General features: G+C 43.8%; 2 protein-coding genes across 2 annotated transcripts; one reads left to right on the plus strand and one right to left on the minus strand.

The window, feature by feature from the left end:
- Positions 1-785: 785 nt before the first annotated feature.
- Positions 786-62,203, minus strand: Cd86 (CD86 molecule). The gene is made up of 6 exons (XM_036203810.1): positions 62,088-62,203; positions 24,455-24,501; positions 15,473-15,808; positions 12,588-12,884; positions 9,833-9,991; positions 786-814 (listed from the first exon to the last, which is right to left on the minus strand). Exons 1-5 carry the CDS (start codon positions 62,099-62,101, stop codon positions 9,837-9,839), a joined length of 849 nt encoding a protein of 282 aa, XP_036059703.1. The 5' UTR covers positions 62,102-62,203; the 3' UTR covers positions 786-814; positions 9,833-9,836.
- A 61,133-nt stretch (positions 62,204-123,336) lies between these two features.
- On the plus strand, positions 123,337-143,187 carry Ildr1 (immunoglobulin like domain containing receptor 1). The gene is given in 9 exon segments (XM_036204097.1): positions 123,337-123,480; positions 126,309-126,504; positions 127,573-127,722; positions 132,419-132,544; positions 133,058-133,204; positions 138,399-138,530; positions 138,745-139,505; positions 139,507-139,533; positions 143,146-143,187. Coding segments are annotated over 9 exon segments (1,725 nt in total).
- The last annotated feature ends 992 nt before the right edge of the window (positions 143,188-144,179 follow it).

The following is a 144,179-nucleotide window of genomic DNA, read 5'->3' on the forward strand; positions in this document are numbered from 1 at the left end:
CAGTGTTTTCTAGGGTGATTTCAGAATAGAAAGCAAAGAGCCACATGATACCGCAGCAGGTGGACATGATTAAGTTTAGGGAAAGGTTTTTTAGTAAGTGCTGATGGAGACAAGAGCTGAAGAGTGAGGGGGAAGAAATGGCAGAAGATGCTTCCAAGTGGTGGGCACAGTAGGTGCAAAGGCACTGAGACTGAAGGGAGCATGCTACTCTGTTTTTGTTTGTTTGATTTGCTTTTTTTTTTTTTTTTTTTTTCCAAGACAGGGTTTCTCTGTCTAGCTTTGGCACCTTTCCTGGAACTCACTCTGTAGCCCAGTCTGGCCTTGAACTCACAGAGATCTGCCAGCCTCTGCCTCCCACGCATGCTGGGATTAAAGGCGTGCACCCCCAATGCCTGGCTGAGAGCATGCTAGTTTTGCCTGCCTCTTTATTTATTCATTCTGTATATCAAAGAGGCTCACTAGTGCAGCCACTGTTAGGTGCTGAAGTTGCTATGGTGAATGAGATGTGGGCTATGTCTGCCCCATCACACCCTGTGTTTTGCTTATTCCTTGACCTTGACTGACTCCACATGTCCTCAGGACACTGCATTGGATACTGCCATCTGTTTATGGCCACTTTCCTCCATGCACTCCTTTGCTTCCTTGTCTTGCTGTCTTTCCTGTCACCATTAGCTTTTTTGTAAGTCCCAGCATGCTTCAGGTTAAAGCCTGTGCAAGTTACAGGCAGGCACTGGGGGATCAAACCCCCCTCCTTCTGCTGCGGGACTCACCTTTCTCCAATCTCTCTCTCTCTCTTCACTCTCCATTTTGATTTCTGAAAGAGATCAAAAACAGTTTCAGAAGCTGAATCCCTCATAAACATGGAAGAGGGGACGTGAAGAGGCTTCTAAATCCTGGGTCTTAGAAAGGAATCATGACTAGGGGCTGGGAGGACTTCTTTGCATTCCCAAGGCCCTTTTTTTTTGATGTTGGACATAATCCCACCCCCATATAGTGGTATCCTCATTGAAATGAAGGGCTGTGGGGGTAATAATCCAGTTTTGCCAGTATTTTAATGACCAGAGGAGAGTTTCCAAAATTTGAAATCTAAGTACGTTTAGAGGGTGGATGAAAGGTATTCAGTCCCAACAATGCTGATGTCTAGATGGTTAGCTGGATGGTGCTGCCAAGTAATACCACATGTGTATTGTTGTATGGACAGGCTAAAGTAGGAACTCTCCAGTCAGCTAGGTCTGCAAAGGCCCAACTGCTCCCTGAATGGACTTATTGCTGATGCAATTTGGGGTTCAAATGCCTCCAAGTTGATGGATGGGTTGTTAGTAATGCCCTCCCACGAAGAGACTCATGGCTTGTTCTCCTGGGCATCTACGGAAAACATAGGGATCATTTAACAATACCCTGATGGTTTTGTGACTCAGCCTGTACTAGAGTCTTCCTGAACACTTCCTGTAACTTCTTTGTGTGTGTGTGTGTGTGTGTGTGTGTGTGTGTGTGTGTGTGTGTGCATATTTAAAAATGGCCATCTTCATGGAGGTATATCCATGAACAAGATTTATACTTTGTGAGTAGAAAGATTGGTAAGTTTCTTCATTGAGATAGGGTCTTACTACATAGCCCAGAATAAACTCGAACTCAAGCCTCCTGCTTCCACCTCCTGAGTGCAAAGAATATAGTACTTGATCATCAGACCTGCTTCCACTTCTGTTCTTCATTTTCAAAATCATTCTGCCAGCTGTGGATTATTTTCATTCCTACATATTTTTAAGAGTCGATCTTTTAATTTTTACTGATGAGTCCTCTAGCCATTTGATTGAGATTGCTTTGATCCACTGATCAATCTGGAGAAGGTAGTATCAACAATATTTTGTCTTCGAATCCTTGAACACAGTATTTGCTTCCATTTATCTAGGTCTACTTCAATTTCTGCCCATAGCAATGTTGTATAGTTCTAGGTGTTGCATTTGTTTTGTTAATGTCTTGCCGACACCTTATTATTATGTAATGATCCTAGAAACTGTATTGAAACATTTTCTCAGTCTTTGTTTATTGTTGTCTATAAAATATAATGGACCTTGATTTTTTTTTTTGACCTTGCATTTTGAACCGTTGTTATTCTCACTTATTAGTTCTAGCAGCCTTTTAATAGTTTTAAAGGCTTTCTGCAAACACGATCATGTTATCTGCCTCGAAGATGAATGTTTTGTCCTTTCTTTCTGGTCTGTAATCTCTTCTCTTTTGAGCCTTTTGGCACTGGCTAGGACTTCCAGCACAATGCTGAAGAAAAGCAGTAGCCATGGGCATTCTTGCCTCCTTCCCATCTTAGGGGAAGAACAGTTTGCCCTTTATCACTATGATGCTATCTGAATGGTTTTGGTAGACATCCTTTGTGGACTTGAGCTATTCCCCTTGAATTCCTAGTTCGTGAACATTTTTCTTTCTCTTTTAAAATTATGAATGGGTGGTAATTTCATCAAAAGCCTTTTCTGTATCCATTGACATGACCACATGGGGTTTCTTTCAGTCTGTTTGTTAATGACTGTCACTCCTTGGGTTTTGAATGTACAACTCTCCTAGAATATGCTCTACTTTACCATGGTGTAGCATACTTGTAACTTACAACTAGATTTTAATTTCTTATTTTGTTAAGATTTTTGGCCTCTGTGTTCATATGGGATTCTTTTTAGGATTCTTTTCTTGGTTTGTTCTTCTAGTTTGGGATACCAGGAATCTCCTTCCTTCAGAGTAAACTGACCATTGATTACAGGCAGCAAGCTGTGAGCAACCACGATGCCACCTTTTCTCAGCTCTTAGTTACAGTTGCATTTTTCTGGTGCTGATGCCCAACATCTCGAAATAATAGTTTCACTCTCATCTTGTCTGGTTTCCAGTTGTCTGTGGCAGGAAGCAATTCATGAAGCAGAAGTCATTTTTTTCCATACAATTTCAAGAGAGCTTTAGCTTTAGACAGGCTGCCCGTATTTCCTCATATTTTATAATCTTCCCTTGTTGAGAGGCATTTTGGACTCAATCTTGAGTCTGACCTTTGCAGTTGGAGACAGCTATTCCTTGGCTATTTGAGAGCAGATCTCTGTCCTCCTTAGGCCTATTCTCAGGTTAAGCTCTCTCTCTCTCTCTCTCTCTCTCTCTCTCTCTCTCCTTTCTTTCATCTATCTATCTATCTATCTATCTATCTATCTATCTATCTATCTATCTATCATCTATCATCTGTTTATGTATTTATTTGGTTTTTTGAGACAGGGTTTCTCTGTGTAGTTTTGCACCTTTCTTGGAATTCACTTTTTAAACCAGGCTGGCCTTGAACTCACAGAGATCTGTCTGCCTCTGCTTCCTGAGTGTTGGGATTAAAGGCATGCACCACCACCACCCGGCCATTCTTGGTTTATTTGATGGCCTGGTTTCAATGTGGTATAGCCCTAAGGTCCATGTGTTTTGAAGCACAATGTGGCAGCAAGGACAAAATAGAGTAAACTTGCTGGAGGGAATTTGGTCATGGGAGCCACACTTGGGAGAATTAGTATGCACCCCTTGGGATTGAGTTGGGTCTCAAGAACTGGCTCTGTATAAGCAGGTTGTTATGAAGCCCAGCTCCTTCCTTTGGTCTTTCTCCTGCACACATGTGCATCCACACACACTTCTCTTACATGTGTTCCCACCACACTATGCAATCTGCACGTCCTGATGCAGTGTGATGTGACTGCCTGACCTTGAGCTTTTCAGCTCCAAACCATAAACCATGATAAAAGTTTCCTTTAAGGCAGCAAGCCTTTGGTATCTTGTTACAGCAATGTAAAGGGACTGAGGCATCTGAGCCCTTTCTTATTCGAGTTTCCAGATACTTTCTAAATTGGATTGGATTTTATTATTGCCCGAAGTCCTCTCAAAAATCATGGTGCTTTATAGCTGGATCTATTATCTCAGACAAATATAGAACACAAAATAATCAAATGATCTTTTCATACCCAGGGCAAAGTCAGCACAATTACAAGAAAGCCCCTGCTTACAAATGAAAGCTGACAATGAGGAGACACCACGTGTGACCCACACTTTTGGAATGGATGGTAACTTCAGTATTTTGAAGTGGAAACGGGATGAGATCACCAACTTTCAGTTTTTAAACTCTGTGGAGGTTCCTGTTTAAATGCTGATGAAAAACGAGTCACTTTGGAAAAGACACTTGTCCTTTAAGGAATTGGAACTAGCTAGGTATGGTAGCATACACCTTTATTCTTGGCACTCAAGAGGCAGAGGTAAGCAGATCTCTGTGAGTTTAAGTCCAGCCTGATCTACATAGCGAGGCCTATGCTAGCTAGAGCAACATAATGAGAACTTGTCTCAAAAAAAAATTGTGACTCTGAGAACCAAGACTCTTCTACCTTTGCTGTCGGGGACAAACTGTAAAACCTGTTGGCTTTCTGAGCACTATTATATACATTTTTTTAGTCAAACAAATCCTCAAATAGACAAACTGATGGGGTTACTTCAGATTGGATGAAAACAATAATTCAGAATTATAGATTATCCTCCTTTTCTTTCTTACTAATTCTGGGGAGGGGCAGGGTAGAAATCACCTATATAGACTTGATATTTCCTTCTCATTCATTTAAATGGCCTAAATAGGATAAATGTACATAATTAAGACACAATTAACAGACTTGGGCCAGAACTTTTAATGCCAGGTTAGTTACTTAGAAGACTGTCTCCTCTGAGAAGTGGATTAATGTCATATTGGAGGAAGTCTCACTTGGGGATATACTCCTACTAGCTGTCAATGAGGATGGGCCGTGACAGCTCGAGTATCTGTCTGTTGGCAGAATTCAGTTCCTTGAGGTTGTAGAACTGAACTCCTCATTTCTTAGCTGGCTGGCCGTCAAGTGAAGACCCTTTCTAGCCTCTAGAAGTGATCCAAATTCCTTGGTTTGTGGCTTTCTTTTCCCAAGTTCAAAGCCAACAGTGATGGACTAAGCTTTCCCCAAATCTCGTATAACTCCTCCATCTTCTAACGGAGCTCTCTAACCTAGCTGAGTAAATTTCTGTGGCTCATGTAAATTTTTACTATATAAGATAACACATGGAGGGTCTGGAGTGGTGACTCAGTGGTTAAGAGCATTTAATGCTTTTGCAGAGGACCCGATTTAGTTCCCAGCACCTTCTTACCTGTAACACTAGTTCCAGGGGATCTGGCACTCTCATCTGGCCTTTAAGGGAATGAGGCAGCTATGCAATACACATAACACACATGTGTGCAAAATGCTCATACATAGAAAATAAAAATAAATAAATCTTTCTTTCAAGATAATATAAAATTTTAAGTATAGGAAGTAGAAGTGTTGAAAGGGTCAGTATTTTACTTATTGCAGCCAAGACCAGAAGAATGCACAAAGCAAGGATCGTTACTACAGAACTCAAGTTCATGAGCATCTTGTAACCACAAGGTTTGATTTTCCATGGTATGCCTCCCTCCTAGAGATGTCAAGGATCCTATCTTTGACCAAACTCATTGTCATGTATAACTGACCACACAACTTTTGCTATCAATACTTTTTATCACATTCTTTTGGTGCTGTCCTCTTCTGTCTTTTGCCTTTTGATGACATAGTTTAATTGTGACCCCTTACACACACATTTAGTTTCTCTAAATCCCCTTCCAGACTCCTTTCTTACATGTACACGTATCATCCTTGACTTCCTTATCTAGTCTCAAATATTTCTGGTTGCCTTATGGGGAAAGAAACTTTCTTTTCTTTTTTACTCCATCTCTCCTTTGTTTCAGTTGCAAATTGATCATCCCATTGTAAAAACAAACTCAGGAAACAGCTCATTCCCTTCTAGAAATTGTTTCTACTTCTATGGCTAATTCTCTTTCTAAGTGCTATTGGAGATTAAGCCCCCAAGGAAAGGCCCCTCACTAATCAAACACCTAAATAAAGTCAGAAATGGTGCATATCTCAACAGATATTAGTTATACCACAACACAGAAGCACAAGAAATTTGGAAAAACAAGGTAACATGACTCCTCCAAACGACTACGACTCCTTAACTTGTGAGCACAAAGATATTGAAATGGCTAGGCAAATAACCAAAAAGTCTACTCATAAAAATGATTAATGACCTCAAAGAAGGCATAAGCAAATAAACAGATGATGTAAGGAAATCAACTCAGGATGTGACTGAGAAAGTCAACACAAACAGATTTTGAAGAAAAAAAATGAACAGAAATGCTGGAAATGAAAATCCAATAAATCAAATAAGCAATCCTGTGGAAAGGCAGATAAGGCATAAGGAGGAACATCAGGGGCTTGGAGATGGTTAAGTGTGTAAAAGTGTGGCCTGTGCAAACACCAGGACCAGAATTCAAATCCCTAGAAGCCATGTAAACCACAGATGTGCAGCAGGAACATCTGTAGTTCTGTGATGTGATGCTTCTGTGGGGTGATGGGAGCTGGAGATGGGAGACTCCCCGGCCAGCTAGCCTAGAGTACATGGTGGAAAAGCAATAAAGAGGCACTGTCTTTCCAGGCGGTGGTGGCACACGCCTTTAATCCCAGCACTTGGGAGGCAGAGGCAGGGGGATCTCTGTGAGTTGGAGGTCATCCTGGTCTGTGTATTGAGTTCAATTGGCAATAGCAGCAAACAAACAAAAACAAACCAAACATCAGCAAGTCTAGGAAAAAGTCTAATTCAGAGGATGAAGGACCTCTAAAATGAGAACTTTAAAGCACTGAAGAAAAAAAGAAAAGAAAGGAGACATTAGAAGAAGGATTTTCCATGCTTACATGTGGGCAGAAAAAAAAAAAACCCATGAAAAATTGATATATTACCAAAAACACTGTGCAGATTCAATTCAGTCTTACTAAAATTCCAATGACATTCTGCACATAAATAGAGAAAACAATCATAAAATTAGTATAGAAGCAAAAACAGACCCCAAAATAGTTGAACCATATTACAATATCTGATCTCAAGTTATACAGTCTAGCCACAGTTACAGAAACAGCATGATACAGGCACAAAGCTAGGCATGTAGACCAATGGGATAGATGCAGATGTAGGTGTCTATTTTTTTTTTTACAAAGGTGCCAAAAATATCTATTAGAGAAAAAGAGAAAAAAATGGTGCCTTGAGAACTAGATATCCACATACAGATGACCACAACTAGATCTCTTTCTCACCTTGTAAAGAAAAATCTATTTAAAATGGGTGATTAAGACAAACTGCCTTCTTTGATGCATTGGAGGAAAACATAGGGGAACACCTGAGATAAGGACCAGGCAAGGACTTTTTGAAAAGGACTCCTCTAACTCGGGAAATAATAGCATGATTTGACAAATGGAGCTGCTTGGAACCCAAAGACTGCTGAACAGCAAAGCTCACAACAGAAGGAGGAGATAGCCTATGCCATGGAGAAAATCTTCACCACTGTGCATGTAACAGAAAATTCACGTCTAAAACACAAAGAACCTCCTTTTTTTTTTTTTCCTTCAGGAGCACAGGCTTCATAGCCACCTGAACCAAGTAGGGAACCTTGGCATCACCTGAACATTGTAAACACCTCCACTGAAAGAGAAAGGTGGCCAGAATAAAAGGGAGAAGAAGAGGAAGGAGAGGGAGGAGAAGAAGGAAGAGGAGGAGGAGGAGAAGGAGGAGGAAGGAAGGAAGGAAGGAAGGACAGAAGGAAGGAAAGAAGGAAGGAGAGAGAGAGAGAGAGAGAGAGAGAGAGAGAGAGAGAGAAAGGGAAGGAGGTGTAAACCAACAAATCACTTCAGATATGTAAGTCCCAATGCAGAATAAAAGCAAGACACACACACACACACACACACACACACACACACACACACACCCCAAAAACAAAAAACAAAACCAAGATAGCATATGTTATCTACAACTTGCTAATCTCTCTATCTGGTATGCCTCTAATGAAAACAGCCTGAAAGAACTTCCAGACAAAGGATCCAATGATTATAGTTATGTTAGACAATGCATAGCAGATGTGAATAAACTCCAGAAGAAACTAACCCCCAAAGTTGAATGAAATAAGGAAATTCATCAGAGAGGCCCAGAAGCATCCACAACAATACAGGCTATGGCTGTTGCTCATAGTTGCTCATCAGAACTGGATGGTTAAGACTCTGTTGCTGATGACACCACATACTTGAGTTGCAAGACACAGAGAAATCAACTTTGAACTTCCCAGGAGACTATCTCTCTGCCAAATGGCTTTCATAGAGCTGGAAGGTGCTATGAAGGCTGCTGGAGAGAAAAGTCATCAATGGTGCATGCTATAACACTCTCTTTCCAGACCAAATATGCCCATTAGTGCAAACTGTGGCAAGACTCTTTATGGAGATTACCAACTCATCTCTTGATTGGATTTGAGGTCTGCTCTACAGGGGGAAATTCATGCCTAGTACTGTAAACAGGATGAAGGAAATCACAGGCCTTAGGGGAGAATCTATTGATGCCATTCTTTTAAATGGCTATGTTATCAAACCGCCTTCTAAATATTTATATTGATATCCACAAATTGATGTTTGGCCAGAGACTTTTTTTTTATTGCAGTGGCTAGTGGTTAATGCAGAGACACATTATTGTTCAAAGTGCTGAGAATAAGTGACTTTGAATGTTCAGCCATCAATGAGACAGCTATATCTAACCCCAACCCCCAAGGCTCAAGGAACTTCACAGAAGATGGAGGAGAAAGAATGTAAGAGCCAGAGGAGGGAAAGCAGGGCTGTGAGACGCTGTCTTCTGAGCATGACATGACTGTTGCACACATTAACCCAGCTGGGGTGACGTACACAAGATTTGTGCAAGATCAAGCCAGTCAAAGTTTCCATCATCGATGAGGGAGGGGCTTGTGAAGCTACTGGCACTCTCCCTCAAGTGTTGGAGGGAGAGTCACTTATTGTTAGGAATATGACAGTGGAAGGCTGTCTGTGAACCAGTGGATGACCCCATGCCTGTGCGCAGGCAGCTCTAATTGAACTCAATGGGTTAACTAGGTAAATAAATTATAAAGGGACAGACTTTGGGGGAGCTGATGGGAGGAGTTCTAGGAAAATTGAAGTTAGGGAGTGAGAGGTGAAAATTATCAGGAAACATCGCCTTTTATACATCTAGGAGATTTTCCAAAAAATAAATACAAATTTAAAAATACAACACAAAAGAAACCCCCAAAGCACCCAATTAATAAGTGAATTGAATAGTCACTTCTCAAAGTATGAATGGCCAATACACACACACACACACACACACACACACACACACACACACACACACTTATGTAATATCCTTAGCCATTAAGGAGATACAAGTCAAAACCACAATAAGATTCGATGGCACCTCAGCCAGAGAGGCTGTCATCAGGAAAACAAAGGACAGAAAGAGTGCAAGGAAAAAGAAGGTCTGCACACTGCTTGTGGAAATGCAAATTAGGGTCGTCACTACTATGGAGGTTCCTCAAAAGACTGAAAATAGAACAAATACGTGACACACCTACATTATTCCTGTGTCTATAACCTAAGAATTCTAAGTCTGCACATCACAAAGGTGTTGACACAAAAACCATGTTTATTATGTCACTATTCACAGTAGCCAAATACAGAACCATCAACAGATAAAAGGGTAAACATGAGCTATACACATACATATACATAGACGTGTACTATAAAACACTTGCTCTTTTCAGTATCGGAGACCGAACTTGGCTTGTATATGCTATATACCATTGCACCGTCGAGCTTCCTCCTTATCTGGTGTGCTCATTAAAAACAACTTTTACTGATTATCTTCAGACAGGACAGACACTTGTCACCTTTCTAAGAGATGCCAGGTTGTTCCTGCTTCCTCAGGCATTTTTTTACCAGGAGCAGCAGCAGCAGAATTCCAAGGAAGACCGCAATAAAGACAATTGCAACGGCACCTGCAATCCAGGACGAATTTTCCTTTTGACCAGTTTGGGGCTCTGGAAGAACTAGAAATGGCAAATTTTCTGTCAGTAGGAAACTCATTTATGAAAGGCTTAAATTTGCAGCCTGCCTACCTGCTCACCTTTTTCCTTCCTTCCCTCCTTCCCTCCCTTTTCTCCCCCCTCCCTCTTCTCCCCTCTCTTTCTTTCCATCATCTCCTTGGGTTCTAGGGCCATAGGAAACTGAAATCAACAACAGGAGGCTTGGAAAGTCCCTAGGTAATGGTTCCTCCATCCACCATCATCTAGAAGTCAGTCTCTAGATCACCTCTCATCTGGGCAAATAGAACAACTTCCTCATGGGCAGCTACTTCGACGTGTTTGGTTATTATTTCCACTGAGGTAGCCCAGGATTCCTCAGCCTGCTTTTTGGCATGCCTCCTCTGTTAGAAAACCTTTGATATTTCCCCCTTCTCTTAAGAATCCAATCCCCGAAGGCCAGAATTACTTCCTAGAAGAGGAGTGCCTAACTGCATTCTGGGAAGTTGATAGGAAGTTGAGTGGCTCACTTTACAGACATTTAAAGGAACAGTTCTTTTATTTACTCCTAAATTATGGGAAAATTAGGGTAAAAATCTCCCATAGTTTAGCTACAATTTGTAAGCATGTATTCTGTCCCTAGAATAATAAGGTAAAGAATTGTTAGCATCGTGGACCATATTGAACATCTTTTGAGTGTATCCCTGTTTGTCTCACTTGAACCTATTTGAAATTTCTAATAGAGGAGGATTGTACTTTCTATTGGAAGACTTCCACCTTTTGATACTCCAAGAGATTCAGTAGCTTACCTATGTCTGATCAAGGCATAGATTAGGGACACAGAGACACAAGCCCTTTTGCTGATGTAGCTAGAGCTGAAGCATTTCTGAACGTGGTACCTGGGGAAGTTCTAATCTAGTTGACAAGCAGAGGTGATGAGTATATGGTGTTGATCAGTCCCTGCTCATTTGTAGACAAGGGTGGTGCAGGGGTGGGGCTCATGATGTTGGTGGCTACATAAAGGTGCTGAGCTTCAGGAACTACTTAGGGTGTCTTCTGCGTGGTTAGGTCTAGGACAGCTGGGTGACTCCATCTTTCACTAAATTCTCAGTGGCTGAGACATCTGAGTAAAAGGAAATCAGTACCAGGAGAGGTTGTGTGGGTTTAGTTGTAAAACTGGCTGTGGGCACTAGCCGCAGGGATGTTTCTAAGAGTATGTCCATAGGCCAAGTTACTGAGGGAGGCACCAGGAGCTAGGAGGAGGCAAAGCCAGGGGGAAGAAGAAAGAGATGGATGGAGGGATGCCATCAGAAGTGGCAAATGATAGGGAGAGGTCTGGAGAAGGGGCTGGAGAAACAGAAGGCAGATGGCTGGGGGATGGGATCAGGTTCAGAATAAATGGTAATGGGGTCAAGTGGGTACAGGGTGCCTTCATTCTAGGGGGAATGGTTGCCTCTCAAAAGTTGAGTACAGGTGTAGATTAGCTCTCAATGGGACAGAACTGGCACTGAGTTTCAACTTTTTCTTTCATCTACATGGAAGCCAGAAATGCATTAGAATATGCTACAAGCACTCCTTTGTTTTTGTTTTTGTTTTTGTTTTGTTTTGTTTTCGAGACAGGGTTTCTCTGTGTAGCTTTGCACCTTTCCTGGAACTCATGTGGTAGCCCAGGCTGGCCTTGAACTCCCAGAGATCCGCCTGGGTCTGCCTCCCGAGTGCTGGGATTAAAGGCGTGCGCTGCCACCGCCTGGCAAGCACTCCTTCTCTAGGTCTGCCTTGACCATGCTTCCTGCTTCTTACTAGGTCCATCTGGTCCTAGTACATTGTGGTCCTCTCGTCATCAGCTGAGCATACTTGCTGTATCACAGTTCTTCTGTGCAGAAAGTCACTGCACATTTGAGAGTCTTTCATTTAGAACTCTGTCCCTTTTTTCACCATATTTACCAAGCCCAATAATCCATTTTACAGTATGATAAAACCCTCATACCTTTAGGAAAGCTGACTTTCAAAGCCCTTGCCTGCCTCTAAATGCTTACACAGCTGATGACCAGCTTGTTTTAAATTTAGGCAATTGTTTCACTGAACTATAATTTAGACTTGAATTTCATCTTAAAAATTTCATTTTATCATCCGTGTATGTCATAGAGTTCTTATTTTCCTGGAAGAAACTCAAGAATTAGAAGACATTTTCTACTTTTGAGTTTCCAGCCTTATATTTAGCAATGCCTAGAATGATCCCATATGCACAATAAGTACTGTTGGGAGGCAGGTATGAACATAGTACATATGTATGTATGTGCGTGTTATGCATTTTATTCAACTGACGGCTTCTTGCTAGGAGATATCTTCTATTTTCTGACTACAACACCTCATCATCCTCCATCCAAGAATAGCTCCAAAGTCTGGGTCAGATTCAGGGCTAAGACCATGCTTCTTCAAGTGTAGCCCAGATTCATAGACTCTTGGGCCTTGAATCATGCAGATATAGCAGGAGCCTTCTATTTGAGTCCTTCCTAGAAGCCTTCTGGAAGGTTTCCCCACAAGCAGTGAACACTGGATGGTTGGGCTAAAAGGTTTGCATATAACTCATGGTGAAATAAGTAGTCTTGGGAAGCAGGCTTACCTATATGGTGAGGTCTGGAGACAATCTTCATAGACTCAGTTTCCAGAACACATAAGGCTGTCACATTGAACACATCATCGGGGAATGGCACAGATAGGCTAATGGAAATGCTGAACAGTTCTGTGACATTGTCTTGCCATATCTGCATGTCCTCATCATGCTCACTAGTTGAATTAGTTATCCAAAAATACATCTTTATAGGTTTTGGATAACCTTGCTTAGACGAGCAGGTCAAATTTATGCCAGAATTTCTTGTTATATTTGGAACTGACTCTATTTCAGGTTCACTGAAGTTAGCTGGAAGCAGAGTAGAGAGGGAAATGGTCAGTCTAAATGTAGATGCATCTACAAAGGAATGGTAAGTAATGTACGGCAAATTCCCTGATTGGGGGACACCTGGCATTCTCAAGGTGTAAAAAGTGTGGGCCTCAGCCCATAGGGAGGGCTACATGATAAGCCCACATTTATCTATCAAGAAATCCACTTAACCTCCTTATCTGAGTCAAGAGAGTGCTCTCTGACAGACAGGCTAGCTGAAATGGTCTCACCAAGGTCTGTAGTGACGTGACTATTCCAGGAAGTGGAGTCTGAGTGGAAACCTGCTCTGACTATTGGGCCCACATCCGCACAGCGAAGCATTTCAACTCTCCACCCAGGGGTGTAGCTAAAATTCCACCAGGAACTCACAGGGTTTACGGGCCTTACATGCTCTGAGTCTCATCTTTAAGAACACAAGAATAAGAAGTGGGAGTCTTTGTGTTTACAAACTCAGAATTTTGGCTTTTGACATGATTATCACAGTCTCATCATCACGCATTATAACAGTGGTTCTCAACCCGTGGGTCGAGACCCCTTTGGGGATTGCATGTCAGACATCCTGTGTATCAGATACTTACATTATGATTCAGAGCAGTGGGAAAATCACAGTTATCAAGTAGTAATGAAATAATTTTTCATTATTGAAAAATTATGTGGGGTCACCACAACGTAAGGGGCTGTATTAAAGGGTCACATTAGGAAGGCTGAGAGCCCTGTGCTCTAAGAATTCATCCATCTGGGGGCAAATTCTCTCACCTTTGTTTCCCACTCATGTTTTCAGGGCTCAAGTGCACCGGCCCATAGGTCTTGGACCTGACACATGTGACTTTAGCCAGCCAAATCCCTTGCTGTTCTTCTATAGTTACTAGGGTGTTTGCAGACTCTGTATACTAATTGATAATTCAGTATGGGGCTGGAGAGATGGCTCAGCCATTAAAGGCTAGACTCATCACCAAAAAGTTAATGCAATGTATTGTTTCTAAAACGGAAGTCACTAACACATCACCTTCTTTGAGTTTGGCAATATCAACATGCTCCTTGAACATCCTGCTGATGCTGGCTGAGGGCTACCAGATTCTATTTAGCTTTATCAACAATACCTTTGCAGTCACGGGTTAAGTTGTAGCAGTAATGCCAAGTATAACAAATAGACAACCGGTTTTAAAAGCTTGTCTGTGCCCCGCCTGAAACACCCTGTTTCTCCAAAGGTGCCTGCCATGCACAGAGAACTCTGACTTAGCGCTTGGTTAAATGAAAGCCTGGTAGTCTTGTTTGAATCACATTGCACTCAAGAGGAGTAGCACTCCATTCTATGGCTGGTTTTGCCTGTTTGATTGTGTGGTTTTAGGAAAGGTTCCTTTTAGGAGGAAAGGCTGCTTCTCCAAAGCTGTTGGTCTGCCTTTTCCAAGTTCATTAAGAACTCATCTGAACCCAGCAGCAGCATGTCTAGGTATCTACCCCGGAGAAATACAACTTAGGTCCACCCAGAAGCTGACACTTGAATGTTTACAGCAGCTCGATTTGTAACAGCTTCCAACTGGCAACCACCCAGTGCCTTTCAGTGGTTGAATGGATAAAGAATATAATGTAATTCATCAATTAAGAAAAAAAAAAAACCGGGGTTGGGGATTTAGCTCAGTGGTAGAGCGCTTGCCTAGCAAGCACAAGGCCCTGGGTTCGGTCCTCAGCTCTGGAAAAAATAAAATAAAAAATAAAATAAAATAATAAAATAAATAAAAAATAAATAAATAAAAAGAAAAAAACCAACCTTCCAAATTGCTGATACACTCAACTTAGGTGAAACACACGAGGCATTTTGCTGAATAAAAAGAAGTCAGCCTTAAAGATTAAATACACATGATTGGCTCCGTGTCTATGATATTCTCAAAAAAAAAAAAGACAAAATTCTAAGATCCCAAAGCAAGAGCTATGGATAAAAAGAGAATGACCCCAAAGGGAACTAACTATCCCCAAGGGAATTTACCAGTGTAATGGAAGCACCCTGAATCTTATCTATACAGAGTCTACAAAATTAATAAAAAGTTTGCACTTAAATGATAGATTGGTTTCCCTGTATGCTAGTTTCAACAGTCTGTAGTGACATGCAGGTTTTCCTCAGCCCGGTGAAACAGAGAAGCTGCCTTATTGGTTTGTGGGTTCTGTTCAGTGGGTTGTTTCCCTTCTGTCTGCTGGGCTCATGGTTGGGGCAGCGAAAACTCAAACGATCTATGGAGAGTTGAAGGGAAAGTCTGAATCCGTTAGCTGCCACCCTTGGTAGGAGCTCTAGACCACAGTCTGTGTGTGTGCATGTGTGTGCCTTCATGTGGTGTTTGAGTGTGTGTGTGTGTGTGTGTGTGTGTGTGTGTGTGTGTGTACATGCATGCATGCATGCTTGTGTGTGTGTTTTGTACACGTGTGGAGGTAAATGTCAGATGCATTTCCCCAACCATTCTCCATCTTCTGTCTTCCTGTCCAGTTCTTTCAAATTCCCAGCCTTAATATTTCCCTGATCATTTATAGTCTCATGTGAGCAGGCCAACTATCTGAACACAACATTGACCACATACCAGTCACTGACAGCTCCGTATCTGTCTGCTGGAGGATAACTGAACCTTTGGGTGTTTTCTCTTGTATAAAACAATCATATGAGCCCGTGTCCTTGATCTGAACATTATGAAGTCGAAGAGTCCAGTTGTCTCCATCAAAGCTTGTGCGGCCCAGATACTTGTCATCCACATTATCGAATTTCTCTTTGCCCAAATAGTGTTCATACAGAACTGACTTTTTCTGGTCCTGCCAAAATATGACCAGTTCACTCAGGCTTCTATTTTGAGCCTTTGTAAATGGGCATGGCAGGTATGCAGTCCTATTGAAATAAGCTTGTCTCTTCAGGAGAGCAGCATCTAAAATAGAAAAACAGAATTAGGGAAGAGGAAACAGGAAGGAAGAAATTCCATTTCCCCCAAAACAACACCCAGCCTCCGGCTTTCCAGTGAGCGATGGTCCTGGAGAGCCGAATGTTAAGATCTAGAACTGGACGTCAATGCTGGACATCTGGGTCAAACCCTTGTTCTCGCTCCACTGTTCACTTGTGCAAACTGCAACCTTTGTGAGTCTCGGTTTTCTCATCTCATGAAGGAGGTGGTCTGTAATAATGTTCCAGGATTCTTTCTGGCACTACGGTTCTGTGGATTTCTAAACCAGAGTATTGACTATCATTATGTGGTTATTATAGACTTCCATAACTGCTATGCCACCACCTTAACCCCTCCCTGTCCTGTGCCATCCTCTTATTCTTTGGTTTGCTATTGTAAAAAAAAATGCAGTGACTCTTGGGAGATTGTGTGGTCAGAGTATTTAAGGAACACGAGTAGAATGTTGGGAGTGAACTGTAGGTGGGAAGTTGAGGAGGTGCTTAAACATATTGGAGAAACCCCAGAGAAACTGACTTGCTACTCCCAGGCTCCATTGCCTCTGCAAACTTTTATAGACCAAAAGGAGCATGCTGGCAAAGTTCAGAGATAAGACATGCTGGCATAAGCCAACTTGTAAGACCTTTTTCTGGGCCACAGAGCTCCTTGAGACCCAGTAAGGAAAGTAAATAGAGGGAACTGAGAGATGAAAGGTGAGGTGAGTGGGTTGTTACTGGTTCACGTGAAGTTGGATGCTGCCATGGGGAGAAGATTGGAGAAGGTTCTGCATAAAGAGCCATCATCCTTCAGGATTTCAGGGAGGGAGGAAAGTAAGGGATGAGAAGGAGAGGGAGATGAGATGAGTCCCGTTCAAAGTGTTGGTTGTACAGGAAAAAATAAATTGACCTCATCAATGGGCCTCCCTTCAAACAGGACCTAAGTAGTAGACAGGGAGTAAGGGTGTGTACTTGGCAGAGCTGAACTACTGCAGACCACCCCACAAGAACCTATGGTCAAGAGGTTGCCAATGGTCTCAGGGGGTACTCCACGCACCAGTGAAGTACAGCATGTGTGTCTGGGCTGGAGGGAAGAGGGAAAACACTGGGTTCCCACAATAGTGAAAATGGGATCTAAGGACAATTTACTCTGCCTGGCTTTCTGTTACACCTTTGTTAGTCTCTTAAGCAAGAGGCAAGAGTGCCATCTACTGTAAATATTCACAGTGCTGTGATGGTTGGTGTAGGCAGGACTCTGGGGAGGGCAGGACACATTCTGGTTTAGGTCTAATTTGTTGTGTGATCCTGGGCAGATGATCTAATAGAGAAGGCAAATAGGCAGCTGAAGCGTTGACCAGCTATTGATTGGTGTGACATAACTGCTCAGCTATCAGTCTCATTTTCTCAAACTGAAAGTGAATTCACCCTGAGTTTCTTACATCTTCTTGACACCCAGGTTTTCTTTTCCTCTGTGGAGACTCATAGTACCTACTTTCCTTTCTATCCACTCTCTCTACTAACAGACAAGTGCAACGTCTCCTACCCAGGCCCCTTCTCCAAAAGATAACGGAGACTTCCTCTTCACCTCAGCTCCCTCTTTACCTACAAATACAAAGTTGACCAAAGCCATTGGCCTCATCTGGGCGCTGGTCAGAAACTTAGACTCTCTGGTTCCAACCAAGATCTCAATCAGACTGCATTTTTACCAAGAACTTCTATTTAGAAAACTGAGGAGATCAGAGATGACGGCTTGGACACATTTCTACCTTTTCCAAACCTCTTCTCCCTCCCATGGGGTGGAAATCACTCTGTAGCCATTCTGAGTGGAACTGAAAGTATTTCACAGTCTACATATTTTGGCTCATCCCCAGACCCTGGTTTTCTTGATGTCACTCTGAATCAGGAAGGTACATATTCTTAACTGTGACCATATAGGGAAGATGTGACACAAGGTCTGTTCTTTCCCTGTGGCTTCAGGCCTCCACTGTTATGGTCCGCAGAACTTGGGGCCTCTAAGCAAGTGAATTCCCTGGGATTCCATTGGAGGAAAGCATGGAGGATCCCTCCCTCTTCTAACACTTGGGCAAGAGAAATGGTTTGGTGATGTCAGGAGGCAGGCACATAGAAATTCAGCCCTACATCTCCCCAACTGGGAATAGAGAGCAAGAATACTAAAGGACTTCTGTAGGAAAAGAACAACAACATCTGAGTGCCACCCAGAGCCCAAGCTTGGACGATGCTTTAATCATCTCTTCCTTGTTTTACTATACCAACATGCTCCAAGTTTCTTCTTCTTTTTGTGAACTTCCTCCAAAGCTTTTCTAGGCTTGCTGGAAGTCCCGTTCCATTGTACTAGACTCCATGATAGCTGAACTCTTCAATAAATATACATATAAATATTCTTTTCATGATATCTGGTTCTACTCAAAGGACTCTGTGTGCCCCCCAGACACTGCTGGCTTCATCAACAAGGACCTTCAGCAGCCACTCTTCATTTAGAGGGATCTATACTATTCTATGTAACCTATCTCACTTTTGTGAACCATTGATTATTAGTCACTACCTCTTCATTCAAGGAGGATTTTGGCATTATATTCAAGGCTGTTCTTTCCAACCAACTTTCAACATAACTGCCAAGATCATCTAACAGTTTATCCACCACTGAGTCTACCAACAACCTTATATCAAGCTGCTTGAGCCACAAAGACTAGTGCAGAAGCCTTCCATCTTCCATGACGTGATCCCGAGCAGAGTCACCTGAGGCTCAGGACCTCAGATCTTGGCCTCAACACACTCATCTCTACCCATAACCCGTGATTCCTCCAGGTTTCACTCTTACTTTCTCTATATCTAGTCTTCAATTTCATTGAGACCTCAGTCTTGTCCCTACACTGCATTATTCCCCCCAAAGAAAGCTTTGAGACGAGAGAATTCTTATGTGGTTTTGAACAATGTGGTAAACACCACCCACTGTGGTTCTTGAATCCTTGACAAACAGTAAATGTGACTGAGAAACCGGATTATTTTACAGTGCTGGAGAGAAAAATTGAATTTTTCATCTCATTTAATTTCAATTCATTCAAGCTTAGTAAGTCACATATGGCTGGTAGCTATTACACTGAACAGCACAGAAATAACACAGCTTTTTTTAACCATTTCTCACAGGCAAGCCCAGTAAATATGCCTCTTTGCCTTAGTAGAAGTCATACTGAAGAAACAACTTCGAATTTACAGGTCTGATCTTATAACCGGACGGATGAGCCCGCTTAGAGGAAAATTCCATTGAACAGACAGGTAACATTTGAAATTTGTGATGTTCTAGTTCTCAGAATGTGGCCTCCAGTCTTACCACCTTGTCTCAAACTGGTCCCTCTGCCCTTGCTTTTCATTTTAGTTAGAGTCCCCTAGTGAGCAGAAACAGCTCCCCACTCTCCACTGCTCACCCCCATCTCTCCTGAGACTTTCCTAATAGGAGATGTTAGCTGCTCCCACCAGTACAGCCCAGTGCTCTTTCTGACCTCACCCCATCCGACCATTCCATCAAAAGTCGCTCAGTCTTCTTGGAATGAACTTCCTCGGTTTGACTCCCTGGCTCACGTGCTGTTCTTGCTGGGATTTATTCTGAATGCCCATTGGTTCAACTGCTAACAGATTGATCCAATCTGTTATCGATTCAATAACCTAACAGATGCTTATCTGCAGTCTACAGCCTTCACTGGAGTCCCAGATACCATACCCAATGGCCCTCTGGGTACTTTCACGTAGACATCGAGGGATATACTCTTCTTCCTCTTAAATCTTCCTCCTCTATCTCTAAGAGTGGTTCTCCTACTTACTACCATCCCATCCATCACCTTTTGATTATCTGCAGGAAATGCCCAAGAGAGCACACACAGACGTTGCCTAGGAGACCCAGAGGTACTATAGCCAAGGGCAGTGAGTGACTATGGAGCGAAAATAAGGACTATCAGAAAAAGAATCTGGATTTGCCCGGAGACTTTGGGAACATTCTTTTATGTTCCCCCTTACAAGGCAAGAATGGTTCATACAGGATGGGTTATAAGTGCTTTCATTTCCATGGCAAGAAAAATCAAAACGGGTCACCTATGCTAGCCCTCCACACCGCCAAATCCAAACCAGCTTGTTATCTGACCTTGCAAGAGATTAGGAGAATGAGACACCCAAACTTCCCAAACTAGCTGATCAGCACAACAGCAAGACTTCCTTAATGTATGCGCCACACATCCTTACACGAAACAACATGGTATTACGCAGTCTGTTTTTCTACTGTTCTGTCCCTACCTTACGGGAAAGTATCATTGAGATGACCAACCCCTTCTTTTGGTTTCTGCTTTTTTTCAGCCTTTCTCTCTTCTTGAAACCAACTTCTTCTGCTCAGCCCTGGGGGGGGGGGTGCTTTTTCTATTTCACAGGATGGAGTGATGTGAAATGCTAGAATTATCAAATAAAGCCTATTAAGCTCTTCAAATTAGTGTGAAGTTGGCCTTTGATGCCACTAACATATTTGATACCGAGGGGGCCAAATCCCAGGTTATATTTAAAAGACAAAATTAAGATTCCTTTGCTCTGAAAGAAAAAAAAAAAAAAACCAGTCTCAGGTCTCTCAGGTCTTGTGTGTTCACAAAGGAGCCGATCCACCAGGGAGGCCTTGCTCTTTCTTACCAATTTCTATCTTACTCTTCAGCAACCACCCTCCTCATTCATTCTCTCTGGGATCCACTAAAAATATTTTGCCAAAAATGGGTGACTAATTGGGGGTAAGACACGCACCACTGAGAAAGATGCGTGCATTTGAAAAGGCTGAGCAAAGCGACTCTTTGGGCACAGTAGGTTTGAATTGTCAGTTTACCTCAGGTACTCATTTCAGTGGCCAGTCAACAGTGACAAGAAATAGGAGCCCAAGGTAAACTCACAAATGCTATTTCGTTCAGCCATCCAGGCCTACAAAAATCCAGGGGAGGATGGTGGGCTTTTCCACAGAGCATGGAGTCAGTCTAAGCTGTGTTGTGCACATCAAGTAGGAAAGACTCCACCACTGCAGGGTTGTTGAGTCAGATGCTGCTGAGGGGAAAAGAGAACTCCAGAACCTGGAGAACCCCCAGACAAAGGGAACAACAGCCAAGTGTCCAACTGGACCAGGCACAGTGCATGCACCTGCCGCCGTAGCTACCTGAAGGCCAGGCTGGAGGGTCCCTAGAGGGAAGGGACAGTGAGAAGGCTCAGAAGGTGGCTTCACATGTCTGGTAACCTGAGCTTGACCCCCAGAACCCCACATAAAGGTGGAAAAAGAGAACCTATGCCACAAGGTTGTCCTGTGCCGCCACACCAATTAATTAGGGGCAGCAACAAAGGTATCTAATATCTAGGCAGAGAGAAGATGTGGAAGGTGTGGGTAGAGGGACAGAATTATTTTGCTCTGTGTCTTACCTATCTTCATAAATTACCCAACTTCGCATCCCCCACCCCTGCCATCTCCCCGCCCCCTGCCATGGATTATTAGTGCCAATTTCATCTCCTTTCTCTCTTTGGATGTCTGACCTGTGATAGGTCTGTACTCCCTAGCTCAGGAAGCAGAGGTATACCCTGAGAGGAGAGACAGACGAATTTTAAATAGACTTTTTTTCTACATTAAAAAAATGGCTGGCTTTTAATTTAATAACACATTCTAAATCCATTTAGTGCTGCGCATATGCACGTGTATGTGGGTCATCCACTGGGGCATGGATGTCAATGTCGCCACCGTAGGAATAGTGACTCTCTCAGTAGCCATCAACTCCCATTAGCTCTTCAGCTAGGGGTGGGGCTGAGCTCCTCCTTGCTCCTTGCTGGAACTTTGAACTTTCTTGATCTTGTGGGTTTCTTGTGCAGATGACCACGGGTTCTGTGAATTCACATGTGTAGCATGTCCAGAGACCAGTGGTTCACAACACTCCTCCCATGCTCTGGCTCTTTCATTCTTTCCAGCCCTCCTCTCTCTGGCTGTACTCAATGAGCCTTGGGGATTTGGGTTGAAGATGCAGCTGTCTCACGTATGCACAGCCCAAGTTGAGAGGGAGACAGGAGGTATTTTAGGGGGGCTGAGGGAAGGAGTGGGGTGGATATGACCAAGACACATTGTATACATGTTGGCAATTCTCAAAAAAAAATTCAAAGAAGAAGTATACTTATAAATGATTAACACAGTGGAAAACATGAAAGGTTGAAAGATGGATTGCAACTCTTTTATCATTACTTTTAGTGATGAGTGAAATACTAGCGAGTTCATTTTCTAATGGTTGATGCTGTTTTCCTACCTTCTTTAAATCTGTTCTTCCCCGATATATATCTTCTTCGCATATATCCCCTCACTAACACAAAACCCAATCAGTTAACATTCAAGAGGTTTTTTTCTTTCTTTTTTTCTTATGGTTTCAACATCATCACCTTCCTTTTCAGGAGCTAGGAGTTTCCACAGTTTCAAAGCAGGTCAAAAGTAAAGTAACACCTGCCCCTGGTTTTGGTGGGTTTCTCAACTTTACTTGCTCACTTTCAAAGGGTAGAGCGAGGAAGTCTGGGGACAGAGAAGGCATCTCCATTAAGCTGTTACTGATTATTTGTTTCCAGGACATTTCTCTTCCAGATCTTAAAAGCTAGGCTTGCCACCGTGACAGGCAGGGCTAAGACCTAAGCCATAAGGCCATCTGAGGAGGATGGGAAGGAGGTGACTTGTGAGCAAGAAAGGACTAAGCTGAAGCACTATCCTCCACCAAAGCTATTTGAGTCATCAAGAAACAGAGCCGGCTGCTTATAGTTGCCTCAGAGCAGGAGTTGGGAGAAACAGCCTGATGTCACACATCAGTGACGTTCAACCTGCACCACTGGCTGTGAATCTGGGCTCTCCCATTAGGAGCTGTGTTGCTCTTCAGTCAATTACTTAAGCTTCTCTGCACTGCAGGGAGGGACCTTGTCTTAAAATGGTGAATAATGACAAGATCTAATACAGCAAGTTATTGGGATTTTTAAATGAAAATTTTTAAATGAGGTGCTCAGAGAAGTACTTGAACACACACACACACACACACACACACACACACACACACACACAGAGTGGTACAAACGTGTATGCACACACATATATACACCACACACACAGACACATATAGAGACATATATGCACGTGCGCGCGTGCGTGTGCACACACACACACACACAGATAGGAGCACCTGTGCGCACACACACATATGTATACACATGCACAATCTGTCTTTCTCTCCCCCACCCCTGATATTTGTGAATGTACACATTGCCTTTCTACCTCACCAGGAACTGATACTCCAGGTTATGGGCCCTGGCAGGTGAAAGCTGCTGTTCTCGCCTACACTGCTGATGGATAGGTGAGCATCTGTAGATTTCACCCTGGTAGCCTCAGCAAGCTTTGGTGCTAAGCAGAAACCGCAAATCACAAAAGGCCTGTCTCCACCTGCTGAGATCCGAGAGAATATCTTTCCACAGTGCCCAGCTCCTCCTTACCCAGCCAGGGCTGGGAACAGTGGCCAAGGGCCTGTTGTGTGACCATTATAGAGGAGGTGGTTTTGTGGCTGAACTGATTAGTCAGAGGCTAGGTGGTCAGCGGTGGCCTGCAGATGCTTCAGGCACACCGCAAGCTCAGCTACCCTGGCTGCTTGTCACCAAGGCTGAGGTGGCTTCTCTGACAGCTGAGGTGGAGAAATGAGTAACAGGAAAGGGTGGGCCAGCAGAAATAAAGTAGTATTCAGTTGCAGGATGCATGGTAGGGCCTCCAGCCAGCTGCTTAGAGAGGCATCCCAGAGAAGAGCAATGGACTGGGAAGCCTTACAAATCTAAACTTTGGGGCACTATTAAGAAAAAGATCACACAATTCAAATGCAAAATGTCACCCAGCAGGAGGAGACTGTGATGAGGGAGCATTATTTTGTGTGTGTGTGTGTGTGTGTGTGTGTGTGTGTGTGTGTGTGTGTCTGTGAATCTTAATTGTCCTATCTTACCAAGTCACAAGACATGCAATGTAGTGTTAGGGGCCTCCTGGGGTCTTTATAGGTTCAGAAAGGGGGAATCTGTGCAAGGGGAACCTGCAGCATCAGCTTCCTTAGCTTCATGATACATTGGCATGATTAATTGGAGGTCCAGAGTCACAGAGCATGACGAGTTTGAACTAGGGCACAGGCTAAGGAAGAAGGGTGTGGGAAGGAATCAGTGCTGCAGGAGACTTTGGAAAGCCCACCAGCTGTTTCCCAAGGGTTTGAGAATATTGGAAATGAGGGCAGGAAAGACCAGAGCGTGTATGTGTGGAGCCAAGTCAGAGGTTTCTCTGCAGTGGCCTTCTGTAGCCCTCCAGAAGCCTTGAATGGGACACTCCACCTTGTGCTGTGTGTCCGGATCCTGGGAGTTTGATGGAAGAGCAGGGAGATGCCCAGACTACACCTGGTTTTGGTCCTGACCCTTCCTTGGTCTCTGGGAAAGTTATTTGCTACAGAGTCTCAGGCAACTCGAATCAATCCTGAGCAAACCCCACCAACTCTCAAGCCTGGGCTTGCAGTGGTTCAACTCCCTGAGGGATAGCAGAAGGACTCCAAGACTTTATACGCAGGAAAAAGGTTCTTACCCGAGAACACGAAGACCATTACAAAGAGGGTTCCCAATTCCATGGTGCTAGAGTGTAAAAAGACAAGATAAAACTAAGTTAGAAAGTGAAATTGAAAACATTTGTTCCCCCAAATATGACCTGGAAATGATATTTGGAATTCATGTGGGTTCCAGGGGTGGCAGTCAATGTATACATTCACTGAAGCCATTTTTCCCTCCTTCGCTCCACACACAGGCTATATTACCCAGCCTTCTCTGCAGTGAGGCAGATCAAGCAACTGGGCTCTGACCAGTGGAACTGTGGACAGAAAAGATGGCTGCTACTTCCAAATATGGTAACAGAGGCCTCCTCTCTCCTCCTTTCTCCCTCCTTCCTCCTCCCTCCTCCCTCCTCTTCCTTCCTAGACTCAGGAAAAGTACACGGGTAGATAAGATGGCCAGGTCTCACAAAGGCAGAGGCCTAGTTTCCAGAAGGAAGTAGTAAAACATGTTCTCTACCCCTCCACACCCTCCCCACAACTGATCTGGACTGTGGCATTAGCAGGAGGCATTTCACGTCAGTCGAGGAGGCTCGGGGACACCCTGCAGTAGAGCATAGTGTTCTTTTTTCTCCAGTAGTGCCGGGGATGTGAGGGAACACCGACATCTGAGTGAAATCAAACTTCCTTTGATTTTCCTGTGGTTTTCAAACTTTAGTGTGCACACAAGTTACCCGGACAGCATGGGAAACACTTCCCTGGGCTGTGCACAGAGAATTTCACAAGAAGTTGAGATGAAGTTTTTTGTCTAATGGTCCCCAGGGCCACACTTTGAGAATAACTGCCCAACATACCCACTTCATCTGTAACATGATCCAAAGAGAGCGTCACACGGGGCTTTGCAATCTCTAGCCTTCCCTTCCTCTCTTTCCTGTGTTTCTCCACTCCGCCGCTCACCGTAAACCCAAATGACTGTGGGGCTTATGGGAAACGCAGGGTAAGGACCAACATTAGAAAATGGTGGAAAACCAAACCAATTACAGCAGTTTGGAGCAGATCCCAAGACAAGGCCAATACCCAATACGTAACATGGAAATATGCCGCCTTGTGTTGGGTAGCACACAAGTTTGGCTTGTAGCTTTATAATGGCCCATGTAAGAAGGAAAACCTAGCAGGTGGATTAATACCCAGCTTTGCACATAAAAGGAAGTGCTTAGGGAAGATACACTATATTTACTGGATAGCAAAAATTTCTTCCTTGGAAGGTGGATTGTCTAAAGCCATTCTCCACCCTTCAGGTGGTGTATGTGGACACTTCCTCTGCTCTTACAGTGCTTAGCACAGAGCAATGGGCTAAAGTGTGTTTGTGTGCGTGTTTCAATCCTTCTAGACTGCAATGTTTTAATTAAGAATTTTATGAAATTATACCTGCACATAACACAAAAATTTAAAAGTAAAGATGATTCTTGGACATGGTAATACATGCATTTAATCCCAACACTTGGGAGGCAGAAATAAATATCCACCTATCTCATTAAGTCCTAGGCCAGGCTGGTCTCTATGGTGAGTTTTAGGCCAACAGGGATCCATAGTAAGACCTTGTCTTTTTTTTTTTTTTTTTTTAAAGTAGAGGTGATGTATTTAGTTAATTCTCTTATTGCAACAACATATCTGACGAGAAGCTCACAGTTTTGGGGAACAGTCCATCATAGCAGGGAAGGCATGGGGGTTAGAGCTTGAGGCACCTGGTCACATTGGACCCTCAGTCAGGAAGCAGAGAGAGGCTGGTATTCATGCTGCCTTTTCCTCTCTATTCGGTCCGAGACCCCAGCCCATGGAATGGTACAGCCTGCATTTAAGATGGGGTGCCCTGCTTTAATTAACCCAGTCAGGAAACTCACTTACAGACATACTCAGACATATCTCCTAGGAGACCCCAGATCCTGTCAAGTCAGCAGCCATTATTAGCTATCACGGCAACAAACAGTAGAAAACAAATCTCTTTCTCTCAGATGTCCCTGGCCATCTAACTTTCTCCAAAGATATGCCTGGAATGACCAATATTACCTGTTACCAGTTTCTTTCCTTCACTTAGATTTATTTTAGACACACAATAAATAAAATAATAATAACAACACAGATCCGTATTGCTGTGGGATGTTCTCTCTGCTGTGACTGTGTTGCTCTGATTGGTTAATAAATAAAGTGCCGATTGGCCAGTAGCCAGTCAAGAAGTATAGGCAGGACAAAGAGAGAGGGGAATGCTGGGAACAGGAAGGCTAAGAGAGGAGACACTGCCAGCCGCAGCCATGAGAAACATGATATAAGATACTGGTAAGCCACGAGCCACGTGGCAAGGTATAGATGTATAGAAATGGGTTAATTTAAGATATAAGAACTAGATAACAAGAAGCCTGAGCCATTAGGCCAAACAGTTTAAATAATATAAGCGTCTGCGTGTTTGAGTCTGAGTGACTGCTGGCCCAGGCGGGATTGGAGATAACTCCAGCTACACCATATATTCTTATTTCATTTTAAAACACAAATAATAGTATTCAGTACACAGTGTTCACATGTGCCACCAAATTGGGATAATTTTGTAGCCTTATTAATTAGCACCCTCATATTAATAGTTGCATATTATTCTACTGCAGTCTATTTGATACAAATAGTCATTTGACTGATATTTAAGTTGTTCCCAATCTTTTATTGTAATGAAAAACCCAAACTATCTCATACCTGCAGGAGCTGGCTGTTTCCCAGAAACAGAATTACCAAGGGTTAAAGGGTGATGCAATTTTGGCTTTCACAGACACAGAATGATTGTCTTCCCCTATTGTACATTACAACTTCCATCAACAGGTGACTGCTTATTTTTGCACACTTTTTTTGTATGTTTTCGAATTTGTGATCTGTACCATTTAAAGGTTAAAATGACATTTCATTATACATTTTTGACAGTGTTTGGAATTGAACCCAGGGCCTTGTGTAAGTGTTCCACTAATTGAGCCTCTCATTGTAATTTTTAAAAATTATATTTAGTTATGGTAAAAATACACACAAAATTGACTAGACTGATCATTTCCAAATGTGTAGTCACATGTAATAGACTCACAATGTACAATCACCAACACCATTATCTCCTGAAGTCTTTTCATTTCGCAAGATGGAAACTCTGGAGTCAGTAAACAAAGATTGTCCCATCTGTCACCCTCTCAAATAGTACCTTCTGCCTCCATGGATCTGACTTCTTTAGACTGACTGGAATCTTACAATATTTAGCTTCTGTGGAGGGTCTGCTTCACTTAGCACAGTGCCGTAGGGACCCCTCCATCAGGACCCATCTGTACTGTAGCACCCGCCAGAGTCTCCATCTTTTAAAGATGCTCACCCTGCATCTAGCTTATCAGCTCATCTGCAGGTGGCTGCTTGAATCACGTTCACCTTCTGAGTACTGTGAAGGACGACGGTGCTGTGAACGTGGCCATATGAATTTCTCCCCAGTTTTCTGCTCTCACTTCTTCAGACACAAACCGAGAAGTGGAAGAGGAGGTCTTATGGGACTCCCTGAGGAACCACTGGACACCATCAGTTCTTTACATTCCCATCAAAGGCTCAGTGGCTGATTTCTCCACATCCTTGCCAACACTTTTCTGATTTGGTTTTCAAGGTCGAAGCCTTCCTTATGGCTGTGAGGTGATTTCCACTGTCATTTCAAAACAAAATTTTCTCATGAATCTCAGTGTCTTGTCAAATGACTAAGACTTTCATATTTCTTATTCCATGTACTTGTCATACATTATTATTATTATTATTATTATTATTATTATTATTATCATCCATGTTTTGAATCTAGCTTTCTCTTGTTTAACTGTAACAGTGTCTTACACACACACACACACACACACACACACACACATTACATATATAGAAAACTAGCAGTTTGCAATAATGTTACAAGTTCAGCTGCTAAAATATTAGATGTTCGATGAAAGAACCAATGTCTGGTGTCCAGTAGCTTTCTTCTCTCCTTCTCTCTCACTCCAACCTGCCCCTCCCCCATCCACTCCTCCTCTGTTTCTGTTCAGAAAGGGGCAGGCCTCCCTTGGGTGTCAACAAAGCATGGCACATTAAGTTGAGGACTAAGCTCCTCCCTTTGTTATCAAGGCTGGGCGAGGCCCCCCAGCATGGGGAATATGTTTAGCATTGTCTGTTGAACTCAAGCTGTCATGGCCTGAGGGCGGAGCCTGGGAACCCTTTCCCATATTTTCACACTAAGTCACTCATAGCATCCTACTTAGCGTGGATCTGAAGGTTGGGGCCTCTTTAGGTCTGAATTCTTACCTAAATATAGGAGTCTCTTTTAGGACCTGAAAAATCAGTACATTTAACCTACTCAAAGACGTTTTCCCCACCCTACATGTCGAACAAACAGGGACACAAAATCAAGTTATGCTTTGTTATAAAGGAAACAGATTAGTTTAACTCAAATTATTGCATAAAACCATTACGGCAGTGGTTCTCAATTTGTGGGTCGCAAACCCTTTGGGGGTCAAATGACTCTTTCACGGGGTCACCTAAGATCATTGAAAATATCAGATATTTGTATTACGATTCTTAACAGTAGCAAAATTACAGTTATGAAGTAGCAACGGAAATAATTTTATGGTTGGGGGTCACTACAACATGAGGAACTGTATCAAACAGTCACAGCAGGAAGATTGAGAACCACTGCATCATGGCTTTGGGAAATCTTGAACTCCCTGTAACTCACTGGGTGGGGTGAAGCTCTGGCCCTACCCAGGAAGCCCACGCTGATGCAAATTTCTCCATTTGGAAGAATTTCTTTCCCTGAGCAGAATCAGCAGCTTCCCATACTTCCTTGCATTGATAATCAGTTTTGTGAGTGGTTTTTGTTTTTGTTTTTGTTTTTTTGCAGGGTAAGGATTTGAGACAGGGTCTTGTTCTATAGCTTAGGGTGGCCTCAAACTCATGACCCTCCTACCTCAGCCTCACAAAGTACTGGGATTATAGACTTGCACAACCACACCCAGCTAAGTACTGGCCTTATCCTCTGACACTACCTATGATAAGCCCCCCCCCCCCCCACACATGCCAGCAAAAGCCCTTTAGGGGCTCCAGGACAGCAACCTTCTCACTCCTCACACCCTGTCCTAACAGGCAGCCATGGTTCATCAGGGATGCATCCCTAATGCTCACATGGAAACTTCACACCAGCTTGGCAAATACTACAGACATATTTACCATCCATTTCTAAAACACTGACATAACCTTCCTCTTAGAAAGTGTGTGTGTGTGTGTGTGTGTGTGTGTGTGTGTGTGTGTGTGTCTAGGTTAGGAAGCCAGTTCCTCCACTCTCATTGGCTCAGAAGAGCAGAAATGTCACTTCCCCAGAACTGAACCACCCTCCCGACTTCAAACAGTTAAGACTTTTACCAGGTGGTGCAAGAAATGGAAAGTCTTACTTTCTGAGGGAGGGTTCGACAGTGACAGTGGGAAAGGAAAGAACCTAAGAATTTATGGGGGATTCTGACAGGTTATTGTCACTAGAAGCAGAATAAGGTCTGAGAGGTGGGTGAGCTAGTGATGAACCTAAAAAGCAATAGTGTTCACATAAGAAGAGTGATGTTCTAGAAACCAGAGCACCATTGTCATTGGCTTTGCGTACCTGTGCCCTCACAAAACGGAAGTAACAGTGGCCGGGTGAATGACTGATTACCCTGCTGTATTTCATGGCAAGGTGACATTGTTCACCCTCATAATACAGATAGAGAACAGTTTCAGGGCATGAAGATACATGGTTCAAGGCCATGTACCCAGTAACAGCAGAATTGAGATTTAAACTGATCCAACTTTGCTGACTTTTCTTGAACACAGCTTGGCTCCTTTAAAAAGTGCCAGCCAGTCAGATTCAGTAGCGTATGGGTAGCAAGCAAGCAAAAAAGATTCTGAATCTAGTGTGGTAAGAGGAGGTGTCACACTCCCAGAACATATATCCTAAAATCACATGTGACTCTTGGGGAAACCCTGGGATGGGGTAGGATAGGGTCAAAACATCCATTTGCATCATGGGGGTTTTGTGTGAATCATGCATAGACACTGCTTGACCATCCCCTCTGCCAGGCAGTGAGCACTACTGTGATCTGCCCCTCACAGGCAGTGGGCCCGGCACAGGCACACCACAGGGATTCTGGGGAAAAGGGAGAGGGAGGCATAAAAGAGAGAGGTAAAAACACGGACCTCCTCAGGTCTGAAGGGGTGTATGACTCTAGTTGAGGTAGAAGAGAGATGAGGTTGACACTCGTGGGAAAGAGGAAGCAGGAGACGGGTTCCCTGGGAGAAATGGAAAAGACATTGTCTTGAACATAGTGGTAACTGGAGTACTAGGGAAATGCAGTCACGTGGGCTACTGTCTCCACAAGGTTGTTCATTCCCATAGTCCTTCGGGCAAATATTTACAGAATATCTTTATCATTCGAATGCTTGTAAAGGTTTGGGGAGATGTAAAGATGTGTAGGTGTGGGTCCCTCATATAACACTGAAAAGGAAGGCAGAGTGTCCACAAATAAGTCAAGCTGAAGACCATTGCAGAGAGTGGCTTCATTTAGCTTCTCCAGAGTGGACAGCATTCTTGCTCCAAACAAAAGCAGATGCTGCAACCACTGGAGGAAGGGCCAGGTCTGATAGATCAAGTGCCCCAGGGCCTAGCCACTGTTCTATGACCATGTATGTTGATGGCTAAACAAGCCGCCTGCTGGGCGGGTCTACCTGCTGCCTGAAGGACACAGATCCTGAGGACGCCCATTGCTGGAGCCTCTGTCTGCCTCTAGTGGGATATGGTGTACTGAGGTGCTTCAGAGAGCCCCAAAAGCTGAAGTCATATGCTTACAGCAGCTAGCATTATCTTTGATATGAAGTTTCTGAACTATGAAGAATGGACATTGCTGGGGGTCATGTGCTTTCATTCTTAACAAGGTTCTGGCACAGTGACATGTTTTGAGAGTAGTATGGAATCACCGCCATCAAGATTCGGGTGCTTGTTAAAGCATTCATGTGTTTCAACAAGTATTCATTGAGCCACACACTGTGCTCAGTGCTGGGGGCTGAGTGGTGAGCAGTCAGAAATGGCTCTCCTTCCTGCAGTTTGGTGAAGGAGCAAGATAATTATCAATTGAACATAAATAAATTTTTACAAATTTTTACTGTGAGAGGTGCTACAGAAGAGAGGTTCCTGGTGCTTGAAAGGCTTTCCATAAAACTCATTTAAACTGAGATGTAAAGGATGGTGTGCTGACTCAATATGGTCATCTGTCCTCAGATATCCTCTCACAGAATGTGGTATCTAATCACTCCTCCTGCCTCTAAGGCTGGCTTCCAATTGACTTGTTTTGACTATTAGAACGCGATATAGAAAAATATGCTAGGGTTTCTGAAACTAGGTCAGGAAAAGTCTTGAAACTCCTACGTGTCCTTTTCAGAATGTATTTTCTAAGGATCTGAGCCCACCATGTAAGATGTTCCACTATCCTGACACCACAGTGGCAGAGAGCCCATGTCCAAGTTTGAGTCAACAGTCCTGGCAGAGTGCAGCCTTCCAGTCGGATCTGCCAAGCTACCAGATATATGACTAAAATGCTGTCTGTCTACTTCTGTCACATGAGTGCACTGATACCGTGGAGAATAGGAGAACCCCCCTGAGGCCGAATTCCTGACCCATATAACTATTGGAGTAAAATAGTCACTGTTCTCAGCTGTGCCTCTGGGGAAAGTTTGTAACATACATATAAAGAAAATAGATACGGATTCACTAATTAGGCAGAGAGTTGGGAGGGGATGGGAAGAGAGAAAGGATTCTGAACAAAAGCAATATCATGCGCAAAGGCACCGAGGCAGCGAGACCCTTGAGAAAAGAGTCTAGAATGTCAGTGTGGTTGAAGTGCAGGCAGGTGGGAGACAAGGCTGAAGAGTTCAGCATGGGCCAGAACACACTCGCTTTACAGGCCAGTTAAAGATTTTGTCCTTCATCATGACAGAAATGTCCACCCCTAAAGAGATTATAGAAGAGTGCCATAACCAAAATTTTACACTAAAAAAGATTTTTTTTTTAAGTATAACAAATGGATGTTAGAGGAGCCTGGGGGGCGGGGGCAAGAAGCCTACGACATTGGTCAATACAATTGTTTAAGTTAAAATGGTAGCTATTTGGTGTAGCTGGAGTTATCTCCAGTCTCGCCTGGGCTTATAGCCACTCAGACCTAAATAAACACACAGATGCTTATATTATTTAAACTGTTTGGCCTAATGGCTCAGGCTTCTTGCTATGTAGTTCTTATATCTTAAATTAACCCATTTCTATTAATCTATAAGTTGCCACGTGACTCATGGCTTACAGGTATTTTACACCTTGCTTTTCATGGCCGAGGCTGGCAGTGTCTCCTCACTCAGCCTTCCACTTCCCAGAATTCTCTTCTCTGTTTATCCCGCCTATATACTTTCTGCCTGGCTACTGGCCAATCAGCATTTTATTTATCAATCAATCATAGCAACACATTTTCACAGCATACAGAAAGACATCTACAGCAATTTGGGTCTGGGATGGTTTAAAAAAAATAGAGAAGTCAGTTGATCAAGAAATAGTTAGTACTACAATAAATTGGGTATGTTGATAGCTTGAGGTGGAGGATGAGAAAAGATTATTCATTGATGAGAATTATTATTCATTCATTCATTCATTCATTCAATGGTTGACTCATTCTTAACTAGCTCAGATCTCTCTGGGTGTCTTAGTGTGCTTTCTATTGCTGTGAGAAAGACCACGAGCAAAAGCAGCTGGGGAGGAAAGGGTTTATTTGGCTTACATGTCACAATCACAGCCCACCACAGAGGGAAGTAAGGGCAGAAACAGGAACCCAGAGGCAAAACCTGAAGTAGAGGGCTTGGGAGGACACGGCTTCCTGGCTTGCTCCTCAAGCTCATATTTCCTACTTCTCAGCATCATCTCCCACATTTGGCTGGACCCTTCCACATCAACAATTAGTCAAGAAACTTGCCTACAGGCCAATTTAATGGACCCATTTTCTCAATTGAGGGAACCTCTTCCCAGATGCCCTAGTTTGCATCAAGTTGACAAAAAACTAACAGCACTCTGGGTACTGTAGGACTCTCTTTTTTAGTTTTATTTTCATATATTTGTTAAAACTGTGAATGAAAGCAATAGAAATCATGACTCTTTTGAAATATGCAAATGACACAAAAATTAACTCAAAGTCAGCCAACTGAGTATTCGTGAAACCTAAAAAGAGAGACATGAACACAGTGAACCCTGTAAGGGTTAGCATAAAGATCTAAACTTGGGTTTTAGGTTCACAACTGTGTAAGCAGAATAGTGGGCACTAGAGAAATACCTTATGCAAACAAACTATACAATATCAGTGTGATATAATACATACATCGACATTAAGTAGGTCCTTTTCATTGGAGGGAGAGGGGGATGGAGATGGTACTCAGGACCCAAGGCATGCTAGTCAGGTGTCCCACCACTGAGCCACACCCTGAACCCAATTAATCCTGTCTTAACTAGCGTCCGATTGATGTCATCTGTGATAATCAGACCACATCACTGTGGTATCTTGTGCAGCGAAGCCAGGGTTGCACTTGAGTGACCCTGACAGAAGTAGAGTTTATCTAGTGAAAAGGCAGGCCGGGTGGTGGTAGCGCACACCTATAATCCCAGCACTCGGGAGGCAGAGGCAGGTGGATCTCTGTGAGTACAAAGCGAGTTCCAGGACAGCCTCCAAAGCTACAGAGAAACCCTGTCTCGAAAAACAAAAACAAACAAAATAATAATAATAATAATAATAATAATAATAATAAAATTTTAAAAAAAGAAAGAAAGAAAAGGCAGCACAATTCACTGGGGGTTATTGTGATTATATCAAATGAGGACCAATTAAAAGGCCTGGATTAGTGGACCAGAAGAGGAGAAAGCTGCAGATCCGTGACGGCCAAGGGCAAAGAGTGAAGGACCTCCAGTGGGAAGGTGGGCACACTGCTGTTGATGACTAGCAGTGCCAACAGCCAGGAGTCACAGGGAGCCAAGTTTCAGCTCCAGGGGGTGAAGAACTTTTAACAGCCACAACTAAAGTCTAGACTTCCTTTGAGGTATGTGCATTCTATCTCCAGAACAGCTCCAGCAGAAATAGACTAATAATACAGAAGAGACTCTTCAAGGGGATTCTTCAACCACTATGGACTTGAATTCTGTGACTTTACAACCCACAACCAAGGTTCTCATTACATTCCCAGGAAAAAGAAAATACAAGATGACCCTGGCATCCCATCTCCCTGTATCCCACCCGAGTTCTTTCCTTTCATTTTAACATAGTGGGCAGTACAGTGCCCTCTGAGAATGTCCCTGACTAGAAAGAGGCCACAGCTGACTACCAGTGATTCCCTCAGGAGACCTGGGCAAGAGCAAGCACTCCTCCTATAGCCCAGAAAAGACAGGAGAAAGAGGTGGTGTCAGAACTGGGCCTGCAGTGGTTCTGCCTTGGTCTCAGAGCCAGGCAAGTGAGTGGCTGCTAGAGCCCATTTCTGTTCCGGCAGATGAAACCCTACCTAGCATATGATCCGGCCACCAATGCTGACACTTCTGCAGGCTTCAGGCTGAGCCATAGCACTGCTCAGTCCTCCTCCGAGAGTAGGTCTCCTCCTGTCCCATCAACAACTGTTCACTTTCAAGAACTTGATGTCGTTGCCACCTGCTTTGTCCTTGAAAGGCTTTGCAAGCTTCCACTAACTCTTTCCAGGACATTCTATGAAACAGTCCTCACACTAGGCATCCTACACATCTGCGTAATGTAAATTAAAGAAGCATGGTCAGCTGTCAGCAAGCTACTCTTAAGTACTGATGACTTCACCTGGCTAAATCACACACACACACACACACACACACCCCACACACACATACACACACTACACACACACACACACCCCACACATACACACACTACACACACACACATACCCCACACATACACACACTACACACACACACACACCACACCATACTCACACTCCTGTGTTCAATGTTTTTTTTTCTTAGCATAATATTCTTTGAGAATTTTTTTCTTAAATTGATGTTTCTGCAGTGCTGGGCATGGCTCCCAGGCCTTGTACAGCACACTATCATTGAGCTACATCCCCAGCCCAGTCTTACACTTTTAATAATGGTTGTACATATCTTCAGGGCACAATGTGATATTTTAAAACATTTAAACAACAAACTGTGATCAGATCAGGGTAAGTAGTGTAACTATCCCCGCTAATCTTCATCATTTCTTTGTCTTGGAAACATTCATATCTAATGCTCTATTGCTTTGATAAGGTTCTGTGACACAAATGAATAGAATTACTTGGTTTTTTTTTTTTTAAATTATTGTTTTCTATTTTATGTATTTGGGTTTTGCCTGCATGTGTGTCTGTGTGGCACATGTATGCAGCACCTTCAAAGGCCAGAAGAGGTCATCAGATTGCCTCTTTTGGCAGTTGTGAGCCACTATGTTGGTGCTGGGAATAGAACCAGGGTCCTCTAGAAGAGCAAACAGTACTCTTAACCCCCAGGTGCCCCAAAAAAGCTTTTCAGCCCCTAGAATAACTTTTTTTTTGGTTTTTTGAGACAGGTTTTCTCTGTGTAGTTTTGTGCCTTTTTCCTGGAACTCACTTGGTAGCCCAGGCTGGCCTAGAACTCACAGAGATCTGCCTGGCTCTGCCTCCTGCGTGCTGGGATTAAAGGCATGTGCCACCACTGCCGGGCTCCTAGAATAACTTTTAAGGACATTTGGACATGGAAGAATGATCATATTCTTTATAGCAAGTTTGTTTGTTTTAAAGCTGACTAGACTTAGGGAGAAACTGGAAAAATAATGGGAAATTCATTTCTGTGAATAGTGCAGGAGAGCTTAACAAAGCTGGGAAGTCAGATAAGGAATTTATATCTGATTCAATAGGAAATTGGAAGTTTGGGATTAATAGCTCAGGAAGGAAGAAAAGAAGGAAGGAAGGAAAAAGGGAAGAAGAATAAAAAAGACAACAATAACAAAACAACTCATGAAAGCTTATAGAAAACAGCCTATCAGTGGCCTGGGAAAAGAGGGATGCTATCAACGTGATGGAGAAGGCCAAGATGAAAAGGCTCACGGACTGAATGAAGTGTAGCTGTGTAGGAGTTGTGGGTATAACACGGAGGGGCTGAGTGTACAGGATGCTCACTGAGAACTCAAATGCCTCCTGGTGTCTGGAGGGCGCTGGAGACTGGAGGCCGAGACAGTGGGCTATGAACATGTGTCAGTCAGCCTAGCCTCCGCTTCCTCCCAGCTCCCTCCCCAGCGGTGTCTTCCTCTAGCTCAGGCTGCACCATCTGTCCAACTAGGTATCTCGTATCCCGTTGGAGCAAATCCCCTCTGCCCTCTCATTTGTAGAGAACTGCCTCAAGTAGCTTTTTTCTTTTTCTTTTTCTTTTTTTGTCACTCATTCAGGAGCAGAGTATGTCCACACATTGAGAACATTATCAGATTCACAAATAATAAGAGGATACTTTGACTCACCTCTCATAAAACTAAACTACTAAAATGTAGGTTCCTTCCTCCTCCCTTGCCCAGAAGGAGCGTGGCAATATCATTTAGTGTTTCCTGTCCCCTAACAGTAAGTTTTGGTATAAGACAAATGCCTGGTTCTCTTAGCTCTACCTACAGTCAGCCTTCTCTGAGTCAGGGATTATCCCCTTTCCAAAGCATTAATGGATTTTCAAAACCAGTTTTCCCTTTTTACCAAAAAGTACCCAAAGGTGAACTCATGCCAGCTACCTCCCTAGGTCTCTGCCCAGCCAACTCAAGAACTTCACCTGCCAGGAACCAGAGCCACAAGACTCACCCATAGGCAACTGCCCATCCTGGTGCCCAGGGGAGCCCCTTTCTCCTTGCCTCAGAATGAAAACCACGGTCAAATAGAAAAACCAATGTTGTCAAGGCACAATCTATGGGACAGCCCCCTCTCCCTGTGCTATGCACCATGATATTATCCAGTCCTTGGGATTTCCTCTTACTCATCCCTTAGCGCAAGGCCATTTTTTGAAAGCCCCCATAAAATGCAAGTGCCATGCGGAAGAGAAAAAAACCAATCTGCTTTCAGCTATCAGGAATTAAGTTCAAGTTAATTTCTCTAGATGGGACATGGAACTCAGACAAGGGATGAATGGGACACTTGGCATTGTTCAGGTCTCTAAACCTTGACAGGGAGATATAATGTACCAAATGCATACTTTGTCTTCCTCTACTTGTGTTCAAAATGGCGTCTATTTCCCAGCCGGATTCTAAGAGTACCCAACATAGCATTCAGAAATAACTTTCCACAAGAGAGTAGAGAGGAGGGCAAGGGTCTAATTAAAGGTGGTGTGTCTGAGCTGTGGTCCTGCTGTTCCTCCCTCTTCCTCTAACACTCAAGGATCTGCCTGGCTCTGAAAGGTGCAGGGCCAACCCTTGCCGCATTCTGGAAGACTTCCCAGGAGTTTCCCCTGTCCTACTGGCCCATGCCAAATCCATTTCCAAGGTGCTTACTTGAGTTCTCAGAAGCAATCCCCCGGCCCAGAGACTCCCTGCCCCCAACTCCCACTCATTTTGAAACAGAACCGCTGAACTTTTGATTTCTCTACTGAAGAAGCTGTGTGTTTTGGTGGTTTACCTTTCAGGATTTCTCCCTCTCCCCATCCATGCCAAATTCATAAAATCAAATTCTCCTCTCCACCCTGGGATGCTAAAACAACCCAAAGCACTAAACATGGTTTCAGTTAGCAGCCACACAGAACCCTCTCCTTGTCACCTAATGGCTGTGTCCTTGTGATTAATGTTGCCTTCCTGTTAGGCATTTCAGGACTATAACTTCCCTAGATTACTTTGATACTCCCCAGACCTAGGACATTTGGTGAAGTCAGCAGACATAGGCTAAACGCATAAATAAACTGATATTCAAAAACAGATTTCTTTGAAGCTTCTACGAATCACACCCACAGTGTGTACAGCCAGCAAAACAGCAGACTCAACAGAGACCCACTTCCTGAGCATGCACAGACTTGTTTTAGTCCTGAGAGGAGAGTTTGCTCTAAGAAGAATGGCCGACTCCTTAATGATTATAGTTTGAGGAGTGGGAAGTTCCCTTAACTAAACCTTGTTTCACCTGTCTCTCCAGAAGCTCACGTTGCTATTAATGGAAGCAATATTTTAAGCCTATTTGCAAATGCAAATGTGTACACAGCATGAGGAACACATCAAACTGCCGCCTGGGCTCCTTTTCGACCGAGGAGTATTTTTTCCCCCCAAATGAGCTAATGGCCTGTAATATTGAGATGAATTAGTTACATAGGAATGAAGAATGGAAAGGATTTCTGGGCCTGACAAAGAAAAACCCGAACAAGCAATCAGAGACCACTGCAGAGAACTGTGGGAATTTCCTCCCTCTTCATTGTCCCATCTAGGAGCTCTGGCAGGCAGTACCAGCGTCCACCGAAAACTTTCTCTATAGCAGAGCCTCTGGGAACCCCCAGCACCCCCAAACCAAGAGCAGCTGCCAACTATTTGGTAAGTAACACCCTCTATTTTCTGCCTGTCCTGTCTCTTGGCTCACTACAGCAGATATCTGGACCAAGGAGACTCATTTTGGTAATGCCCCATATCTGTTGGGGACAGTCAGAAAAGCACATGTGACAGGCAAAAGGTTTAAGCATACACCCTCTCCCCTCTCAAACCCGTCCCCTCTCCAGCTGACTGCCCACCTCTGCACATCTGCCCCAGATGTAGCTTCTGCCTCCCATGCTCACCAGGCTGCACATGTCTTGCGGACATACATGTCACCAGCGCCTCTCCACCACGGCTCTCAAGGACCACACACACAAGCACGGTAGCATTCCCAAGGGCTACAGGCGCTTGAAAAAAAGTGGAAGCTTAAAAAAACAAAAACAAAACAAAACAACCAAAAAAGTAGAAGTAAAAAATTTTCAACAAGAGAAAAAAGTAAAAGGCGCCTTCTCAGCTCACGAGGCCTCCGGGCCTCTGTGCACGGAGAGAAATAATCTGAGGACTGAGGAAGAGCTCAGGTACAGAAAGGGGAACTGACTAGAGAGATTGACAGCGCCGTCAGGGGATGTGTCCGTGCTTGGTTCCAGATAACTTCTGCTGGCAAGTGGGCATTTCCACTGACGAGAATGACTACGAGTGTGCCTTCGGACCGCCAGCAAGTGTAAAGCCCTGAGGAAAACCCCAAAGACAGCCCCTTTTACAAACACAACAGACACCTCCCCGATGCACCCAGAGTCCCAGGAGTAAAATCCGTGAAGTCCATGGCTAGCCATTAGCTCTCACTCCCTTCCAGAAAGCAGAGGAGTACTTCAGGAAGAAAGTCTCCATAGATCCTTCTAGAAGCCGGTTTCCACACACTACTCTCATTGCTAGATTAGTCTAATCTAGTCCTAACTGTCTGACTCTAGAATGTTTCTATTACTTTTATCCACCATGCCTGGGCAGGGGAGGGGGCTCTTCTGAGTGAGTGAGTGTGTGTGTTGGGGGGGGAGGGAGATCGCAAGCAGAAATGAGAGGTGTGTGAATGCCCAGTGAGCTCTCTGAATCTGGTTCTTTGATAGATTTTACACACCTGGATGTATAACCAACCCCCCACACCTCAGGTACTCTGATCTTCTTTCTGATGTGCACTGGTTCTCTGGTCAGTTGGGTTGAATGGGGCACTTACGTGCCTCTGAGGTGAACTCAGGACAGAGGCAGCCCTACAGAACGTGACTTTCTTAGGGGTTGGCTGTGGACCCCTGCAGGACTGAAGAAACAGTTGTTTCTTGTCTACTGGTTGAGGGTCATAAATCAGGGAAGGAGTGTGGGGTTTGGGGTTGGTGGTTCCCCATCGAATCCTGGCTTGACGACTGGACTCTGGACAAGTCATTGGATATCCTGGAGTCAGACTTCTGGCCTATGAAATGCAGCCCATAATAGATTTCCCCGTTGCATGGTCATGAAAAACAAAGGAGATCTGGTGGTAAAACTTGTAGGTAATTCACCTGGTACAGGGTTTACCACAAAGTTAATGAGTCTTCATTATCACTTTCTTCTTTCCTTCTGAGTCTTTCCAATCCTTATTTGACCTTTGCACAAAGATCTTCCTTCTATTCATAGAGTTCATGATGGTTCTTCCCAGACAGATCTGAAAACCCAGTTGCCTGCAGTCCAGGACTGCTCAAACCAAGGGTTCCTTCTGGGTCCAGGATCCTGACTCACCAGGTCCTTATTTCCCCCAGTAACTCTATATACTTACCATAGAAACATTCTTTATTGAGTGGGCTCTACTGGGATTGGGGGTGCCCTCTGGATTTTACAATAGCAATTTTCTTTGGTTTGAAAAGATCCATGTGGTTTCTTTATTGGAGCACATAAAAATCACCCGCTTATTCCAGTTTAAGGGAATTCTTTAATATTTCACTTAATTTTCAAATGTTCTTCTTTTCCATGAACTCACCAGTTAAAATACAAGATGGAGACTGGAGAGATGGCTCAGCGGGCAAGGGCACTTACTTCTCTGTTGGAGGACTGGATTTTGTACTCCACCACTTATATTAGGCAGCTCACAAATGCCTGCAACTCCAAGGGATCTGACATTTCCTTCTGGCCTCCATGGGCAGCCACACACACTCACACACACACACACACACACACACACACACACACACACACACACACAAAATCTTTAGAGATACATATCAAAAGGCAAGGTAGGTTACATTGAATATGCTGCTCTCAAAAATTATTTTTCTGGGGATCAAATCCAGGGCCTTGCCCATTCTAAGCAAACACGTGTCCACTGAGTTACATCACCAGCTCCATCAAAATATTTTGAATATCAGACTTCTGCCATTGTGGCTGTTCATACTACTTGCCATTATGTGTGTTTTCCTTTTAACTTATTTTAAGACATTTAAGTCTTTTTGTTAAGGCTAATTTTTTTTTTTTTAGAAAGCAATATCATTTGTTAGAAATAAAAGATGGATAAAAATAGCACATTACACTAGGTTTGGGAACTCCAGAGACCCAGGTTTGTATTCTGGCTGAGCTGCTAATATGTGTTCTCACTAGAGTTTTAATGTCTCTGGATCTTGCCTTTCTCACGGAGGTAGTATTGTGTTAAATATGCTTGCCTTGAGGGTTAAACTGGGTGGCATACACTGGCACTCAACACAGATGCTGGCATGGAGTGGGTGCTTGTTCTCTTTTGAGAGGTTGCTTCACTGTTTCCCTCTTTCCACATCTCTCCAGTTCCTGGAGGACCAGCTTCCTCCCATGGGTATGTTTCAGGGAGTAAAAGGCATGCTTGAGTGATGAGGCGGGCAGCTGCCTGAGGGCCACGGTAGCATCACAGGATTCTCTGACTTTAAGATTTAGAGTTGTGGGGCTAGGAAGGACCCTAGGGACAGCTCCAGTCTCTCAAGTCATGATCTTTCTATGTAGTCTCTATAGACATGTGTCTAGCCTTTGCTTTCACACCAGTCATACTGGGAAAGACAACACCTGTTAATAGAGGAAAATGTCATTTTGAGAACAATCTCAGGTCTACCACTCACTCCTCAGCCCTGGCTCTGTAAAGTACCATTTAGATGCCTGTTCTTATCCTACATCCTAGAATATATTACTGGACTCTTTGAGATGATCTGAAAACAGATGCAAAATCTCCCAGTAGTCCCTCCTCTCATCCAATGACCAGAACTCTGGCTTCACCGCTCTCCATGGGTTATGTGGTCTTTAGGACCACAGTCAACAGCATCCTTCCTGCCAGCCCCTCTCCCAGAGAGAGTAACATGCACTCTAGCAGAGTAAAGTCAGCAGTGTAGAACTAGCATTACTAGTTAGAACTAGATTAATCAAAGCTCACTCATCTGGACACAGTGGTGGGGCTGGCTGACTGTGATTTTCTTTGAACACACTAGGTCAAAGTCTCTGCCCCCTCTTGTCTGTGTGTCAGCGTTTAGGGCCAGCTCTCAGCCAATCAAAAGTCTTCCCTCACTCCCATCCCTGTCATCAGGGGTGAGGGTGAACAGGGTGGCACAGGGGTGGTGGCTAATCATGCAGAACACTGGCAGGGGCTGATCTGAATGGTCAGTTCCTTGCGTTTGGCGGGGAAGAAGTTACTGGAACCTTGGGAAGCTGCTTCTGCCTGATTTCTCCACTTGCTTCTTCATTCACAGATGTTTGCAGCTCAAGCCAAGGCTGCAAGGAGAAGCCGTGGAGGGAGAGGAGCCAGAGATGACATTCGACAGATTCAGGGAGCATGCCTTCCACAGGTCCTCACCCAATCACTGCCCAAGAGATGGCCTCGGGGGAGTGCCTGCTTGAGACCTGTTCTGTGTGGCAGAGCCAGAAACCTGAAAACACTTAGAACTTTCAAATATTTAGGTCCGATTTCCCATTTTAGCCGTATGTTTGCTAAATGGTCCACCATAGCCTGTGGTGGACAATAGTGTAAAAGGATTCTTGATGGAGCTAGAAATGGTTTTGATACAGAACAAAGTAGTTCCCATAAATATTTATGACAGCATTATTAATTGTGATGTTTATTAGTGTTTGTTTTCTAAGCATCCTTGATACAGAGATGTGCGCTGGGGCAAGGGGGCATGAGTGATGACCCACGGGATAGGGGATTCTTGTAGGCGGCCCTGCATCTCTGCCTTTCCTCCTTTTAAACTGCAAGGGAAAAGAAGACAAGGGAGAGGTGTGTACCCCTGCCTTTGTGCTCCCATGGTGATGACTTCCTGAGTAGTGGATGACTCACACCTAGAGAGGCAATATTTCCTGCTCAGGGTTGCAGTCTCAGCAAATATTCTTTTGTTGTTGTTTTGTTTTGTTTTTTGAGACACAGTTTCTCTGTGTAGTTTTGGTGTCTGTCCTGGATCTCGCTCTGTAGACCAGGTTGATCTCGATCTCACAGAGATCCACCTAGCTCTGCCTCCCGAGTGCTGGGATTTCAGGTGTGTGCCACCACCGCCTGACCCTCAGCAGATATTCTTAAGATCAGTGGGTGAGAGATTAGGGAGATGCCAGACTCATCAGAGCACTGTGGGCTCTGTAAGTGCAGGTCCTCACATCCCCATAGCAACCAGCACAAACTAGGATGCAAGGCCCTTCATCAGACACCAAGTAAAATTCTCGGATTCTGCCTGGGCTGAAAAAAAAAAAGGAAAGGAAAGGAACCCCTGGGGTGACCAGTAGAGTGGAAGGAACTGGACTTCTATACTTTGGAAGATACTCACTTCAAGGCCTCTCTGGGCTACAGAGTGAGGTCAAGACCAGTATGGGCAACTTACAGAGACTATCTCAAAACAAAAAGTGAAAGTAAAGTTTGAGGAGTTAGTGTAGTGACAAAGTGCTTGTCTAGAAAGTGAAAAACACTGGTTCAATCCTAGTAACACACACACACACACACACACACCACACACACACACACTACACACTTGCCCAGAATGTGCAAAACCCTGGGTTCAATCCCATGAACACACAGGCTTACTGAATAAGGAAAGTGACTGCTTCACGTGTATTCATAGTCCTGAACAGAGTTCAAACCCTGGTATAAAATACCACCCATGCAAGGACAATAAAATGTGTCTGTGGACAGAATTCCTAAACTGTTCTTTTTTTCAAAAGCAAAAATATTTATGCATTTTTAGTTTATGTATGTGAATATTTTGCCAGAATATACGTCTGTGCACCATGTGTTCAGTGCTTGCAGAAGCCAGAAGACAGTGTAGAGTCGATCCCCTGGGACTGGAGTTAAAGATGGTTGTGAGCACCATACGGGACCTGGGTCCTCTGGAAGAGCAGCCAGTGTTCTTCACTGCTGAGCCATCTCTCCAGCTCCTCCTGAACTCTTCTTAATTGGGACTCAGTGCAGCTCAGTGGGGAGTTGTCCTCTAACTCTTATCCCTGCTATACAAGCTCTAATAAAGCAGAACAGCTGTCACCATGCCTGAGACCTAACCACCCTTTTAATGAAACTTAGAGGAGTCAAAACGCCCCTCCTATCCTCTAGGACAACACACAAACATTCACAGTGAATTTTCCTTTTACTGCTACTGTAACTGTACATGCAGAAGCCTTCCTCGTTAAAACATAGGCACTCACTATTAAGAGTGGGGATAAAAACAAGCCACAGACTGTGAGGAAAATGTTAGCAAAACACCTATATGATGAAGAGGCTCTGATCCAAAATATACAAAGAGTGCTTAAAATACAATGACAAGGAAACAAACAGCCCAATGTAAAAATGGGAAAAAGATCTGATAATGTACCTGGCCAAAGAGGGTATACAGGTGGTCAATAATAGGTGCAAAGAAGGCCAGCACCACACCATTACAGAACTGCAAGTCAAAATGACGACGGATTAAAAACCAGAGACTACTAAATGCTGGCGACTGTGTAGACAAACAGGAATGCTCACTTGTTTCCAGCAGGGACCAGTGATAGAAATGGCTGGGAGACTGCTCAGCAAGTTCTTAAAAAACTGCACACATGTTTGTTGTATGAGCTAGCAATCTCACTGACAGGACCCACACAAATACCCACATGCAAAGGCTTGTGCCAGCATTGTTTATAACTGCTGAAGAACTGTAAACAAGGGGGCCCAAGTTTGGTTCCTTGTACTGGTGTCAGGCAGTTCACAACTGCCAAGAACTCCACCTTCAAGGAACATCTGATGTTTCTGGTAGCACCTGTGCTCATATGCACATGCTCACACACACAGTCACATGCATGGAATTAAAGTTAAAATAAATCTTAAAATAAAAAAAAAAGTACTTAAATAGCTTACTTCAAAGAAGATGTTCAAGCGATTGACACGGAAAAAAAAAAAAAAGATGCCCTTTAATAGGTGAACAGACAACTTCTACGCCCATGTAATGGAATGTGATTTAATGATGAGAGTTAACAAGCCCCCGGGATGTGAGATACAGGAAGAAAAGTTAGATGATTTCAACTTGAGTGAAGAAGCCAGTCTGAACAGAAATACGTACTGTACAATTCCAATAACATGACACTAACACATGGAGACTGTAAAATGAGATGGGTGGTTGCCAGAGCAACCGTCAAGATAGGGCAAAGGTAGGACGAAAAACAGATGGCACACACTGTCTCTATGATAGCAGAATGGTGGGCGTGGTAGTACACATTTGTCCAAACCATGAAAAACACAGAGAGATAAACTTAGTCTTCTAAAGCGTGTACTTGGTTATTGCTAACGTGTTAGCATCTATGTATGGGTCCTAACAAATGTGTTACCCCACTGAAGATGGTAACAATAGGGAAAGCTGGGTGCCTGGTAGATACAGGGAGGGTGGGAATTCTCTGTACTATCTGCTTGATTTAAAAAAATTAAAGTGTTCTAAAAATAAAGTCCATTAATGTAAAGATATACACACACTAACCACACACACCAATTCCTGGCAAAGCTACTAAATTAATGATGTGACATTTTCAAGGCTCCTACACTGGTGGGAAAGTCGATTAGCATTCATTTCACAGTCCAAAGGTTCACTTCCCCATGTTCCACACTGGTCACCAAATGCCATGCATGCAGCAGTGCTGAGAAAAATCTCCAATGTTGTATTTATAGCTTCTCTCTTGATAATTTATGCATACCTCTGGTGCAGAAACAGAATTTTTTTTATGTCAATTCCTTAAGTAAGTGAAAGAAAAAAAAAATCCACTGTTTTCCATAGGCCAGATAAATTTAAGAAAAATAAAGGTTTCCAGTTTCTTTTTTCTTTTTTTTTTTTTCTCTTCTGGTCTGGAGGAACATTCTTAGAAACACAATGGGTTTCTTTTCTCTTTAAGGGGGGATGGGATGCAGTCTTGTTCTATAGCATGAGCATGTTTTATATAATTAAAAGCGTTTAGGTTTCCTTTTCTTTTTCTTTTCCAGTATTTCTCATCCGTGGTATTTTTGTCATACAAGTGAATCCTTGAAGCAGGAAGGGGTCCTCTGTCTCACAAGCTCCAATAGAGGCCACTTTCCTCCCAAGTTCTTCTGTTTCCTTAACTGCCCTGGGGTGTCCTTTATTCACTTTCTCATGATGCAAATTTATACCCATTGTTCACACATGCTAGGAAAGAGCCAAGGTCTATTATCTCCTCAGGGGTAGTCTATTAGTTTCTGAACCTAAAACCTAGGACCCAGGGACATACTTCACCTGGACGTTCTCAAGGGAGAAGTCAGAAAGAAAGAGACATGGGGTATTTACAGGGTGCTTGCAAATGAGTTCAAAGACTCTATTTTCTTCTCAGCACCACATGATACTTCCAAAAAAAAAAAAAAATGCCTGAACTTTAACAGCAACCTATATTGATGTGAACCGAAGACATCATTCCCTTATATTAAAAGGGGATTATATGAAAACTTTGTTAAGTGGATAAATTTGCCATGGGGGTGCTAGGAGTTGGCATATCTGCAGAGATCTAGTTACAGACAACAGAGAACATGAAGAAGCTCAGCCTGGGTGGACCTCGGGCTAGGGACAACAGCTGCCGCAGATGAGGAGCCCATGATCCCATCACCCAGGGCCTGACTGAGGGCTACAGTCCAGCAAAGACACGGCGGAATGGAATCAGGGGTTTCTGAGAAGTGTGTGGAAACTAGGTAGACAATGGGTCAGGGAAGTAGACTATGGTGGAGAAGAACCATAATGGGAGAGATGAGGGGATCGTCACTCACTCCAGGGACACTGGAGACCAGGGTATTGGAAGAAGACATTCAGAGGACCCTTCCTATCTTGCCTGCCTACTGGGCACCTGGACACACTGTAGAAGGAGCTGGCCAGTTATCAGTATTATGTAGGAACTGGGGTTAACTGCCGACTTGAGACACACAGAGATGCACACATGTATGATTTCTCTTTACTACTTTGTATTTCAGCAATATTTCCCATTTCCCAACAATACTTGAAATTATAGACGTCATTGCACCATTGGAAATTATAGATGCCATTGCACCATTGGAAATTATAGATGCCATTGCACCATTGGAAATTTCTGGCCTTGGACTCAAGGGGAGCTGGAGAAGGAAGATCTCTACCCTCCTGGGGCCCCTTGAATGTAGGAGACCTGTGCCCATCCACCATGAGATTGTCAACATGCCCAGCTTTAGTCAGGTCCACCTTGGAGACTAAACACCATATTGAGAGCCTAAAGTGGATTCTAACCAGGCTGTTCGAGTCACAACCCAAAGTTTCCCCTCCTTCAAGACCTAGCTTCTGCAGGAGCTACTGGCTTCCCTTTACAGCACATCTGAAATAGCTACGGGCCATGCATAGCGAAGCAGAGAGATTCTGCGGGACCAAGGTGGATGGAAGGATCCTTAACTTGCCCTCCGTTTTAACAACGCTATATCCTAACCCTGATGTACCGTGGCATCCACTATCTTTCCATCCCAGGACTTCCCAAGTTAGGAGCTCCTGTAGTTGGCAAATAGCATAAAGCCTTTCTGTGACAAATGAAACACATACAGCCAGTTTAAAAATCAATACCAAGGCACACCAACATCTGTGAGGTCTCACTTTCTAGAACTCAAACCAAGTACCTGATCCCACACTCATGTTCCTTTCAACCTTAGCTGAGAACATTAAATGGGAACTCAGGCTCTGAATGCCAAGTGCTCTGTTGGCTTATACGTTCTGAGAAATTGCCATTTCCCTTGGACCCTCTTTTAGAAAGCTCTGAATGAGGTAATATTCTAAATGTTAAAGTTGCTGGAAGACATGGGTCCATGTTTTTTCTGCCTTTTCAGAGGAGGCCAGAGCATACATAACAGAAGTAACACATTTTAATAAATGATCGTGTATTTCAAATTTGAGGAAGCCAAGGATTTATGAAAGTACCTTATGCAAAATGTTTGTGCAAAGTCTAAATAAGATGTGCACGACAAAGTAAAATACAACAGATTTGGCACATAGAACACAGTCTATATGACTAAACTTGTTTTTTGTTTTGTTTTGTTTTTTGGTTTTTTAAGGTAGATTTTTTTAAAAGTTTCCACTTCACTTCAGGGCTGGGAGAAGGACCTCTGCATGCTCAAAAGCTCACTTCACTGTGATATCTTTGTAACCAGAAGTAATGTACAAGACATTGGCGAACCCTTGAGACATGCACTCATACACCCACACACCTGGGTTTGGTTTTCAAGTAAGTGGTGTAGGACCACTGGGGGCAGGGTGGTGTTTCATTTATTTATTTGTTTGTTTGTTTGCCTATTTATTGATTGATTGTAGCTCCTTTCTATTCCCTCACCACCCCTTTGTCTAAAATATACTAACAGATGATGCTACTTGGAAGAGATTTGCTCAGTAAAACCAAATGTCACCCTACCTGATGCTCACTTCTGAAAAGGGCCTCACTTGGAGCTTTCTTTAGACTGAGCACAATCTGAAGCGAGCCTTGCACAGAATGGTGTGGTTGGAATGTGAAGAGCTGAGATGCCGAAGGACCATTTATAAACCAACATGACCATTGTGTGTCCCGGACTGGAGACAAACACAGCATTTAAATCGCACTTTCACTGTGCCTGGCCTATTTGCATACAAACAAAAGAGGTTATTTTTAAAAGAGGTGCCCTCTTGTTTTTGTTTTGGTCCCTTGGGATGGCTGTGGTCAGAAAGAAGCGTGGGGGCCATTTTCATACATCAGCTCGCATGCATTGTGTTCCTTCGCTCTTCCCTCTCTTTCTTCCTCATCAGCTACTTCTAATTCACTAGTGGCCAGTTTTGGATTCCTCATCACTTCTTGCTGGACTGTGACATCAGTCTTCTGACTATGCAACCAACTTCCTTGCTTAAATGACTTGTTCCTTGTTCCTCACGAATGAGGTCACACTTTTGAGCAAGATGTTCAATGCTGGTCACTGTCTAAATCCAATTTTACTTTTCTGTTTTCATTAATCATCCTGTACAAGTTACCTGCTGGTTATACTTCACATGCACTGTTTTCTGACCTCCAGGCCCCATGAAGACCTTTTGCCTTTGTTAATGCCACCTAAGTTGTTCCTCATGCCTGGAACCCCTTCCTCACCTCAATGGCAAATCTCTACTTGCCCTCATAATGAAAGATATTTTACCACTGAAGCCTTTCTGTCAACCTTATCCACTCTATTCAGGATGCCTGTGTCTTCCTCACACTCAGACAACGCTATTATTCACTTGCTACAACAGTTTCTCATTGTGTTCAATTTCCTTGTCCTGGAAGCCACAGGGGTGGGGACCATATTTCTCTCCCCTTTGCATTCACAGTACTTGATACTTAGTAACAGGTTGGGAGTGTGGCTCAGCGTATCTACTTGAGTGTGGCTCCATGTATCTACTTGGAGTGTGGCTCAGTGTAGCTACTCAGAGTGTGGCTCAGTGTATATACTCAGTGTGGCTCAGTGTATCTTCTCGGAGTGAGGTTTAGTGTACCTACTGTTAAACCAGGATCTGACAACCAATGAGGTAGGCCCTCGGCTGTTTCTCTATGCCTACAGTTCTTTAACAAATCTTCACAATGAGTGTGAAATGTTTGACATGGGAGAAAACCGAGTTTCAAGGATGTTAGGCCCCTTGACAGCACGACACGGCCCATGACTTCAAATATTCAGTAGGATATGGAATCTTCTAGCAGATCATGCTATATGATGGGTGTCAGTTGGATGTCAGCTTACTTGAAAATACAATGTGAATGCTGAATGGTTTGACACTTGGCAGGTGAGCGCCTTTACTCTGTTTCCTATTTGTGTTACCTGAGCTGGCAGCTGAATCACAGTTTTCTTGTTCTTTTCCACTGGTGGAAAAGATCTAACCCATTAGGTAGCTGCCAGGATTTGGGGGTGACAAGCACAGAAAGTTCTTAGCATGAACCCTGGGCATCACAGGAACAGGGGTTCCATCTCACTCCTCCCCACACCTGACACTCGGCCTTTTGCTCACTTTCTCCCTATCCCTGAACATTTGGAACCATTCAACATTCTAACACACAAAGAAACTGTAGCTCAGAGAAGTTAACAACCTGTACAAAGTTCCTTTGATCTGAGGAAATATTTTCCCTGAGGCCCCCTAGAACTGCCTCCAAAAAGACATACTTAATAAATAAATAAATGAATGAATGAATGAATGAAGGAAGGAAGGAAGGAAGAAAGAAAGAAAGAAAGAAAGAAAGAAAGAAAGAAAGAAAGAAAGAAATATTGCTGGGTTTTGGATTTCCCACTCCCCTCCTCTTTCTGATTTTTATTTTCCCAGACAGTCATGAACGTTTAAGCCAGAGAACCCTGGAAACAGAACCAGGGATCAGCCAGGGGACGAGCATGTTCCCTTTTCTGCTCTCTGTTCTCTGAACTTTTCTCTCAAGTTCTCATCTCCTCCATTGATTTCTCAATCTAGACTCTTCCACCCCCAAGTCACTTCCTTCTACCCTTCCCTCTTTCCAGGGCAGAGATCTCAGATGAGAAGAACCTGGCTGGCTTCCTGGAGGAGGTGGGCTGACAAGATCCTGACATGTGTGCGGTGGCTGCCTCTGACAGACTTCCTGCTTGCTTTGCTCTGGTTAGTGGCTATTTCTGCTCTCTACATGAAAGCTTTTAGATGCAGGTATGGAAAGTCTGGGTCATACAGTCATGTGGGAGGAGGAGGAGGAGTCCTGGTCTCCACCTAAAGCAGGCTGCCTCTGCTGATTGGCTGCATCCTCCATGGGAAATGTGGCCTGCAGCTACAGGTACTCTAGTTCTTCAGGAAAAAACAGGATTCAGGCTTATGCAAGCTCTCCAGATTACAAAGAAAATTGGCCATTAGTTTTGATGAAGACTTTTGTTTTGTTTTGCTATTTTGATGATTGTTTGGGGATCACTCTTAGGCTGTGGCCTTTATTTTCCAACCTTTTTCTAATTTTCTTCCTGTCCAAGACTACTGGCTCTCTCTGGGCTCCTGCCTTTAATACTTGGTCATCAGAGCATGCTGTACACCACTTACTCCATAGTGTAGGTATGTATACCTGTGTACACGAGCATTCGTGTTTGTGTGTGCATGTATGTGTGTGCATGTGGAAGGCTGAGGCCAACCTCAGCATCTTCCTAGACTGTTCTCCACATTAATTTTTGGGACAGGGTCTCTTACTGAACCTGGAGGTCATTGACCCCACTAGACTGACGGCCATGGGACCTCTAGGATCCACTTGCCTTTGCTTCTCAGGCACTAGGATTACAGGCGTGCAGCATGACTGGCTTTACATGGTCACTGGAGTCACATCCAGGTCCTCATTCTTGCATAGCAGGAATTTTAATCATTAAGATGTTTCCTGAGCTCTGAGTTCAAATCTCTACACATAATCATAATCTTTTGTGCTGTTAGAAGTAACCTACCTCCCCAACATACATAGACACACAGACATAGACACAGACAGACACACAGGCACACAGTACACAGGCACACAGACATAGATACCGATACACAGGCACATACACACACAGAGGCATACACACACACACACACACACACACACACACACACACACACACACCAATCTTCTACAACATGTGGGTAGATAGTTGTTCAGAGCCAAGGTCTAGAGTCAGACTGGCTCTGTTAGTTTTGTGGTGATTAAGACTAAATTTTTACCCGTGAAGTATTTAGAACAACACCATCTGCAGTTATGAAGGTTAAACAAAACAGCATGATATAATATTCCTGGCAGAGACTAAGAGTAGTCAGCTACAGTGTTTCGCCGCCTTGCCGTACCCACCCCCCAACCCTCTAGTGGCAGTAGCTTCTCTGATTCTTCTTCATGTCTCCAACAGTCCTGAGTAAGTGAATAAGCAAAGAGTCCCAGCCTCCTCCTTTCCGACTCTGGCTCACCATAGCCCGGCCCCATTGTAATATCTTTCTAAACCATGCCCCTCACACTTGCCTGGTTCTCCCTCGATTCCCTGGTGCCCCAACAGAGGTCAGGAGGTCAAAGTGAAACTGGTAGCAGAGGCCAAACCAAACCCTTCCAGACACCAAGTGAGCCATTATGTAAAAGTCAGGGCATTTTGTCAAATGTTTACGAAGTTTACCTTTCTGACTCCTGAAAAGCAAGGCCAGGCTGTCCTTCCTTGTCCTTGCACACAGGACGACAGTGTAGAGTCTTGTTTGGAGAGGGGCAGGCTGGGCTGGCAGATATAAAGCAGATTCCACCCTTCACACCTCATGGGCTAGACAGACACCATAGATCCACACACTCACTTACAGCACCTCAGGGTCTCTGACAGCCAGTCCTGTGTAGAACCTCAGTCCTGCCACAGGAGCACTTTACATTTAAATTTTTACTTTCTTTTATACATGTTGTCTGCATGGATGTCTGTATACCACTTGTGCCTGGTAGCTGGGGTCAGAGGGGGGTGTTTGGTCTGCTAGAACTGCAGTCACAGATGGCTATGAGCCACTTTGTGGGCGCTGCAAATCGGATCCAGGTCCTTTGGAAGAGCAACAAGTGCTCTTAATTGATGAGCCAACTCTCCCATCTGACCACAAGGCTGCTTGAAACTTCATTGTACTGGGTTTAGCTGGATGATGTCAGCTTACTGTGGATTTGGCAATTGCTATCCAAGAATCCTTTTCTCATAACCGCACAGTCTAGAAGTAGCCACTGAGTTGTGACATACTTGCTGCTTCTGTATGTACATCACAAAGTCTCATGTCATCTCCTGTTACCAAAATGTCACTTTCAGCTTCATGACTAATTTACCCATCATCAAACACAACTAACCACTTAGGTTGATTCTTAGTTTTTATTATATTTAAGTAATGACGTGATATCCACTTCTGTGCATAAATCTGTTTCTTTGTTTCTGGTTACTTAATGAGCTTCCATGGAGGTGAAGTTATAACAAGATACATCAGCTTTCTATAGTAAATAAAGTGGTCGTTCATGTATCTTAGAAGTAGAAATGTGAGTATAGTCAACCGTAGAAACTAATGCTCAAAGCCAGTCACTACAAGGTAGAAACAGAGAGCTAAACACCTGTAAGCCTGTGATCTCAGATACCTGAAGCCCTAAGGCAGGAAGGTTACAAGGTCAAGACTCGCCTGGGTTAAAGGCCAGTCTTAGCAAGACCTTGTCTTAAAATTTATAAAAGGGGTTAGAAGTGTTAGCTTAACAGCAGAGTGATTACCTAGCATGCAGAGAACTGTAGGTTCAACCCTAATATAACATTCAAAGAAACTGAGAGGCGGATGTAAATATTTGAAGTCTCAAAGGCATAAAAGCAGATTTTCATAAGCAATTCTGGAAAAGATACTTACAGAGTCACCAATGATGGGGCAGGGTTTTATTTCAATGTTTTGGGTGTTCTGCCTTACATAAGATGAAGTTTAGGTGGCTTTGGGGTTTGGCTCAGCACATTCACCTGCATTTAGCCTTCCCTCATGTCTACAACAAGGAGGTCAACTGCCGTAAATTCGAGGTTCCAGGTAGAAATCCATTTCCTAGAACTCAACAGCAAAGACAGAGCTGGGTTCTGGGGAGATGGCTCAGTTCGTAAAATCTCTTGTTGCCCTTCTAGAAGAATACCTTCTGGCCTCCTCAGGGGCATACACACACACACACACACACACACACACACACACACACACACACAAACACACAAATAAACACAAAATAAAAAATAAAAGAAAGGCTAGATAAATGGCTTCACGGTTGAGAGCATCTTGCTGAGGGCCTGGGTTCAATTTGTAGATCCAGAAGGGCTTTGCACAACTATCTGTAACTCTAATATCAGGGGATCTGAGACCTTCTGATTTCTGCAGGGACAAGACATGCATGCCAGAAAAACATACATGTAAAACAAAATAAAGATAGAAATAATTATTAATTAAGGAGAATGGAGCTAAAGAAAATTTAATTTTCCTAAACTAAATTAATGGCTTAAATGTAAAATGTAAGACAAAACAGATGTCAAAGACTATGTTTCTTAAGATCTTCCTAAAAGACATAAATTATTAACAGCCCTCGTGATGCTAAGTACTATGAGCCTCATTTTACAGAGGAGGACCCCAAGGGAGTTGGGTGCTTCTTCAAGGTGATACCACCAGGATTTTAGCATTGGACTGCCTGTGGCTATTCTACATCAGCCCAGTTGAGTTCATGTCAGACATGATACTGTCAACAGAAAAATGCAAAACAGCTACCTTCACATTCCTGTGGAAACCTGCTGGATTCCCTCTTCTAAAAAGAGCACGGAGTTTGATCTATTTACCACCCAAGAGACTGGGGAGGAAAGAACCAGAATTGCTCATCTTTAGTGTCTTGTCAGTGTGCACCAAAGTGCCTGGACCTCTTATAAAAGAAAGCATTGAATTGGGAGCTCGCTTATAGTTTCAGAGGCTTACTTCATTATCATCATGGCAGGGAGCATGGCGGCAGGCAGGCTTAGTGCTGGAAAAGTAGCTGAGAGTGACAAGGAGCTGAAGAGATGGCTCAGTGGTTAAGGTGTGTATAAGTATCCTGTGCTGACCTTTGATAACTGGGTATCCCAGTAGCCCTGCACTTTAACTTTAAACATCTCCATAACCATTGCATCTACCAATCTGGTCTCTGTCTCTGTTGCAATGGCAGGGAAGTGGAACAAGAAGCTTGTAACTCTTGGGGACTGTCATTTTCACTTAGGGCAATTCCTTAGAGATTCATCGGAGTTTTTGTGTGTAAAAATAGTTCATCCCTTTTTAAAGCTCAGTGTTATTCCATGGTGTACATGTACCAGAGCTTGTTTAACTACTCATGCTGAGAGTTGTTTCTTTGCCTTCCTTCCTTCTTTTCTTCCTTCTTCCTTCCTTCCTTTCTCTCGTTTTCTTTCTTTCTTCCTTTCTTTCTTTCTTTCTTTCTTTCTTTCTTTCTTTCTTTCTTTCTTTCTTTCTTTCTTTTTCTTTCTGTATTTGACCACTATAAATAAAGCTGGTGTGAATATTTATGTACCAGTTTTGTGTGAACACAGGTTTTCATTTCTTTGGGATAAACAGCAATTACTGCAATCACACAGTTATATGGTAGGAGTATGTTTATTTTTGTGAGAAACCGCCAAAGGTATTTCCAGAGGGCCTGTATCATTTTAACACTCCCTAAAACAGAATTACTCTGTTTCTCTGTATGCTGCCAGCAGTGGTAGGGCCATTGGCTTTATTATTATTATTATTATTATTATTATTATTATTATTTTAATTTTTGGACATACTCATAGGAATGTGGTAATAGCTGTGATTCCAACTTTCATTTCAACAACAGTTAATAATACTGATCATCCTGTTATGTGGTAAATTGTCATTTATACTCTTCTTTGGAGAAATCTCCTTTTACATGTTTTGGATTGTTTGTTTTACTGTTCTGACTGACAAATGAAAATGTGTTCATAGTGTTTGATTGCTAATTATTTAATTTTTGGTAAGATGAACTTTCTGTCATTTTTTTTTTTTTTTTTTTGGAAAAATGAGTGAGTAGAGTCAGCCATAGTAACACAGGCCTGGAATTCTAGCCCTTGAGAGGTAGAGGGAGGAGGATCTAAGCCTAGTCTCCCCTTCCTAAAACACACACACACACACACACACGAGAGAGAGAGAGAGAGAGAGAGAGAGAGAGAGAGAGAGAGAGAGAGCTTGCCTACTGAATAATTAACTACATTGGGTTTCTTTAGCCATTTTATAATTGTTGCTTCTATTTCCAATTAGACTATAAAATAAAACTCCATCCATTTAGTCTGTATTTCCTCTGGTGCTTTCAGACTCTCAGATTCTTGATAAACATTTGTTTACTTGGTTGAAAATCACTGTAAGATGGGGATGACAAACTAGGTTTACCTTCTGGTTAGTTGAGTGTTATAGGTTTCCCCAGTTTCAGGCTTATCATTTACTAACTAGTTCACGTAACTAAATGTTCAATCATTTTTATTTTTGTTAGATCTTTACTCTCATTAAATCTGATTACTTTGAATCTGAATTATATGGATCTATGATAATCAGGTTGCTTATACAATAGTTTCCTATTGTACAGGCTCTTCCCTTTTACAAAGGTTTATTTTAGCTTACTTATGTGTATGTGTGTGTATATTGCCTGTATGTTCCAGTTATATTCCCTGGAATTGTAGTTACAGGGAGTTATGAGCTGCCTGATGTGGGTGCTGGGAACTGAACTCAGTTCTCTTGGAAGAGCAGCAAGTCGTCTTAACCCCAGAGCCACATCTCCATCCCAAATTTTGGACTTTGGTTGAAATGGTCTCACTCGTTACATAGACCTGTTTGGCCTAGAACTCAATGTAGAGCTGAGTGTCCAGCAACTCATAGAGATCCTCCTGCTCTGCCTTCCAAGTGTTGGGGCTAAGGCACGGGCCACCACATCCGGCCATGGATTCTTTTTGATTCGAAGCTTTCCAAGCACACAGTTTCATACTTCTGTCTCCAGTTCTATTGTGGTTTTTCTGTCTGCCTATTGATATAAACTATGAACAATTAGGCTTGAGCACCGAAATCTTTCTCCAAGAAGCCTCGGATAAGCAGGTTTCTTTCAACTCCATAATGCAAACCAGAGTCAGTGTTGGTACCAAATCTACCATGTGAAATGGTAGCTGCATACATTCTTTTGTTTCTGAAATCCTTTTCAGATCAGTTTTGGGTTAAAAAAGAAGTATCAGTTTCACTCTTTGTCTAGCTTATAAATGTGGGAAGAGGGTCCTTCAGGCCCAGCTGATGACTTTATGTCATTTCTATGAAGACCTATTTGAAATCATGTTTATCTGTGTGTGGCTATGGGTACATGAGTGCTCAGAGGACAGAGGTAGATCCCCTTGGAGGTGGAGTTCCAGGTGGTTGTGAGCTGTCTGGCATGGGTGCTGAGAAGGTCCTCTGCAAGCATGTGCTCTGGACTGCTGGTCATCTCTCGAGCTCCCAACCATGTGTCAACTCTGTGGAGAAGGCAGTTTGCTCGGGGGTCGGGCATTATTTTTGTATCAAAATTTCTTTGGAAGGTGTCTCTCTGGGTTGCCTCCCTGTCCTAGGCTCCCTGAAGCCAGTTCCCTCTGTTCAACTGAGAGTGTTGAAAAGGCCACCGAGAGTCTCTGGAGTGTCCTGCTCATCTTACTTCACCTTTCTGTGGAATGTGACACCGAGACTACCTTCTCCTTTGTGAAATGTTTTTGTGCTCTTAGATGACCTGACCCTTCTAAGTTTCTCTCCCATCTCTCTGAAGTGGGTTCTCAGGTTCTCGGGCTGCATTCTCCACTCTAACCACATACATTCCTTTTCTAGAGTTGTGGTAACAGAGTGCTAAAGACCAAATGAAGACACAATACCCACCTCTCTCTTTCTCCTCCTCCTCCTCCTCCTCTTCCCCTACCTCCCGGTCTTCTCCTCCTCCTCCTCTTCCCCTACCTCCCGGTCTTCTCCTCCTCCTCCTCCTCCTCCTCCTCTTCCCCTACCTCCTTGACTTCTTCTTCTTCTTCTTCTTCTTCTTCTTCTTCTTCTTCTTCTTCTTCTTCTTCTTCTTCTTCTTCTTCCTTCTTCTGGAAGCCAAATGTATCAGATGAAGGTATCAACTGTGTTGGCTTCTTCTGAGGACTGTCAGGGAGGTCTCTGATGCTGGCCTCTCTTCTTGACTAGCTGGACTTTTTTTCTTCCTCTATGTATTTTTCTCTACCCAAATTTCCTGGCCCTATTTACAAGCTTAGGCAAAGACACACTCTAATGACCCCATTTTACCTTATCCCTGTAAAAAGCCTCAACTACAAATATGGTCACATTCTGAGATAGTGAAGGATTAGACTTCAACATATGATTTGAGAGGTGGGAGAATGACCCTTAACATAATCATCGGAATCACCTTTTCCATGATAGCGCATGTACATACTTCTCAATGCAGAATTTTGGTCAAGATGTTTTGTCCCTCTGTGAACACATCCTTGTCCTTCTTGCATTTTTGGTTTTCACAGTGCCTACCACTTTGCCCTGGTGTGCTCTAACTCCCCAGCCCCTCTTCTGTGTTCATTCTAGACTGCTCTTTCTCATCCTCTTTCCTGAAAAGGTTTTCCAGGTTCCACCCTGGACTTCTAAACCCACTAACTTGTTCCCTGAGAACTCACCCCCATGAGCCTTTCAACTACCATCTGTACGTATGCTGAGCACTCTCAATGTCCACCCTGGTCCAAACCTTTCTTGGGCTGGGCACTGTCGTGTGTACTGTGTAGGCATCTCCATCTAGCTGCTCAAATTCCCCGTGAGCAAATGAATTCACCATATGTGACCCCTCTCTTCATTTGCCCCAAACTCACTCCATTCCTATGTCCTCCATTAAGAAGGATTCTACCACACACTTATATCTTCTCCCTTCTGCAGCCTGCACACACGTAAAAAAAAAATCCAAACAATCAAACAAATGAAAAAACCAAAACCAAAGCCTGGCATGGTGGCACACACCTTTAATCCCAGCACTCAGGAGGCAGAGGCAGGTCAATCTCTGTGAGTTTGAGGCCAGCCTGGTTTCCATAGTCAGTTCCAGGACAGCTAGGGCTATGTAAAGAGACCCTGTCTCAAAAAACAAAACAAAACAAAAATAACAACAGCAAAACAAACAAAAAACAAGCAACTCCTGTGGATTTCAGTGCTCCTTCATCCTTTCCTCCCTGATGCCACCATGACTAGTTTCTGAGTCCTTTCCTGTCTTCCATTAATCCTTTGCTCATGCTTTCTCCCTGCATCTGACTTAGCCCTCTGCTTCCTTTCCCAGTGTTTAGCTTCCCACTGGAACCAGCCACTCAACAGGGCTGCTGCTGTCTTTGGGCACAGCTTGCCTCAGCTCAGCCCTCTAGAAATTTAGCTGGGGTTGTCCTACCAAGCTGCAAGGACACTGAACACTTTTGGGGAGGGAAGACAGAACTCAGGACATCAAGCTTCCTGAATTCTATTCCTAAGAATGTCATTATATGGTTACTTAATCTTTGAGAAGTAATTTCCCCCTCTGTTTCTTAACCATAACAGTAACAATAAAAATGACTAATAATAGTAATTACTGAGTTCTTACAAAAGCAAATTCTAAATACTTTATATAGACCATCACTTTTAAACCTCACAAGCACATGTGACTTCACTGTCAATCAGCCACATTTGACAGGCAAGCAACTGAAGAATAGAATGATTAAGCAATGTGTCCAAGGCCCACAGCCAGAAGATGTGTCTATGTGGGGGCTGAATATTCAAATACACAGCAACCACCAAAACCAAGAAAACATAATTCAAAACAAAAGGCTGGAGCCCTAGTAGTCACTCCCACAAATTTTGAGTGATCACAAATAGAGACACAGGAAAGTCAGTGTAGTTATTGGTTTCTTTTTTTAAAATCGACTTTTCATTTTCTTCCCACAGACATGCTTCAGGGTTAAAAGAGTACAGTAATAAGTAAAGCCATGCATGCATCTGATGAATATTGTGTATATGCAAGTATCATTTGTAAAAGGGCTTGACAGCACCGTACATTCTGCTTTTCCCCATAAGCTAAGCACATTAGAGAATGCTCTTTAATAGAGTTTTTTAAATAAATGATTTCATGATATTCCATTATGGGGGTTTCATAAATAACCAGTCATTTCTTTTTAAATAATTGTTTCTAAGGTTTTCCTCATATAAACAGTGGCATGAACAATATTCATGTCAACAAACCTTTACTAACATATATTATCACATCCTAAAAGGTGGGCCATTTTTGTTAGACAGCATGTAACTTAAAGGACAGCTAGTGTGTTTCATCAGATTATTACCCAGCAGTACATAGCCATCAGGGGGCAATATGGGTATGGATCCCTCTCTCCTTAGTAGCACGGGGAATTCTTGATTTTGAAATTTCACATTTAACACCCTGACAGAGGAAAACTGATAATTTACCCTTATAAGCTGCATCACTTTTATTTCTGCTAAGATTAAACACTATTTATTGCCCATAACTGTCGAAGAACAACTTCAGCAAGAACATATAGATTACAGCCTGGGGTCCTACAGACATCTGTAGACAGGGCCAGCCCAATCCAGGAGGGTCACCGCTGCAGCTCACAAAAACTCTCAATTCTGAAAGTTTTTCACATATATATGAAACTTAAAAATTATTCTAGAGAGGAAAGTAACTCTTCCTTGGAAATTCATCTCTACTTTTCTGAAACCAAAGCAACAAAGGCCCTTCTAAAACCAGTAAATGCTGGGTCCATGAGCGAATCTCAGAGCATAGTAACAAATTACAAAGGGTAACAAATAATGATGCTTCTGGCTGGCCCAGCAAGAGAAGGGTAGGCATGACTTCCTCCAGGATGTCTGTGTCCTGGGAACCTGCCACAGCAAATTAGGCAAGAAGGATTCTCCTTCCATCCTCAGGAGCTCTGCAGCCTTGGGTGAGTTGTCTACCTTCTCTCAGCTCAGCTATTAATTAATATACTGATACTGTCTGTCTGGACATCACCGTGAAGTGTAATATTAATAAAATGATACACCAGGGATGTGCACAGCGTGCCAGGCTTCCCGCACACACTGGGTAACTGAAATACTCCCATCGCCTGTTTGTGTCTTAGGGATTTTTTTTGTTTTGTTTTGTTTTTCTTTTTTTCTGGTATCCATTCACCCCCAACATTCTTCATAAATACCAAAGTCTTAGATACTCAAGTCCCCAATAAAAAGAGAGGTAGTAAGTAATTTGCATATTCCCACATACTTTAAATTAGCCCTAGATTACACACAATGCCTATACAATGTAAGCGACCGACCACAGAAGCCCTGCACCTGTTCAGTATAAGCACAACTGTAGGATAGCTGCATCTCTACCTTAAAGGGAAAGATGCTCACAGTTGGCCCCCTGAGTCCATGGGCGTGGGACCCACACATTCATAGAACTGCTTTTTTGTTGTTGTTGTTGTTTGTTTTTTTTGTGTCTCTTCTTTTGTTTTATTTTTCAAGACAGGGTTTCTCTGTGTAGCTTTATGCCTTTCCTGGATCTCGCTCGGTAGACCAGGCTGGCCTCGAAGTCACAAAGATCCTTCTGCCTCTGCCTCCCCAGTGCTAGGATTAAAGGCGTGTGCCACTACCGCCCGGCTGTGTCTCTTCTTTTGCCTGGCCTGTATTTGGCCAAACTAACTCTGATGTACAAAACACACACATACACACACACACACACCACCACCACCACCACCACCACCACTAACAACAACAACAACAACAACAACAACAACAACAACAACAAAAACTGCCCCCCTCTCATTTCTCACACTTATATAGACATTAAAAAACCCATTCCAACCTTAAGAAAAAGAACCTTTGTAGGAAAAAGAGAAAAGGAAAGCTTTCCTGATGTGGGAACCAGTTACCCTTTTCACACCAATAGCTCTATCCCTTCTCGGGGCTCCCACTCTGGGCCATTACACAGATGTGTTGCTCACGAGAGCGTTCTAGGGCAGCTGGCAGGAAGGACGGAGATGAACGCATGGTCTGCAGACTCAGCCTCCCGCTGAGGTCATAATCCAGAAGCCTTACTGCAAAGGGTAGAAGCAATCGCTTACCATCTGGGATCCATCTCGGGTGCGTCTGAAAGTTCTAGAACAAGCCCACCGGGAGTCCGGTTGTTCAAGTCTGAGCTGACCCCAAAGAGCCGCACTTACACGTCCTGCTCCCTCCTCTGCCTTCCTCAGCAATGACTGTGTACCCGCTGACTTTTTCTTAAGAGTTCTTCCTCTTTTCTTAGACTTGAGGAAGATCTTTTAACCCTTTCCTTGCTTTGTAGATTATCTGATTTGGGTCTAAATCTTGAGTTTTTAAAAACAACTCAGTCATCTTGAGTTCCAGACATGATGTTCAAATGAAACTAAGAAGCCCAAGACACTGTGAAATCAATAGGTGCACAGGAAAAAGAAAAAAAAAAAAAAGCAGAAATCACATAAGATAAAATTGCCTTCTCTGAACAAAGAGAGGTGCTGTCTAGAAACTCAGAATTCAATGTGCTGAAGCAAAATTTATGAGGTGAATTCTTCTTCCCCTTCCTCCTCCTCTTCCTCTTCCTCCTCTTTCTCCTCCTCCTCCTTCTTCTTCGAACATAGAATTTTATTGGAATTATTTAAAGGAGCATGGATGAGGGTTTTTGTATAGGAACATGGGCAAATTACAGGCAAGTGACCCCCTACCACCACAGAAAAGACCCGATGCAGCAACTGTTAACCATTTATATCCCTGGTGTGTGTGTGTGTGGGGGGGGAGGGAATAGCTTTGTGGAACACATGAGTTCATAAGACCTCCCCCATCATCTCCATGATAGAATGCCAGTGGGCCCAATCTTGTGAGTGTGTGGTGAGCTATCTCAGCTACTCTAATCAGGTGACAGCAGCCATGCCATGCCCACAACATTCTGGCCTTTTTGGGGGCTCTTACATTCTTTCCACTCTTCTGCAATGTTCCTTGAGACTTTGGTGGGGTGATACAGGTGTGTGTGTGTGTGTGTGTGTGTGTGTGTGTGTGTGTGTGTGGTTTTTTTTTTTTTTTTAGACAGGGTTTCTCTGTGTAGCCTTGGCTAACCTGGATCTTGCTCTGTAGACCAGGCTGGCCTCAAACTCAGAGATCTGCCTGCCTCCGCCTCCCAAATGCTGGGATTAAAGGCATGTACCACCACCTCATGGACAGATGTTTGATATTTTACTTCCATCTAGGGCTGAGCTGTGTGGACTGTTTCGTTATTACAATAGTTGGATTCTTCTTTTTTTAATGGGTTCTAATTTTTCTTTTCTGTTTTTATTTATTCTTCTTTCATACAGTACATCCTGACTGCAGCCTGTCCTCTCTCTACTTCCTCCAGACCCCTCCCACCTCCCCTCCTTTCCCTTTACAAAAGAGCAGGCCTCCCAGGGATATCAACTGAACATGGCATAACAAAGTTACAATAAGACAAGCCACAAACCATCACATCAAGGCTGGATGAGGCATCCCAGTTAGAGGAAAAGGGTCCTAAGAGCAAGCAAAAGAGTCAGAGACCAGGGATGGTGATGACTCTAGAGGTTGCTTTATTATACAGGATTCTTTTAGCTATCTTGAGTTTTTTGTTTTTCCATATGAAGTTGAGTGTTGTTCTTTCTGAACAGATGAAGATAGGTCTCTTCTGTATCCCAGAATCTAGTCAATATTTATATGTATAATCTAGCTATCATTTGGCTTTAAAGGGCTTATTGGGAAAGGTTATCATTTATACTATTTTCTACAGAGAAAATACTTACTGTTTAAAATAACCCTTAAAGTAAACCTGGACTTTTAAATTATAACCTGTTTTTATGTTCAGGCAAAAAAATAAAATAATAAATAAATAAATAAACAAATAAAAAGAGGTCAGAGACCCCACCCTTCCCACCACTGTTAAGATTCCCACAAAACCCCCAAGCTAAACAACCACAACATATAGGCAGAGGACATGGAATAGACCAATGCAGGCCCCATGATTGCTGCTTCAGTCTCTGTGAGCTCCTATGAGCTCTGCTTACTTGATTCTGTGTACTGTGTTCTCCTGGTGTCCTCAGTCCCTCTGGTCCTACCACCCTTTCTCCCCTTCTTCCACAGGGTTCCCTAAGCTCCTTTGGGTGTGGGTCTCTGAATCTGCTCCCAATCAGCTACTGGAGGGACCCTCTCCCATCAGCTACTGGAGGGATCCTCTCCCATCAGCTACTGGAGGGATCCTCTCCCATCAGCTACTGGAGGGACCCTCTCCCATCAGCTACTGGAGGTATCCTCTCTGATGGCAGCTGGACAAGGTACTAATCTATGAGTATAGAAGAATGTCATTAGCAAGTCATTTACTTTTTTTTTTTTTTTTTTTTTTTTTTTTTTGTCAGTCATGTTTGGTTCTACCCCAGGTCTCTGAGCCATTCAGCTTCTGGTTCCTGAGTGTCAGTCATGGGCTCCCTCTCATGGCAAGGGCCACAAGTTAGACCAGTCATTGGTTGGCCATTCCCACAATCTTTGAGTCACCATTGCCCCAGCACATCTTGCAGGCAGGACAGGTGTGGGTTGAAGGTTTTGTGGCTGGGTTCGTATCCCAGTCCTACCACTGGAAGTCTTGCCTGGTTAATGAAGATAGCCAGTTCAGGCTCCGTATCCTCTACTACTAGGAATTCTTGCTTGGGTCACCCTCATAGGTTCCAGGAAACTTCCCCTGCACTAGGTTTCTACATCACCCTCTAAATGCATTTCAGTTGTCTCTCCCTGTACTATCCATCTCCATCCCTCCCTCTCCAACCTGACCCCTCTTGTTCCCCTTCCCACCCCACCCCTAGTCCACCATCAAAATCTCTATTTCCCATTCCCATGAAGATATATGTGTCCCCCCAGAGCCCTCCTTGTTACTTAGCCTTTCTTGGTCTGTGGATTGTAGTATTATTATCATTTATTTAACATCTAATATCCACTTGTAAGTGAGCACATATCATGTTTGTCTTTATGGGTCTGGGTTGCCTTACTCAGGATGATTTTTTTTCTAGTTCTGTCCATTTACCTATAAATTTCATGATGTCACTTTTTATAACAGCTGAGTAATACTCCACCAAGTAAATGTACCACATTTTCTCTATCCATTCTTTGGTTGAGGGACAGCTAGGTTGTTTCCAATTTCTGACTATTATAAAAAATAAAGCCACTATGAACATAGTTAAGCAAGTGTCCTTGTGGTAGGATGGAGGTCTTTTGAGTATATGTCCAAGAGTAGTATAGTTGGGTCTTGAGGTAGCATGATCCCCAGTTTTCTGAGGAAATGTCATATTGATTTCCATAGTGGCTATACAAGTTTGCCATGACAGCTAGCTCTCAGAGAACAGGCTTTCATGATTTAGTTAGGGTCTTCTAAGTCTTGTGTATGAAGTGAATGATGTTTTCAGCAACAGGTCTGAATACCTTTAACCTCTGGGGGGCAACTAAGAGCAACAGCCATTTTTCCTAGCATTCTACATTACATTTACAATACCCCCTCCCCAGACACACACACTGGCTTTAAGATTTAGCATTGTTTTAGTTTAGTTTCTGTTCTAGTTCAGCTTCTTCATCCTAAGGCTTTCCATTTTAATTCACTTCCTATGGTTCTGGTGATGTAGAAGAGATGGGAAGTAATAGAGTTGATGTTATAAAGGACATTAGCAGATTTGCTTAGGAGACATTAAATAACATGAAGTAGAATTTAGCTTAAGGAGCACTGCCTCCAAAATACCCCAAAAGTAAGTGGTCTGCTAATCAGGCCTGTTAGAGGCAAGTAAAATTTAGGATGCTGGGATATAAATGTTTGTTCACCAGGATTCACCAGCCATAACAAAAGGAGACAGCCCTGACTTACCAACATCTTTTATCCCCATTTCTCCATCTGAGAACAAGCATCCAACAGGCAACTCAACTGGGTAGCACAGGGTGACAATCGTCATGCCATAAAGCCCCGGTTCTCTTCCTGAGAAGAACATAATTCTGCCAGGTGGGCAAGATGAGCCTGGGTAGCAACTGTTTGACAAAGAAGAATATTGATGCACATAAAATCATTCTGGCAATATCCAATATCTTTCCTGTGTAATCTTCTATCTGCCCAAGTGATCAGACTTGCAGTCTCTTGTCTTTGTTTAAATTGTTCAAAGTATAAACTAGGAGCAGCCCCAGAAAGAGATGTATGGATGCCAGCATGTGCAGAATGCATAAGCTTCTTCCAAGATACCCCAACAATATGGCTGCCTAAACAAGACCTGAAGAAGTATACCGACAGACAAGCTAATGTGGAAGGAGGCAGTCTCACAGAGCTCCACTCATTGACAAAGAACTACAAGCAGCTAAGAAATGCTAAAAGGAGGAAAAAAGCCTTCCCCAAGGATGAGCTCCCCAACTCTATTATCCAGTACTAGGAGGTCACTGCCCCCTTGGTGAGGGGGAGTACATATATCATAGATAGATAACAATATCAATCATTGGCAAAAAAAAAAAAAAAAAAAAAAAAGAAAAAGTCCATGATTTCAAGAGGGACAGGGAAGAAAGTATTGGAGAGAGAACAGGTATGGGAGAGAAGAAAGGGAAGGGAGGAATTATATTTTAATGAGGTAATTACATTTTAATCTAAAAAATATCTTAAAATTTGCCTGGGTGTAGTAGCACATGACTTTAATCCGGAGGCAGAGGCAATTGGATCACTGTGAGCTTGAGGCCAGCCTGGTCTACAGAGTGAGTTCCGGGACAACAAGTGCCATGTAGAGACACCCTGTCTCAGAAAGACAAATAAATAAATTTTAAAATAAATGAGAAGATAGCAAAATACATTTCAAAATGATTATATACTTTCTAAATTATTACAGAAAAATAAATGAAAAAATATAAATAACTAAATGACATTGAATATAAAATGAAATACCATAAGAAAACAACCCCCCCCAAATCCATATAACTTTATTATAAATACTAAAGAGGTGGAATACTTTTTTATTTCTTAGCACCAATCTGTAACTTTATTTAAGACTGAATGAACCTCTTGGTAATTTTGAAATAGTGTATTATAGTTGTGGTCCAACAGGAAATGTCCCCTGTAAACTCATGTATCTGAAGATTGATGACATTAGGAAGAACAACCTTGACTCAGGAAACAGGTTACTGGGGACCAGTTTTGAGAGTTCATATTCTGGCCCCACTTCTAGCTCACTCTCTCTGTTTGTGGTCCATGATATCCCAGCATCCTCCTCCTGCTGCCTTGTTTTTCTCTAGACCTGCGCTTGCTGCCATGATGGAGTCTTATCCATCTGGAACCACAGCCAAAACAAATGTTTTTTTTTTTTTGTTTTGTTTTTTTCTTGTTTGTTTTTTTCCTGTAAGTTGCCTTGGTCATGGTGTTTTATCAGAGCAACGGAAAAGTAGCTAATATAATAAATAGTATATCAAGTATAAGTATTATAATAAATTATTCTTCATATATCAGACAATAATTACATAGCTTTTAATATTTTTATAAGTTGACAATTTTCTATTAAGATATTCATATATGAACTTCCAGTATATATTTGTCATCCATTGCTATATAAGCAGTTTATCCTAAAACTTAATTACTCAAAACCAGCCATGTTTACGGATTGATATCCAGAACAAATTCAGCTTTAAAGCAGATCAAAGAAACAGATGTTTCTCCAAGACGGTATACAAATAGCTAATAAGTATGTGGAAAATATGCTTCAGAAGTACTAGTCACTGGGGGAATGTAAATCATAACCACATCGAACGTCAGCAAAATGACAGAATAGGAAACCTCCGTCCTTCCCTCCTCCCACGGAGATGTCCATTTGAGAACAGCACACACGGTCTGGCTGAGATGGCTCAGAAAGTAAAAGGGATTCTGTGTGGAAGGGCAGAGGCAACTCAGGAAAGCTGTCTTCTGACTCCACCCAGATGCCAAGCACATTCACCACACACACACACACACCACCACCACCACCACCAGCAACTACTACTACTACTACTAAATTAAAATGTAAATGATAAACAATGTTCACAGTTCTCTGTGTGAGAAATCTGGAAGCCAGTTAAGAGGCCTCTTCACATCAGGTGAGTGCAAACCCAGCTACATCAAAGCCAGAGGAAACCTTTGCAGCACACTGGCACAGGAATCTGTTCCCTTGGTCCAGCACCACACAGGTGGAAAGAATTCCTAATGCTTGGATAGTCCCTGGGGATGACAGAGATAGACTGTGTATGCAAAGCTCTAATTCAAGAGAAGGGGTACACGAGGAAATTCTTCTGTCTTGAGAGGACCTAGAGTCCTCTAAATGACTGGAAACAGCATGAACGAGCAGAGCTGTGCCCCACTGCTCCAGAGTGCCCTCAGCATACCAGACACAGGCAGATAGTGCCACAGACTTTCCCTAAGGGAGAAGACTGGTGCATGCATCCAATGTTCCTATTTTATGGGGAGGGTTATATATGAGGTCTTGGTGTCTTTCATGTATGCCTTAGTACACCAACAGGGTCTAGCATACTATAGATACTCGAGGGCTTCTGAAAAGAAATGAATGGGTGGGATGCTGCTCCAGCAGACTCAGGAGTATAGCAGGGGACAGTCCAGTTTGTTGACTCCCCTTGGGGATTAAGAGAGAAGCGTACATTCAGTATTCTGACTTTTTAAGAGTCTGGCCAAAGCCAGGCAGCGGTGGTGCATGCCTTTAATCCTAGCACTTGGGAGGCAGAGCCAGGCAGATCTCTGTGAGTTAAGGCCAGCCTCGTCTACAGAGCGAGATCACAACAGGCACCAAAACTACACAGAGAAGCCCTGTCTCGAAAAACCAAAACAAACAAACAAACAAACAACAACAACAACAAAAAAGAGCCTGATCGAGGAACTCTAATTATTTTAACCAAAATGACAGAGGGAAAAACTTCAAGGCAGAACAATTTATTTTTGACTCATGCTTCAGTCTATGATTCCTTAGCCTTGTGCACTTGAGCAGAACAGTATCCAGTGGGATAGCAAGTGGATAAATTGTTCATTTTATAAGGGATGATAAAGGATAAGGCCAGGGCAAGATATATCCCTAAAACATGCAATCAGTGACGACTTACATTCTCCTTCTAGGACACATCTCCAACTTTACACCCCTTCCCAACAACAGCATCATATTATGAATCCATAAAAACATTAACTCGTCTATTAGGTCATGACCCTCATGAACTAACCCTCTCTAGAAGTACCTTTCCAGATATAATCTCAATCCAATCAAGTTGACGGTTAATATTAACCATCCAAAACTTGTTTCTGTATAATCCAAAATCAGGCAGTGACCAGGCATAACATACTCTAGATGACCAAAGCCTGCTATGGGCCAAAATTCTGCACTGTGTGTTATTATTCTACTGGACAGACAATACAGCCAATAGGCAGAGGGACTGTGTTCTTCAGACTTTTCATCACTAGGATGAACACCTCAAAGGAATAATTTAAAGGGGAAAAGATTTATTTGGGCTCAGTCTTCTGGAAATGTCAGGACAGGATTGGCTGAATCACATTTGGGTCATGAATTAAGATAGGACATCGCAGCAGCTAGGAAACACCAGACAGAGGGAAGGGAGGGGACAAGATGTCTTCTCACTAAGTAGGCCTACTTCCTTTAACTAGACTCTACCTCTTACTTCTTATGACCCCCTGTCATATTATGCATCCAACAAGTGGTCAAAGCCCTTAGGATCCAACCAGTCACTCTCCAAAACCTCACCAGCTGGCAACAAGCCCCCAGGGTCAGGGTCTGTAGGTGACATTTCATCTTCAAACTGTAATATTCATCTCTGACTCCAAAGGCTCACATTCATTTCATAATGTAAAAACATATGGTTTCTCCGGGCGAATATCCATAAACACAGTTCCATCTTTTCTCGAAATTCCAAGTTCAAAGTCTCCTCAGAGATTCAAAACCAACTTTCAGCTATAATCCTCTGTTTAAAAAAAAAAGAAAAGAAAAAGATGACATACTTCAACATAGAGGGAAAACATGGTCATTGTAAAGGAAGGGTGAGAAGAGAGAAGGGTTGATGGGACTAAATATTGGTAAGTAGTTGAAGCAGACTCCTTGAGGGAAAACCCCTGTGCAACACACCAACACACTGGCTGTTCCCTTACTTCTCAGTTTCTTACTTTCTACTCTTCACTTTTTCTTTCAGTTCCCCTCCCACAAAGGGTTTCAGCTGAAACAAAGGCCAGGCTGCTTCAAAGGTGAGTTAACATTTTCCCTAAAGATGTCTGCCTCCCTTAGCACCCAACAAATGATCAGTCCCCCAACGTTTGATTCCTCAGCTTTGAGGGCTTCTGGGACAGAGAGCCTTTTTCTGAAATTTCTTATGTCTGACTGGGGTTGGGGGTAGGTGTGCTGCATCCTCCTAACACAGAACAGTGAAACTGTTAAGAATCTTTGAGTGAACTTTTAGGATGGGCAAGAGCAGTCTGCAGCACCATAGCCAGAGTTCCCTTGGTGATTGTTTCTGCTCCAACGACTGACTGTTCTTTGGTACCAGTTTTCTGTGTCAGTTACATTTCTGTATGGAATACACGAGGAAACAATTGAAAGGTGGGGACATTTATTTAGGGTCCCAGTTTCTGGGGGCCAATCCATGTTCTCTGGTGTCGTGGAGCATTGTGGGAGTGGGACCGTGTCAGGGAGTTTCTTCAAGTCATCCCAGCGGGAGACAGGACAAGCAAGGAAGAGGAACCTGGGAAAAGATACAGTCCCTCAGCATACGGCCCCATGAGTTGCCTCTTCAGCCAGACCCCACCTCCTAAAATTCCCAGTACTTAAAACAGTGGGCAATGCTGTAATCTATTCATCTTTATACATTGTTTTCCAAGTGTGTTGGCATTAAAATTCAGACATTTTTTTCAAACCCCTTTTAATCAGACAGGGTCTTATTTCTCTGTTGGAAGTGTAACTTTTTTATTTCTGGTTTCTGAGTTGGCAGTCCAACATGAGGCTTAGCTCCCATGACATTGACTTCACTAAGTTGTCTGAGCTGAGAACCCTAAGAGATAACTAACTTCTTAGGAAGTCATTCCAATATCCTCTGTTTACTTCTGGCTTTCTCTTCCACTGATTTAAAATTCTTCCTAGTAATGGACCAGAGTCTCTCATTCAGACAGTAGCAGAGGGATTTCTGTTCATTCACACTCACGTTGGAGTCCAAGTTTGCTGTTGCTGTGGTTAACCCAGTGGATGATGAGCCTCAGATCTTTCATAAGCCTTGGATCTTTCTGGGAATACCTGTGTTGGGGTAAAGATTACTTGCCCAAGCTGTTCTCTGGATGTCTGTTTGGCTTTGGGTTCCTCTGCACATTTTTTTTATTGAGTCCCCCACTTTGTAGTACTCCCCAGAAAGAATCTGAATCCCATTCTAGCTACATACCATTCTTACTCGACATATTGGGGTGTTTCTATGACTCAGGTTATTTCAAAGAACTAATCTTAGGGTTCAGAAAGCCTTCTGCTTGAGCGAGGCTTTTGTTGAGGTTATCAGCTGTTCTTTCATTTTTAAATATGATCTACTGAATTCTTCAGCTCTGAGATTTCAATCTGGTTCTTTTTCTTTTTTTAATGATCTCATCTCTGTGATTAATTTTTAATTCAGATCATGAATTGCTTTCCTGATGTTGTTGAATGATCTATTCCTTTGAATCCTGAAATGTTTCCTTAGATGTCTTACTTGGAACGATTTCTAAGCATCTTAGCAATGTCCTTTTCCTTTTGTTATTTCCTGGAGTTACTATGTTCCTTTTGAGGCACCCTGCTAATTGCTTTTTGGTGTTTCTAGAGTCAATGAATTTGCATTTGGACAGCTGATCTGTTGTCTGTATGGGTTTTAGAGGGTGGCCTTTATAGTAAGAGGCTTTCTCCTGAAGATGCATCTTAGGATATCATTTCCGGTGGTTAGCCTGACTTTGGCTTTAACTGGACACAGTAGTCTCATCTCTATATAGCTTCTTTCACTGCAATTGCTGGCTTCGGGCTCAGTGCATGTAGTGATAGGGCAAAGGAGGCCTTCAGTCTCCACAGGCCACCCTGGGAGAGGATCACTCCAACAGAGCAGTACACAGTACCAGGAACAGGACACCCACTGACCAGCCACTGCAGGGGACCCAGACAGGTACAGTGCAACGCCCATAACAGCAAGATCAAATTCTCAGTGTTAGTGTTAGGAGCTACAAAGGGCAAAGCTTTTTTGTTCAAAGGCCACTTGGATGCCTTCGCAAGGCATTATGGGTGATGACTGACTAGATACAGGCTTCCCAGCTCCTTCCCTCAGCTGAGTTTGGTGAGCAGGTCCACCTAGCTGCTTCTGAGAGGCCGAGATCCTCAGGGTGAGAGGGCTTCCTGGCTGCTCCTCAGAGGTAAGGGGTTGGCAGGTTCATGTAGGTAGTAGACAGGCTGACTGAGCTTCTGGGTCAGCTTCCCCCACCATTTCAGAGGACTATGAGTTGGCAGGCTCTCAAGATGACACTACAGCAGGAGCCTGGGGTGGGGTGGGCACCATGGGAGGCCATGGTGCAGCTCTGTGCTCTACAGCATCTCTGCCTCATCTTCACCATACCCAGGTGCTCTGCTGCAGCGCCTGCAGTAGGGTGGGTCTTCTTTGTTTTGGCCCTTCTTCATAGAGACTATAATGCTTAATCTTGATTGCCGACTTGATTGGATCTAGACTCACCTAGCGGGCATGTCCCCAGATACACGTGTGAGGGGTCATTTAGATTAGGTTTGCTTTGGGGTTTGGCTCTAAGGGATTATCTTGATTAGTTTAATGGAGGTGGGAGGAACCACCTTAACTTTGTATAGCACCGTTCCTTGGGCGGGGGTCCTGAACTAAGCAGCAAAGATAAAGCAAGCTGAGCGCCAGCATCCATGTCCCTCTGCTTCCTGACTGCAGATTAATGTGAGCAGCTGCTCAAGCTCCCGCCACCGTCATGGCCTCCTCACCACGATGGACCGTATCGCTTCAAAGTGTAAGCTCCAATACCTTCCCTCGAGTTGCTGTTGTGAGGGATTTTGCGCCAGAAACAGAAAATGAAGCTAACACGCAGAGAATACACCCACCACTTCTGGTCATCAGTTCTGCTGCAGCTGGACCCCCTTCCAGTAGTCATGATGGGAAGGGGAGGGTCTCTGATGTTCTAATTAGGTTTCCAGTTTAACCAGACAGCGCTTCTTGGAAGCCTCCGCTGGTGTCTCCCACCCCTCCTCCACATTCACTGCTGATTCTAGATTCTGTTCTTGCCTTTCTCCCAGGGACAATTTTTCCCTTTTCCTCCTCCCAGGAGTAGTCCATGCCTAAACTGGATACAATGTTTCCACTTGTCTTTGCCCCATAGTGGACTCTGGCCTGCAGGGATAGGCTAAGACAGGGCAGCTAGGTCAAGTGGATTCTTGGCAGAGGATGGTGGCTACTATTCTCCTCACCCAACCAAGGAAATTTCTGTACCTAATGAGGAAGAACCTCCTCACAATTTCTTACAGTTTTCCTTGTGAGCTCCTACTTGGATTCTTAGAGCAAAACTCTGCAAGAGGTAAACACCAGTGAGTTCACTATATTACCAGCCACACTCAACCTTTAGCCGTTAATTACAAAATTATAGACGGGGAGCTGGAGAGGTGGCCCGGTGGTTAAGGGCATGCGCTGGCTGCTCTTACAGAGGACCCAGGGTTCAATTTATTTCCAGCACTCATATGGAGGCTCACAATCATCTATATCTCCAGTTCCAGGGGATTAGATGCCCAGTTCTGGCAAAATAACCGCCCCCCAACAAATAAATAAGTAAATCATTAAAAATAAATACATTTCCAGGCAATGATTGTTGCTGGTTTAGATGGCATCTGAAGGAGCCAACACTGTTTCTCAGATATGAGCCAGTGCCTTCCCAGATTTTGTTAATTTTTTTTTACTGTGACCTCAGTTCTCTTAAAAGCTCAAACAGTTTCTTTAGCTTGCATTTTGTCCAACATTTTTTGACAAGGGTGGGAGCAACTCTTTCTAGCTCTCTACATCTTTAAGATAAAGCTAGAATAATCTCCATACTTTTCCATATATATAATTTTTCTAAAATCTGACAAGGCATGGTGTATACCCTTAAATCCCAGCAGAGGCAAGTGGATCTCTCTGAGTTCAAAGACCAATCTGGTCTACATATTGAGTCTAGCCAATGAGACTATTGCCCCCCCCCACCAAAAAATGAACAAAAGTATCTTCTGACATGAGTTCTTTGGATATAAGGTCAATATATAAACAAGATGTTTCCATACATACAAGAAAAAAAGTTAATTGTCATTAAAAAAACTGTCAGCTTGTCAACCAGGGTTAGTTAGAGAACAAAAAGGCAAATCACAAACCAGAAGATCTTTAAAAAATGGTTTATTTTATGCCTGGTGGTGGTGGCACACGCCTTTAATCCCAGCACTTGGGAGGCAAAGCCAGGCAGATCTCTGTGAGTTTGAGACCAGCATGGTCTACCAAGTGAGTTCCAGGAAAGGCGCAAAGCTACACAGAGAAACCCTGTCTCAAAAAACCAAACCAAACCAAACAAACAAAAAAAAATGGTTTATTTTTATATGTATGGATGCCCTACAAACCCTTATAGGAAGATAGAAAACTGAATAGAAAAGACTGGAGCAAATGATATCTAAATGTTCAAAAAAAATCTCAAAAATGCTATCTAAAAGTTCAAAAGTCGAGTTACCACACAAAAAGCACTTGGCTTCCTCAGTCATCAGGGAAATGCAAACTAAACCACAGTGCAATCAACTCACCCACTCAGTAGAGCTCAAATTGAAAATTCTGTGGATTCTGAATGTTGCCCCAGTATTCGGAACAAATACAAATCTCAAACACACTGGTTTGAGGGGAAAAAAAGATTGGTATGTCCACTCAGGTTGAACCTGTACATAGTAAGTATATAGGTAATGGACAATTCCACCACTGACTGACTGGGAACAACACACATAAATGTGTTCTTGCTTTTTCTGTGTCAGGACTGTGAAATAGCCTCAGCTGTATGATTTGGGGCTGAAGGTCTCGCGTGAGTTTTCAGTAGCTATCAGGTCTTCTGCAGACTTGACTAGTTGCAGACTTTGCTTTCACAGTGACTCAGTCACATGACTATTCACATAAGGCCTTGGCTTCTCCTCATATAGAGATCTCTCTATAGACCAGCTCAAATGTTCTCCTGAAATGACGGCTGGTTTCTCAGAGCTACAAAGCCTATTTGATTTACTCTTGGACACAACACACCCCAACATCTCCTATTCTGTTCATTAGACATGAGTCATTGTAGCTCACATGTGAGGGTTATGGATGTATCCTCTTTCTTCTGAAGAGAGGAGGACTGAAGGATTTATGGGCTGATCTTAAAACTGTAACACATACTCAATAACCCATTTTATTTTAACCTTTAGCTTCAGAAGCAAAAATAGCTAGGTGTGTACCTAGAAAGATGTACAAAATATTATACCACCATTCACATAGCCAAATAGTAGAAACAACACCACTGTCTGTCAATAATAGTGTGGCTAGCCGGGCATTGGTGGCCCAACACTCAGGAGGCAGAGGCAGGCGGATCTCTGTGAGTTCGAGGCCAGCCTGATCTACAAAGCGAGTTCCAGTAAAGGCTCAAAGCTTCACAGAGAAATCCTGTCTTGAAAAACGGAAAACAAACAAACAAACAAACAAACAAACAAAACCAAATAATAGTGTGGCTAAATTTTTTTTAGCATATTCTAATATAATGGATTGCTATTCAGTAATGAAAATGAACTATATAAACACATCTTAAACATAGATGAATCTCATGAATATATATGAATATATAATTAAGCAAAAGAAACACACCCAGAATGTGAACTAGATTATTTTTATATAAACACTTATATAAAAGGAGGCAAAATTAATCTATAATGTAAGAAGTCAAGATGGCATTTACCTTCAGAATAGGAAGAAGGAACTGGTTTTGACATCATGGCAGTCCATTGAGCCATATGTCTCTTATTTTGTATATCACAGACTTTTCATACATCCCAATTTACAAAAGTCTTTAAAAGATGTCAAAGGAACAAAAGAAATAGTCATTTGGTAAAGCAAAATGCTGCACACATGCTGAATTTGGCTTCTGCATAATCAGTTTGTAATATCTGCTTTTGACCAGGGCTCACGTCTTAGTCTGCTCATGTTATTATAAAAACCTATTGTAGGGCTGGTGATAGGACTTGGCAGGTAAAGGCACTTGTCATCAAGCATAGTGGTATGAGGTCAACGCTGAGACCCACATGGTACAATAGAGCAAATTCCCTTAAGTTGCCCTTGGCATGGGACCCCCATCAGTAAATAAATAAACACTGAAAAGACTTTTTAAATCTATTATAGAGCAGGTCATTTATAAACACCAATAACTTATTTCTCAAAATTTTGAGGGCTAGGAAGTCCAAGGTCAAGCAACTGGCATATCTGGCATCTGGTAAAGGCTCAAGTGCTGGTATGTGGGTGCCCATCTTTTTGATGACTCTTCACATGGCAGAACATGAAAAGGAGCTCTCTGGGGTGTCTCTTAAAAAGGCACTAATCTCGTTTGTGAGACTGTCATCTCATGATATAATCAGCTCCCCCACAAACTCATCTTCAAGACCTCATCTCCAAGGACTACCACATTGGGGAGTAAGTTCTAATCTAAAAACAATTTGTGGAGACATAAACATCCTGCTAATGGCAGTAAGTCTATAGTCTTTAGTAGGCAGAGAAACATATGGCTTACCACAAACTCTGGTGGAATTAATCTGTCTCCCTAGAATTTAGAACTGTAGTATGCTGGGTCCAGAAAAGACCATTGAAACATTTGGTCCAGTGATTTTTCAGAACAATCTGTCTGCAAGAATTCAGAACTGCCCAGGACATAGTGTGAAAACCACTGATGTACCTACTCACCCAATGTTACAAAGGAGCCGGGCTGTGAGAGACTCTGTTAGTTGTGTTGGATTATACAACTACTTGATAGAAACAGCCTGAGACTCGCTTCTGTTTGAGTGTATGAGGAGTATGTCACTTTGTCCTGGTAGAGGAGCAAGAAAGGGGAGAGAGTTACATATCATAAGTCTTGATCTTTGGAGTAGAAATTCTCCCATTCTGTCAGCATCGAGGTTGGCAGCATGGTTACTAGTGAGAGCTGATATAAAACATGTTGGGAAGTGTTCCATCTAGGGACTGCCCTGGGGAATGCCCTATTTGGATGCAGCTAGGTGGGATATTCTCCCCTTCAGTTTACTCTTCACTTAGATTCTCAACTCTGACTGCACATTGGAACACTTGCCTGGGCCTTCCCGTAGACGGAATGAATCATACATTCTCTAGCTATTCTTACTCTCCTCACACCTTACAGAAAACATGCACGCAGTGGCTGCTTCTTATCAAAAAGGCCCTGCCAGAGAAGCAAGAAGCATGGGGTGGGGTGGTAGGGTGATGCTGATGATGCTGGTGATGGTAGGCATCAGTCTATGAGTACAGCAGAGTATCATCAGACATCATTACATTGACATTTCCCCCCTCCAGTCCTATTTGGTGCTATCCTAGGTGGCTGGGTCATCCAGCCTGTGGATCCTGGTGCTCCAGTCAGTGTCAGGAGTGGGCTTATTCTCCCGGCATGGGGTTTAGGATAGAATAATTATTAGATGGTCACTCCCTCAATCCCTAGGCAAGCCTTATCCCAGCACATCCCACAGGCAGAACAGACTGTAGGTTGAAGGTTGGTTTCCCACTCCCTCCATTTGAAGTCTTTCCTGGTCACAGGAGATGGCCACTTCAGGCTACATATCAGCTATTGTTAGGAGTCTTAGCTGGGGTCATCCTTGTAGATGCCTGGGAAATTCCCTTGCGCCAGGTTTTTACCTGACCCTGAAATGCCCCCCTTCCAGTAGTCTTTTTAGTACTCTCCCCCCAACCCTGCCGCCCCAACCCCAAAACCTGGTTGCTCGTGTTCCCATCTCCACCTGCCCTCAGTACATGCAAGAAATCTCTTCTATTGACCCTTCCCAGGGAGATCCAGGTGCCCTCCCCTCCATGAACCCTCCTTGTTACCTAGTCTCTCAGGGCCTGTGGATTGTAGCATAGTTAGCCTTTATTTTACAGCTAATATCTACTTAAGAGTAAGTGCATACCATGTTTCTCTTCCTAGGTCTGGGTAACCTCACTCAGGATGATGTTTTTCTAGTTCCATCCATTTTTCTTCAAATGTCATTGTTTTTAACAGCTGAATTGTGTAAATGTACCACATTTTCTTTATTCATTCCTTGGTTGACATCTAGGTTGTTTCCATGTTCTGGCTCTTACAAATAAAGCTGCTATGAACATAGGTGAGAAGTGTCCTTGTGGTAGGATTGAACATTCTTTGGATATGTGCACAGGAGTAGTATAACTGGGGTCTTGTGGAAGATTGATTTCCAGTTTTCTGAGAAACCGACACACTGACTTCCAAAGTGGCTATACAAGTTTGCACTGCCACCAGCAGTGGAGGAGTGTTCCTCTTGCTCCACATCCTCTCCAGCATGAGCTGTCACTTGTGGTTTTGAGCTTAACCATTCTGAAAGGGGTAAGATGGAATATATTAGACATCAGTTCTCTGTTGGATGTGGAGTTGGCTGGACCCTCCCTCCTCAATCAATAATTAAGAAAATGCCCTTCAGCTGGATCTTATGGAGGCATTTTTCTCAATTGAGGTTCCTTCCTTTCAAATGTCTCTAGCTGTGTCAAGTTGGTGATGTCAGATGAATGTTTAGTGGTTAGGGGCTTAGAAAGAATTCCCCTAAAGGAAGGGATTGTTGTGTATAGGTATTTGACTTAGGAATCTGAAACTGTTGTGAAGGGGGAGTGGATTTTTAGGGAACTAGTATCTGTCACCCAGCTGGAGAAGATGACCCAAAGCCCTGCTTCTGTTTCTCTGAGCATTTTGTGTGTGTGTGTGTGTGTGTGTGTGTGTGTGTGTGTGTGTGTGTGTTTGCTCCAATGAAGCTCTTCTTAAGAGAGAGCTGTTTGAGCTTGCTTGAATCACGAGTTCTGGAGGCAGTCTCCAGAGCCAGAGATTTTTAGCATTATTACATGGGGTGGGGTGTTGTTCTCCCCGGCTGTCTCCAAAGAATCCTGGGGGAATGGGTTCAAGCCAAATGTAGATAGATAGAATTGAGGAAAAGTACAAAAATGGATGCTTCCGGTTCTCACCCAGGCTCACTTCACTTGGCCAAGGCAGCAGTCCCCCAGAGGCTGAATGTTCATGGATAACCCACAGCTCCCTCCCCTCTGAAAACTGGCCTTGGTCAAACAGGAAGCTGCTCCCTTAGGCCTTTAGTCCAGCTTTAAAACTCGATTTTGTTCATGATGACTTTTTGGGATGGATTTGATCTATTCAAAATATTACATTAAAATAACATCTTGATTACTGGGGTGTGGGGACCTCACTCAAATGTTATCCTGTTCTCCTCCCCCAGGCCTGGACCTGGTTAAGGAGTTGTGTTCCAGGCTTCCATCACACCTTGAAGGGCAGACTTCAGCCAATGATTAACTTATGTAGGGGTACAAAAGGTAACCCCTTCTGCCTCAAGGTAGGGCTGACTCTGGTAGAATTGCTGTGCTGTAGCTACACAAACACACACACACACACACACACACACACACACACACACACACACACACAATCAGGCTCTAATGCTCATCTCCAGCTGGGATCACATTCTTGATGACTCTATCCCTACATTATGGCTACCTCCTTTTTTCCCCTTTCCTTAGCTAACTCCACAGACATCACCTGGATAACAGCCCCTAAAGCTCTGCGTCTATGAGAGATTGACCTAAGAAAGCCCATGCCTGCTGGCATCCTACAAAAGAGACGCTAAGGGTGGGATTTGGTTGTTGCCTTTGACCTAGAAGGCAGACCAAACAACTGGGTGTTGATGTGACCTGGATGCCTTGTGCTGGATGCTTTGAATGTATGCATCCTCCCAAAACACATATGCTGAAACCTGTCATCCACAGTAACTCTGTTAGAGGTGGGGATCTGGGGGACATGATCAATGCATAGGTGCTCTGCCCTGAGGAACAGGGTTGGCCTCTACAAAGGAGGTTGAAAGTAGGGCCATAGCTCCTTTATCTTTCTGCCTGCCCCCAGGTGGGGACATAACAAGAAAGCTCTGTGCCAGGAAACAGAGCAAGCTTTCACCTGACCTGCAATGTGCCAGTCTCTGAACAGTGAGCAGTGGATCACTGTCCTTTACAAGTTACTCATTCTAAGGTGTTTTTTGTGGTAACAAGAGTGACATACTCTGACACCAGGGTAGTGGGTCTCTGAGACATTTACCTGCAGTGAGCTGTGATGGGATGCTGTATTTGGTGTGGTACCCTCTAATGAGAGTCATCTGAACCACTGGCCCAAGCCACAACCTGAGGCTAATTACATCACCTTTCTGGAGCAGGACTTGGGTATCAGCACTGGGGGAGCTCCCAGGTAGTAGCTCTATGTTGATAGATTTGGGTGCTATGATCTAGTCAAGGTATATTTGAGGAGCTGGAGGGAAAAGTGACAGGAAAGAAGGACCACAGAACTGGATAGCTGTCAGTAATTAGCACTGACTCTTTGTAGAGAGGGAAAAAAATCACAGAAGAGCAATGGGAGAATCTGAATGCTTTCACGGCATTATAGGGACACTGTTCCCTGAGGTGGGAGAGCAGGCACCCTGGAAGACACGGCTGAGAAACTGATGGGAATCTTGACTTCTCTGGGTCTGTAGATGGAGCAAGCTTCTTGATGCAAATAAGACCTGTCTGTTGCTTGAGGGCTCTAAGGAGGAGTCAAGTGAGCCAGTGCTCTGCAAATACTCTTGCCATATATGATACAGAACACCCTGTTACATTTTAATTCTAAATTAACAATGAGTAAATTTTAGTGCCCTAGTCTTTTATATACTGTATTTTTAAATTATTTATTTATCTTTATTTTATGTGCTTTGGTGTTTTGCCTGCATGTGTGTCTGTGTGAGGGTGTCAGATCCCCTGGAACAGGAGTTATAGACAGTTGTGAGCTGCCATGTGGGTGCTGGGGATTGAACCTGGGTCCTCTGGAAGAACAGCCAGTGTTCTTAATCACAGAGTCTTTCTCTCCAGCCCCATATACTGAATTTTCTTTTCTTTTCTTTTCTTTCTTTCTTTCTTTCTTTCTTTCTTTATTTATTTATTTATTTATTTATTATGTGTTTTAATTTTATACATCAGCCATGGGTTCCCCTGTCCTTCCCCCTCCCGCCCCACCCCCACCTTCCCCTAGCCCCTCCCCTCCATTCCCATATCCTCCAGGACCAAGACACCCTGAATTTTCATTTGTGGATCTGGCAACTTCATATGCTTACCCTCTTCAGGGGCTCCCCCAGCTCCTATCTGGCTACTAGGTTCTTGGCAGGGTCAATGTCAGAAAAATCTGACTGGGAAAGTATGAGGCTTGCTAAGGAAAGAGGACATATGCAAGCCCTGGTTCACATCCCTGGAAGGGAATCCTGGGACTGCTGGATCAAAACAGGCACAGTGAATGTCTGGATGAGTGATTTAACCTGGCAAGGGCCCTAAGTGACAATTCCAGAACACTGTTGCCATAACTCTGGAGGCCTAGAATAGAAGAATGGTCCATAGTAAGTGAATTAGAGGGCCCATCATGGCACAGTGAACTCAGCAAAGAGGGATTAGAGGGATTGGAATTAGGGAATGCGCCAATGACCCAGCATTCTCTAGAGGGAAGATGCGTCACTAACAAGATGATGAGAAATAACTGGTGGGGGGAAATAAGCATTGTTGGAAGTCCAGGAATTTCTGCTCTTTATGTGTGATTGACAGGTGGCTCTTTGAATGTCAAGGGAATAACAAGATCCTGGGATACCAGGGGCAGAGGTAGCACCTGAGCACCAGAAATAGCCTAATCAGTGAGATGAGCAGCAGCTCTGAACGATCTCACAGAGCATGGTGTTTCTATGGACAAGGAAATGGGCAGCTATCAGAATCCTGCTTAAAAGATATAGTCGTGGGGGAGGGGCAAGAATAGGAGCAAAGAAAATCAGGTGACATGTAAGAAGCCCACCTAGTTACCTTCATCTTGTTTTTATGATACTCCTTGTTTGTTTGTTTGTTTGTTTTGGTTTTTCAAGACAGGGCTTCTCTATGTAGTTTTGGTGCCTGTCCTCGATCTCGCTCTGTAGCCCAGGCTGGTCTCGAACTCACAGAGCTCTGCCTGGCTCTGTCTCCCGAGTTCTGGGATTAAAGGCATGTACCACTGCCACCTGGCTTGTTTAAATTTTTTTTTGCAGCTTCTGCACCTACCCTAAACAGTAGTTTAATCTGCCCAGTTTCCAGTCCTATATAAACTGAGTCAGATCATACATTTTCCCACTTCCTCATAGACTGAAGATGATGGCATGAGATACGTTGCATAGCTTCTTCAGACTGTATCCATCTACATCATACCCTTGTAACACCATCTGACACAGTTGCCAATGGCCCCTATCCTAAGAGAGTTCTATTCCTGGTTTAATGATTGATTGTTGTTTTCAATTTGTGTTTTATTTTATTTTATTTACTTGTGTGAGGTGTGTGTGTGTGTGTGTGTGTGTGTGTATGTGCACATGTCATAGAAGACGGTGATAGCTTTATTTCTTCTTTTCTAATCCTTGCTTACTCCATTTCCTAGAATTTCCACTACAGTGCTGACTAGAAAAGACAGGGTAATGGCTTCTCTTTGCTTTCAAAAGAAATGCTTCTCATGTTCACCATTATTCCCAGAGTAGGGGTCCTTACAGATGTTATTTATCATATTCAATTTATTCTATTCCTAGTTGAAGAGTTTTATGTCATTATTATAAATCCATATTAATTGTGAACATGTTTTCTGTTTTTTAAATATGACTTTTATTTATTTGTTTTAAAGATTTATTTATTTATTATGTATACAGAAGAGGGTGCCAGATCATTGCAGATTGTTTTGAGCCACCATGTGGGCTGGGAATTGAACTCAGGACCTCTGGAAGAAGAGCATTCAGTGCTCTTAATGTCTGAGCCATCTCTCTAGCCCTAAATATGACTTTTATGTTATTCTGAAAATGTGATAAATCATACTGAGTTTCTGAAGTTCTTCAACTTTGTGAAAGTCAACTTGGTCTTTCCCCTTTTTCTATGTTTTTGGACTGGGTTTCAGGTTGTTGTATACATTTCAAGAGAGATTATTGGTAATTTCCCCTCCTCTGTTCTGTATTGGTCCAGTTTTGATAGCAACAATGCATTTGCTTCTGGTAGTGAGTTGTGGACACTGACATCTCTTTGCACTTTCAGGAAGACTTGGAGTCATTCTGGATTCTGCACTGACTGGTTGTTAGACTTCTGATGAAGCTGCCTCCACATGGGGTTTTCTTGTCAGAAGAGTTTTTGAATGGTGAGTTCATTTCTTTAGTAGCATAAGGCTATTCAAGGTTTTTTTTTTTTTCTTTTTGAATAATTTTAGTTGTTATGTTTTTCTAGGAATGTTTCTATCTTATCTGAATTTTCAAGTATATTGACATAAAATTTTTCACATGATCCTCTTCTTTTAATTCAGGTAAGATCTGTAGTAATAGCTCCCTTTCCATGCACACGAATAGTTATTTTTACCTTTCTTTCCTCTCTCCTTAATCTAGAGAGATGCCCTGGATCCCAGCAAAACTTCCTCAGTTCATTGGTCTTCTCACATTATGGTCCTTTGGTTTCGTTGCTCTCTCTCCACTATGTATCTGTTTCCCACTTCATTAATTTCTGCTTGTGTATTTATTATTCCTCTCGGTATTGGTTACTTTCTCATCGCTGGGATGACCCCCCTCGTCCTTCAATCTTTCATGCCTATGAAGTTATGTAAACAATGCTTCCAAGTTCTGCTGCCAGCAGATGTAGTCCAACTCTTTTGGCTTATACTGTCTCCATGTGCTGGTCCCAGAAAACATTTCCCAAGTTTATGTTTAGTTTCTGGTGGTGTTTTGGAGGAAGACCCTCAGGCAGCATTGTCCCCTTGAACTCTGTCCTTTCATATGCATTTGCAGCTTCACAAGATGGAAACTTTGATGGGTGGGGTCTTGCCCTCAGGGTTCCTTTTCTATGACTCTCATGCAAGGCACGAAAGGCAGGCAGTTTCCTTTCCCTGGGACCCCATTTCTTGAGCAATTCCAACTTCTTTCTCAGTTCCTGCATTATCTGAACCTTTGAACTCACTACCCTCAGCCCCAAAATTGCACATTTTTTCCTCTTCTGCTCCATTCATATTACTCCTCTCACTATAAGCCAAAAACAGTGAGCAGAAGCCGCAACACAACCTTAGTGTCATTCTGCCTAGATATGTCCTCTTCCACACAAACTAGCCCACTCAGGTTCCTAGGAGACCGGCAGAACGCATCCAGAGACCTCGGCAGAATGTAGCTCGAGTTACCCCAGCCAACGGGCTTCTCTGAAACCTTAGGAGCTAGCCCTCTATTTCAAGCATTTTCTTCTCTGAATTCCTGTATTCTCAACTCCCACCAGAATGATTTCAGAAGCTCTGCTTACAACATGCTAAGTCTTTTCTAGACTGAAGTTCCCAACTCTTCCACACAATCCTCCTGAGAAAACCTTTCCAATGGCCTAAGAACCTCATTGTCAGGTTCAACACAGCAACAGCCTCACTCTAGTACCACCTCTCTTTCCTTCCACTTCTCTTTTTTACATGATTATTCTCTTTCTAACATTTTAAGATTGATGAAACTATTTATTTCCAGACATTCTTTACTGTTCTACTTAAGGTTGTCATCTGCCTCCCCCAGAAAAAAACTGCCTCAACTGTACCCAAAAGGTGTATAATGCACCATTTTCTCTGTCACTCATTTCAAACTATTTTCTAAGTTCCCTTGTGAGTTCTTGAATTACCCATGGGATCTTTGGAATTATATTTTGTGTATGTAAACATTTCAGACATGATGTCTCTAGTTTTCCAAGGCCCAGCTTAACTTCACTGTGGTCAGAAGACATGATTTGCATGAATTCCAGTCTTTGGTTCTGTTCTAACTTCTTTGCAATTCAATAGGTGATGAAAAGTTTTAGTATATTTCTTAGGGTCCTGAAAAGAAGTGAGCACTACAGTCATGGAAAATTGTGTCTTCCAATTATACATTATATCATACAGTAATTATATCAGTAGATGTTTGTATTATTATCTGGTTTTGGTATTGTTATTCTATCCATTACTAGGAAAAGTTTCTTTATTAAACAGTGTTTTTAATTAAAATATAATTACATCATTTCTCCCTTCCCTTTTTTTCCTACAACCCTTCATCTATACCCTACCCCTTTGCTCTTTGTTAAACTCAGGATCTCTGTTTCTTTAATTGTTGTTACACACACACACACACACACACACACACACACACACACACTCATTCATTCCTAAAGATATTAATATATAAATATAACCTGCTCAGTTCATATGTTACTTGTATATGTATGATTTCAGGGCTGGTCATTTGATGGAGGATAAACAAGTTTAAGAGTTCTTGCCTGGGGAAGCCTGTTTCTCCCACCCTCACATTCTTTACTTCCATGCAGTTCTTTTTCTGTGGATGGAGCCCCATGGGATTCCCCCTTCCATGCTAGATTGTCTACTGTGTTGCACTTACTCAGGTCTTATTTCGGCAGCCATATTGGTAGAGTATCATGGGGAAAAGTTCCCTGTCATTTCTAGAAATACAATCCCATAGCAGGCTTCCTGTTCCTCTGATTGTTACAATTTTTCCATCCCCTCTTCCACTATGACCCCTGAGCCTTAGCTACAGGAATTGTGTCACAGATGAATCAGTTGGGGCTGGGCACCACAAGGTCACTTATTTCCTTCCTTTTGATCAATTGTGGTTTTCTCTTAATGGTCTCTGTCTGTGGCAGGGAGACATTTCTTTGATGAGGGGTGAGACATATATTTATCTATGGGTATAAGAATAAATATTTGGAATGTAAAGAGGAATTACGCTGTTTTAGTAAAGTAGTGGTTGTATGTTGCTGTCTAACATGCATGATTTCACTAGCCTGAATAGTTGGCTAGGTTTGATATGATTTCATTCTTGTTAAGCAAGCCTTAAGTCCAATTAGAGAGCTGTTGGGTACAACCAAGATATGTGTGCCACTGTTACAACCTTAGGGATGCTGTGCTGGGCGGGTCCTTTCAGTTCATAGGTGTCATAACTGGATATAAGTACTGGTTGCTTCCCTCCCTTGCAAACTTGCAAGGCACTCCATGGTGCTATAAAAGCTAGTCCTCAGGGAGAGAGAAATTTGTCTTACTGCAGCTGGATTGCCTCACACAATATGGCATTTTCTAGTTCCATCTATTTACCTGCAAATCCCCTGATTCCATTTTTCATGACAACTAAAGAGTGTTCCATAGGGCATACATACCACATTTTTATTATCCATTTGTCAGTTAATGGACCTTAGGTTGCAGATATTGTGAATACAGTAGGAATGAATGTGAGTGAGCAACCATCTGTAGAGTAAGATGCCAAGTCCCTTGGGCATATGATCAGGAATGGTATAGCTAGATGGTATGATACATTTATTTTTAACTTTTTGAAGTTGGGGGGGGTACAGAGGTAGAGAGGCTCTGAAAGGAGTTGGGGGGGAATATGATCAAATATACTGTTTGAAAATTTTTAATTAAAAAGCATTTGGATGCTATGTCTTACTTTTTTTTTTTTTTTTGGACTTTTACCTTTAACTTACCAGTATCTTTATGTTTTAGATTTGTCAAACAACTTATTCTTAGCTTTTATAACTCTAATGATCAATTACTATATTCATTGTAATTACTAGCATGCTTCTGTTTAACTCTATCATTTTATTTAGTGTTCATTGATCCCATATGATGTATGTGTATATTTCTCCTCCTGCTTGCCTTCGTCAGGATTGTTTTCCAGCATTCCAAATTTGTCCTCAATTATATGTAAAATAAAATATGCTGTCTCTATTAAAGGCTGCTGTATGCATTATCATATACAAAGTTAAACTTTATTACTGTGTCTTTTTATAAAACACACAGCCCAAAGACACTCATGTACTTTTACCATATATTTCAGTTTCACATGTCCATGCCTTTGGACTTGGCACATATTGGCAGTTTCCAGCTCCCTGTTTCTTCTGTGCTGTAAACCCCTCTCTGACGTCACTTCTTCTGGAGCATAAGCAGAGGGACTTTGTGTGATGAAGGTAAGGTGTGGGAAAGCTCCCTCTATTTTATTGTAGATAATAAAGTTTCATGTTTGCAAATATTTCCCCCATGTTCACGATATTCCACTGTCTTTTAGCTTCCCATGATTCCTGGAAATCAACTGACATGTTATTGCTTTTTTCTTAAAACCAGCTTACTTTTTCTCCCTCTGGCTTCCTTTCAAATCTTTTCTTTGTCTTTGGAGTCCTAACCTTTTCACTATTGTGTATCTCTCTGTAGATTTGTCTTTGATTATGATGCACACAGTACACTGATCTTCTTTAGTTAATATAGGGAGTCTCTTTTCCATTCTCAGTATGCAATTTCCGGTGTCTCTTAGATCTTACTTCTCTTTCTCCTAAAACAATTTAAATGACTTAGAACTTCCCATGTTAACCTTCTCTATAATTTTTAAACAATTTTCTGGTGTGTGTGTGTGTGTGTGTGTGTGTGTGTGTCCGTCCAGATGGAAGAGTGTGGAGATCTGAGGACTACTTGTGAAAGCTGGCTCTCTCTTTCCATCATGTGTGGATCACATTCAAATCATCAGGCTTGGCTGCATGTGTCTCTAGCATTGAGCCCTCTGGCTGACCCTCTTAATTTTCTTTTAAATTTCATGTATATTTCCTAGGTTTTTCTTTAGATTTTTTTCTGTCCTATCTTTTAATTCACTCCCTACTGTTTCCTGTGTCCACCTACTACTAAAATTTCTACCCAGTTTTCAATTTTCACTATAAGCTTTGCAATTTATAATCTCTACAGGTTCCTTTCTCATACTTGGAGCTTCCTTTCTCTGTTGATGTTTCATAGTCCAGTTGAAGTACTATAACAAAATACCATAAACAAGATGGCTTGCAAACAACAGAAGAGTATCCTTCACATTTCCGGAGGATAGGACCCCCAAGAGCAAGGTTCCTACAATGCAGCATCTGATGACAGCCGGCTTCCTGGTTCATAGATGACCAGCTTCTCACTCTGTCTTCACAGTGGGAGGAGCAAGGGGTTTCTCTAAGCTTGCCTTTGTGAGGACACAGAATCTTCTTCATGAGGGCTCTCTTTTCACAACATAGTCACCTTCCAAACTCCACCTTAAATATCACTGCTCTAGAGATTATCAGCCTATAAAAGGGAGTGGCACAAAATCAATGTGTGTTCAGACATGGTTGCTTTATAGTGACAGGTGTCTCAAATCCCTATAAATATGTCTGTGAATTTCACTTCCTCCTTGCACATGGCTGTCTTTGTTTGCTGGCTCATCGTTCCTGATTTTATAGAAATACTTACAGATTAGAATGAAAATGCCTTCTTCTGGAAGGAAGAGGGTTCTCACCCAGACGACAGGAAACCAAGATCACAGATAGAGGTACATGGCTGACCCAAGGGGTGGGAGCTCCAGCTGCATCCACCTGCTGGAGCTGGGTCATTTCTGATTCTCTTCCTCCCCAAGGAGATAATACTCAAACTTTCACTTGCACATTTCCCCTGTGTTATTGTTTGGCTTTCTGATCAAATCGGAGTAAACTGAAGAAGTAACCATGTAGTCTCATCTCCAGCTTATCTGACACTCAACAGACAATGTCTCTGGGCCATTGACAGAGCACTTAGCATCTAGGAATGTAGAACTCAGTGCTGTCTTTGGGTCCTGAAAGTCTTAATTCACTTCTTACACATACAATGAAGGTCTTTTCAGGACTCCTGAGGAAAAGATGAATCAGCCTCTAGAAGGGCAATGCCTTTATTTAAAAAGGACAGCAAGTTTACCCTTCACTAAATACAAATGCCACATTTCTTGTATTAACTGTTATATTAATTTTCACAAAAATGGTGGCTTAATATAGCAGAAATTTATTCTCTGACATTTCTGGAGGGCAGAAGTCCCTTAAACTTTTTTAAAGACTTATTTGATATGTGTGTGTGTGTGTGTGTGTGTGTGTGTGTGTGTGTGTGTCCACATGTGCCATGGCACTTATGTGGAATTGGAAGACAACATGGCAGCAGGGCCTTTTTCCCGGTAAAGGCTCTAAGAGCCAATCCTTTCATGTTCCTTCCAGCTGCTGGTGGCTCCAGGCGATCCTCAGCTTTCGGCTCCATCTCTGGACATCTCCTGTCTTCTATGTCTGACTTCTTGCCTTCTATCACTTGCTAAGACTCTTGTCCTTGGGCCTATCCTCCCACAGTAATGCAGAACTATCTCTTCTCCAGAGGATTGCACCTCTCCAGTGCGCTTACAAACATTTCCCAGATGGGACTGAGTCCACACATATGGGGGATTAGACATCCCCATATGTTTTTAGAAGTCACCCCAACCCTCCCCACACCATCTGTCTTCTACAGTAATTGGCTCCTTTGTCTTTTTAAAGTTTGTTTTGAAGGAGCAGAAACACACCTGTTGAATATGAGCTACTTCTACAGAGGCCCAGACCATGCCATTGGCATTACATTGTTCTTATTGTCCACAGCGGCATGCCTATTTTCTAGCTCATTGTCCAAGTGATGGAATAAATTTGGTTTTATTTACTTTATGTTTCCATTTTAAAAATACACAAAGACTTGAAGTCAATATTGAAATGCATTGAAAGCACTGTTAATGGCTGTTCTGAGTGTATCTTCTTGGCATGCAAGCAAGTTTTTCTCTACAGTATTGACAAGGAGAATTACTAGATAAGACTGAATGGGTTTTTCGTTTTTAATGAGTATTGCCAAATTGCCTTCTGTGTTAATCAGCTTTCTACTAGTCTCACAAAATGCCTGAAATAATCAATTTAAGGAGAAGAAAGGTTTGTTTCAGATCATGTTCTCAGAGATCCAGTCTATGGCTGCTTGTCCCTGTGACTTTGGGCCTGTGGTACAGCAGAAGAACATAATAAGAAAATGTGAAGCCAAGCTGCTCAACTCATGGCCAGGAATTGAAAAAGAGAATCAGAAGAAGCTACCTGCTTCAAGAACATCCCTCACCCCACACCCCAGAGATCACAAATCTCCAACTAAGCCCTGCCTCTTAAAGTTCCAGCTCCACCACATAAGCTCATCCAACTTAGACCTTTCTAAGTATCATAAGACACCAGCTCTTTTCTCAGGCCCCCAGCAGCTAGACACTAACAATCATTTTGCAATGCACAGAATAGAAATAGATGTTGCTTGAACATGCATTTCTCTGATGGCCACTGACTTCCAGCTCCATTTTCATGACAGGGAACCCTGATATTACTTCTGCCTCCCATTTTTCCCTAGTTAATTTATCTTACTTGTATTACTAGCTTACTTTACTCACTAACTTGAAGAATTACTCTTACATGCCCTCAATCATTTGCCTGTTGTATGTGCTGTAATTGCTTTCTTTCGTATTGTTGCCTTTTAGCTGTTTACGGCACTGTATAACATTCTCGGGTTTAATTATTTTCAGTGTTGGCAAATTTGTCAGGGTTACTCTTACTTAGAGGGGAGGTGTGAGTGAGAATGCCCCCCATAGGCTCATATGCTTGAATACTTGGTCCCCAGTTAGTACAACTCTTTGGGAAGGTGTCTCAGTTAGTATTTCTTTTGGTTGTGAAACAATACCATGACCACGGCAGGTCTGATAAAGGAAAACACTTAATTGGGGTGGCTCCCTTACAGTTTCAGAGGTTTAGTCTATTATCAACATCATGTGACATGGTGGTATACAGGTAGACATGGTGCTGTAGAAGGAGATGAGACTCCTACATCTTGCAGGCAACAGGAAATGCTCTGTCCCACTGGGTGTAGCTTGAGCATAGGAGACCTTGAAGCCCACTCTCACAGTGACACACTTCCTCCAGCAAGGCCACACCTCTGACCAGTGCCACTCCTTTGGGGGGCCATTTTCTTTCAAATCACTACAGAAGGATTGAGAGGTATGGTCTTATAGGAGGAGGTGTATCACTGAGTGTGAGTTTTGAGATGTCAAAGACTCATGATGCTCTGTCTGTCTGTCTGTCTGTCTGTCTCTCTCTCTCTCTCTCTGCCTCATGGTTGTGTCTCAAGATATGAACTCTTAGCCACTGCTCCAGCGCCATATCTGGTGGCCTGCCGCCATGCTCCCCGCCATGCTCCCCGCCATGATGGTCACAGAAGCTAACCCTCTGAAATTGCAAGCCCAAGTAAATGCTGTCTTCTAAGTTACTTTGGTCATTGTATCTTATGACTAGAATAGAGAAGTAACCAAGATACTTTATTTCAGCATGTTATCGGAAAGGCTTTCTTTTAAAACATAGGAATGTGCCACACCAAATTTAGAAGGCAACCATGGATTCTTTGCCTGTAACTCATTACTGAGTCTCTCTCCCCTCCATATCCCTCCACATCAGGCTCTGCATTGCCTGTGAGATGCAAATCGTGGTTCCTTACAGGAAGAAATGGCTGCCATTTGTGCATTGATTCAATTAATACTTACTATATACTTCCCTGTATGAGACACAGTACTGTGCCTGTGGAGACGCAGCAGTCAGTGAAGAGAGCAGGCTCTGTCCTCCTGGACTCATGGAGTCAATTGGGATGAGCCTACACCACCCATGCATGATAGAAGTGTGGAGATTTAGAGATTCCTGACACATTGATATAAGCGTGAGAGGAAGGACAGAGTGCATCACAGGGAATGATGTACACCTCCCCCATGACAACTCCCTTCATTCTCTAGTCTACTGCCTGGCCTCTCTTGCTCTTAAATGGTAGTCACCAACACACTGTGTGTCTGGCTCCACTCTCTTCAGAGCCATCTTCCCTTACAGGGTCAGCTCCAGGCTTGACTGCATCCCTCTCTCCCCAGGTGGCTTGCTGACTAAGCATGGCATGAGTCACTCTCACAGTAAGAAACCAAGTTCTGAGAAACTGAGACAAGGACCAGGTAACAGAAACATCAAACTCCTGGCATCAGGGACTTGGAGCATGTAGGGGTGGAAAAAAGGCTCTCTGGAGTTCTCAGATAAACCTGATCCAGATAACATAGCAGGTGTTAGATGAAGAAACAGATAATGAAGTAAATAAAAGCACATTTTGAGTGCCACTAGGAACAGGGACATTTAAAATGCCTTCAGAAACCCCTTATAGTAATAATAGCGACATTGTTACAACACCAAACCTAAATATCTGAATTCTGAACCAAAAAGACACGGATTCTAGGAATCCACACGTTGTCTTCTAAGTTATGAAAGGCAAGTCCCCATGTGCCACAGGATTCAGGAAGAATCTCTAGAGTGAGTGAAGGACCTCCCCCATCCTCCTGCTGGCCCCGCATCTGTAGCCAGCTCTCTGCTCCAGGCTACATGTCTTGGGAGGTTGTTTCGCCTGACTCAGTCTGCCTGTTTCTCTGCACAGGACAGTGGGAATAGCAGTGGTCCCTGAGTCTTCCTGAATGCTTCACACGTGATAAGTATTCTTTTACAAACTTTTAGCACCCACCTTACTGCTTAGCACACACTTGATTGCTTGCTTACCTGTATTTCCATTGTTGGGGCTTTCTCAAGTAGTGAGGATACAGCTCCCCAGTGAACTGTGCAGCTGGTCTCTGCAACCTCACAGAGGCTCCCAGATGCCTGAGACATGTACCATGGTCTGCAGTCCTGAGAAGTCCACACAGGAACCTGAGTGCAAAGGAGATCTTTCACTCAGCTGGCCCTATTCATTGTCCACAGACCATTGATTCTTAAACCATTTAAATATAATAGCAAGATTGAAAATATTCTCCTCAGCCAAGCTTAGCTAAAAGGAAAGCTCAGTCCTGTCTCGGATGATTCACCACCCAACTGCTTGGCACAGAAGAGTGCCTGGCACCAGCTTTCCTAACAAGCCACCAATTTAGTGCTAGGCCTCACACCTGAATCCAGAGTTCTGTCCTGCAACCCAGAGGGCTTGAATCCACTCTACTTGACCTTCTCTTCTGTCAGGCTGCTTTCTCTTCCCCAGGTGCAAAATGCCAAACTAGTAACTAAGTGATGACGTGTGACCTCTGACCTCTTCCCTGTGTATTCAGAGGTGACTTTAGCTTCCCTGGTGCACACTGCTCTGGGGGCCTGGTACCTGTGGCAGAGAGAGACTCTCTGAACTACACCCAGCCCCCAACAGGCCAGGGCATGGAATACCAAGGGATCCTTAGAGAAGGCATAAATCCTGCAAGGTTTTCTACCTGAATGGATAAAGTTCATTCTAGAAAAAATAAAAATTTTGATGACCTCAATAAACAGCTCTTCTAAAAACCCAAGGAGAGATGCTCAGAAGGAAAATAAGGTTGGAATTTGTCTTCTCCAAAGTATCTTGGCAGTGTTTGGGAAGAGAGTTTGCTATTTCCAACTACAATTTCCTTAGCCGTCAATCAGAAATAACTTTAAAAACAAAGGACTGGGTCAAATGAACACCTGGAAATGAACGTATTGCCGCACAGTGAAGGTCAGGCCTGTGACAGCAAGGTGGTTAATTCTAGGTCCGCTGCTGTGAAGCCAGATGGAAAAAATATAGGTTATAAAAATAGTCCTGAAAAATAAAAGCTACTTTCTCTCTCTAATCCCACAATGCACTACCCTGACAAATGAGGAAGCCGTGCTTACTAAGAGGCTTAATAAGATTGCCCCCTCAGATGCCCCGGAGACACCACTGCTCTCTTCCTGACTAGCAAATGGTGGTGGGCAACTTGGGGTCACTTCCTGCCCTCTCCTGAGTGCCAACCACAGCCTGTGGACATGGCTGACCAGGGCACAGAGCCACATGACTCATCTCTCTTCCAGCACTTGGATGGGAGAGCAGCACCATGTCTCAGAAAGGCACAGTTCATTTGGCCTCATGCGGCCCTGGGACAGCATGAAGCTGAGACTGGAGAATCTGACTTCCTCTCTTCCCTGTGGAAAGGGGCTCAACACATAGCCCCATTTAGTCTCAGAATGTTAACTCTGACCTGACTAAGATGGCCCACACTGAGAACCTCCTAGACTGAGTGGACAGAAGAAATCTATCCTCTCAGACCGGGCCTGACCACGGACAGCAAAGCTCTTGGCACCACCTAAGGTGGTGAACACCAGCAGCCTCATTGGTGAGGCCTTTCTTCAGTTTGAAGATGGGTATGATTCTGTTCACTGATGGTGCAAAGACACCCGACTTTTCATAGTTGGCACCAGAATCCCACTGAGGGAAGGCGACAACCGGTCAGAGCATCAGACAGTAGCATACATTCATTTCAATGCTGTTTGCAGAGTAATTTTTAATGCTCCCATTTCCTCTGCCCCCCTCAAGTGCTCAGTAAGACTTATGTACGGTCATGTGATTAGTGATGGTCTGTGGTCTGAGAAATACGTGGAAAGGTGATTTTTGTCAGTGTATAAATACAATAGATTATATTGTATTTACACAAACCTCGATGGTGTAGCCTCTGCACCCCTAGGCTGCATGGCAAAGTCTGTTTCTCCCAAGCTGCAAACACACCTATGTAGATACTACTGTACTGGGCATAGGCAATTGTAATGCAATAACTATTTGTGCATCTAAACATAGGAAAAGTCCTGTAAAATCAGTGGGCAACAGAAATCTTTCAGCTCTGTTATAATCTTACAGGTTTCCAGTCACATATGTGGCATGTTCTTGCCTAAAATGTTAGTATGCTACACATAACTTGGGCATACCCACCTTGTATTCCTGAAGTCTTGGGGAGCAAAGGAAGAGGGGTAGTTCCTATAAAGAGAGGTAGAAAAGAAGGCAGAGCCAGCTACAGATGCTAGAGAAATAGCAGAAGCCAGGGATGAGCAGAGAGGGAGTCAGCAGGTCAGGCAGACAGAGAGGAGCTGACCAGTGGGCAGGGCGGCCCCCAACTCCACTCACCAGGAGACAGAGAATGAGGAAGTAAGCATGTGGGTAGGCAGCCTTGGTGCCTTTTTATGGAAAGGGGCTTTCCAAGTGGTGGCCATTTAAGTTCGAGTATTTTCTCACTGCATCTGTGACAATAAATTGTGGATCATCTATCCAATGATTTTTCTTTCCAAAATATGATCCCCCAAATATTATCTTCCTAAGGATGGTATTCCTCAGTGGTATGGTGGCAGTCTACTGGATAGATTTTCCGTGCTTTGGTGGACATTTACATTCTCTTTGAGAAATGTATGAGTTTTGCTAATAAACATAATGACCTGAGAACATTTCTAATTAGGAAACTTTTTACCATTATTAGGGTAATTTTACTGTGGCTCCATTTATCCATCTATCCCCAATGCTCACTCCAGTAATTTGGCAGGAAGAAATTTACAATATCAAAAGGAATGGACGTTTTGAATCTTCAGTAAATATTGATAAATAAGTTTCCACTTCTACTGGCAGGAAAGTTCAAAGAAAGTTCTCTATGAAAAACCATTTATCCTCTGCAAAATAGGTTTTCCTGGTTCAAATATTTTAGACATTACTTCTTAGAGGTGACATTACTAAGTCAAAAATATGCAAATTTGGGCTTTGGGAAGATTCTGTCAGATTTCCTTCTGTGGTGGTTGATCTTCATTGTCAACTTGATGAGATCAAGAATCACCTGGGAATGAACCTCAGGGCATGACTGTGGGGGAAGATCTCAGCAAAGGGCCAAGAGAATCCAAGAGATGCCAACAAAGAAGAAAATTAGATAATTTAGCTCACTAGATTTCAAGAGTCATTATAAGGCCACAAAAAATAAATATGATATTTTTGTTTAAACAAAACCAGACATTAGATCAATGAAAAAAACAAACAAACCAGAAAACAGCCCCCTGTGGATATGGGTGTTTCATAACAGAGGTGACACAGAACAGTTAGAAAAACAGCATTTTCAGTGACTGATACTGAGCCCACTGGATAGTCACTTGAGAGGAAAATGAAAGCTGCCCTACAAAAATCATTTCCAGACGTATCACAGATCTTAAAGGCAAAACAACAGGTTCCTAGGAGATGATAGAAGAGAAAATATTCCCGACTTAGCTAGGCAGAGATCTCTCAATCAGAACCAAAATGGAGTGAGCATCGGGGATAGATGGATAAATTGAGCCACAGTAAAAATAGTAGATGCCCATGAGAGGGCATCACAGAGTGCTCAGGCCTGAGAGAGGTGGGACCCAGCACTTGGGGCCCATGGCATGAGGATTACCTCTGAGTCCAAAGCTAACTGAGTGGGGACCTTGTGATCTAAGAGAGTTAGTGGTAACATTGCCCTTCAGGGAAGATGTGTCTCCTGGCAAAGTCTTTAGTGGAAAATTTTAGCATCTGATGATACCTAATTCTTAGAGATTTAGCTACAGACTGAGTGGTCTGGGAAATAAACAAAGAGCCATTATCACTTTAAAGAGGTCTTGGGAGGTCAAATTGAGGGATAATTTTAATGGCCAAAATTGGGGTGTTGCAAGGTTAACAGTCAGGAAATTAAAAAGCCCATTACAGAGGAATTTACTGATTAAGGACTGAGCACTCTCTGAGGCCTCCCTCAGGTTGGAAAAAATATTGATCATAGGTAGGAAAAGTCCTTTAACCTGATTCTAGCTAGAGCAGCTGTGACTGTCCTACCTGTCATGTCAGTTAATGGATACATCTAGGACTGAACCACTTTCGTGCTTTTTAAAAACCTAGTCTAGCCATTTTGCTTGTTTTCTGTTATTCCCAGTTGCTTTACTCTTCACTGTACTTTCCTGCTGGGTGTCGATGACTATGTAGGTAGCCAAAATCCAACCTTTCTTTTTACCGTTAAGGTCACTTGAGACACCTCGGGGTAACTTAGGAGGTTTAAGCTCCTACCCCCAGCCCTGGTGCCTTTGGGTTTTCCTTCACCAAGTGTGCCATCTGTGGGGATGGGTAAGGATTTGCTGGAGTTCCTACCCCCAGCCCTGGTGCCTTTGGGTTTTCCTTCACCAAGTGTGCCATCTGTGGGGATGGGTAAGGATTTGCTGGAGTGTGGCTTCCTTTGGAAGAGCTGAGGACATTTTCCTCTGGGAGCAGCCTCCTCTCTGCAGAATGCACATGGGCTAGAGGGCGGCCTCTTGGGTTGCTGTGATCTCTCTAATCAAGAGAACTGGTGATGACCTGGAGCTTAGGATTCTTTTCAAAGTGTTCCATCGTCCCCTGGGACCTGGCATAGCTGAAATAAAGGCTGAAATATTGACTGTCTCTTAGTTCCTTATACCCGGGGTTCTCAACCTTCCTAAATCTGTGTGTGACCCTTTAATACAGTTCCTCATGTTGTGGTGATCCCAGCCATAAAATTATTTTTGTTGCTACTTCATGACTGTAACTTTGCTTCTGTTGCCATAATGTAAATATCTGATATGTGACCTCTGTGAAAGTGTCCTCTGACCCCCCAGGTTGAGAACTGCTGCCCTACATCCACTGACATTATCCTCCAAATAGGTTACAGAACACTCTGGCCAATTACACCAATCTTAAGGAAGGAATAGTGATTCAAAATTTACCTCTTGTGTAATGCTTAGATAAAGCTGGACAAAAACAGACTTTTAAACAAATCTTGATTCTGTTAAGACTCAGTTTCTCAAGTAGTTAAGAAATTGACAAACCAGTAGAAAATATAAGTAATTATCTTTTTTTCATTTTTTTTATTATATTTGTGTTTTAATTTTACACATCAGCCATGGGTTCCCCTGTCCTCCCCCCTCCCGCCCCTGCCCCCACCTTCCCCCCATCCCCTCCCCTCCATTCCCATCTCCTCCAGGGCCAAGACTCCCCTGAGGATTAATTTAAACTTGGTAGATTCAGTACAGGCAGGTCCAGTCCCCTCCTTCCAGGCTGAGCAAAGTGTCCCTGTGTAAGCCACCAGTTCCAAACAGCCAGCTCATGCACTAAGGACAGGTCCAGGTCCCACAGCCTGGATGCCTCCCAAATAGTCCAAGCCACTCAACTGTCTCATTTATCCAGAGGGCCTGCTCCAGCTGGGAGCTCCACAGCCTTTGGTTCACAATTCATGTGCTTCTATTCGTCTGGCCTTTCGTCCCCGTGCTTTTTCCAAACCTTTTTTCCAAGCTCAACAATTCACGCTCCCAAGTCCCTCCTCCTTTTCGACAACTGGACACACGGAGCTCCACCTGGGGCCTGGCTGAGGATCTCTGCATCCACTTCCATCGGTCACTGGATGAGAGTTCCAGCCTGACCGTCAGGGTGTTTGGCAATCTGATAACCTGAATAGGTCAGAGCAGGCTTTTTCTCGACCACTGCCAGCAGTCTACAGAGGATGCATCACTGTGGACCTCAGGAGACCTCTCCAGTACTCTGACCACTCCTGTTCTCATGTGGTCCTCATCCATCATGGTCTACCATTCCTTGTTCTCCCTTTCTGTTCCTGATCCAGCTGGGATCTCCTGCTCCCCCAAGCCTCCCTTCCCTCAAACCTTGCCCTTCATTTCTCCCACTCTTGTCCAGGTTGTTCAGGTAGATCTCATCAATTTCTCTGTCATTGGGTGATCCCTGTGTCTTTCCTAGGGTCCCGTTGTCTAGGTGGCTCCCCTGGAGTTGTGTAGCAGTCTAGTCATCTTTGTTTTACATCTAGTGTCCTCCTATGAGTGAGTACATACCATTTTTGTCCTTCTGAGTCTAGGTTACCTCACTCAGGATGATTTTTTCTAGATCCATCCATTTGCCTGCAAACCTCATAATGTCATTGTTTTTCTCTGTTGAGTAGTACTCCATTGTGTATATGTACCATATTTTCTTTATCCATTCTTCAGTTGAAGGGCATCTAGGTTGTTTCCAGGTTCTGGCTATTACAAACAATGCTGATATGAACATAGCTGAGCAAATGTACTTGAGGTATGATTGAGCATTCCTTGGGTATATGCCCAAGAGTACTACAGCAGGGTCTTGGGGGAGATGGACTCCCAATTTTCTAAGGAAGTGCCATATTGATTTCTAAACTGGCTGTACAAGCTTGCATTCCCACCAGCAGTGGAAGACAGTTCCCCTTGCTCCACATCCTCTCCAGCATAAGCTGTCTTCTGTGTTTTTGATCTTAGCCATTCTGACAGGTGTAAGGTGGTATGTCAGAGTTGTTTTGATTTGCATTTCCCGGATAATTAGGGATGTTGAGCAATTCCTTAAATGTCTTTCAGCCATTTGAACTTCCTCTGTTGAGAATTCTCTGTTTAGTTCTATATCCCATTTCTTAATTGGACTGTTGGGCATTTTGATGTCTAATTTCTTGAATTCTTTATATATTCTGGATATCAGCCCTCTGTCAGATGTGGAGTTGGTGAAGACCTTTTCCCATTCTGTAGGCTGTCGCTTTGTCTTGTTGACCGTGTCCTTTGCTCTACAAAAGCTTCTCAGTTTCAACAGGTCCCATTGATTGATTGTTTCTCTCAGTGTCTGTGCTACTGGTATTATATTTAGAAAGTGATCTCCAGTGCCAATGCGTTCAAGACTACTTCCTACTTTCTCTTCTATCAGGTTCAGAGTAACTGGATTTATGTTGAAGTCTTTGATCCACTTGGACTTAAATTTTGTGCATGGTGACAGATATGGATCTATTTGCAGCCTTCTACACATTGACATCCAGTTATGCCAGCACCATTTGTTGAAGATGCTTTCTTTTTTCCATTGTACATTTTTGGCTTCTTTGTCAAAATTATATGTTCTTAGGTGTGCGGGTTAATGTCAGGGTCTTCAATTCGATTCCATTGGTCCACATGTAGGTTTTTATGCCAGTACCAAGCTGTTTTTATTATGGTAGCTCTATAGTAGAGCTTGAGGACAGGGATCGTGATGCCTCCAGAGGTTGTTTTATTGTACAGGATTCTTTTGGCTATCCTGGGTTTTTTGTTTTTCCATATGAAGTTGAGTACTGTTCTTTCCAGATCTGTGAAGAATTGTGTTGGTCATTTGATGGGTATTGCATTGAATCTGTAGATTGCATTTAGTAAGATCGCCATTTTTACTATGTTAATCCTGCCTATCCATGAGCATGGGAGGTCTTTCCATTTTCTGGAATCTTCTTCAATTTCTTTTTTCAGGGACTTAAAGTTCTTGTCATATAGGTCCTTCACATGCTTAGTTAGAGTAACCCCAAGCTATTTTATATCATTTGTGGCTACTGTAAAGGGTGATGTATCTCTGATTTCCTTCTCAGCCTGTTTGTCTATTGTATGTAGGAGGGCTACTGATTTTTTTGAGTTGATCTTGTATCCTGCTATGTTGCTGAAGGTTTTTATTAGCTGTATCAGTTCCTTGGTTGAATTTTTGGGGTTACTCATATATACTATCATGTCATTTGCAAATAGGGAAAGCTTGACTTCTTCCTTTCCAATTTGTATCCCCTTAATCTCCTTATGTTGTCTTATAGCTCTGGCTCGAATTTCAAGTACTATATTGAATAAGTATGGGGAGAGGGGACAGCCTTGCCTTGTTCCTGATTTTAGTGGTATTGCTTTGAGTTTCTCTCCATTTAATTTGATGTTGGCTGTTGGCTTGCTGTAGATTGCCTTTATTATGTTTAGGTATGTTCCCTGTATTCCTGATCGCTCCAAGACCTTTATCATGAAGCGGTGTTGGATTTTGTCAAATGCCTTTTCTGCACCTAGTGAGATGATCATGTGGTTTTTTTCTTTGAGTTTGTTTATATGGTGTATTACATTGATGGACTTTTGTATGTTGAACCACCCTTGTATCCCTGGGATGGAGCTTACTTGATCATGGTGGATAATTGTTTTGATGTGTTCTTGGAGTGTGTTTGTCAGAATTTTATTGAGTATTTTTGCATGAATGTTCATGAGGGAGATCGGTCTGTAGTTCTCTTTCTTTGTTGCATCTTTGTTTGGTTTAGGAATCAGGGTAATTGTAGCCTCAGAGAAGGAGTTTGGTAATATTCCTTCTGCTGCTATTGTGTGGAACAATTTAAAGAGTATTGGTATTAAGTCTTCTTTGAAGATCTGATAGAATTCTGCAGTGAAACCATCTGGTCCAGGGCTTTTTTTGGTTGGGAGACTTTTAATGACTGATTCTATTTCCTTAGGGGTTCTTGGACTATTTAGATGGTTTATCTGGTCTTGATTTAACTTAGGTATGTGGTACCTATCCAGAAAATTATCCATTTCTTTTAGATTTTCCAGTTTTGTGGAGTAGAGGTTTTTGAAGTATGACCTGATGATTCTCTGGATTTCCTCATTGTCTGTTGTTATGTCCCTCTTTTCATTTCTGATTTTGTTAATTTGGATGCTCTCTCTCTGTCTTTTGGTTAGTTTGGATAAGGGCTTGTCTATCTTCTCAAAGAACCAACTCTTTGTTTCATTAATCCTTTGTATTGTTCTCTTTATTTCTATATTATTGATATCAGCTCTCAATTTGATAATTTCCTGGTGTCTGTTCCTCCTGAGAGACTTTGCTTCTTCCTGTTCAAGGGCTTTCAGGTGGGCTGTCAAGTCACTAGCGTGAGATTTCTCCAGCTTCTTTATGTGGGCATTTAGTGCTATGAATTTCCCTCTTAGCACTGCTTTCATAGTGTCCCATAAGTTTGGGTATGTGGTGTATTCATTTTCATTGATCTCTAGGAAGTCTTTAATTTCTTTCTTTATTTCTTCCTTAACACATTGGTGATTCAGTTGAGCATTATTCAGTTTCCATGAGATTGTAGGATTTTTGTAGTTTTTTCTGCTGTTGAAATCTGACTTTAAACCATGGTGGTCTGACAGAACACAGGAGGTTATTCCAATTGTTTTGTATCTGTTGAGATTTGCTTTGTGGCCAAGTATGTGGTCGATTTTAGAGAAGGTTCCATGGGGTGCTGAGAAGAAGGTATATTCTTTTTTGTTTGGGTGGAATGTTCTGTAGATATCTATTAAGTCCATTTGATCCATAACATCAGTTAAGTTCATTATATCTCTGTTAAGTTTCAATTTGGCCAATCTGTCCAGAGGTGAAAGTGGGGTATTGAAGTCTCTCACTATTAATGTGTGGGGTTTTATATGTGATTTAAGCTTTAGTAATGTTTCTTTTACATATGTGGGTGCCCTTGTGTTTGGGGCGTAAATGTTCAGAATTGAGAATTCATCTTGGTGGATCTTTTCTGTGACGAGTATGTAATGTCCTTCATCATCTCTTTTGATTGATTTTAGTTTGAAGTCTATTTTGCTGGATATTAAGATGGCTACACCAGCTTGTTTCTTAAGACCATTTGATTGGAAAGTCTTTTCCCAGCCTTTTATTCTTAGGAGGTGTCTGTCTTTGAATTTGAGGTGGGTTTCTAGTATGCAGCAGAACGATGGGTCCTGTTTTCTTATCCATTCTGTTAGTCTGTGTCTTTTTATAGGTGAATTAAATCCATTAGTATTAAGGGATATTAATGACCAGTGATTGTTCGTTCCCGTTATTATTTTTATTATTTGGTGGTAGTGTGTGTGTACTTCTCTTCTTTGGGGTTGACTGCTGTGGTGTTATTTATTGCATGTGCTTTCATGGGTTTATCTGACTTCCTTAGGTTGGAATTTTCCTTCTAGTGCTTTCTGTAGGGCTGGATTTGTGGATAAGTATTGTTTAAATCTGGTTTTGCCTTGGAAGGTATTGTGCACTCCATCTATGATGATTGAAAGTATTGCTGGGTATATTAGTCTAGGCTGGCATCCATGGTCTCTTAGTGTCTGCATTATATCTGTCCAGGTCCTTCTGGCTTTCAAAGTCTCCATTGAGAAATCGGGTGTTATTCTGATGGGTTTGCCTTTATAAGTCACTTGGCCTTTTTCCTTTGATGCCCTTAATATTCTTTCTTTATTCTGTATGTTTAGTTGTTTAATTATTATGTGGCGAGGGGACTTTTTTGGGGGGTCTAGTCTGTTTGGTATTCTATAGGCTTCTTGTATCTTCATAGGCATTCCGTTCTTTAAGGTGGGAAAGTTTTCTTCTGTGATCTTGTTAAATATATTTTCTGTGCCTTTGAGTTAGTATTCTTCTCCTTCCTCGAACCCTATTATTCGTAGGTATGGTCTATTCATGGTGTCCCAAATTTCTTGGACATTTTGGGTCATGACTTTGTTGGTTTTAATGTTTTCTTTGACTAATGAATGTATTTATTCTACTGTATCTTCAACACCAGAGATCCTCTCTTCCATCTCTTGCATTCTGTTGGTTATACTTGCCTCTGAAGTTCCTGTTCGTTTACTCAGATTTTCTATTTCCAGCATTCCTTCTGCTAGTGTCTTCTTCATTTTTTCTATTTCCCTCTTCAGGTCTTGGACTGTTTCCCACGTCTGTTTCGTTGCTTTTTCATGATTTTCTTTCAGGGACTTATTGTTTTCTTCTGCTTTAAATTGTCCTTTCCTCTAGTTTTTTATAGTGTTCTACCCATTTTTTGTTTGTCTGTTCCTCCACTTTATTTTTGATTTTTTCTATATAAGGCTCTAGCCTCTTCATGATGTTATGTATAAGGTTGTTTTCTTCTGCTTCTTCCATTTGGTGATGTTCAGGTCTAGCTGTTGGAGAAGGGCTAGGTTCTGGTGATGCTGTATTGCTCTTTATTTTGTTGTATGTACTTCTGCCTTGATGTCTGCCCATCTCCTTGTGGATTTGTTCTTGGTCTTATTAGTGTACTTGGTCCAGACTGAGCTGACAGATTTAGGGAGCCTCTCTCTGGTCCAGATGGAAGCTTTGGGCTGGATGGGAGCTCTGGTCCAGATGAGAGTGCTGGCCTGAGAGGAGCTGGGGGGCTGGACTCTGAGTCTCAGGAAGTCCCTGGGGTCTCCTTATCTTGTCCAGATAGGAGCTCCTTCTGTCCAGATGGGAGTTCCGGGACAGGATGTAAGCTCTGGTCCAGATGGGAGTTCAGGGGCGGATGGGAGCTGGGGCCTCTCTGGTCCAGATGGGAGTTTCTGGGCGGATAGGCGCTGGGGGCTCTCTGGTCCAGATGGGAGTTCCGGGGCAAGACAGAATGCTGGACACTGGTGTCTAAGTCTCCGGAAGTGGCTGCAGTCTCCCGCAGATGGGTGTGGGGGCAAGGCGTTGAGGTTGTAGTGTCTACCAGAGGGTCTCTCTGGTCCAGATGGGAGTTCCAGGGCGGATGGGAGCTGGGGGCTGGTTTCTGAGTCTCAGGAAGTGGCTGGGGTTTCAGGCAAATGGGTGTGGGGGCAGGGTGTGGAGATTGCAGGGTCTGCCTGCAGTCTTGGAAAAGGGGAGCCTTCCTGAAGTGCCCCCACGAATGGCCAGAAACTGGGGCCAAGTTGGGCAGGTCCTCCGGGGATGGCTGGTGCCCAGGGGTGGGACCCAGAGGTGGTTGCCTCTCTGACTACAACCCCAGGCACTCACCTCTGGTCCAGATGGGAGTTCCGGGGCAGGATGGAAGCTGGGGGCTGGTTTCTAAGTCTCTGGAAGTGGCTGGGGTCTCGGGCAGATGTGTGTGGGGGCAGGGCGTGGAGGTTGTAGGGTCCACCAGAGGGGCTTGGAGCGGGGAATCTTCCTGGTGGGGATAGGGGGTCCTGCCCTATGGCCAGAACCTGGGGCCCAGTTGGGCAGGTCTTCCCCGGAGTGGCTGGTGCCCCAGGCTGGGACCCAGGTGCCAGCCTCTCTGGGTGTGATCCCAAGCACTCACCTCTGGTCCAGGTAGGAGTTCCAGGGCAGGATGGGAGCTGGGGGCTGGTCTCTGAGTTTCAGGAAGTGGCTGGGGTCTTGGGCAAATAGGTGTGGGGGCAGGTTGTGGAGACTGCAGTTTCTGCCTGCAGTCTTGGAAAAGGGGAGCCTTCCAGCAGGGCCTGCCAATTGGCCAGAAACTGGGGCCAAGTTGGGCAGGTCCTCCCGGGATGGCTGGTGCCCAGGGGTATAAGTAATTATCTTGATCAAATTTGAAATCCTGTTCTCTTGGCCAGCTCTCTGTAAATGTGATTAAAATGAGATCAATGTTTTAAGAAAACCTTATTGTTTTACATAGAAAATCAGGCTCCAATTCTACATCAGTGTCTTAAATTTCGTCGCAGGAATGTTTAATCATCATTTAGTCATATCCACACCATCTTTCTTTTTAACTTTTGCAAACCCTCTTAAGACGGATTTGCTAACTTGGTTTTGCTCTTATTTCTCCATTTCCATTTCAAACAGCCTTTTATATTTAGAACAAAACTACCATATAAAATCCTTTCTCATCCAAAAGTCTTTTCCTTTGTACCTGAAACATATTTTCATGTCTATAAACTTCTACATGTCCCTCACACACTTTTGTTTAAATTAATGTGGTGGTGGTGGTGGTGGTGGAGGTGGTAGTGGTGGAGGTGGTGGTGGTGGTGGTGGTGGTGGTGATTGTGGTGATGGTGGTGGTGATGGTGGTAATGGTGGAGGTGGTAGAGGTGATGGTGGTGGAGGTGGTGATGGTGGTGGTGACAGTAGTGGTGGTGATTGTGGTGATGGTAGTGATGGTGGTGGTGGTGGTGATGGTGGTGGTGATTGTGGTGATGGTGGTGGTGGTGGTGATGGTAGTGATGGTGGTGGTGATGGTGGTGGTGATTGTGGTGATGGTAGTGGTGGTGATGGCAATGGTGGTGGTGGAGGTGATGGTGGTGGTGGTGGAGGTGGTGGTGGTGTTGGTGTTGGTGGTCGAGGTGATGGTGGTGATGGTAGTGGTGGTGATGGCAATGGTGGTGGTGGAGGTGATGGTGGTGGTGGTGGTAGTGGTCGTGGCAATGGTGGTGGTGGTGGTGATGGTAGTAGTGGTCATCCCCCTCCTCCCCTTTGATCCCTTGCTCCAGGGCTGAGCTCACAGACACTGGAAAGGGAACCATTAGAGTACTCATAGTTGGTTGCCGTGAGTGGTGACAAGACTGAATAGGAGAAATTCATCTTTACTAATCACATCCACCATTTTGGTCCAGAAGAGCATAGAGAGATTCAGGCAGGGGATCAGAGAAACACTTGTGTGGCATATTTGCTTCTCCACTATCTCTCTATTCTTTCTCTCTGTCTGTCTGTCTGTCTATCTCTCTCTCTCTTTGTCTCTTTCTCTGTCTCTCTCTTTGTCTCTGTCTCTGTCTCTCTCTCTATCTCTTTCTTTCCCTGTCTCTGTCTCCAGGAAAGCTGAACCTCCCATACTCTCTCCAAACAGTGCCACCAACTAGGGACCAACCATTCAAAACCAAGTTGAGATGGGACTCAACTTGAGCACCTATCTCAAGTCTGTGGTTGTACATTTCTAGAATCTTCTATGTCCCCCTTGTCTGTTTATCCAACATCACACTGTTTTCATTGGTCAGATTTTCTAGCTCTGATGTCTGGAAGAGAAAAATTCCCCTAGTTCCTCCTTCTTAAAATTAGAGGTGTTGGTTAATTAACCACCTCTAATTTCTAGTCAATTTTAGGAACAATTTGCAAAATTCCTAGAATTGTTTTCAGAGTTTTACTAGAAAGATATAGAATTTACTAACTTGGCGTGAATAATTCTTGGTCATACTGAGTTTTCTTCTCTGAGAACAAGACACATTTTGAAATTTTTTCTCTTTAAAATAATTATTTCACTAACTGCTTAAGATTTTAATTAAGATATTCCACACACTGGTTTTCTTTCATCTAGTTACCTCTAGGTTGTCTTCTTTGGTAAATGTATATTTTAAAATAGTGTCTTCCAAATATATTGTGTTGACATATATAAACTTCAGCCACATTACTATATTGACCTTGTTCTAGCAATCTCTCTGGTCAGGGTTATACCAAACATACAGATTCATTTTGTTCTTCTCTGTGGATAATCACGAAACTGTAAGTAACACCTCCATTCTTCATTTTCAGGGTTCTTCCTGTTTCTCATTGTGCTGCTGTCCAGGACGGTGCTAATAGGAGTAGAAACAGTTTACACACTTGTCTATTCTAAATGTCCTTCACTGGACTACACCACCTTCTGACTTTGTTACCTCCAGTAATTAGGTTCCCAAACCTCTATTGACTCAGATCTTCCCGGTCACGTACAAAGCTCGTACCAACCTCATTCAGACAATTCCAGTTAATAACTGTGTCCGACCCGTAGGACTTTTATTTTGATGATCCACTGTTCTGTCTAGGGCAGTGTATCTGAGTAACTCACACCTCATTATGTATGCTTTCTGTGTGTCTGCGGTCTGTAAATATGCTACTACCTACTATCAATAGGCAGACACCTATACTCCTTTCTTGGTATCCATACTGATGTATCTTATCAGTTCTACCTTCTATTATCTGCTGAAGTATTCTCTCAACCTTTGTTTAAAGAGCAGTGATTGGTTTAGAACCTTGATGTTTCCACCAGTATCTCCCATCTTAACTATAGCAACAGTTTCCTGATTAGTCTCCTTATTTTAGGTGGCAGCTCTCACCTGCCTACCTGCCATTCCTCTTATTGCTGCCAAGTTTCTCTTCCTAAAATACACTCCTGACCATGCCTTGCCCAACTTACAACACTGTGCTCATTGTCTATGATATAAAGCCCTGGTTCTTCAGCTGCCCAAACAAGGCCCTTTGTGCAATGTGACTGGTTTTCTGACATAATAACCTAGCCAAACTGAAATGCTCACAGTTCAGCTCTGCTGTTTCCTCGTGCCATGAATTCTGTACATTCTGGTGTCTCTGGTCATGTAACTCTGGCAATGTTTTCTTCATTTAATCCCAGTTCAGATGTCACTTCCTCCAGGACCTACAGCTAGAACTAAGCAAATATTTGTTAAGTACTATCTGGTAGGTACTATGCTATATAAAACTATGCTATATAAAACTGCAGAAGGCACGGTCTGTCTGGTAATATTTGATTAACTACTTTTTTACTTCCTTCCTTTAGCTCCAAGCATCTGGCACATGATTTTACTTACCTGATTCTTTTTTAAAAGTGTGTGTTGGGCAATTTCATTCTTGGTAAGTAGACTTAAAAATAAATGCTGCATTGTTTTTCATGTGAAGGTATATGTACAGTGTTCAGGAAATGCACAATATTCAGAATTATTTATGGACAAAGTTTCAAAGAAAGGTAATTTTCCCCTTTTTAAATGTTTTTATTTTATGTGCATTGGTGTTTTACCTTCATGTATGTCTGTAAGGGTGTTGGAATCCCTGAAGTTCCAGACAGTTGTAGGCTGCCATGTGAGTACTGGGAAATGAACCCAGGTCCTCTGGAAGAGCAGTCAGTGCTCTGAACTGCTGAGCCAGCTCTCCAGCCCCAGAAAGATGATTATAAATGATGAGATCACAAGACCATGGCTCAGTTAGCCCCACTACCACTTACTATGTATCTATTAAATCCTATGGGATGAACATGGAGAAATGATTGCTTAGATGAACACTAAAATGATCTTTCAACCAGAGTGGGGACAAAGGGGTTTAGGAGGTAGGTGAGAGAGGATAAGAGCTCATATACTTTAGACTAGTGTTGAAAATTTGCTAAGGACAATGCCAAACCCCATGACCAGTGCTCCTAGGAATTTACGAGGATCTTTGGAGAGGCTGGAGCCCCCTCACCCCCAATACACACTACTGCCTCCTCCTGCTGCCATCATGGTCTCCACCCTGAAAGATCTAAGGGTTCCTCCACACTTCATCATCTGCCTTTGGCTGCACACTTCCTGAATTTACTTCCTATTTTCTGGAATAGAAGAGACTACAAGAAAAATATTTAAAGTGAAGAGGCCTGCTGTGAGGAGCAGAGGGCTAACCCAGAAGTGTGTGTGTGTGTGTGTGTGTGTGCGCGTGTATGGGTGTGTGTGTGTGTGTGTGTGTGTGTGTGTGTGTGTGTGTGTGTGTTGGGTTTGCTTCTTTGGGTGAGGATGAGATGAAGGAACTCCAGTGAAGAAAATGCTCTTGAAAGCAAAGCAGGGCAGGAGAGGTGCTTATGAGAAATAGTAGTCACATCTAGTTCACTGACCAGGGTGGGAGCCACCTGAACCATGTGTAATGGCACTTTCTAATGCTATCCTTGAAGATGATGGGGCTGGGGGAGGCTGGAGGTGGGAGGGGTGTGGGATGAAGGACAATAGAGGAAAGCAAAGCCAAGGAAAACCCCAGAGAAGGAGGGAGGGTGTGTAAAATGCCTTGCTATCTACTTACATTGCTCGGATTATATATGACTTTCCAAGTTGGTTAGTTCCCGAAGGCCAGTGTGCCTTCCTCCCCTTTCCTTTAGTAGTTCCAAATTCCCATGTCCCCACTCACTTCTAGCAGTCATCACAAGGTCAAAGGTCTAAAGCTTGGTCTTGAGCTGGCTGAGATCTGTGCATGGTTGCTGAGCCTCAAGGAAAAAATAGGTGGGAAGCCTAAGAAGAAATTCACCAACATTAACTGCGTCGATATACAATGACAGAGGGATTTTCTTTTTCCTTTACACTTTTCATATGAGCACCTGTTAATTTTATAAGTGTGGAAAAATAAATTTATGGTTTTTGCTTTACTTTTTAGAATCTTTAGTTTGCAACCCCCCCCCCCGCAAAAAAAAACAAAAAACAAAAAACAAAAAAACACCTGAGCAGATATTACGAGTAAACATCAGAAGTCTAGTGTATGTGTGTGTGTGGCGAGGGAGGGGTGGGGGTGAGGGATGGGGGGGGTGGATATATACAGTAGGGGAAATACTCCATAAGAAGTTGTATCCACCTAGTTCTAGAGCCAGAGAGGAAGAATTGCAAGGGGGTGAGAGTGACTTCGAACTTCGGGAAGCTGGCGACAAGTTTCTCTGTGCCCAGGTGGGGCCCAGTGGCTAGAGGCTCGGTTTCCTGCGGAAATAAATCACCTGGCAGCCTGCTACAGGTAGGGCGGAGGCTCGCAGTCCCCAAACCTGGGCGGAGCAGGAAATCGCGACCGCCCAGGGCTGGGGCGGAGCCCCGAGAATCTCAGGTGCCGGTGGGCTGGGCGGTACCTTTGGGGACCACAGGGTCCCCGCTCGCTGAGCTGCGCGACCTGCAAGCTCCTCGGAGATGCGCGTCCCGGGCGGACGGCTGAAGAAGGAAGGCGAGGCTCTCCGAGGCCCTTGAGCCTCAGGGCTAGAGAAGGGCCAGCATGGGCCGCAGGCTGCAGGCACCTTGCCTGCTCCTCTTCGCCTGGCTCCCAGCAGGTGAGCCCTGAACAACAACAACAAAAAACCTGGGTCCCTTCCTGGGCCGCGGGAGGCAGGAAGCCATTATTGCCTGGCTAGCGGAGCTGCTCACCCGCAGGGCGGTGGAAACCTGGGCCCCCGCAGGTAGCGCTTGGCATGGGCACCGGGAGGTGCAGGGGCCGGATCAAGTATCTGCCCGTGGGAACCTGTTGTTTTCCTCCTTGATTAGCCCAGGGCCGCCTGAAACAGATGCATCTGAAAAGAAACCTCGCCTTTGCATTTCCCCTGTAACAGGTGTTAGACACTTTGAGTGCTACAACCAAATCAATAGAGGCCCCATCACCGTTCTTAAACTTCCTAACATCCCCCACCCCACCCCACCCTACCCCCACCAACTCCGTTTCATACTTGCTTTCAGGTTGTAGATACAGGGACAACCATATTGGCCCAGAGTGCATTTATTTAATTTTGTTTTTTCTGGACAAGTTAGATTGCTTCTTTAGTGTGTGAAGCCGTGTTGGGCATAATTTCGAATCTTTTACATGCTTCCCCGGCTAGCGCCTGTCATTTTTCTACGTTTTGTGTCCACCTTTCTCATTATCCTCTCCATTCAGGTGCCTAGTCACCACTGTCCCAGCATCATCCTTTTGACCTCCACACTAAACCCCTCACCTGCGATTTGTGTGTCTTAAGGTATCTCTTGGAAACAGGACAGCCGTCCTGTGTGTGAGTGAGCCGGGTAGAAAGGGAGCTAAGGGAAGGCCCTCTCAGCCCTGTTCACATTAGCATGTAGCTGTGACTCTGTAAACAAGAATTTTCATTTCCCTTGGACGATCCACCCAGGTTTTGTTTGTTTGTTTGTTTGTTTGTTTCAATCGGCTTATTTCTCACTTCATCGACCTTGGGAATAGCTGTCCTCTTTCCCAGGCGGTCTGTGGAAGGCCAGCCAGCTCACATATGCTCAAAGACCAAATGGAAGCTTGCATGGCTTTTGGACAAAGCGATGTAATATGAAGGTGGAGGCAGAATTTCCTTTCTATGAGCTAATTAGAGAGTTGCTCAGACATAACCAAATCTCACTCAAACTAGAGTCTGTGAGAACTTAAGCTTAATGCCGAGAATAGAAGGAGGGAAGGGTGTAAAAGGTAGGGAAGGGATGGGGGAAATCAGCATTCCAGAAGCTCGCTGACTTGCAACATTTTTGGCAAATTTGTAAGAATCCTGGAGTCATCTACAGCCTTTCCCCCTGTGTGTCCAATTTTCTTCTCCAAGACTGTGGGAGCTGGGGACAGAATTCCTCTTTGAGCTGCCTTAGGAAAATAGAGGTCTGCTTCCATCAGCTCCTGAGCATCCTGTCTCCCAAACTGGGACTTCTGACCTAGCAGTCTTCCGGATAGAATAAGAACACTAGCAGATGACAAATCCATCAGTGTATACACCCTGGTCTTTAGTGCCTTAACCCACCAGCATGTTGTTGTTGGTTTAAACTGTCCAGTTTTTTTTTTTTTAAATTAACATTGACAATGGACATTTTCAAATACAGTCACTATAGCCAAACATATCTTAGAGCACACAACTCGATAACTGTATACAGACTTCAGAAAGCATGGCCCCAGGTCTCTGAGCCCGCCACACCACGTTAGTCACTCTGACTCTGAAACAGGGCAATATTACTGGGTGTGTTGATTGCCTTGGCCTCCCTTAAGTAGAAGTTGGCCCGTGTTTTACAAGAGTACAGAAAGTGAAGTCTTGAGTGATTATCTAGATTCACTTTTATTTCTTATGTGAGAAACGGAGACCCCAGCACTCTGAGGGGAAATGGCTGCTTTGACAGATATGGCCCTGAATATGTGGAGGGCTGGCAGTAATTCCACAGCTACTGTTTACTATGGGTCTGTAGAGGTGATGTTTGTTGGGTTTGGATAGCTGATGTCTGCGTGACTGGCAATTTACCAAACTGTTTAAGGCCTGCAGTAACTGGGATAATAATATACATTGCATAAGGTTTTTGGAAGGATTAATTAAAATGAAGGTTTTAAAGTACTTTATATCTTGCTTGTACAAAGAGTTTAATACATGTTAGCCATGGTGACGATGCTAGCTGTGATTTGAATGCAAGTCGAACTGTTTGAAGCTAAGCTTAAAGGAACTAACTCCTCCTTCCCCTGTGGCTAAGAAACTGAAGGTTACTGTAACAAAATAACTGAGGTAATCAAGTCCAAAAGAGGAATGGCTTATTTCGGCTCACAGTCTGGGAATTTTCAGCCCATGGTTGGTTGGCCTTATTGGTTTGGGGCTTGTGGCCAAGCAGTGCATTAAAAGGGAAACTTTAATGTGGTGGAAGAAGATGCTGCCTGTCACAAGGTGGCTAGGAATAGAGGCAGAGAGACAGGACAGGGCCAGGGTCCCAATGTTCCCCTCCGGGGCACTTTTCCAATAACCCCACCCACTAAAGCTTCCACCACCTCCTGAAGAGTGCCAACCTGGGATCAAGTCTTTAACACTCCCGCCTTTGGGAGACACTCTCAGCGCAAACTATAGCAGAGACCGTGCAGTTAGAATCCAGTCCCTGCCTCTTAATAACTTGGAGTGAATTAGTTCCTTTCATCTTGAAAACAGCTGAATTAAATTCTTCCTGCTCCTACTACCCACACACCCAGCCAGGCCATCTCTTTTTGGGTGGTTTACATTCAAGAACAGTGACTGTGGCATGGTGTTTACTCCAGCAGTTCTGGGAATGAGCCCATCCCCCTAGTCTTTACCCCCCCCCCCAATTTTAAAACCAAACACCACAAAGTATCTTTCAGCTAACACTGTGGAGACATTCCTTGTTTATAGTATCTCATAAAACAACGCTTATCAAAAATTCTCCCACAACTTGCAGTAACAAGTAACATGTGTGTGTTACACATGGAGTTAACAGTACAATCACTGTACTGTGTGCACATAGGCAAGATTTATAACCCAAAGACAAAAGGTTTACACAATCTGTTACTTTATTAGATAAAATGATGATTAGCACAAAATGTTATTGCTATTAAAACTCAGAGACAATAATCCCCACATCCACACCATGAAATAGGCATCTCTGTTAAGTCAGGTTTCTGAAGACACATCCCAAATTGAAGTGCACTTATTGGAAAACCCTGAACTCAAGTGTGCTCCTTTGTGGTCTGTCAATTTGTTCCATTTTGGTTGTTTAGAAGAGTCAGCCCGGCTCCCTGATTAGCATCTGGGTTTCCACAATTGAGAAGTGTAGGCCAGTGATAGAATTGTGAAGTCCCAGAGGAAGGTGCTGAGGTCAGGCAGTCTTGTGAAGTTCCCATCACCAGGCTCTGAGCTCTGTAAAGATCACTTGCCAGCTGTGGGCTGTTTTGTTATTCTTTGAAGTCTTTTATTGTGTGTGGGGGTCAGGGAGAGAAATTTTTTATCATATAAATGATATCTGAATTTTTGTTCCTTCATGCAAAATACTGAATAAGGCTAAAACAAGCACTTTACATTTGGCATTATTGGCTCATAGCTTTGCTTGTTTCTGTGGACTCTCAGAGTTTATTTTTGGAGTGAAAGTTTAGCTTCCCTCTGACTCTAAAAGGGTGAGTGTCATTTATGCTTTTGTAAAAGTTGGTTGTTGTTGTTGTTGTTGTTTTCTTTGAGACAGGGTCTCTCTTTGTGGCCCTAGCTGTCCTGGAACCCTACATAGACTAGATTGCCCTCAAGTTCATGGAGCTCCGCCTGCCTCTGCCTCCAGAGGGTGGGGATTAAAGGCTACCACCACTATTCCCCACCTGCAGAAGAGTTATACTACTTTACAGAAACCACCAGTTATCCAGCCACATTCTTAGGCTTTGGGAAATCCAACAACTGGCACATAAGGGACAAGATCCTTAGACAAAGCAGCAGTGATTTCCCCGAGGTGCTGGAGGTGGAGAGGTGGGTCATACTTAGAACTAGTGAACTTTTATAAAATCCTCAATATGGTTGATAATGACTCGGAGCCTCTCTGGGTGAGATGGTCATATGTGGTGGTTAACTGCCCACTTGGAACCTGCCTGTCCCCTTGAAGGCTCCTGAAATTCCTTCCAGAATTCCCATGCCCTGTACACACAAGGAGAAATCATTCCACCCCTGTCTTACCTCACTCCCCTAAAGCCCTAAATACAGAGAAGAAAATCTGGATCCAGGGAAGCCCTGTGTGTTATAGTGAGATGCCATGCATGAAAGCTGGTCCCACTGCTCCTTTCCCCATTTCACACAGTAGAACAGGTTGGTTTGGTTTAGTTGAATCCTGATATACAGAACTAGAGCAGGTGATTAACCCTCGGTGTCCAAACAGATTCCAATCAAATGTCTAGCCCCAAATGCAATGTGCTGGAGTGAAAGGTTGGGCAATGGAAGTACCTTCTACCTGGGTTCATTTTAGCATAATAATTTGTTTTGTTTATGAAGTCTTTGGGAGAAATAAACCTGCATTTTCAGAATTACCAAGATTCCCCCCCTCTCTAATTACTTGCAGGGTTTTTTCCTCTCCCAGTTTTCAGAAGTTAGTGGGTAAGGCCAGGTCAAAGGATGGTGGTTTTGCTATTATTCATTTCCCATTTTTAATCACCAGCTTCTGTTGCTTAGTTCCAGGCTTGGCTTGTTTTTTATTCTAGTTGCTAATACTCTCACTAGCCCATGGTCAGTACCATCTCCTTGCCTCTAGGCCTGCTGTCTCTTGACTATTAGCCATCCTCTACTGATAAAAGGACAGGCTAACCTGCCTCAGGTAATCCTTTTCACCTTCACTGTAACTGTCCATTCAAGCAGCTTCCTATAGCTTATAAACTGTATGGGATTCAAGACCCTCTCATGTCAGGGCTCACCAATCGTCAGCCTTGTCTCTCCACTGATAAGGGGATGGCTTAATATACCCCATTACAGGCCATTCTTTCCTTTTGTATGGCTATATTACTAATGGTTAACTCTGGCTTTATTTTATGAACTTTTTAGAATTAAAAATTTAATTCTAAATTTAAAATGTGTTCTGAGCAATTTAGTTTAGTTCATTTTTTTTTTTTTTTTTTTTTTTTTTGCCAGCACACTCTTAACAAATCATCTCAGACAAGGCTCCTGTGCTGGCAAACAAAAGCAGCCATAGGCCTGGCCCCCAAGATTCCTGTGCTCGGGAACACACATCATTGCTGAGACAGAATTGTGACGCAGGCTATGAAGCCAGGGTTAAGGCACCAGGAGAGCACATAATGGTTGGATTCTTTCCAACCAGGAGGCCCTCCTCAAAGACATGTGTGAGTTGAGGAATGATCATCTAAAACCAGGACTAGCATGTGCCAGATGACTGGATAGGAGCTCAAGGGATATGAGGCAGGAAAAAAAAATTCAGTGAGGCTGAGTGGAGAAACCTAGAGTATGGTGATGTGGTGTGGACAAAGCAGGATGGAAGGTCTGATAGGAATGTCTTCATGGGTTATGGTGGGAAGGAGTGTGTGTGTGTGTGTGTGTGTGTGTGTGTGTGTGTGTGTGTGTGAAGAGCAATGGAGAGCTGTTGGAGGAACTGAGGAGTTTGAGTTGGGAGATGAACAGCACCGTGGAAGCCACTCATTGAGGAACCACAGAGGCTTACTGTAACAGCTAAGCGAAGGCAATGTGCAGGCTGGAGGTGATGGCAGCTTGTACTGAGAGGGTTGTAAAGATGAGCAGAGATCTAAGAGATAAGTAAACGAAATGTGGCAAGGTTGACTATGAATACCAAGGTAGAAAGAGACGTTAAAGGTGACTCCTGAGTTTTGGTCTTGCTCATCTGCTAAAATGGGAACATGAAAGAGGCCTGAGCTTGTAGGGAGGGATGTTGATTCAGGAGTTGGGCTTGATTTAGAATATGAAACAGTGAAGAAGAGCTGTCAGGAGGATTTGGATACATGTATCTGCCAGTCCCTTGGTATACACTGGAAGAAGTTGGCCTCAAAGCTCTGGTGGTTTCTGAGAATCCAGCCAGACTTGCTCAGGACAGATTATTTTTTCTGTGTGTTTTATTATTTATTACTGAGTCCTCCCAAGAGGAAGAGTTCCAAGAGCACAGACCTTGTCTTCTGGAACAGTGTCTGGCTCAGAGTATGCACTCAAAAATAAATGTATGTGTGCATTCTGGTGGGGCCCAAATTTGCATACGCTCTGAGTTTAGCGTGTGGGGTCATGAATCACCAACCTGGGCAGATGACTTTGGGAAACCCCTGTTTGCCCCTCAGACAGGTCCTGTCCTTTCCCACTAGTAACCAAAGGAATGTCAAGTTCAAGTTACCTGAGTGGACACCTTTCTTTTATTTTTTCCACCTAGTAGTTTTTCATCAAAAAAAAAAAAAAGTTTTGTTTTGTTTTGTTTTGTTTTAAGATTTCAAGTTTCCCCTTTTGGAAAGACTGCGGTAAAGCACAGTAATGTCACCTACTGTTTATAGGAATAAAAATGTAATTTCTGAAATAGCTATTGAAACATAAAGGCTTATCCCCTTTTGTAAAAATTTGTAAAAATGTGCAGGTAAGCAGATAATCACATTAAGATATCCATTTTAGCAATTCACATCATCATTGTTTCTAACAGTGAAAAATCAAAAGCAACCCAACTCTCATTATTATGAAAATTTGTAATAAATTATACTCCACAGAGTAATTTCCGTGTAGTCACTGGAAACAAATAGATCTGTAGATACTTATATAGATTATGTCAGTTGTTTGAAGTTAAAACAAAGTTGCTAATCAATGTACATATAATTCATTTTAGAAAGAGAGGGAAAGATATGGAAGGATGTCCACTAGACTGTCAACAGTGACAACTCTGTGGAGTGACATTAATGGCGAGTAGGGAGGGACATTTTTGCTTTCACCTGCTACATTGTTTGGAGCATCTTGTTTATTTTATATTAATAAACAAAAATGAATAAATAAAAACACAACGAATACATGTGTGAACGTCTTTTAAAATTCGAGAATACTTTTTTCTTTAGAATTTTATTTTGTGTGTCTGTATGCTTCTGGGCGTCTAGGTACCAGTGGAGGCCAGAAGAGGGTATCAGTTCCTCTGGATGGAGGTACAGGTGTTATGACTCACCTGCTGGGAACTAAACTTGGGGCCTCTGGGCAAGCAGCAAGTGCTCCTCTGCACTGAGTCTGCTCTCTAGCCTGAGAGCATTCCTTCAATGATTAAATTTCAACCATTTTTGAAAACTTATCTGGAAAATAGGGTAATATAAGAAGGAGAGTTCAGAGCTTGGGATTTTAGGAGGTTTCATTTCAAATGTATCTTTGTGGTTTCCTGGCTGTGTGCCAGTTTAGGCTATCCCTTTGGGGACTGTCCCCACTGATAAACTTGAGAAAAATAAAATTAAGAAAAGAGTATCTGTTTGTCCTTTTTTTTTTCTTCAAAGGTAAAATGAGATAATGTAATAACACAGTCAGTACCATGTCTGATGATGCAGGGGATGCTCAGCCTCTTTTGGTGTCCTCATAAGGAGCTGGTGCTTAACACCCCTCCTCCAGCCCAGCTCTGCATGCTTGGGCATAATCCCACCCCCCACTTTCTGCTCATCCACAGTTCTCTCCCAGTGTTCCCTGCTCCTTCTTATCTGCTGCTCATTGCTGGTCCCTTTTCTTTTAACATCTCTCATATTTGCTCTGTTAACTAAGGGAATGTAGCAAGTGCTGATGGTAAATACACTTGATGAGATAGCTTGCTCAGACATAAACTCTGATAGGATTGGAATTGTGTGCTTTTTGTTAACCCGCTGGGTGGAACTGAGGTGCCTGTGTATTTGCAAACCCTCAACAGAACAAACTCCCAGCAGTAGGGCTCCAGTTCTGTGTTCCTATCTACCACCTTGTGTGAGTCAACTTTGCATTGTTGTAACAAGAGACACTCAGCTTGGGAAGGGAAGAGGTTTGTCTTGGCTCACGGTCTTGGAGGTTTCTACTCGTGGTTGCTTTGGGGCCTGTGGTGAGTCTGTGGTGGAGCCAAGCAACTCACCCCATGGCAGCCAGGTGGTTGAAGAGAGGAAGGCCAGCATCCCATTGTCAGTCCTCTTTGATGACATGGCACAGTAGTAGAAAACCTTACTTAGGTCCCCTCTCAGAGGTTTTACCATCTTGGGGAACCAGCCTTTAACACATGGGCCCTTTGGGACATCCCAAGTACAAACTATAGCTTATGTCCTCCGAGAAGAACCTTATATGGGACAGAAGGGGAAATACCATCCAGGTCTCTCCCCTACCCCCACCCAAGTCTTGATTCAAAGAAAAAAAATTGGCACATACATCTCTATTCTGTAAGGATGGCATCTTCTAGAAACTGCAACCTCTTTTCCCATCTGATACTACACTAAAGTAAGAAATGTACGAGGTTCTGCAAGCACTTGGGAATACGTACGGCATTTGGCTGGTGAGATACTGTGCCTTCATTGGTCTGCTTTCCCTCCACTTTACTGTAGGATGCCAGTCCCCACTTGGCACAGCAAAAATGGCCTCGGAAAGTACCTGGTGGCGGGAAACGAAGAATCCCCTTCCCCTTCCCTCCTTCCCATGTGTTCTCAGAGCTGATCTGAAGTTTCCATTCTACCCTTAAATGACAGGACTCTGCTCCCTTCCTCTTTCACAGAAGAGGTAAAGTATGAATGGGTTTGCTGGTGTATGGGGCTATAAAGCACTCAGTCCACTAACTGCTTTTGCAAAGCGGAGACTATCACGATAGCTTACGCTGGTATAATTTCAGTTCTTCAAGATAATTTCTTTTAACATTCTGGCCTTAGTTGATCTTAACCTCTTAATTTAGCTGAACTAAATGCAAAGGACATGGTGAATGGACAATGCTCATTGAATGTCTACCATGTGCCGGCTCTTTGCTTATTGGGACATTTATCATTCTCTACTATGAGACAGATAATTGCCGTTGTCTGATTTTCCACGGTTTGGAAATAACTCACCAGGTCTTTAGGATGGAGAGAGAGTGTTAGGTTTAGAATGTAGGCAACCAGGCCCTAGACTTTAAAGTTTTCAGGAGAAAAATAATAGAGTCAGAGAGGGTGTTAGGTGACAGATTGAACATAGGAAGGGTCACAAGATTGGAGAGAAGTCAAGAATTTGAAAACTTTTAGTGCTAAGTTTGAAAGAACAAACAGGTAACCAGGTCATCCACAATCAGGGCATTTCTCATGTGAATGAACTTTTTCTGCTCGGGTTCTGCTGTCTCTTGAGTCTCTTCCTAAAAACCTTGGGTTGACTACCATGCATGTCCAGTGTGGTTTTTTGGACAGAGTAAACCTGAAGTGTTGACTACTGTTGTGGATGTCCAGTGTGGTTTGTTGTACAGCGTAAAGGTTAGAACTAAAGAAAAAGGAAGCTGGGACAATTTTGCATTTGAGATGGACTAGTTGCTACTTCCTTTTTCTCTCTCCCAATCTGAAAAATCCTGCTGCTTCTGAGCGTCTGGTGCCTGCTGTCCACTTGTTTAGGAAACATTGTAGTTTTGAGTTTGATTCCAACACTGACATTTGTTAAATTAATTTGTGCAGCTGGGCACATAGGTCTTGGTTTATACCCTCTGAGCTTTTGTCCACGTGAATGAGCAAGAGCTTATCCCTATCATGGAGGTGGGTGTTAGGAACAAAGGCCATCCATCCATCCTACAGGGTCTAGTATATTTCTGAGGACCAGCAGCAAGGACACAAAGGTTCCAAAGTGTTTGGTACTTCCTCTCCCTGATAGTCCCACCAACACTGGGGTGGGTGTGGCAGAGCAGCAGCGAAGGTGTGTGATCCATACAGGTTGCTATGGGTAGACCTCAGGAGGAAGTACAAATGAGATTAACACTCAGAACCCACCAAGACCTGAAATGTTTTAAGCCTTGAGATTCACGTTAGGGATGAAATGACATAGAGGCAGAGTCCCTGGGCAGCAAAGCCAGCACTGACGTTGGTAAAGGTGACGTGGTCACTCCAGCTATGACTTGCTCATAATAAGGGCATTCATTTCATGTAAGAGGAGCTAGGTGCGTATTTGCTAATCAAGGCCATCACCCAGATCCCATTCTCCTTCCTCTAAGGGGTTAGAGTCGGCAGTCTTCAAAACTCCCAGAGCACCAAAGTCCCCTTCCTGACCGTCAGCACACACATTCTGCCCTCTCAAGTGCTTGTCTCTGCACAAACGCTGACTGGAATTTGAGTAAGCTGCTCATACCAAATTACCCTTCAGCCAAAGAGAGAGCACATGAGTTAGGATTGCTGTGCCTCCTCCTCCCTCTAACTGAAGGAGAGCCAAGAGGAACAGCAAGAATACAGCACAGGGAGAGAATCCTTACCCCGAGCCCCATAGAGTGACTGCAGGTAAGCCATGTGTCCACATTGAGTGTAAAGCCATGCAGTCTCCTTCCTGGATTGCATTTATTGTTTAAAAGAACATATCTGAAGATGCCGTGTGAAGCAAAGGTTTTGTTTAGAGCCAAATGGTTTTTCTATGTATATCAATCAGTGTGTATGGTGGTTGGTATTCTGGGGTGTCTTTGAAGGTGCTGCCAGAGGGATTTAACTGAGAAGACCCACCATGAATGTGGGTGGTGCCTTCTCCTAGGCTGCTGTCCCAGACAGAATACAAAGGTGAAAGTGATTGGAACATCAGCATTTACCATTCTCTGCTTCCTGGTCTTGCTGAGATGTGAGGAGCACATGTTCCCAACACCACGAACACTGTCCCATGTCATGAAGGACTGTGCCTGCAAACTGTGAGCTGAAACAGAGCCTTCCTTGCATTTGTTGGGAATTTGGTCACAGCAGTGAGAAAACGAAATGAATCGATGAACAAGCCAATGTTAGCAAGGGCATTCTTTTTAAAATTTTATTTAACTTTATTTTATGTGCACTGGTGTGAAGGTGTCAGATCCCCTAGAACCGGAGTTACAGACAGTTGTGAGCTGCCATGTGGGTTCTGGGAATTAAACCTAGGTCCTCTGCAGCCCCCAAAATCTTCTCTTTTAGCTGTATGAAAGCTGTGATGCAGGAAAGCTGTGAGGACAATTTAGGTCTGTTATGGGGGGCGGGGGAAGAAGAGCAAAAATCAAAAATAAAGATTCATTACTTTTGTCCTTGCTGTGACTAAATATCTAATAAGAAGACATTTAGGGGGGAAATTGGCTCATAGTTTAAGAACAATAGAGTGTATCAGGATAGGAGAGTCACGGTGGTACAAGTGTGAGGCAGCTGGTCGCGTTGTATTCCCAGTCAGGAAACAGAGAGCAGAAAGGCAGTAAGGTTAGGCTCTAAAGCTTTAAGGCCCTCCACTAGTGGTTCACTTCTTCTAACAAAGCTCCACCTCCTAAGGGTTTCAGAATCTTCCAGAACAGCACTCTTCCCTGCGGACCAAGTGTACACATACATGTGTCTGTGAGAGACAGTTCACATTCAAACCAGAAGGAGGAGCAGGAATCGTTTCATGTGCAAGAACAGCATTGTGTTGTCTTCCATGGAAGGCTTGAGGTCTGTCCCTCCTTAGTGGTTCTGTTCTGCTTGGCCTGAGTTCTCAGAATCCTGCAGCTGGTAAAGACAGCGGCTCATTCCCACCAAACTCTTGAAGGTTTATTCTGAAAATGTGCTTTTTTTCCCATTCACAGTTGACTAACACACCTAAGTACACCACGCCCTTCCCCATTTCTCTTCTTCTGGGATGCCATCAGTGATTATCCATGAACTAGGCAATGGATGTGTCTTGACTCCACTCCATCCTCCCATCACCCATTCACCACCAGCCCTCCCTCCCTTAGGCTGCTGCAGCCAGATGTTTCTCCAGGCTCCCTAAACAACATGCCTTCCTGCTGAGAAGCTTTGAGCCTTCTTTTGCTTTCCTCCTGAAGCCGAAGTCTCCCTCCCTCTCTCTGCTTATGATATGTGGTCTGAATCCCACCTGAGCCCCTAGGTTTGGGCTTAAATGTCTTGCTTCTTTGCACTCTTCATACACAGCTTTCACTGCTGAAGAGTATCTCTCCAGCCTGTCTGCCACCGGGCATCCTGATCATAGCCCAGTCCTAGAGACTGGCCAGATCACTTCTGACCACCAGAGCCTGCCCTGAGCAGTGTTCTGCTATCTCTTCAGAGACCAGAGACGTGAGAAAAGCAGAAAAAAAGTGCCAAGCATAATCTAGTCTGAGGGCTCTTAGGAGACCCATGGTCAAAGGTGGAACACCCGACCTGGAATCATGTGACTCTAGCTTTCAAGACAGGCCATCTATGAGGGGGTCTCAGGTTTGCATGGGGTCAGAGGTGATTTGCTCACCTGAAGGCCCGCTGTTAGAGCTAGGACTTGATCTTTGAGTCATTTGTGGAAAATCAGGTTATAGAGTTAATTCCATACCAGCCTCTTCTTCAGAAATTACAGTTTCTAAGTGGCCATTGTACCCTCTGCATGAAACCCAGGCAGCTACATCTTGGAAGTCTATACATCATTTTATCACCATGATAAAATATGTCAGTTTTCTAAAATGTGACTATACACATACTACTGGCAATATGTAAGATGCCATCACATGGCACAAAGCAGGGTACAATGCAGAATTGCATAAAACAGTGATGGACTGAAAGAAAAAAAAAAAAAGAGGCCCATCTTGGTCCCAGAGGACACAGGCTTGTAGACTGACAATGTAAAACTGATGACCTGAATTCGATCTCTGGAACCCACAGAAAGGTAGAAGGAGAAAACAGATTCCATGGAGTATGAATCTGGTCTCCACACATTTGCCTCCTCCACCACCAATAATAATAATAATAAAATAACAACAACGATAATTATAAGATAGGTCCAGTTAGCCGCCTCAAAGGCAGTGGTTCTCAACCTGTGGGTCATGGCCCTTGTGGGTGTGGGTGTGGGTGTGGGTCGAATACCAGATACCCTGCATATCAGATATTTACATTACACTTCATAGCAATAACAAGTGTAGTTATAAAGTGGCAACAAATAATTTTATAGTTGGATGGTCACCACAACATGAGGAACTGTATTAAAAGGCAGAAGCATGAGGAAGGTTGAGAACAGTGACTCTAAAGGGATGGCAAAAGGGAAGGTGGTCCTACTGGAGAGCTCTGTGAGAGAGAAGAAGAGGGGAGCAAGAGCAGCAGAGCCCCTAATTGCCCTTTTGCAAGAACATGGTAAAGTCAGTGTAGGTTGAGTATCTCTTATCCAAAGCGTTTGGGACCGGAAGTGTTTGAGATTGAGGTTTTCAAATTTGGGAATATTTGCATAGTCTTCATTGGCTGAGTATCCTAAATCTGAAAAGATGATCTCTGAGATGGTCTAAAATCAGACACGTTTTGAGTGTCATGTTGGCACTCAGGAAGTTTTGGAGGTGCTGGGGAGATGGCTCAGTGGGTAAGAGAACTTATTGTACAAGCATGAGGACCATCACCCATGTAAAAGCTAGACTATACGCTTGTAACCTTGGCACTGGGGAGGGTGGAGACATGTGTTGGGGTTTGTTAGGTACAAGAAAATGGTGATTTCCATGGACAGTGACTCTGTCTCAAGGGAATGAAGTAAAGAGCAGTAGACAAGACATTCCTCCTCTGGCCTCTGCATGGGACCCACAGATATGCACATCACACACAGACACAGCAAAAAAGAAAAGCAATTTAGGATTTCAGAACATTTCAGATCTGAGTTTTCAGATGAAGGATGCCCAGCCTGTAGTGCTATCCTTATCCTCCTCAATAGCTGAGGCTAGACAAGGAAGAAATTCATCTATTGTCCAAGTGACATGATCTGTGTCTGAATCCAAAGCCTGGACAGTTGACCTTTAACATGTAGTCTCTTCTGGCTGTTCTCCAAGTTCCCGAAGCTTCAATTTCTTATTTTCTCCTGGAAATCTCTTAGAAATGTAAGTTCTTGGGCCCCACCCAAATCCCACTGAGCCAGAAACTCCTGGCATAGGGCCAAACAACCTGGGCTGTCAGCAAGCCCCATAGTGACATAAACTCAGCCTTGAGTACCATTGCTCTGCACTAGTCCTCCAACCGCTCCCCAAGAAGACCCCCTTGGTTTTTTTTTTTTTTCAGTTTTCTTTATTAAGAAAATTTTGCTGGGCGGTGGTGGCATATGCCTTTAATCTCAGCAGAGGCAGAGGCAGGCAGATCTTTGTGAGTTCAAGGCCAGCTTGGGCTACCAAGTGAGTTCCAGGAAAGGCACAAAACTACACAGAGAAACCCTGTCTCGAAAAACAAAAAACAAAAAACAAACAAACAAAAATTTCTATTCACTCTACATATCACACACAGATCCCACCTCTTCCCATCTTCCATCCCCCAGCCCTCTCTCCCAAGCCACCCCAACATCCCTACATCCCCCAAATCGAGGTCTCCCATGGGGAGTCAGCAGAGCCCAGCACACTGAGCCTAGGCAGGTCCAAGCCCCTTCCCACTGCACCAAGGCCGTGCAAGGTGTCACACCACAGGCACCGGATTCCAGAAGCCTGCCCATAAACCAGGGACAGATCCTGATCCCCCTGCCTGGGTGCCCCCAAATAGTTCAAGCCAAACAACCCTCTTCTGTATCCAGAGGGCCTACTCCAGTCCCATGGGGGCTCCACAGCCACCAGTCCACAGTTCATGGGCTTCCACTAGTGTGGCTGGAGAAGACCCCCTTGTAATGCAACCTAGAACCCACAGGAGCATCCCAAGATGCTGGCTGTGGACAGATCTCTCACCATTCCATCTGGTGCTTCTAGCTAGCTGCCTAGCTCCTCATCAAGACACGTGGAGCTTGAAGGAGGCCTGATGGCTTCAGGGCTCTACGAGGAATTTTACAAAAGAAAAAAAAAAGTCTCTTAATGCCACCAAAGCCTTCTTGCTATTTTCTGTGGCCCTTGCTATTTCATTTGCTCTGTGTTGACACTGCCTGTCTGTGCAGCTCAATGTCCACTGCTTGCTATGTCCTTAGTCATGTATCCAACCACCATCTGTGCCATGGAGAGTAGGCAGGGTTGGTATTTGAAGAGTGAGAGACAAACCCAGACGTTTTCTCAGAGCCTCCATATTTATCAACCAGGAAAGTGCCCTCTGCCTGGAGGGCAGGGCGCTTTGAGGAAGGCCTGGGGAGGCTCTTCTCTCAGCCTTGCTGCCTGTAAGACGTCCTGAGAGGACAAGGGTTCCTCTAAGGAGCTGCAGGCAACTATGGAAAACGGTGGAGTGGGGGCGGGTGTTAGAGAGAGCAGTCCAGACTGAGTGGCCACAGTGTGAAGAGCTGGAGGAGGGAGTAACCCCAGCCCTGAGGAATTCAGCTCAGAAGGGCTGAGGCATGTATGAAGTGAGACAGGAAGTGAGATGAGGTAGCTGGGAGAAGAGGTTGACCAACTCACCTTTTGGTCAGAGGATAGAGTTTGAATGTTAGGGAAATGAGAAACCATTTTTTTCTCTTTTCTTTTCTTTTTTCTCTACTTCCTCCCTCCCTCCCTCCCTCTTTTCCTTCCTTCCTCCCTTCCTTCCTTCCTTCATCCCTTCCTTCCTTCCTTCATTCCTTCCTACCTTTCCTAAGATAGGAGGCCTCACTATGTAGACCAAGCCGACCTCAGACTCACAAAGATCCACCTGCCTAGGCATCATGAGTGCTGGGATGAAAAGACTGTGCTACCTGAGCCTGGCCACAAATGGGAAACCACTTTTAGAAGAGAAGGCATGGGGAAACTGGTTTTAGCAGGATCACTGTAACTGTGGCCTTATTTAAATACAGTTCTTTTATTGTGGTGGGTGTGTGGTTGTTACTGTTGGGTTGGTGTTGGGCGTGTTAACAGACTGAAATCTGGGAAGGTTCTCACACACACACACACCCAGTGGGAGGTGGTGGGTGGTGGATGGGGCCCTTTCTTTCTGTGGACTGCTCAGCAGGAGCCTGTGCATTTGAGCGCCCAGCCAAAGGTGGCAGGAGGGCAGAGGCTGTGCTGCTTTTGTTCATTTGCATGGCTTTTATTACTCAGGCACAGAAGTAGGTCACCTTTAGCATTGTCTCTTGCTCCTGCCTTCAGGGTGTCTGTCCTTGCTGGTCACAGTTCAGCACACAGAACGCTATGTCACCCTGTTTGCCTCCATCACCCTCAAGTGTGACTACACCACCTCTGCTCAGCTCCAGGACGTGGTGGTGACATGGCGCTTCAAGTCCTTCTGCAAGGACCCCATCTTTGACTACTTCTCTGCCTGTGAGTACCCTGGTTCTTGTTCTGCCCGTAGTTCCCATGCATCTGTACGTGATCATCAGGGTGGAGGAATCATTATACATCACAAATTGTCATCACAAGGAGCTGCTCCGACACTGTCCCTTCACTTTTCAGATAAACTGAACCCAAGCAGCACAACTAGTTGTTCAGGGGCAAATGTTGGTTCGTTTGCACCACGCTGTTGAGGCAGCGCAGACATAAAGGTCTTAGCATGTTCTTCTTCCTGGGCACTCCTCATTCAAACCAACTCTGAGCCTTCTGGGACCTCAAGGCAGTGGCCATTGTTTGGAAGATCCCAGCTCGCTGCCTCACTTTGAGTGATGTAGAGCTCTCTGCCTCCATGCAGGTCTTTGCTCACGGGCATCTCAGGTCACCGCGATGTGCTGTTCCTTCACTTTAGCCAAGTCCGGCTTCTCAGTTACAATGGGGCCCATTCACGTCACCTCCTTCCCAGATCCCATTTCTAACCTCCCTCCAGCCCCAGAGGAGCCTGGAGCTCCACAGTCAGCCTGTGGTGATTAGACCTATAGAGAGTGTGAGAGTACAAGGAGGTAGTCTGTTTGGGGCAAGGAAGTGGGCGTTCTGAGGTGATGTAAAGGGAGGAGGGCATGGCTGTGTGCTCCTGTAGCTCTGGGGCTAATGCCTTTCAGCAGGACTGGACAGAGCCCCCAAATCTCCAAATCTCACTGAGCTTGCCCAGTGAGTCTGCATCGTTTCCTTGTGAGTTATCCTTAAACACTTGGGAGGGAGGAGACTAGGGTGGTAAGCAGCAGTCACCTGGAAGATTTAGCAGCTTTGGGGTTCCCTACTGTGAAGGATGGGTGAGTGAACTCCCACTGGAGCAGAAGCTGAGTGGGGGAGGGGGGTCACTTTGTAAACGAAACAAGGGAAATTGGCAAGAGAAATGGCACATGCAGACAGGCTTTGGACATACATGGCTTTCAAGGGGTTTGAAGTATTATTGATGAGAGTGGGGTTCCTGACGTCTGTTAGCCTCCTCCAGACCTGCAGAATCTGACTGGTTTGAGTGACTTGCTGCTCTCTTCTCAGCATACCAGGCCGCCTTATCCCTGGGCCAGGACCCCTCCAATGACTGTAATGACAACCAGAGGGAAGTCCGCATCGTGGCCCAGCGTAGGGGACAGAATGAGCCGGTGCTGGGGGTGGATTACCGGCAGCGCAAGATCACCATCCAGAACCGTGAGTATGGGGGTGGAGGCAGGGGGAACTAAGGCTTGAAGAGGATCCAGACACAGGCCTAGCAGGCTGAGTCAGCACGGGATTCCCCAAGATCTTCTGGGGCCTAACAACTGACTTGGTCACTGGGTTGTTTGAAGCAGGTGCCGGATTCTTAGAATGTATTCCACCATCGGAAGCCACTTCCCTGGGACTTGCTGTGTGGACCAGAGGATGTTCCTCAGCCTTAGCTAAAGGTCAGGGTGTCACTGGTTCTTTTGTTTCCTGAAACTCAGGCTGAGATGTGATCTTGCTCCTTTGATACTTCTTACAAGTCATTCTCAGGGCCCATTCACACACCAGGTCCCTGAGGTCCCCTTGGTCACTCTTGATGCCTGGAAGCAGGGTCTTGAGGGCAAGTGGATTCTTTGAGACTACTGCCATCCCTGGACAGAGGACGCAGCATTGGCTTGGACCCAAGCCTGGGTAAGAGTCTCAGTGGTTCTCCTCATAAGCCTAGCTACCAGCATCAGGTTGGCCATTTTCTCTGCCTCTTCTTTCTTATCGGAGAGAAAGCCACATGGCATCTGTCCCCAACACTGCAGTAAGTGCACAGGCTTGGAGCTGGGTCTAAAATAGGTCCTTTCTTTGTACCTGGTACAAGAAGCCTCCACAGCACTGGGCCCACAGCTGGACTCAGGCACGGTGACTGTTCTGCACTTGCATGTGACATTGAGCAAGCCCCTTCACATTTTGGTTTGTTTTTTGCCTCAGTTTCTATTAAGTGGGACTGGCTGTAGAGCCCATCTCAAAGGGATGTAGTGTATGAAAATCACTTACCCAACAGTTAATTTGGAGTAAACCTAAGTCATCTAGTCAGGATGTTTTTATATACTAAGGATTGGCTAGTGCCCCACATTCCTAGCTTGTCATCCTGGATTACTGTGAAGTTATAGTGACAGAGACCATTTCAGTGAGCTTTATATACCATTTAAAAAAAAAATTATTTGTGGGGATGGAGAGATGACTCCACAGTTAAGAGCACTAGCTATTTTTCCAGAGGACCCAGGTTCGATTCCCAGCACTTACGTGGTGGCTCACAACAGTCTATAACTCTACTTCCAGGGCATCTGACACCCCCTTTTGGGTTCCTTGAGTACCAGTCATGCAAGTGGTGCACACAGACAGACACATGTAGCAAAACATACCTATATACATAAGAATACATAAATATACATAAAACGAAACAAACAAACAAACAAAAATTAAAACAAAAAAAGTATTTGTGGGGCCAGAGAGCTCAGTAGTTAACAGAACTTGTGGCTCTCTCAGAGAACCCAAATTTAGTTCAGGCAGCTCACAGTTGCCTGTCATTCCAGTTCCGTGCAGTCCAATGCCCTCTATCTGGCCTTTGTAGCATGCAGCACTTCACTGACATGCACAAAACCACACATGTGCGTGAGCATACACACACACACACACACACACACACACACACACACACACTCAAATAAAAACAATAAAAGTAAATCTTAAAATAAATTTGCTGGCTATAAGGGAAAAAACACATAGCAGGCTGCTTCTGGTACTCAGTGTAGGGAATTAGTGAACATTTTATGACCTTTTAAAGGGCCAATTTACCATTGCTTCTACTTTTGTAATACTTTAAAAATGATCTTTTCACACTTGCCCTCTGATTTTCCCCAAGGTCGCCTCTGACGCTTAGCCTAGGGACTATCTGCATCTCCCTCAGTCTCCATGTGCATCCACAGAGGCTTACATGGTTCTACTTCCTCAGAATTGGCTCTGATCCGACCCCTGGGCTCCCATCTTTAAGTAGCTGGTCTCCTTTAGAGTTTTTGAAGGATGAGAAGTCCCCGTGGAGAATCTGGAGGGCCGTCTGTGTATCTAGTTCTGAGTAGTGCCTTTCACTACCTCTCTTCCTGACCCCATCTTGTTCTCACTCCTAAGGGAAAGCAGTATTTCCCCTAGGGCTGGATTGCTAGCACCAGGCTCAGCCTGGCTTCTCAGAATCCTTGTTTTCTGACACTTTCATGTCTGAGTTTCTATCATTCCAGAGGACCCTGCCAATGTTTAGATGACCCTGTCATCTAAAATATTAACATGTCTGAATAGCCTCGCCATGCTGACATTCCTCAGAAACTCTTTATGACTCCAAGGGAAGTTGGGCCAGGTTTCCATTGCTCACTAAGCACTTTCTTCATTCCAATGGGTCTGGGGGTGGGGGTGGGGGAAGTGGTAGGTTTAGAGACTCATGAGGAAAAAAGGCTTTGCAAGGTCTGACGTAAAAGAGAAGGAAACAGAAGTCAAAGTTTGCTCCAGTCTTGCATGACCTCACGTTTTTGTTTCAGTTACTCAGTAGATATTTCTTGACAAACAGACAATAACCAGTTGCAGATATGACCACCGACTGTGCAGCAGCAAGTCTTGGAACGCTGAGGTCTGTCTAATCTCTGTAGTTCCTGAGATAAGCCTGAAGACCATCACTTTGTGCTGCTCTGGGGCTCTGACTGGCTTTTAAACCAGCCAGCACAGAGAGGGGCTGGCTCCTCTTGAATTTCCCCACAGGTTGTAACTTAACAATTTGAGCCATTTGGTTTTAGAACACTGGTCAAATTCACTTAACTTGAAAATATATGTTAACCATTGGTTGCTCTTCAGTGGGCCACGGCACATCAGGTACTCACAGGAATGCAGTTCTTTTCTTGGCTAATACTCTGACAATGCTGGCAGTATTTCCTGTGCACCTTTAAGTTCATTGCACAGCTGTCCCTTCAAGCACCAGAGCCACTCGCTCATCTTGGACTGGGAAGGGGTCTAGGCTGTGAAGTTTTCCCTCCATTTTGGAGGAAATAGCAGGGCTCACCAGTCTGAGGCAGAGTTGTGGGTGTGAAGCTATGCTGAGTGCTATCTGCATGTTGTCTGTCCACTCCCTTAACCTCTCTCTGTCTTCAGTTTCCTTATCTGAAATATAGCTAAGTGATCATACCCACTTCTCAGTTGGCGTTGCATTTGATTGCAAATAAGCAGCAACTAAAGATATTAGTAATGTAAGCAAAGGGAAGCTCGCTTTGATCTTCTGTATAAAATCAGAAACACAGAGTCCACACCTAGGGCTGCACCTCATTAAATTCTTGGGGGCCCCAAGTTCATTTCTACTTACCCAGATTGTCATCTTCTTTCTAGATGTATGGGTCCATTTTTTGTTTCTAAAATAAAAGGCCCGTGGCCGTGTAATTTGCAAAGAAAAGAGGTTTGTATAGCTCATCACTCTGGATGCTCAAAGTCCAAGAGAAGATGGTGCCATTGGTTTGGTCTCATGAAGGCTCACAGATGGCTTACCACCATGAGAACAGCATTCTTGTAGAAGAGCCCACAAGATTCAGAGCTCATAGGGGGATACAGGAGACCAAGGCGCAGAGAGGACCATTCTTGTTCCTCTGTAACCACCCATTCTGTTGTGAACCGAGGAGATGTAAGGATGACTTTAATCTCCTCTCAGGACAGCTCATCCAAGTGAGCTAATTACTCTTCTCATCTCCGTCCCTTAAAGATCCCACTGCCTTCCAACAAGGCCACACTGTGGCTAAGCCTCCTATACATGAAACTTTGGGACACATCCTCAGACTCTATCCAATTCACAGCAGCCAGGGAATGAAGTGTAAGAGATAAAGAAGACAGAGAAGACCGCTCACATGCTCTTTTAAAGAAAGTTCCTGAAACACTCTTACGTACATTCAGAGCTGCGTCACTTGGAAGACAGGATGGAAAACACTGACTTTATTCTAGGTGGTCCCCAACTTAGTCTATTTTATGTTCTTTCATAATAAGTGTACCTGAGACTAGGTAATTATAATCCATGGCAATGCAGTTGCTTATGTTTGTTTATAGAGGCCAACAAGTCTGGTGAGGGTCTATGGCTACACTATCACACAGCAATTAAGAGGGCAAGAGGAGACCAAACCCATCCATTTGTTGGTTTGTTTTTGTTTTATTGTGGCAGGGTTTCACTATGTAGCTCCGGCTATCCTGGAACTTGCTATGCAGGCAGGTACACCAGGCTGGTATGAAGCTCACAGAGATCTGCCTGCCTCTGCCTCCCAAGTACTGGGATTAAAGGCATGCACCACCACTCCCAGACAAACTCACCCTTTTTAATGGCTCCAACCTACCTACCCGTGAGGATAGAGCCCTCATGACTCATTCTGCTTTTTAAAAGTCTCTTTTCTCTCTTCCTCCCTCTCTCTCAGAAAGTGTTTGATTAAACTTCCAGGGCATAGTCCATCAAGGTCCTAATCTCTTCATACTCATATAATCACAATTTTATTTCAGCATGAGTTTTAAAGGGAACAAACATACATTTACTTAAACTATACCAGCCGTATACATACCCAGCAATTCTGTGATCCTGTGAGAGGGGAGCAACATCTGTGGGAGACAACTGGGACTCTACTTCACCCACATATATGGATATATAGTGGAAATTAAAGGAGACAATATATCCAGAGCCTTATAAACTACTAGTGGGGTTCAATAGGTGTTTATCCATCAACCCCATCTCAGGGAACAAAGGAAGGTCTGAGGAAGGACCTGGGACCTCTTTCTCATCAATCACAGGCCTCCCTAGAAATGACAGTTCTGAGGTCCCAAAGCTACCATGCCCCCAATAACTGGCATTTTTCTCTTTTCTCTTACATAGGAGCAGATCTTGTGATTAATGAAGTGATGTGGTGGGATCATGGAGTATACTATTGCATCATTGAGGCTCCAGGAGACACGTCAGGAGACCCAGATAAGGAGGTGAAGCTCATCGTCCTGCATAAGTGCCACTGGCATCCTCTCAGGTCACGTGTCACTGTGCTTTTTTTTTTTTTTTTTTCATGCAAAAGTGCCCACGCATAGCAGCAAAGTCAGAAACAAACAGGTCTGTGTTACGGCCATTGGACTGGGCGCTTCTAATGGTCTCTTACTAGAGTTAAACTTTTTTACCAGCATATCCCTTGAACTTAACCTCTAGGTCAGTGGCTGTATTTACTAAGGTCTAGAACATTGGTTCTCAACCTATGGATGGTGACCCCTCTGGGGTCGAAAGACCCTTTCACAGGGCTTGCCTAAGACTATCAGAAAACACAGACAGTTACGTTACCATTCACAACAGTAGCAAAATGACAGTTAGGAAGTAGCAACCCAAATAATTTTATGGTTGGAGATCAGCACAGCATGAGGAGCTGTATTAAAGGGTCTCTGTGCTAGGAAGGTTGAGTGGTCTAGAATGTTGGAGTAGAGGCATCTCTCTAAAGATTTAGTTCATGCTCCTTTGGCTTCCTCTCTGTGGTAGATTGGCTGACAGTGATCTTCATCATCCTCGGAGCCCTCCTTCTCCTCCTGCTGATTGGCGTGTGCTGGTGCCAATGCTGCCCTCAGTATTGCTGCTGCTACATCCGCTGCCCCTGCTGTCCCACCTGCTGTTGCTGCCCCGAGGGAGGTGAGAGAACACGAGTGGCAGTGGGTTGGGCATGATGATACAGGTGCCCGATGCCCCACGCAGATAGGTTTAGCTTTCTCAGGTCAAAGTTCACAGTCGTTCCAGGATCTCCTTCATGCCTTCCTCCTTTGAAGGTTCAGAAGACAGGAGCAGCAGCCCTGAGGATGATGCTCAGGAATTTTCTAAAACCATAGGGAAGGGGGGCCATAACAGGATGTCTACCTATGAAATTCTTTTCTTAGTATGCAGATGGAGTTGGATCAACTGTTTTATATGGAAGTTTTTCCTTTTGGGTATTTGGGCAAGTCAACTTTTTCTTTCCCAGGTCAGAAGTGGAATAGAAAGTTTCAGCACTCTAGCCATCCCTTGGTCTTTTTGGCAATCTGTCCCCATCCCAAAGCTCTCCAAGGGCCCCAGGCCACCAGTCATCTAATTAGTATGTGGAGGATACTCATCATTTTGGGGAGCCCAAGCATTTTAGGAGTTGTAGCTTGGAAACCAGGGACAGAGACCAAATATGTTTCTTATTCTATTATAATTTCACAACACTACTTAGAGATGGGATGAAAAGAACAGGACAATCGAGAAAGCATTAGTCCTCAAACTGAAGTTCACACTGAATCTTGTAGCTGTTTTGGTCAAAATTAATTGCCGCTCCTCCCCCCAGCTTCTGACACAGGTGATGTAAAGCTTGTGCCGGGGAAGAGGAGAAGGAACAGAAACTCTTAGCATTACCTTTCTTTGGACTGGAATTTCATCCTATAAAAGAGAAATTTGGGACCAGCAAAATAGCTTAGTGGGTAAGGTGCTTTCCACCAAGTCTGACACCCCTGAGTCCCATCCCTGAGACCCGTATGGTGGAAAGAGAGACCTGACTCTTGAATTCCAACATGTGTGCCCTGGCACATATATGCCTACACACACACACACACACACACACACACACACACACACACACACAAATAAAAATATAATAAGACTCTAAGATGCCCTAAAATTTTAAGTTGCAGAATAGATATTAAAGGCAAAAGAATGTAAAGAATGTTCTATAGAGCACTTTGCTTAGTAAAGAGATGGGAGTTGAATCAACTGTTTTAACTGGAAGTTTTTCTTTTTGTGTATTTGTTTTAAGTAACATTTCCTTTTCCTGTAAAGTACCACATGGCAGAACAATCTGAGAAAAAAAAAAAAAAAAAGAGTAGACTAAAGCAAGTCCCCAGAGACAACCACTCCTGTCATGGTCCATGGGGAAGAAGGAAGTTTGAAAGGAAAACATGATGAATTACCTGACGTAATCTGTGATGTCAAGGTCAGTGGTCTGGGTCTGGTTTCAGAACTGTGTTCAGCGGTTGCCTGGCGTCTTACAGGAAAAGAGAAATAGCTTCCATTGAATGTCTGTTCTATGTGTGCCCTTTGCATCTACTTCCTCATGGATCTTCACCACAACCCAACAAAGGCATATGTCATCACCATTTCACAGGCAAGGTCAGGGAAGTCTCACAGCCAGGAAGTAGCAGTCACTTGCACAGTGTTACACCTCTGATTTGTGCCATGTGTCCCACATGGGAACTGTCACAGCCTCTGTGGACTAGCTGAGGTCATATGGACTCTTAAAAGAGGAGGAAATAGCCGAGAACTCAACATGAGTCTACAGCGCTTCCTACCTTTCAGCCTTTGGGACAGAAACCATGGAGATGTCACTGTCATGGGTGTAGTCACATGTGAGATAAGTCCTCACAGGGTGACTCCTTAGGCCACAGGGCATTAAAAGCATGCAGGACTAGGGCAAAGCTGGGATGGGTGATGGATGCATGTGATTAGTGAGCTGAGAAGCAAAGGTTTGGTTTCTCTTCAGTGGCTGGAGTTTGCTCATCTAAAAGAACCTGTGTAATGAAGAACTGCAGGCCATAGTTAAGGTCCTTGGATTTGATCAGACAATCTCATGTTTTTAACTTTCCTGACAAGTTTGGTGACAAGATGGATGGCAGGGATGATTAAGAAAAACTCTCTGAATAGGGGACAGATTCTGATGTTGTTTTATTTTATTTTATTTTTTTAGACAGAGATAACCCTAAGAATGTTTATAAGCAAAGAACCAAAAGGGAATATGGAAGCCCCATTTAAAAAGTGGGGTAATCATGGACAAGTGGCATTACCCTTGGGAGCAGAATTAGGTCTACCAAAAAGAGCTGGCCTTAAAAAGGAAAGAGACAAGAGTGTAGGCAGCCTGACCTCTGACGAGAGAGGTCACTCCATGTGGAGTATGGTCTGTGTATGAAGGAGAAAGTTGAGGGAGCCCACAGCCTGCCACAATTTCTGCAAGTCAAAGTCCAGTGCTGGAGACAGAGCTTAGTGGCTTTGAAGAGACCCCTGGCATCAATCCCAATACCATAAACAAACAAACAGAAGGAAACCTCCAGAAGGATGTTGGAGATTCTTGAACATCTCCCACCACAGTCCATCTCCCAGCCAGCTCCCACCTTCCTGAGTTGTGATGGGGGGCTAGAGAGAACAATGGAAGTAGCCCTAAATTTTAGTAGATCTAGATAAGCCACTTACTGTTGGTAAACAACCCTCATAGGACTTAGAGATGAACATTTATGAAATTGAGCCTATTTTTTTATATACAAGAACTAGAACAGCTTCTCTTATCTCTGAGTTTCTGGCCTCCCCTCCCCAGAGAATCTCTCTTTATATATAACAGGGAAGAGTGGGGCCTGGGGAGATTTCTCCAGTTACATAGACCTTGGCAATCTAGGCCCATTGCTGTTGGCTCCCTGTGAGGGCTAGTTCCTGTCCTTAACAAAGAAGATGCAGTCTGCTGGAAATTCATGGGGACCTGAGAAGTGGGGTGTCTAGGATGAGGAAAGGCATGTTTGATAGAAAGATCTCCCAATGGTGCCCATCCCGAGGAGGACCATTGGAGGTCCCATTGCTTGGCTGGGACCAGGAAGCCTCTGCTGACAGATCCTTGAGGCTAAAATGGGTATGGTGTTCCCAGAAGCTGCTGAGGATGTTGATGAGATAAGACTGGCCAGTTAGAAAAAGCAAAGGGCTGGGTGGCCACGGGGTAAAAGGATGGTAAAGAAGAAGGAGGCTTCTGTGAAAGCAGAGAGGAGGTGGTAAGAATGGTGATCTGTCATGGCCGAGGGAAGTTGACATGGCGGGGGTGGAGAAGGGAGTAGTGGTTTCAGAGGAGGGTGAGGTGTTGTCACTTTGTCTGTCCCTAGTAGATGCCTTAAACATTATACCCTGGCTCTTCTCTCAGAGTCAAAGTTGAGTGTTGTTTAGACCCTGTACACGTGTGTTTCTTCTAGAGCTAAGGCAAAAGAAGCAATTTGTTATAATAACAATGATAGTCTCTGTCTACTGACTCACCTTTTAGGCACTCCATATGTTTTGCCTCATTTAATTCCAGAAACTCTGTGAAAGATCTATTATGTCTAGCCCAGAGACTCTGAAAACTTCAAGTCACACAGCTACAACAGTGTGGCCCTCACAACCTTTATTTAAAGAAGCCTATCCCAGATGGCCCCATTTCTCAGAATTTTCCTGAATCTTCAGTAGCCAGCTCCAAGCTAAAAGAAACTGCACCATACCCTCTCGTGTATCATACCACATCATACCACAGGTCACTAAGAGACGTTGGGTCGGAATGCAGCTTCTGTGATCTCAACTTCCTCATCTGTTTCCCACATTTAAAGACATCTCAAGGCCAGGCGTGGTGGCTCAGTACTTAGGAGGTGAGACAGGAAGCTCATTATGCTTGATGCCAGCCAGGGCTAGAGAGTGAGACCCTGTTTCAAAAAACAGGGTCTAGGAGGGGAGAGAAGGGTTAACTTGTTTACATAAACTATTAGGTGTGCTGATAGTGGCCAATAGTGGGGCTTGCTAAGCTGCTCTTGCCCCTGTCTCCTTTGAGAGCTGTGGGTTGGTGTTAAGGTGTGGCAACTCTAGGAGCTGTTTCAAGTTTGCATTTGATTTCCTCCTGGGCTGTGACTCACCAATGGGCTGGAGCCCTGGACACTTTTGGGAGGTTCTGTGGCAGCCACTTCCTGTTGTGTTGGAAGATGGCTTAAGGGCCTCAGCAGCCCTGCCACCCTGTGTAGCTGGGTACAGAATACCTGCCTTCTGCCCTGTTCTTCTGTACTGGAGGGGGACTGAGGCAGAGCCGGGCTGGTTTACAGCTAACCCTGAAGCTGGTGAGACTCCCGGGGTAGAGGCCTGTCACAGTTTGTAGCAGCATGCATCTGCTCAACGCATGGATGGGCAGAGTCTTAGGGAGGCAAGTGGTACTTGGCCACAGATACCTCAAAATGGAAACGAAAACAAATAAGTGTTTGCATTTTTAATTGCACTTGCTGCCGACTGTGTGCTTCGGGCCAGCCACACGTAGGGGACCAAAGTGACATTTCATAGACCCTTGTGTTGCTTTTTGACATGGTCCCCAATACAGGATTACTTCCCTTCCATTTGCCTGTCCCATCCCTATTTGTTGTAAAGGCTCCACTCCAACACACTTCAGCTTTATGTATCCCTGGCCTTCCTCCTACGTGTTTTCCCTAACCCAGCACTGGTGTACCAGCTGGAAACATGGTTTAGCATCACACCATAGGACAATTCATAGCCTTCTCTAAGCCTTTTACTATGTGAGACTTCTCTGTGCAGCCTGAAGTTTGATTGACTGCTTATTTAGTATGTGTGTACTGTCTAAGCACTTTAGGTGACTGGGAGAGCAAGGAGCGGAGGATATGTTTTGAGGCTAAGGAGTTGAGTTTTTTAAACGTAGACCTTCCTAAAGTGTGAGAGGTGTAGCCTTTAATACAGAAATTCATTCCCAGCCCCCTTGCTAAAGACACAGGGAGACATTGTTCCCTTAACTCTTGTTTCCAGAGATAGGTAAAGAATGGGTTCCTGCCGGGCGGTGGTGGCACACCTCTTTAATCCCAGCACTCGGGAGGCAGAGCCAGCCAGATCTCTGTGAGTTTGAGGCCAGCCTGAGCTACCAAGTGAGTTCCAGGAAAGGCACAAAACTACACAGAGAAACCCTGTCTCAAAAAAACCAAAAAAACTAAAAAAAAAAAAAAAAAAAAAAGGGTTCCAAGGCAAGAAGCTGGAAGCACAGACCGAGCGAGGTGGGAGGTGTGGGACTCTGGCTGGCTAAGGGTCTGTGTTTCTCCTTCTTCCCCTGCAGCCCTGGCCCGCCACCGCTACATGAAGCAGGTTCAGGCCCTAGGTCCTCAGATGATGGACAAACCCCTGTACTGGGGGGCGGACAGGAGCTCCCAAGTGTCATCTTATGCAATGAACCCGCTGCTGCGGCGAGGTAAACTTTGCCAGAAAGTCATGGGAGGAAGAGGGAGAGGGTGAGGGCAGAGTGTGGCCCCGGGCAGAGTGTGGCCCCGGGCAGAAGAGCTGCATGACCAATGGGGTGGGAGTGAGTGGAATCCTGCTAAATAACAGGACCCCTTAATGCGATGGTTCCTAGGAAGATGTCTGAGGCTCGTAGTTCAGTGTGCTCTGCCCTTGTCTCCATTCAGATCTGTCCTTACGGTCCAGCAGCCTTCCACAGATGCCAATGACCCAGACAGTTGCTCCCCCTCCGGTGGCCAATGGTGTTCTGGAATATTTGGAGAAAGAATTGCGGAACCTCAACCCAGCCCAGCCTCCCGATCTCCGAGCCCAATCTGGCTACCCTGGCAGCATGCTGTCCTCTCTGGGCCCTGCAGAGGTTGTGGAACGCAGAGTCATCCACCTGCCCCCGCTGATCAGAGACCCATTGTCCTCCAGGACCAGCAACACCTCACACCAACAGCGGCTCAACCCTCTTCCTTCTAGACACAGGGATCTGAGCCAGGCCAGGAGGCAGCGCTATCACTCAGAATTCCTCCAAGAGCTCCAGGACCGGGGTATCAGACCCTGGGCCCCAGGGAGAAGGGAACTGGACCCCAATTGGAGTGGGAGGCACCATCGCTCTAAACCCAACGAGTCCTCCATGCCCTGGTCAGACTGGGACAGCCTGAGTGAAGGCCCCTCGTCCAGTGAGGCTCCTTGGCCCCCCAGACACCCAGAGCCCCGGGAAGGTGCCCAGAGGCCCAGGGGATGCAGGCACCACAGCTACTCGCCTCCCTTGCCCTCAGGCCCCAGTTCTTGGAGCTCTGAAGAGGAGAAGGAGTCACTGCCCAGGAACTGGGGTGCCCAGCACCATCACCGCCACAGCAGTTCCCAGTCCCCAAACTGGCCTGAGGAGAAGCCACCCAGCTACAGTTCATTGGATGTCACTCCAGGCAAGAACAACAGGAAAAAAAGGGAATGTGGAGAGGCGCTTGGTGAGCCTGGGGCATCCTGTGGAGGGTCGGGCATGGGCAGCAGCCCCTCAGCCAGCAGTCTGGGCCACAGCTGACACAGGTCCTGCAGGATCTTAGTTCTGCTTAACGGTCCAGGCAGGCGGGGGCACTGGCTTTTCTTGGAATGAAAGGGTCGAGTCAGTGCAGGGTGCAGAAGAGGCCCAGGGCTTGCAAAGGGCCTTCTCTGCCTCAGTGTGGATTCAGCCATCTTCTCTGTCCCGGGAGGCAGGTCAGGTGGGTTCTGCTGTCATGCAGGTGAGGAACTCAGTCTCAGAATGACTAAGCACCCCGTGGAAGGGAACTAGACGTGGGGTTCCAGCTGCTCCTCTAACCTTGACTTTGCAACTTTATTTCCACAGTCCAGATTAGAAATGGGCAGGGCTGTGGGTGTTTAAGTGAGCAGCAACTGTGCTGTGTGTGAGGATGAGGTCTTCCCAGATACCCCTGGAAAGGCTTACCAGACTGATGCAAACCACCCTTGGCCTCCCCGTTAGGAGTAAAACTTTAGGACGCTGTGAACACTGACTATGCGGGTCACTGTTTAGCAGGAAAATACACCACGTCAGAGTCTCAGGCTTTTAAAAATTAATTAATTAATTAAAGAGGCATGATTTTTAAGCCAGGTGTGGTAGTGCACAATTTTACTCCCAACCTGTAATCCCAGCACTCAGGAGGCTGAGGCCGGAAAACTGCCACAAGTTCAAGGCTAACCTGATCTACCCTCTGAGACCCCATCTCAGAAACACCATGACTTTAAGAAATCGTTTTACAATTAACCCACCTCGGTGCCAGCTGATACTTTATGAAAATACTCCACCATTGCTCAAATGTAAATGATCTACTTACTCAGAGGCAATTTACAGGCTACCCATGAATAGATCTTCTCAGACCAAAACCTTTTCCTCGTTTTCGTCTGCTGAGACAGGTCTCAGGACACTCTGAGAGGAAGTCCCAGAGGGAGGGCATAATCTAAGAACAGCAGTCTCTTATGGGCTTTGAAGGACATCAACATCATCATCATCAAATACACACACACACACACACACACACACACACACACACACTTTAAATCAAATACCTGTGTGAAAGAGCTAGCCCCTCAGGGGAGGTGCAGGATGTTTCTCCAGGCCCAGCTGAGATGGAAGAATGGTATGAGGAAGACAGTGAAGCCTAGCAGTGCTTCTGAAATCATCAGTGGCAGCTGCGTCATCTCACAGATGTATGTGAGCACCGAGTCTGCAGTAATGAGAAACTCCTACCAGCCCTAGGCGCTGAGCTGTACACATTTTGCCCATGTTGTATACTCCCTGCAGCAGCCCTGTACTATGAGGCCTTTGAGTTAAAGATTTGTTTGCCAATGGCCCTCTGCCCTGGGCGGGTCCCTCACACATCTCCTTGAGTGTCCCAGCTGAAGCTTAAGGAGTGACCTCATCCACACACGATATAGTTGCTTCTCTGCAATACGGTCAGTAGAAGGAGTCCTGGAAAGAGCACAGAACCAGTTAAAGCTGCACTGTCTAGAACCACCCTCACATGGTGATCTTTCTCATGTAGTGACTCAATATGCCTCTTCCTTTTAGCAGAAAAATGTGATTTTTCAAGTTTCTGGCACATAGCCAATAAAGAGCGAAGCCCAAGCTTGAACATAGCCCTCTGGTTCATAAGCTTTTTCAATAACCCACTGTGTTCCCTCACATAGAAGGCATTTTTTGAGATCAATAATGCTTCCTAGAGACCATAGCTTCCCAATTTTCTCCAAGAATCAATACCCACCCCCACCCCACCCCCCAGTGTTTGGGGCTCTGAGTTCATTTTCTAGAAATATCACCTTCTACTTACATTCTGGCAGTGACCAGAGGTCCAGGACCAAAGCTTGACTCTGCAGATTAGTTCATTTAAAAGATGCAGTTTGTTGTCCTTGTAGCTTTGCTGTGAAGGAGACTCTCTGCTGCCTGGCGCTCCATGCTTCCTTCCTCTCCAGGTTTCTGAAGGCACTGGAGCTTGGCACTTTCTGTATTGTGCACAGTTAGGCCACTAGATGGCGACGTTTGATAGAGCGTCACTTGAAGGTTCTCTGTTCCTTGCAATAAAAATACGTTATCACCTTTAAGTCAGGCTTTATCAGTGACAGGTTTACCATAACTTTAAATAAAGTATCCACTAAAAGATTTTGAATAAATATTTAATATTTTTAATAAATATTCATTAAGATATTTTAATCAGAGGAAACAGGACATAAATGTTTTTAGGCTCATGTGGAGCCCTCTCTTTCAAGAGTAATGTTTAATAAACATACACAAACAAGGACTTCTGTGCACATGACGCATTGGCAATCTAAACTAGGCAAGAAGTGCTGTCTGCTCAGTGCCCAGGAAAACATGAACGGAACTTCTGCTGTGGGTGTGCCCACTCAGCTTGACTCCAGCTGAGCTCCTGCTCACTGGTGACCCTTTCATTCAGTCAAAATGAAGCAGGAACTTCAAGCTTTTCACTCCAGTGACTTCAGACTGAATGGGCCCTGTGTTCCTAGCCTCCACAGACTATCTTTCTTTCCAATCTTGCCCTAATAGAATGAGTTCCAAGACCCTCTGGCATCTTCAAAATTTGGACTACATACATTTGGTCTGAGTGAGGAGAAAGCCATAGTGTTTGTTCCTGGGCAAACCTGTAGTGCTCTGTAGTAAATACCAAGTATTATATTTTTGCCTTAAATTCTTTATTAGTTAAAAAAAAATGTTGTATTGGGATCTGCAATCTTCTACTTTGAGTTTCCCTTGATCATGCCAAGGTCTTCCTGGATGAAGTCCCTTTGGTCATTTCCAGTGTTATCTTCTGTGCCAGAGAACATTCACCACAGAATATTCAGGTTAGAAACGTTGGCCCTTAAAACTCACTTTCCCAATAATGAGAAAGAGATTTTTAAAGCGATCTGATGCACATACCTATGCAGTGTCTTTAGGACTGTTCATTACAGGTCAGGTGTCTTGTTTTTTCAAATGAGATGAGGATGGTCTCCTTCCTGAACTCCAGTTGTAGATTGTCAAAAATGTAATGAAATGATTTCCCTCCCTGAAATGCATGGAGAGGTTTGAGAAACATAAACCTTAATTCTGGCCTCATCAAGTGAGAAAAACAAACAAACAAAAAAGGCAAACAAAAACAAGCCCACAAATAACAAGAGGTCTTTTGAAGACAAGCCATTGAGTTTGTTCAGGAAAAGTCTGAAAAATAACTTAAGAGCAATACTACAGTCTGAAGCTGAATGAAAGGGTCGGGGAGGAATGATTCAGAATATGAACAGGGAGCAGAGCTGTCTTCATGGTAAGTTGGGAGATGAACTGGTGAGGGGAAAGCAGGCCTTTTCTTCCCTCTACTGGAGACTTGAAGATAATACAAAAACAACAGTGAGGGCAGAGTAAAGAAGATTAGAAATTTTCAGAAATTGACATTGTTTGAGGAAGGCCATTGAGAGGAAAAACAATGGCACTATGAAAGGTCAAGAAATATGTAGCAGGTTGGACCAGTTCACCTTGGGCATTATATGCATGGACTGGAGATTGGGCTGCCTGTAGCTTTTGTGTTCTTATTCCTCAGGAGAGAGAGAGCTCCCATAGTGGATGGAGTATGGTCATTTAGTCTCCAGGCACAATGCTGCTTCTTGGATCCCACGTGTCCTCAGCATCACCAAGATTTCCAGCTGTGTTGGGAAGGACACTGCACATCTGTGTCTCTCAGTTGGAGCATAAATTCTAAGCATCAGATAGAAGAGTTTTCCAAAGAGGGGTTTATGGGATTAATAGCAAGTTCTCCCTTTGTGTATGCCCTCTGCATATTCCATGATCTCTGGCTTGTAAGGGACCCTAGCTAGGATGTGATCCCTTGGGAACACAGTGGCCCAAGTGTTGAAGTGGGCCACGGTGCTCAGGACTAAAGCATTTCAATAACAACAACTCAGGATCTTTAAGAAGAAATCAAACCTATTTCAGAAACAGGAAACCTATAGAATATTATGGGTAAATTCCCGTGGGAACTTCCTGTCCTCTCTTGAACTTCTTGGGGGGGTTTCCACGTTAAGTGTCCCTACCTGCAGTCCTGAGCATGCCCGAGTTTCCAGTCTTAGCTCATGCAGAAGTTTGACGATTCTGTACCTTTCACAGGCTCCTTTTTGTTGTTGTTGTTTGTTTTTTGTGTTTTTTTTTTTTTTTTTTTGAGCTGAGGATTGAACTCAGGGCCTTGTGCTTGCTAGGCAAGCGCTGTACCACTGAACTAAATCCCCAACCCCACAGTCTACTTTTTGCAACTCTGGAAAATCACAAGAAAGCGGTTTTACACCAACTGTATTCTTGTTACTTCTTTTTTTCTCTTCTTGCTCCTTTCCCCTACACTTAATTTATTTTCTTATATATAATAGTATAGTGATGCTGAAATCACTTTAAATACTTCCAAACACCACACAGTATAAGCACAAAAAAAAATAAAAGCAATGGGCTGAAGATTCCATCCCAAGTAAATGTCTGCTTTTCTACTTTGGGTCTGTACTTTTCTTTGTTGATTTAAGCCTTTCCCCCCCTCCCTCCACCCCTGCCCCAGTAAATCTCAGAGAAGAATCAGGCCACTGTGAGTAGTTC

Source organism: Onychomys torridus, chromosome 12 (assembly GCF_903995425.1).
Source record: "Onychomys torridus chromosome 12, mOncTor1.1, whole genome shotgun sequence".
Lineage (NCBI taxonomy): Eukaryota > Metazoa > Chordata > Mammalia > Rodentia > Cricetidae > Onychomys > Onychomys torridus.

Bases quoted from the DNA above. Each gene is read 5' to 3' on its own strand.
- Cd86 (XM_036203810.1), bottom strand. The intron at 12,885-15,472 runs GTATGTGGTCAA...CTCTGCTTCCAG, and splicing joins TACGGAGCTGTCAGTGACTG to CTAACTTCAGTGAACCTGAA. The intron at 9,992-12,587 runs GTAAGCCTGCTT...TGCCATTTCTAG, and splicing joins CTCCAGACCTCACCATATAG to TTCTTCCAGAGCCCCAAACT.